This window comes from Pseudophryne corroboree, assembly GCF_028390025.1.
Source record: "Pseudophryne corroboree isolate aPseCor3 chromosome 3 unlocalized genomic scaffold, aPseCor3.hap2 SUPER_3_unloc_9, whole genome shotgun sequence".
Classification (NCBI taxonomy): domain Eukaryota; kingdom Metazoa; phylum Chordata; class Amphibia; order Anura; family Myobatrachidae; genus Pseudophryne; species Pseudophryne corroboree.
Window position 1 is genome coordinate 2,927,014 of NW_026967585.1, and position 144,179 is coordinate 3,071,192.

General features: G+C 47.5%; 2 protein-coding genes across 7 annotated transcripts; one reads left to right on the forward strand and one right to left on the reverse strand.

Moving 5' to 3' along the window:
- Positions 1-2,913: 2,913 nt before the first annotated feature.
- LOC134984890 (oocyte zinc finger protein XlCOF22-like) lies at positions 2,914-62,690 on the reverse strand. 2 transcript variants are annotated; one of them, XM_063950366.1, is made up of 6 exons: positions 62,564-62,690; positions 46,675-46,877; positions 45,346-45,424; positions 45,130-45,227; positions 44,650-44,995; positions 2,914-6,010 (listed from the first exon to the last, which is right to left on the reverse strand). In XM_063950366.1, the coding sequence occupies exons 3-6, from the start codon at positions 45,377-45,379 to the stop codon at positions 4,449-4,451; spliced, it is 2,040 nt and encodes a 679-aa protein (XP_063806436.1). In that variant the 5' UTR covers positions 45,380-45,424; positions 46,675-46,877; positions 62,564-62,690; the 3' UTR covers positions 2,914-4,448. The 2 variants fall into 2 exon arrangements, with proteins under 2 accessions (XP_063806436.1, XP_063806435.1); XM_063950365.1 differs by having other exon boundaries at positions 2,914-6,013.
- Positions 62,691-62,902: 212 nt separating this feature from the next.
- On the forward strand, positions 62,903-99,786 carry LOC134984865 (oocyte zinc finger protein XlCOF6.1-like). 5 transcript variants are annotated; one of them, XM_063950340.1, is made up of 6 exons: positions 62,903-62,951; positions 65,031-65,179; positions 67,986-68,064; positions 68,183-68,280; positions 68,432-68,594; positions 95,566-99,786. In XM_063950340.1, exons 2-6 carry the CDS (start codon positions 65,102-65,104, stop codon positions 96,615-96,617), a joined length of 1,470 nt encoding a protein of 489 aa, XP_063806410.1. In that variant the 5' UTR covers positions 62,903-62,951; positions 65,031-65,101; the 3' UTR covers positions 96,618-99,786. The 5 variants fall into 5 exon arrangements, with proteins under 5 accessions (XP_063806410.1, XP_063806409.1, XP_063806412.1 ...); XM_063950339.1 differs by lacking the exon at positions 62,903-62,951 and adding an exon at positions 62,962-64,075; XM_063950342.1 differs by lacking the exon at positions 62,903-62,951 and adding an exon at positions 62,962-64,075 and having other exon boundaries at positions 95,569-99,786.
- The last annotated feature ends 44,393 nt before the right edge of the window (positions 99,787-144,179 follow it).

Here is a 144,179-nt window from a genome sequence, read left to right on the forward strand (position 1 = left end):
TTTATGGTACTAACAGTCCTTCATCAACAGATGGAAGTAACCAGGGCAGTAAGGAAGCAGAAGCTGCATCTGGTACATGGACCCTGGTCATGTAGGGCTGGGAGTCAGTAAGATTGTGTAATAGGGGCCTACAGTAAGTCAGTAAGGAGGCAGAAGCTGCTTCTGGTACATGGACCCTGGTCATGTAGGGCTGGGAGAGTCAGTAAGATTATGTAATAGGTGCCTACAGTAAGTCAGTAAGGAGGCAGAAGCTGCTTCTGGTACATGGACCCTGGTCATGTAGGGCTGGGAGAGTCAGTAAGATTGTGTAATAGGGGACTACAGTAAGTCAGTAAGGAGGCAGAAGCTGCTTCTGGTACATGGACCCTGGTCATGTAGGGCTGGGAGAGTCAGTAAAATTATGTAATAGGTGCCTACAGTAAGTCAGTAAGGAGGCAGAAGCTGCTTCTGGTACATGGACCCTGGTCATGTAGGGCTGGGAGAGTCAGTAAGATTATGTAATAGGGGCCTACAGTAAGTCAGTAAGGAGGCAGAAGCTGCTTCTGGTACATGGACCCTGGTCATGTAGGGCTGGGAGAGTCAGTAAGATTATGTAATAGGGGCCTACAGTAAGTCAGTAAGGAGACAGAAGCTGCTTCTGGTACATAGACCCTGGTCATGTAGGGCTGGGAGAGTCAGTAAGATTATGTAATAGGGGACTACAGTAAGTCAGTGAGGAGGCAGAAGCTGCTTCTGGTACATGGACCCTGGTCATGTAGGGCTGGGAGAGTCAGTAAGATTGTGTAATAGGGGCCTACAGTAAGTCAGTAAGGAGGCAGAAGCTGCTTCTGGTACATGGACCCTGGTCATGTAGGGCTGGGAGAGTCAGTAAGATTGTGTAATAGGGGCCTACAGTAAGTCAGTAAGGAGGCAGAAGCTGCTTCTGGTACATGGACCCTGGTCATGTAGGGCTGGGAGAGTCAGTAAGATTATGTAATAGGGGCCTACAGTAAGTCAGTAAGGAGACAGAAGCTGCTTCTGGTACATAGACCCTGGTCATGTAGGGCTGGGAGAGTCATTAAGATTATGTAATAGGGGCCTACAGTAAGTCAGTAAGGAGGCAGAAGCTGCTTCTGGTACATGGACCCTGGTCATGTAGGGCTGGGAGAGTCAGTAAGATTGTGTAATAGGGGCCTACAGTAAGTCAGTAAGGAGGCAGAAGCTGCTTCTGGTACATGGACCCTGGTCATGTAGGGCTGGGAGAGTCAGTAAGATTCTGTAATAGGGTGCCTACAGTAAGTCAGTAAGGAGGCAGAAGCTGCTTCTGGTACATGGATCCTGGTCATGTAGGGCTGGGAGAGTCAGTAAGATTGTGTAATAGGGGCCTACAGTAAGTCAGTAAGGAGGCAGAAGCTGCTTCTGGTACATGGACCCTGGTCATGTAGGGCTGGGAGAGTCAGTAAGATTCTGTAATAGGGTGCCTACAGTAAGTCAGTAAGGAGGCAGAAGCTGCTTCTGGTACATGGACCCTGGTCATGTAGGGCTGGGAGAGTCAGTAAGATTGTGTAATAGGGGCCTACAGTAAGTCAGTAAGGAGGCAGAAGCTGCTTCTGGTACATGGACCCTGGTCATGTAGGGCTGGGAGAGTCAGTAAGATTCTGTAATAGGGTGCCTACAGTAAGTCAGTAAGGAGGCAGAAGCTGCTTCTGGTACATGGATCCTGGTCATGTAGGGCTGGGAGAGTCAGTAAGATTATGTAATAGGGCCTACAGTAAGTCAGTAAGGAGGCAGAAGCTGCTTCTGGTACATGGACCCTGGTCATGTAGGGCTGGGAGAGTCAGTAAGATTATGTAATAGGGGCCTACAGTAAGTCAGTAAGGAGGCAGAAGCTGCTTCTGGTACATGGACCCTGGTCATGTAGGGCTGGGAGAGTCAGTAAGATTGTGTAATAGGTGCCTACAGTAAGTCAGTAAGGAGGCAGAAGCTGCTTCTGGTACATGGACCCTGGTCATGTAGGGCTGGGAGAGTCAGTAAGATTGTGTAATAGGTGCCTACAGTAAGTCAGTAAGGAGGCAGAAGCTGCTTCTGGTACATGGACCCTGGTCATGTAGGGCTGGGAGTCAGTAAGATTGTGTAATAGGGGCCTACAGTAAGTCAGTAAGGAGGCAGAAGCTGCTTCTGGTACATGGACCCTGGTCATGTAGGGCTGGGAGAGTCAGTAAGATTGTGTAATAGGGGCCTACAGTAAGTCAGTAAGGAGGCAGAAGCTGCTTCTGGTACATGGACCCTGGTCATGTAGGGCTGGGAGAGTCAGTAAGATTATGTAATAGGGGCCTACAGTAAGTCAGTAAGGAGGCAGAAGCTGCTTCTGGTACATGGACCCTGGTCATGTAGGGCTGGGAGAGTCAGTAAGATTGTGTAATAGGGGCCTACAGTAAGTCAGTAAGGAGGCAGAAGCTGCTTCTGGTACATGGACCCTGGTCATGTAGGGCTGGGAGAGTCAGTAACATTATGTAATAGGGGCCTACAGTAAGTCAGTAAGGAGGCAGAAGCTACTTCTGGTACATGGACCCTGGTCATGTAGGGCTGGGAGAGTCAGTAAGATTGTGTAATAGGGGCCTACAGTAAGTCAGTAAGGAGGCAGAAGCTGCTTCTGGTACATGGACCCTGGTCATGTAGGCCTGGGAGAGTCAGTAAGATTCTGTAATAGGGGCCTACAGTAAGTCAGTAAGGAGGCAGAAGCTGCTTCTGGTACATGGACCCTGGTCATGTAGGGCTGGGAGAGTCAGTAAGATTATGTAATAGGGCCTACAGTAAGTCAGTAAGGAGGCAGAAGCTGCTTCTGGTACATGGATCCTGGTCATGTAGGGCTGGGAGAGTCAGTAAGATTATGTAATAGGGGCCTACAGTAAGTCAGTAAGGAGGCAGAAGCTGCTTCTGGTACATGGGCCCTGGTCATGTAGGGCTGGGAGAGTCAGTAAGATTATGTAATAGGTGCCTACAGTAAGTCAGTAAGGAGGCAGAAGCTGCTTCTGGTACATGGACCCTGGTCATGTAGGGCTGGGAGAGTCAGTAAGATTATGTAATAGGGGCCTACAGTAAGTCAGTAAGGAGGCAGAAGATGCTTCTGGTACATGGACCCTGGTCATGTAGGGCTGGGAGAGTCAGTAAGATTATGTAATAGGGGCCTACAGTAAGTCAGTAAGGAGGCAGAAGCTGCTTCTGGGACATGGACCCTGGTCATGTAGGGCTGGGAGAGTCAGTAAGATTATGTAACAGGGGCCTACAGTAAGTCAGTAAGGATAGCAGATGCTGCTAATTAGCAATCCTTTTTCTAGCGTGCTGGGGGCTGCCCATCGCAGGGCGAGGTAGCCCAGTATGCTGACCGGCGCCTCCCCCCTTGATGAAGCAGAAATTGCGATCGCTCCACAATTTCTGCTACATCTTAGAAACTAGTGAAGCATCCTGCCAGCTTAGCTGCACCCGCAGGATCCCCACCGCGTTCTTCTAGATTGCGATGGCTGCGTGTGATGTCATGCAGCCACAGTGAACACGCCCATTTGTCCGCCTCCCTTTCTCGCAACACCGCACTTGTAACGCTCCATCTTCTCACTGGAAATGGAGCTTTACCCCCCACCCCGTGACAGCCTCTGCCTGATTAACAAGAAGCAATCACATTTCCTACAGCCCCCTGTAGAGAATGAAGGTGCATACGCAGGACGGGCGCTGCGCATGCGTCCGCAACTTTTTCTCAATAATTCCGTTTGGATCACACACTGTAGTCCAACCTGAATTAGGCCCAGAGTCACCATCTTACAGGGAGCCGGTGAAGGGAGCAGAGAATGGGTGTTATGTGGCAGGAACGGGCTGGTTAGGTAACAGCCTGGCTGCTGCATTCTTTACAAGCTACAAGCGGTGCAATTCTATTGCTGGGAGATCCAGGTAGAGGACATTGCAGTAGTCTATGTGTGATGATACAAGTGCATGTATGACTGTAGGTAGATCTGAGGGAATTAAGTGCTGGAGTCTGGCTATGTTCCTCAGATGAGGATCTGATTGTGGCTGATACTGATGTCTTAAGTGTCACTCCACCATCCAGGACACTAAGATTCTGCACATGATCAGCATTTTGTAAACCTGAACCCCCAAGCGTAAGTCTGGTTGGTAACAAAGTTGAGCTGTAGCCCTGCCCTTTGTTGGTGAGCTTCTATCATAAGGACATGTTTCACCAGGATTGAGTCACAGCCAACTGGCATGACCCACACCTGGAGCTCAGCGAGACATTTAGGATTAGTACTGGGTTCTCAGTACCCAGAACAAAAGACAGATCATCTGTATAGCAGTGGTAGATGAGGGCATGACATCTGATTATTTCACCCAGTGGTAGCATGTATATTGCAAAAAGCACAGGACATAGGATAAGAACCTTGAAGAACAATGCATGGCAATGATAAGTATACTCCAGAAGATTAAAATGGCTTCTCACCTATGTGACTTCTCTGGAGTGTAACAAGATGTGATTTCTGTCTAAAACATTTCCCACACTCAGAACATGGAAATGGCTTCTCACCTGTGTGACTTCTGTGATGTATAACAAGATCTGATTTGTGTGCAAAACATTTCCCACACTCAGAACATGGAAATGGTTTCTCACCTGTATGACTTAGCTGATGTCTAACAAGTTGTGATTTCCGGGCAAAACATTTCCCACACTCAGAGCAAGAAAATTGCTTCTCACCTGTGTGACTTCTCTGATGTCTAACAAGATCTGGTTTGTCTGCAAAACATTTCCCACACTCAGAACATGGACATGGCTTCTCACCTGTGTGACTTCTGTGATGTATAACAAGATGTGATTTCTGTGTAAAACATTTTCCACACTCAGAGCAAGAAAATGGCTTCTCACCTGTGTGACTTCTCTGATGTTTAACAAGATCTGATTTCCGGTCAAAACATTTCCCACACTCAGAACATGGAAATGGCCCCTCACCTGTGTGACTTAGCTGATGTCTAACAAGTTGCGATTTCCGTGAAAAACATTTCTCACACTCAGAGCAAGAAAATGGCTTCTCACCTGTGTGACATCTCTGATGTCTAACAAGCTCTATTTTGTCTGCAAAACATTTCCCACACTCAGAACATGGAAATGGCTTCTCACCTGTGTGACTTCTGTGATGTATAACAAGATATGATTTCTGTGTAAAACATTTCCCACACTCAGAGCAAGAAAATGGCCTCTCAACTGTGTGACTTAGCTGATGTCTAACAAGTTGTGATTTCCAGATAAAACATTTTCCACAGTCAGAACATGGAAATGGCCTCTCACCTGTGTGACTTCTCTGATGTCTAGCAAGTTGTGATTTCTGTGCAAAATGTTTCCCACACTCAGAACATGGAAATGGTGATGTACCTGTGTGACTTCTCTTATGTGCACCAAGAGATGATTTGTATGTAAAACAATTCCCACACTCAGAACTGGAATATGGTTTCTCACTTGTATGTATTCTCTTATGTATTAGAAGTGATTTGTATGTAAAACAGTTCCCGCACTCAGAACATGGAAATGGATTCTCACCTGTGTGACTTTGCTGATGTGTAACAAGTTGTGAGTTCCGGGTAAAACATTTCCCGCATGCAGAGCAAGAAAATGGCTTCTCACCTGTGTGTCTTCTCTGATGTGTAACAAGAGCTGATTTGTATGTAAAACATTTTCCACACTCAGAACATGGAAATGGCTTCTCACCTGCCTTAGCTGGCTGATGGGTAATAGGCTTTGTGTTCTGTGTAAAACATTTGGCATCTATAGAACACGGAAACACTGTATCTACTGTCAGAGCTGTAACAGATGCTCCAATATCAGAGTGATCAGGAGAACATTTCCCAGGATCAGGGGGATCAGCTGATAGAGCTGGATGTATAATTGGGGTAATGGGGTTATCTCCTGGAGAATCCTGTCTGTCGCTATCTTTTATTTCACAATCCGGGGATAACATTAGATGTCCTTCTGAGATATTCCTGCTCGTGTGTCCACCTGCTGGAAATAAAATACATTATGGAAATACACAATAACAAATGTAATATTATAATAAGACTTAGATATATCTCTCTCTTGTACTGGTAACTAACCATGAAGTATAAATGGAGATGTAGTCACTCGCCAAGTCCTATGTCAGCACCAATGTAAAACAATGGATGGGGAACATATCATATGAATTGGAGATTCTAGATGAATAATAACATCAGTCATATGAGCTGATGGATCAGAGAAATGTCTCCTAACGTTACTCCTGGAAGCATTGGTAAGGTAGCATTCCTTTATGTGTGTGCTCATACGCTGGTAAGCCTGTACATGTGTTACTCACCCTTATATAAGGTATATTGCTACAGCAGAGTAGGTGTGTGGAACAAGGTATTTTACATGCAATACACCATATAATACCCTGCAATCATCATCATCTGCTAGGTTATACTCCACTGTTACACCCCCCATCATCAGTGTCTTACCTCTATTCTCTCACTAGTAATAAGGATGATGTGTGTACGGTAAGTACGATATAGAGAACTACATATCAGGATCTATACAGCTGCCACCATACTTCTGCTTCTCATACGTCTGCTACTGGCAGCAGTGAACATCTGAGTGAGAGTGCAGGGAAGACAGCAGAGTCTGATGAGAAAGAGATTGGATCTGCCTTTGCAGGGATGTACCACACCTGTCACCCCTGTTAGTATATAAAATAATAAATAAGAGGGGCCTGAGTCCATCCAGACATGCTTTCTGGAGCTTTCATTACTACGTGGCTTCTTATCTACCCTACCTGATAGCTGTCAGCCACCACTGGAACCAAGACCCAATCTATTAAGTCCCCCACTTCTCCTGCCCTAAAGCCGCTCACTCCGGGCACCGTTCACTGCTGCAGCCTAGTGACGCAGCTGAAGCCACGGGCTGTATTCTGGAGCTAAGTGTGCCCAGTCTTTCTCTGACGTCCTAAGTGGATGCTGGGACTCCGTAAGGACCATGGGGAATAGCGGCTCCGCAGGAGACAGGGCACAAAAAGTAAAAGCTTTAGGACTAGCTGGTGTGCACTGGCTCCTCCCCCTATGACCCTCCTCCAAGCCTCAGTTAGATTTTTGTGCCCGAACGAGAAGGGTGCAATCTAGGTGGCTCTCCTGAGCTGCTTAGAGTAAAAGTTTAAAATTAGGTTTTTTATTTTCAGTGAGTCCTGCTGGCAACAGGCTCACTGCATCGAGGGACTAAGGGGAGAAGAAGCGTACTCACCTGCGTGCAGAGTGGATTGGGCTTCTTAGGCTACTGGACATTAGCTCCAGAGGGATCGATCACAGGCCCAGCCATGGATGGGTCCCGGAGCCGCGCCGCCGGCCCCCTTACAGAACAGAAGAGGTCCAGAAATCGGCGGCAGAAGACGTCCTGTCTTCAGTAAAGGTAGCGCACAGCACTGTAGCTGTGCGCCATTGCTCTCAGCACACTTCACACTCCGGTCACTGAGGGTGCAGGGCGCTGGGGGGGGGGCGCCCTGAGACGCAATATAAACACTTTTTTTGGCTAAAAATACATCACATATAGCTCCTGGGCTATATGGATGTATTTAACTCCTGCCAGTTTTTCCTTAAAAAGCGGGAGAAAAGGCCGCCGAGAAGGGGGCGGAGCCTATCTCCTCAGCACACAAGCGCCATTTTCCCTCACAGCTCCGCTGGAAGGACGTCTCCCTGACTCTCCCCTGCAGTCCTGCACTACAGAAACAGGGTAAAAAAGAGAGGGGGGGCACTAATTTGGCATATATAAACTACATAGCAGCTATAAGGGAGAAACACTTATATAAGGTTGTCCCTATACATATTATAGCACTCTGGTGTGTGCTGGCAAACTCTCCCTCTGTCTCCCCAAAGGGCTAGTGGGGTCCTGTCCTCTATCAGAGCATTCCCTGTGTGTGTGCTGTGTGTCGGTACGTTTGTGTCGACATGTATGAGGAGGAAAATGGTGTGGAGGCGGAGCAATTGCCTGTAATAGTGATGTCACCCCCTAGGGAGTCGACACCAGAACCTATAGCTGGTGCATCACAAAGACCTGTGAAAGAGGGTTGCTGGATGACACATGCCATTCACACATGGGCGGGTCAAATTCAAGAGGTCCTTGCAGGAGATATTTCCCTGGTAACTACAGCGACTCTCATAAAGCACAATCAGGACAGTGCACGCGTCTTGTGTGACTCTCTCAAGGAGATAGGTGCTATTAACGCTAGGACTACTGCCATGGCAGTGTCTACGCGCAGAGCTTTGTGGCTGCGTCAGTGGATAGCGGACGCAGATTCCAAGCGCAGTGTGGAGTCTCTTCCTTTTTCAGGGGAGTGGCCATTTAGGGTTGAGTTGGATACATGAATTTCAAAGGTTACTGCGGGGAAATCCACGTTTCTCCTTTCTGGGGCCCTGCCGGCTAGGCGTTCCTACCCAGGGCTGTCTACCCAGTCCTTTCGGACTGCCAGGTTCAGATCAAGAGCCAGATGCACCTGAAACGCGGCGAGAGGCACTGGAGGCAAGACAAAAAAAACAGCTGCCGCAGGTTTTTGGGAACAAAGCACCAGTTCAGTTTCCACTAGGGCCTCAGCATGATGGTGACCCCCCATCCTGATGGGATCTCGAGGTGGGAGCTCGATTGCATTACTTCAGCCGCATCTGGGAAAGCTCCTGCCAGGATGTCTGGATAAAGTGATCCCATTTCTCAGGACTACAAGCTGGAGTTAAACAGTTCTCCTCCCCAACGATTTTTCAAATCAAGCTTACCAGTTTTGGAGGATACATGAGTTACGCTACAACAGGCCATACTAAAGTAGGCCCAGTCCCAAGTCATTGTTCCAGTGCCACTACAACAACAGGGAAAGGGTTACTACTCCAACCTGTTTGTGGTACCAAAACCAGATGGTTCGGTAAAGCCCATTTTGAATCTAAAATCCTTGAACCCTAAAGGTTTTCAAGTTCAAGATGGAATCCTTGTGAGCAGTGCTTGCGGGTTTGGAAGAACAGGAGTTCATGGATATAGAGGACGCTTATCTCCATATCCCGATTTGGCCGCCTCACTAGGCTTACCTACGGTTTGCCCTGCTGAACGATCACTACCAGTTCCAGGCACTACCCTTCGGTCTGTCCACAGCTCTGAGGGTCTTCACAAAGGTGATGGCAGAGATAATGTTCTAGCTCCGAGTCTAGGGGATCAGTATTGTCCCTTACCTAGACGATCTCTTGATAAAGGCTAGATCCAGGGAGCTTCTGTTGCGCAATATAGGCCGCACTATTCAGCTTCTGTCACAACATGGGTGGATCCCACCTGGAGCCTACTCAGCAGCTCCTATTACTGGGAATGTTTCTCAATGCAGTGGCTCAGAAAGTGTTCCTCCTAGAGGTCAAGGCAAGGACGCTCCAGGATGTGGTCCGAGCGGTTCTACGACCGAATCGGATCTCCATCCATCTTTGCATAAGATTGTTGGTAAAGATCTAAGCCTCATACGAGGCGATCCAGTATGGAAGGTTCCATGCCAGAACATTTTAATTGGATCTCCTGAGTTAATGGTCCGGTTCACATCTTCAGATACCCCGGATCATATACTACCGTTCAAAAGTTTGGGGTCACTTAGAAATGTCCTTTTTTTTTTTTTAAGGCAAAGCACTGTTTTTTTCAATGAAGATAACATTAAATTAATCAGAAATACACTCTATACATTGTTGATGTGGTAAATGACTGTACTAGCTGCAGACGTATGGTTTTTAATGGAATATCTACAGACTTGTATAGAGGCCCATTTCCAGCAACCATCACTTTAGTGTTCTAATGGAGGTTAGGGTTAGGCTGTGGGTAAGGGGGGTTAGGTTTAGGCACTGCTGGGGGGAGGTTAGGGTTAGGCTGTGGGTAAGGGGGGTTAGGTTTAGGTACTCTTGGGGGGAGGTTAGGGTTAGGCTGTGGGTAAGGGGGGGTTAGGTTTAGGCACTGCTGGGGAGAGGTTCGGTTAGGCTGTGGGTAAGGGGGGTTAGGTTTAGGTACTCTTGGGGGGAGGTTAGGGTTAGGCTGTGGGTAAGGGGGGGTTAGGTTTAGGCACTGCTGGGGAGAGGTTCGGTTAGGCTGTGGGTAAGGGGGGTTAGGTTTAGGTACTCTTGGGGGGAGGTTAGTGTTAGGCTGTGGGTAAGGGGGGCTTAGGTTAAGGCACTGCTGGGGGAGTTTAGGTTTAGGCTGTGGGTAAAGGGTTAGGTTTAGGCACTGCTGGGGGGAGGTTAGATTTAGGCTGTGGGTAAGGGGGGTTAGGTTTAGGCACTGCTGGGGGAAGGTTAGGGTTAGGCTGTGGGTAAGGGGGTAGGTTTAGGCACTGCTGGGGGAAGGTTAGGGTTAGGCTGTGGGTAAGGGAGGTTAGGTTTAGGCACTGCTGGGGGGAGGTTAGGGTTAGGCTGTGGGTAAGGGGTTAGGTTTAGGCACTGCTGGGGGAAGGTTAGGGTTAGGCTGTGGGTAAGGGAGGTTAGGTTTAGGCACTGCTGGGGGGAGGTTAGGGTTAGGCTGTGGGTAAGGGGTTAGGTTTAGGCACTGCTGGGGGGAGGTTAGGGTTAGGCTGTGGGTAAGGGGGTAGGTTTAGGCACTGCTGGGGGGAGGTTAGGGTTAGGCTGTGGGTAAGAGGGGTTAGGTTTAGGCACTGCTGGGGGGAGGTTAGGGTTAGGCTGTGAGTAAGTGGGGTTAGGTTTAGGCACTGCTGGGGGGAGGTTAGGGTTAGGCTGTGTGTAATGGGTTAGGTTTAGGCACTGCTGGGGGGAGGTTAGGTTTAGGCTGTGGGTAAGGGGGGGGTAGGTTTAGGCACTGCTGGGGGGAGGTTAGGGTTAGGCTGTGGGTAAGGGGGGTTAGGGTTAGGCACTGCTGGGGGGAGGTTAGGGTTAGGCTGTGGGTAAGGGGGGTTAGGTTTAGGCAGTGCTGGGGGGAGGTTAGGGTTAGGCTGTGGGTAAGGGGGGTTAGGTTTAGGCACTGCTGGGGGGAGGTTAGGGTTAGGCTGTGGGTAAGGGGGTTAGGTTTAGGCACTGCTGGGGGGAGGTTAGGGTTAGGCTGTGGGTAAGGGGGTTAGGTTTAGGCACTGCTGGGGGGAGGTTAGGGTTAGGCTGTGGGTAAGGGGGTTAGGTTTAGGCACTGCTGGGGGGAGGTTAGGTTTAGGCTGTGGGTAAGGGGGCACTGCTGGGAGGAGGTTAGGGTTAGGCTGTGGGTAAGGGGGTTAGGTTTAGGCACTGCTGGGGGAAGGTTAGGGTTAGGCTGTGGGTAGGGGGGTTAGGTTTAGGCACTGCTGGGTGGAGGTTAGGGTTAGGCTTTGGGTAAGGGGGTTAGGTTTAGGCACTGCTGGGGGGAGGTTAGGGTTAGGCTGTGGGTAAGGGGGTTAGGTTTAGGCACTGCTGGGGGGAGGTTAGGGTTAGGCTGTGGGTAAGGGGGTTAGGTTTAGGCACTGCTGGGGGGAGGTTAGGTTTAGGCTGTGGGTAAGGGGGCACTGCTGGGAGGAGGTTAGGGTTAGGCTTTGGGTAAGGGGGTTAGGTTTAGGCACTGCTGGGGGGAGGTTAGGGTTAGGCTGTGGGTAAGGGGGTTAGGTTTAGGCACTGCTGGGGGGAGGTTATGGTTAGGCTGTGGGTAGGGGGGTTAGGTTTAGGCACTGCTGGGGGGAGGTTAGGTTTAGGCTGTGGGTAAGGGGGTTAGGTTTAGGCACTGCTGGGGGGAGGTTAGGGTTAGGCTGTGTGTGGGGGGGTTAGGTGTCGGCAGTGCTGGGGGGAGGTTAGGGTTAGGCTGTGAGTGGGAGGTTTAGGCGTCGGCAGTGCTGCGATTGGGATGCCGGTGTGGTTTCTCATTTCTAGGCTTATATGATGAAGCCCTGGCTCAGATCACTTGTATAAATACTTTTGACGGAAGCAGACGTTTTAGGCAGCTTGACAGGATGATCCCAGAAGTAGCGGGTGCACCACAGGTAGCAGCAGTGCCTGCACAATAGATTCATGTTACATTCTCATAGATCCTTAGCTTGGTCTAGTTGTGAATGGCGCTGGGAATATCAGGGAAACTTACTGTAGTGGACGCCTGAAACAACCACTAAGGTCGGGTTACAAGCTCATGACTCTCCCAGAAGACACACAAGGCATGCAAGGAAAGCCACCACCCAAGTTCAGCCACCCGCTCCTAGGCTACTTACCCTACCCCACAGCACTTACGCTGTCTCCGGCGCTCACCTCCCGCCCACAGCACAGCGTAGAGCAGCCGTGGAGCCGTCTTCACTTTCTGTCCGGCCCCTGTGTGAATCCGCGGCTGCATGTGACCAGGAGGGGGAGGCACCACCAGAGGACTGGTAGTGGTAAGGCTCCACCTCCTCTTTTACAGGCAGGAAGTGCAGTCAATTGAGAGCCAGGAATTGGCTGCAGCGGAGCGCGTCCTCGGGGACCCACACGTTTTTGAAAAGTGAGTCCCCGTCCTCTGATCTGGGTAAAATACGCGATATAGCGCGTATTTGCGTACACTGTGTGTGTGTATGTGTGTGTGTATATATATATATATATATATATATATATATATTAAGCAACAATGTGGGTCATTCCGAGTTGTTCGCAAGCAGCTTTCGTTCGCTGCGCAGCGATCATGCAAAAAAATCGGCACTTCTGGTCATGTGTATGCGGTGCAATGCGCACGCACGGCGTTCTTTAACACCGATTGATGTAGTTTCACACAAGGTATAGCGACACTTTTCAGTCGCACTGCTGGCCGCAGAGTGATTGACAGGAAGAGGGCATTACTGGGTGTCAACTGACCGTTTTCAGGGAGTGTTCAAAAAAACGCAGGCGTGCCAGGAAAAATGCAGGTGTAGCTGGCCGAACGCAGGGCGTGTTTGTGACATCAAAACAGGAACTGAACAGTCTGAAGTGATCGCAAGCTAGGAGTAGTGTCTGAAGCTACCCTGAAGCTGCACAAAAAATATTGTAGCCGCGATGCGATCCTTTCGATCGCACTTCTAAGCTAACATAAACTCCCATAGAGCGGCGGTACAGAACCATCCAGTCACAGAAATTGCTGGCATAGCGGTGGGATAATCCTAGGTGGCTTTTTGGTCACCTGATTGGAGAAGCCGAGTTTGGAGAGGAGTAACTGCAGTGCAGGAGAACGCACAAGATGGCGGTCTTCAGTGTATCAGGAGAAGGGTGTGGATATCTCTTTCAACGCGTCGAGAAGTGTCATGAGGGCGGCAGTCGTGAGCTTGGAGGAGTCCAGCCGGGCGGAGGTAGAGAGTGCTAAGGGTGTTGGCATTGAAGAGGGCAGTCTACCAGTGGACCTTTGTACAGAACCGGTGAGACCCACAAGCCCCACCCTCTCTATTAGCAGCAGCCATGTTTCATACCTAGCAGGGCCGGAGGTCCAACGTCCCAGGTGGGGCGACACGGATACCTTAGCAGATCGGCTAGTGGAATTCGGAGAAAGGGCAACGGAGCAAGAGTGCTTGATCATCACCGCACTTTCCAATATCACTGCCGGGCTCCGGTGACTGTGCGCAGCCTGTTCTGCCCCCAGCAGTAGCGGAAGAGCCAGTGCTCCCACCTGAGGCAAAAGTGCCTCCAAGTCAGGTATTCGGAGCGTGCAGGAAAATAAGAATTTACTTACCGATAATTCTATTTCTCGTAGTCCGTAGTGGATGCTGGGACTCCGTAAGGACCATGGGGAATAGCGGCTCCGCAGGAGACAGGGCACAAAAAGTAAAAGCTTTAGGACTAGCTGGTGTGCACTGGCTCCTCCCCCAATTACCCTCCTCCAAGCCTCAGGATACTGTGCCCGGACGAGCGTACACAATAAGGAAGGATTTTGAATCCCGGGTAAGACTCATACCAGCCACACCAATCACACCGTACAACTTGTGATCTGAACCCAGTTAACAGTATGATAACAGAGGAGCCTCTGCAAAGATGGCTCCCAACAATAAAAACCCGATTTTTGTAACAATAACTATGTACAAGTATTGCAGACAATCCGCACTTGGGATGGGCGCCCAGCATCCACTACGGACTATGAGAAATAGATTTATCGGTAAGTAAAATCTTATTTTCTCTAACGTCCTAAGTGGATGCTGGGACTCCGTAAGGACCATGGGGATTATACCAAAGCTCCCAAACGGGCGGGAGATTGCGGATGACTCTGCAGCACCGAATGAGAGAACTCCAGGTCCTCCTCAGCCAGGGTATCAAATTTGTAGAATTTAGCAAACGTGTTTGCCCCTGACCAAGTAGCTGCTCGGCAAAGTTGTAAAGCCGAGACCCCTCGGGCAGCCGCCCAAGATGAGCCCACTTTCCTTGTGGAATGGGCTTTTACTGATTTTGGCTGTGGCAATCCTGCCACGGAATGTGCAAGCTGAATTGTACTACAAATCCAACGAGCAATCGTCTGCTTTAAAGCAGGAGCACCCAGCTTGTTGGGTGCATACAGGATAAACAGCGAGTCAGATTTTCTGACTCCAGCCGTCCTGGAAACATATATTTTCAAGGCCCTGACAACGTCAAGCAACTTGGAGTCCTCTAAGTCCCTAGTAGCCGCAGGTACCACAATAGGTTGGTTCATGTGAAATGCAGAAACCACCTTAGGTAAAAATTGAGGACGAGTCCTCAATTCCGCCCTGTCAGAATGAAAAATTAAGTAAGGGCTTTTACATGATAAAGCCGCCAATTCTGACACACGCCTGGCTGAAGCCAAGGCTAACAGCATCGACACCTTCCACGTGAGATATTTTAAGTCTATCGTGGAAAGTGGTTCAAACCAATGTGATTTTAGAAATCTCAACACAACATTGAGATCCCAAGGTGCCACTGGAGGCACAAAAGGAGGCTGTATGTGCAGCACCCCTTTCACAAATGTCTGAACTTCAGGTACTGAAGCCAGTTCTTTCTGGAAGAAAATCGACAAGGCCGAAATTTGAACCTTAATGGAACCTAATTTTAGGCCCATAGACAGTCCTGTTTGCAGGAAATGCAGGAAACGACCCAGTTGAAATTCCTCTGTAGGGGCCTTCTTGGCCTCACACCACGCAACATATTTTCGCCAAATACGGTGATAATGTTTTGCGGTTACTTCCTTCCTGGCTTTGACCAGGGTAGGGATGACTTCTTCTGGAATGCCCTTTTCCTTTAGGATCCGGCGTTCAACCGCCATGCCGTCAAACGCAGCCGCGGTAAGTCTTGGAACAGACAAGGCCCCTGCAGTAGCAGGTCCTTTCTTAGAGGTAGAGGCCACGGTTTGTCCGTGAGCATCTCTTGAAGTTCCGGGTACCAATTCCTTCTTGGCCAATCCGGAACCACGAGTATAGTTCTTACTCCTCTCCTTCTTATGATTCTCAATACTTTTGGTATGAGAGGCAGAGGAGGGAACACATACACGGACTGGTACACCCACGGCGTTACCAGAGCGTCCACTGCTATTGCCTGAGGGTCCCTTGACCTGGCGCAATATTTGTCCAGTTTTTTGTTTAGACATGACGCCATCATGTCTACCTTTGGTTTTTCCCAACGGTTTACAATCAGTTGGAAGAATTCCGGGTGAAGTCCCCACTCTCCCGGGTGAAAGTCGTGTCTGCTGAGGAAGTCTGCTTCCCAGTTGTCCACTCCCGGAATGAACACTGCTGACAGTGCTATCACATGATTTTCCGCCCAGCGAAGAATCCTTGCAGCTTCTGCCATTGCCCTCCTGCTTCTCGTGCCGCCCTGTCTGTTTACGTGGGCGACTGACGTGATGTTGTCCGATTGGATCAACACCGCCTGACCCTGAAGCAGAGGTTTTGCTTGACTTAAGGCATTGTAAATGGCCCTTAGTTCCAGAATGTTTATATGAAGAGACGTTTCCATGCTTGACCACAAGCCCTGGAAATTCCTTCCCTGTGTGACTGCTCCCCAGCCTCTCAGGCTGGCATCCGTGGTTACCAGGATCCAATCCTGAATGCCAAATCTGCGCCCCTCTAGTAGATGAGCACTCTGCAGCCACCACAGGAGAGACACCCTTGTCCTTGTCGACAGGGTTATCCGCTGATGCATCTGAAGATGCGATCCGGACCATTTGTCCAGTAGATCCCATTGAAACGTTCTTGCATGGAATCTTCCGAATGGAATCGCTTCGTAAGAAGCCACCATTTTTCCCAGGACCCTCGTGCACTGATGTACCGAGACCTGTCCTGGTTTTTTAGGAGGTTCCTGACTAGCTCGGATAACTCCCTGGCCTTCTCCTCCGGGAGAAACACCTTCTTCTGGACTGTGTCCAGAATCATTCCTAGGAACAGTAGACGTGTCGTTGGAATCAGTTGCGATTTTGGAATATTTAGAATCCACCCGTGCTGTCGTAGTACTACCTGAGATAGTGCCACTCCGACTTCTAACTGTTCCCTGGTTTTTGCCCTTATCAGGAGATCGTCCAAGTAAGGGATAATTAAGATGCCTTTTCTTCGTTGAAGAATCATCATTTCGGCCATTACCTTGGTAAAGACCCGAGGCGCCGTGGACAACCCAAACGGCAGTATCTGAAACTGATAATGACAGTTTTGTACTACAAACCTGAGGTACCCTTGGTGAGAAGGGTATATTGGGACGTGGAGATAAGCATCCTTGATGTCCAGAGACACCATATAGTCCCCTTCTTCCAGGTTCGCTATCACTGCTCTGAATGACTCCATATTGAATTTGAACCTTTTTATGTAAGTGTTCAAAGATTTTAGATTTAAAATTGGTCTCACCGAGCCGTCCGGCTTCGGTACCACAAACAGCGTGGAATAATACCCCTTTCCCTGTTGTAAGAGGGGTACCTTGATTATCACCTGCTGGGAATACAGCTTGTGAATGGCTTCCAGAACTGCCTCCCTGTCGGAGGGAGACTTTGGTAAAGCAGACTTCAGGAACCGATGAGGAGGAAACGCCTCGAATTCCAGTTTGTACCCCTGCGATACTACCTGTAGAATCCAGGGATCCACTTGCGAGTGAGCCCACTGCGCGTTGAAATTCTTGAGACGGGCCCCCACCATGTCTGAGTCTGCTTGTAAAGCCCCAGCGTCATGCTGAAGACTTGGCAGAAGCAGGGGAGGGCTTCTGCTCCTGGGAAGCGGCTGCATGGTGCAGTCTTTTTCCTCTTCCTCTGCCCTTGGGCAGAAAAGAGTGGCCTTTTGCTCGCTTGTACTTATGGGAACGAAAGGACTGAGTTTGAAAAGACTGTGTCTTTTTCTGCTGATGTGAAGTAACCTGGGGTAAAAAGGTGGATTTTCCAGCCGTTGCCGTGGCCACCAGGTCCGATAGACCAGCCCCAAATAACTCCTCCCCCTTATACGGCAATACTTCCATGTGCCGTTTGGAATCTGCATCCCCTGACCACTGTCGCGTCCATAATGCACTTCTGGCAGAGATAGACATTGCGCTTACTCTTGATGCCAGGGTACAAATATCCCTCTGCGCATCACGCATATATAGCAAAGCATCCTTTAAATGCTCTATAGTTAACAAAATATTGTCCCTATCCAGGGTATCAATATTCTCCGTCAGGGAATCCGTCCATGCGACTCCAGCACTGCACATCCAGGCTGATGCGATTGCTGGTCGCAGTATAACACCAGTATGTGTGTATATACTTTTTAGGATATTTTCCAGCCTCCTATCAGCTGGTTCTTTGAGGGTGGCCGTATCAGGGGACGGCAACGCTACTTGTTTAGATAAACGTGTGAGCGCCTTATCTACCCTAGGGGGTGTTTCCCACCGCGCCCTAACCTCTGGCGGGAAAGGGTATAGTGCTAATAATTTATTAGAAATTAGCTGTTTTTTATCGGGGGAAACCCACGCTTTATCACACACCTCATTTATTTCATCTGACTCAGGAAAAACTATTGGCAGTTTTTTCACACCCCACATAATACCCGTCTTTGTGGTACTTGTAGTGTCAGAAAGGTTCAATGCCTCTTTCATTGCCGTGATCATGTAACGTGTGGCCCTACTGGACATTACGTTTGTCTCGTCACCGTCGACACTAGACTCAGTATCTGTGTCAGGGTCTGTGTCAACCCACTGAGGTAACGGCCGTTTTAAGGCCCCTAACGGTGTCTGAGACGCCTGAACAGGCACTAATTGATTTGCCGGCTTTCTCATGTCGTCAACAGTTTTTTGGAAATTGCTGACATTATCACTTAATTGCTTAAACACAATCATCCAGTCAGGTGTCGACTCCCTAGGGGGTGACATCACTAACACAGGCAACTGCTCCGCCTCCACCTCATTTTCCTCCTCATACATGTCGACACACGCGTACCGACACACAGCACACACACCGGGAATGCTCTGATAGAGGACAGGACCCCACTTAGCCCTTTGGAGAGACAGAGGGAGAGTCTGCCAGCACACACCCAGCGCTATATATATACAGGGATAACCTTATATAAGTGTTAAACCCTTATAGCTGCTGTTTTATTTGTTATCTGCTGCCAAAATGCCCCCCCTTCTCTTTTTTACCCTGTTCAGAAGCAGGACTGCAGGGGAGAGTCAGGGAGCCGTCCTTCCAGCGGAGCTGTGAGGGAAAATGGCGCCAGTGTGCTGAGGAGATAGGCTCCGCCCCTTCACGACGTCCTTATCTCCCGCTTTTTATGTGTAAAATGGCAGGGGATAAAATACATCCATATAGCCCAGGAGCTATATGTGATGTATTCCTTTAGCCACCTAAGGTATTTTTCTGTTATATTGCGTCTCAGGGCGCTCCCCCCCCAGCGCCCTGCACCCTCAGTGACCGGAGTGTGAAGTGTGCTGAGAGCAATGGCGCACAGCTGCGGTGCTGTGCGCTACCTTAGTCTGAAGACAGGAACGTCTTCTGCCGCCGATTTCACCGGACCTCTTCGTCTCTTCTGGCTCTGTAAGGGGGACGGCGGCGCGGCTCCGGTGACCTATCCAGGCTGTACCTGTGATCGTCCCTCTGGAGCTAATGTCCAGTAGCCTAAGAAGCCCAATCCACTCTGCACTCAGGTGAGTTCGCTTCTTCTCCCCTTAGTCCCACGGTGCAGTGAGCCTGTTGCCAGCAGGACTCACTGAAAATAAAAAAACCTAAATAAACTTTTATTCTAAGCAGCTCAGGAGAGCCACCTAGATTGCACCCTTCTCGGCCGGGCACAAAAATCTAACTGGCTTGGAGGAAGGTCATAGGGGGAGGAGCCAGTGCACACCACCTGATACTTAAGCTTTTATTTTGTGCCCTGTCTCCTGCGGAGCCGCTATTCCCCATGGTCCTTACGGAGTCCCAGCATCCACTTAGGACGTTAGAGAAATATTAGTAATTAGTAGTATTATTGTTGAGAGCCATCTTTTCTAGAGGCTCCTCTGTTATCATGCTGTTAACTGGGTTCAGATCACAGGTTGTACGGTGTGATTGGTGTGGCTGGTATGAGTCTTACCCGGGATTCAAAATCCTTCCTTATTATGTACGCTCGTCCGGGCACAGTGTCCTAACTGAGGCTTGGAGGAGGGTCATAGTGGGAGGAGCCAGTGCACACCAGGTAGTCATAAATCTTTCTAGAGTGCCCAGCCTCCTTCGGAGCCCGCTATTCCCCATGGTCCTTTCGGAGTTCCCAGCATCCACTAGGACGTCAGAGAAATTAGTAATCTTCCCCCTTATGGAGTCCAACCAAGGCGGTTCAGACCCAGTAGCCTGAGAATGTGCACTGTCCTGAGTACACTGTAGGGATCCCCCTGGGGAGGAAAAACATTCTCCTTGGACATTGTGATGTGAGGTAGACACACACACACACACACACACACACACACACACACACACACACACACACACACACACACACACACACACACACACACACACACACGAGAATATGCAGTAAGCACAATTCCACACAGAGCCCTTTAGAGAGACACAGAGGAATGAGGACACCAGCCACATAGAGCCCCTGTAGCTAACAAATAACTTAGCCAGGTGCAGACTAAATACCCTTAGTAGGGTATTAGTAAGGATATAACTACTGCTGCCCCCCCCTCTATAACCCCCTGGTACCGCTGAGGTAGTCTGGAGTTGATGTGGAGGGGCAGCGCTTCCCTGCCAGCGTTTTCTGTGTGAGCTGTAGAGAGAAAATGGCGCTGGTGAGCTGCTGGATCCGCTCATAGTGAAGGCCCCGCCCCCTTAATGGCGCACGGTCTTCCCGCATTTTATACTGACCTGAGGTACTTTTTATGCTTACACGATGGCTAAGAACCCTGTAAGGCTGTATCTGCCAGTGTCCTGGGTAATGTGACTATCAGCTCGCCCCGCAGCGCGATCACACCTCAGTGTGTACTGAAAGCCTCAGATTCTGAGAGTAAATCAGGCAGCCCACACTTATGTGGCCCTGAACTAGGGAGAAGGGGCTGTTTATCATCTGCCCTTGCAGCTAGGTCTGCTACAGCCTGCTGCAGTTGTTGTGTCTTTTCATCATTAGCAGGATCACTGCAGGATGTCTGTATCACGGTATAACACCGGAGTCTTGTCCTTTTCAGGACACTATAGTGTGTATAATAGCGGCTCTCCCCTTATTTACACCCCTGTACCAGTTTCCTGTGTATCCTGAGTGTCTGGAGGAGCTGTGTGTCCTTGCTGCTGCAGCTGTAAGCAGAGGAAAGAGCCAAAACGCCAATGGTCCCGCTCTGAGGAAGCTCCGCCCCCTGTAATGGCGCTGAAGCTCTACAGATATTTTTACTGGCAATGTCTCCAACAGGTGTAAAAAGTAACATAAATGCCTGTTTCCACCACCGCTGCCAGTGTACACAGGGGGTTATAGCGGATCCCTCCGTAGAGCGTCCGTATGCCGCCCCTGCGATCGCACCCTTGCGGGTCCCCCGGTTTGTACTCTCCACTCTTCTCACCTCCCGGCATTGTTAGGGGAGTGCGGCGTGCTGCAATTGCGTTTGGTAAGGCGCAATGCCCTGCGGTACCAACAACCTCTCAGGACTGTGGTCCTGCAGCGGGGAAGCGGCTCTGACGCCAGAAGAGACCGGTGACCATCCCCCCCAACTCCCTTTGTGCAGGTATACTGTTATACTGTTGCCCAAAAAGCATACCGACAACAACAATGTTTAAAATAAACTGAAGAAAAATCTTCTGGAGCTCCAGAGCGGCATCCTCTCCTAAGGGCACATTTTACTAAACTGGATGAAGGAGGGGGCATAGAAGGGAGGAGCCAGCACACCCAGTGGAAGAAATGTAAAGTGCACCGGCTCCTTTGGACACCATCTATACCCCATCGTACAAAGTCCCCAGTATCCCTTATGGATGTTAGAGAAAAAGGAGTGGTTTATATATAGACCGGCATGTGCTAATAGAGACACTCTCATTGAATACCTGGCATGTTATACTATAGACAGATGTACTGCTAGCACACAGTATGGCTGCTGGTGACACACAGTGACATGATGTGAGGGGGAGAGCAGGAGTATAATAGGGGCTGATGGCTCCTGATGTATGAGATACACCAGAGTGTGTGGGGAGGAGACTGGTTAGATCTCTGGGCTGGTAACACAGTGACATGATGTGAGGGGGAGAGCAGGAGTATAATAGGGGCTGATAGCTCCTGATGTATGAGATACACCAGAGAGTGTGGGGAGGAGACTGGTCAGATCTCTGGGCTGGTAACACACAGTGACATGATGTGAGGGGGAGAGCAGGAGTATAATAGGGGCTGATGGCTCCTGATGTATGAGATACACCAGAGTGTGTGGGGAGGAGACTGGTCAGATCTCTGGGCTGGTAACACAGTGACATGATGTGAGGGGGAGAGCAGGAGTATAATAGGGGCTGATAGCTCCTGATGTATGAGAAACACCAGAGAGTGTGGGGAGGAGACTGGTCAGATCTCTGGGCTGGTAACACACAGTGACATGATGTGAGGGGGAGAGCAGGAGTATAATAGGGGCTGATGGCTCCTGATGTATGAGATACACCAGAGAGTGTGGGGAGGAGACTGGTCAGATCTCTGGGCTGGTAACACACAGTGACATGATGTGAGGGGAGAGCAGGAGTATAATAGGGGCTGATGGCTCCTGATGTATGAGATACACCAGAGTGTGTGGGGAGGAGACTGGTCAGATTTCTGGGCTGGTAACACACAGTGACATGATGTGAGGGGAGAGCAGGAGTATAATAGGGGCTGATGGCTCCTGATGTATGAGATACACCAGAGTGTGTGGGGAGGAGACTGGTCAGATTTCTGGGCTGGTAACACACAGTGACATGATGTGAGGGGAGAGCAGGAGTATAATAGGGGCTGATGGCTCCTGATGTATGAGATACACCAGAGTGTGTGGGGAGGAGACTGGTCAGATTTCTGGGCTGGTAACACACAGTGACATGATGTGAGGGGAGAGCAGGAGTATAATAGGGGCTGATGGCTCCTGATGTATGAGATACACCAGAGTGTGTGGGGAGGAGACTGGTCAGATTTCTGGGCTGGTAACACACAGTGACATGATGTGAGGGGGAGAGCAGGAGTATAATAGGGGCTGATGGCTCCTGATGTATGAGATACACCAGAGTGTGGGGAGGAGACTGGTCAGATCTCTGGGCTGGTAACACACAGTGACATGATGTGAGGGGAGAGCAGGAATATAATAGGGGCTGATGGCTCCTGATGTATGAGATACACCAGAGTGTGGGGAGGAGTCTGGTCAGATCTCTGGGCTGGTAACACACAGTGACATGATGTGAGGTGGAGAGCAGGAGTAGAATAGAGGCTGATGGCTCCTGATGTATGAGATACACCAGAGAGTGTGGGGAGGAGACTGGTCAGATATCTGTGCTGATAGCACACAGTGACATGATGTGAGGGGGGAGAGCAGGAGTATAATAGGGGCTGATGGCTCCTGATGAATGAGATACACCAGAGAGTGTGGGGAGGAGACTGGTCAGATATCTGTGCTGATAGCACACAGTGACATGATGTGAGGGGGGAGAGCAGGAGTATAATAGGGGCTGATGGCTCCTGATGTATGAGATACACCAGAGAGTGTGGGGAGTAGACTGGTCAGATCTCTGGGCTGGTAACACACAGTGACATGATGTGAGGGGAAACACAAGTATAATAGGGGCTGATGGCTCCTGATGTATGAGATACACCAGAGAGTGTGGGGAGGAGACTGGTCAGATCTATGGGCTGGTAACACACAGTGACATGATGTGAGGAGGAGAGCAGGAGTATAATAGGGGCTGATGCCTCCTGATGTATGAGACACACCAGAGAGTGTGGGGAGGAGACTGGTCAGATATCTGGGCTGGTAACACACAGTGACATGATGTGAGAGGGAGAGCAGGAGTATAATAGGGGCTGATGGCTCCTGATGTATGAGATACACCAGAGAGTGTGGGGAGGAGACTGGTCAGATCTCTGGGCTGGTAACACACAGTGACATGATGTGAGGGGGAGAGCAGGAGTATAATAGGGGCTGATGGCTCATGATGTATGAGATACACCAGATAGTGTGGGGAGGAGACTGGTCAGATCTCTGGGCTTGTGACACAGTGACATGATGTGAGGGGGAGAGCAGGAGTATAATAGGGGCTGATGGCTCCTGATGTATGAGAAACACCAGAGAGTGTGGGGAGTAGACTGGTCAGATCTCTGGGCTGGTAGCACACAATGACATAATGTGAGGGGAGACAGGCGTATAATAGGGGCTGATGGCTGCTGATGTATGAGATACACCAGAGAGTGTGGGGAGGACACTGGTCAGATCTCTGGGCTGGTAACACACAGTGACATGATGTGAAGGGGAGAGCAGGAGTATAATAGGGGCTGATGGCTCCTGATGTATGATATACACCAGAGAGTGGGGAGGAGACTGGTCAGATCTCTGGGCTGGTATCACACAGTGACATGATGTGAGGGGGAGAGCATGAGTATAATAGGGGCTGATGGCTCCTGATGTATGAGATACACCAGAGAGTGTGGGGAGGAGACTGCTCATATCTCTGGGCTGTTAACACACAGTGACATGATGTGAGGGGGAGAGCAGGAGTATAAATAAGAATTTACTCACCGGTAATTCTATTTCTCGTAGTCTGTAGTGGATGCTGGGGACTCCGTAAGGACCATGGGGAATAGACGGGCACCGCAGGAGACTGGGCACTCTTAAAGAAAGATTAGGTACTATATCTGGTGTGCACTGGCTCCTCCCTCTATGCCCCTCCTCCAGACCTTAGTTAAGGAAACTGTGCCCGGAAGAGCTGACATTACAAGGAAAAGATTTGGAACCCAGGGTAAGACTCATACCAGCCACACCAATCATACCATATAACCTGTGATAAACTTACCCAGTTAACAGTATGAACATAAACTGAGCCTCACTCAACGGATGGCCCATAACAAAAAAACCTTTATTACGCAATAACTATATACACGTATTGCAGAAAGTCCGCACTTGGGACGGGCGCCCAGCATCCACTACGGACTACGAGAAATAGAATTACCGGTGAGTAAATTATTTTCTCTAACGTCCTAGTGGATGCTGGGGACTCCGTTAGGACCATGGGGATTATATCAAAGCTCCCAAACGGGCGGGAGAGTGCGGATGACTCTGAAGCAACGAATGAGCAAATTCAAGGTCCTCCTTAGCCAGGGTATCAAACTTGTAGAACTTAGCAAAAGTGTTTGAACCCGACCAAGTAGCTGCTCGGCAAAGTTGTAACGCCGAGACCCCTCGGGCAGCCGCCCAAGAAGAGCCCACCTTCCTTGTGGAATGGGCTTTTACTGATCTTGGATGCGGCAATCCTGCCACAGAATGAGCCTGCTGAATCGTGTTACAGATCCAGCGAGCAATAGTTTGTTTTGAAGCAAGTGCACCCAGCTTGTTGGGTGCATACAGTATAAACAGCGAGTCAGTCTTTCTGACTCCAGCCGTTCTAGAAACATAAATCTTCAAAGGCCGGACTACGTCCGGTAACTTGGAGTCCTACAAGTCCCGAGTAGCTGCAGGCACCACAATAGGTTGGTGCAGATGAAAAGATGACACCACCTTTGGCAGAAATTGCGGACGGGTCCGCAGTTCTGCCCTGTCTACATGGAAAATCAGATAGGGGCTTTTACATGATAAAGCCGCCAATTCTGACACACGCCTAGCCGAAGCCAAGGCCAACAACATGACCACTTTCCAAGTGAGATATTTGAGCTCCACTGTCTTCAGTGGCTCAAACCAGTGGGATTTCAGAAAATCCAACACAACGTTAAGATCCCAAGGTGCCACTGGTGGCACAAAAGGGGGCTGAATATGTAGCACTCCTTTAACAAAATCAGTGTCTGAACCTCAGGCAGTGAAGCCAGTTCCTTTTGAAAGAAAATGGATAGGGCCGAAATCTGGACCTTTATGGGCCCTAATTTTAGGCCCATAGTCACACCTGAAACATACACAGATCACAGCGCTTATTAAAAAATTACGTGTCTTTTATTAATACACTAAAATTTCACAGCAGTTAATAACAAAATCCCATCCTAGTATGTCGGCTGATCCTGCCAAACATTGAACACAACTATAGATACATCTCTACATACGTATGGTTAGTAAAGCGATCTTCCACAGTCAGCTGATTAATCAGAATCTTTAACTTGTATTAGTCAGAGATTTTTATCCATGCGATAATTAATGTCACTGGTGTTAGTTAGTTGCAACAATTATTAGTAATGCTAATTTGAATAGTTAGTACAGCATGCTGTTTTATAGCTTGAAAGCAAATGGCAGTGATCCACAAATAAGTTTAGTAGTAAACCTGTTTCAGATTCTGATCCCATACATTGGTTCCTCCCGGCTCCTGGTGCTTTTTTTATCCCATCAATGGTGCCATATCTGGAGTGTCCAAATGTTTGGAGAATACCTGCAGGTTTTCTTGAAAATTCCGACCGGTACCGGAGGGGTAATATGAAGTCTCTTACGCGTTTCTCCGCCTTTGTTACATTCAGCGGCTTCCTCAGAGCAGTATATCTCTATGTCTCCGTGTCTGTGTTTAAATAGCGGCTATTCTCCCGCCTATCGCCGTACGCAGCGTCTCCATCTCAAGCCTCGTTTTCGAGTGGAGCGCATACGTATGTGTATTGTCACGTTCACGTGACCTCTTTTGATCACGTGTCTGCGTCTCACGTCTCGACTACGGAACTCCTTAGCCATTTGGCTCTGAATGTGCGTTCCATACATATTCCGGAACTTTTATTAGAGTCAGTTTTGTCTTATATTCATAATAACATATCATATATATGTGTGATCGCATCAACTTAAAGATTCTTATTTCTTCCATAGAAAGTTCATCATATTAATTCTTACTAACCATACGGAGACAGTTGGATATAAACATAAATATAAAAACTTATACATAGAGAGAATATATATATATACATATCTTATACCGTAGTGTACTTAAAAAATAAAAAAAATAAAAAAATAATACATAAAAAAATACTACATAAAAAAGACCAGTATTGCCTGGTTCTTTATTTATTTATATACCGTCGCCACTCAGATATCTCCTACCCAAAGGGGAGACAGATCACATTTTATTATTTAATTAATTCATTCTTATAGTTTTATTATTAGTTATATATTCCTTATATACAACTTTTAGGTCTAACATAGACTCATTTTTAATTAATTTATTCTTCACAATCATTATTTTTCGATATTGTTTATTTATTTATTTATTCTTTATAAGGGGAGATTATTCTATATCCACATCATATGTCCCGTGTTCCATAACCGTATTTCGGAATACACGCATAGCTCTCTCTGCATATTATACATAGAGAGCTATATATAGAAATTCCCACGAGACATAGGAGAACAGGATACAGAGAAGAACATGGATAAAATAACAGAGGAAAGAGTATTATTTTTGATATTATATAGTTGTTGTTATTATTATCAAAAAATACAGAGGAAAAAAGAAGAAAAAACAAAAAACAAAGAGAAATAGAGGAAGGGGAAAGGGGGAACAGAAATCCAGCGCCAGCATATATCTACTTATTCACTCTTATCAGAATTCATAGAAAAACAGGAATATATATGTATGTACATAATTGATCGGAATAAAGTATATATATATATACCTAGGCGTGTGTATAGAAATACCAAGTATCAATATGTAGTACATACTATCACATTTGGACAATTTTAGATGTTATATCTAGGGCCATTTATCACATCATACCAATGTCGAAATATATACTGTTCCATTATTAATTTTCCAAGCAGAGGTGATGTTTTTAGAGTAGAATACAGGATCTATATATTGTTCAACTCCACTGTGTCATTTAGACCACATGGTATTAGAGTTCCCAAAACATAGATCCAATATGCCTCTCTTTTGCATAGTAGATTAAATTTATCCCCTCCACGTCTTGTTGGTCCTATTTGTTCTATTGCTTTGACTGATACGTTGTTCATACTTTGCCTTTGACAGCGTGATATGTGGAGTGAAAGGGGATGTGCACTATGTCCCTTTAAAATGTTTCTCCTATGTTCGGAGAATCTTACATGGAGAGCTCTAGTCGTGCGCCCCACATATTGCTTTCCACATCCACATGTGATTAAATAAATCACATATGTGGAATTGCAATTAATAAATTTCCCTATCTGATAAGTCTCCTTCGTAGTGAATGAGCTAAATTCTGTACTTTTTCTGAGGGTGGCCGAGCATGTAGTACATGAGTTCCTACCACATTTATGGAAGCCGACTGGTTTAGACGGCAACCAAGATGATCTTTTTTATTTCTTTTGCATGGGTAAAAGTTATTGCTCTATTTCTACCTTCTTTTTGAATTCTATCCATTTTCTCTACTTTATCTACATCTACAAGTAATGTCTCTCTATCTATTTTTTCTACCTCCATTTGGGCTTTTTGTAACACCTCCGGGGGATAGCCTATCCCCCGGAGGTGTTACAAAAAGCCCAAATGGAGGTAGAAAAAATAGATAGAGAGACATTACTTGTAGATGTAGATAAAGTAGAGAAAATGGATAGAATTCAAAAAGAAGGTAGAAATAGAGCAATAACTTTTACCACTCAATATAATAGCCATGCAAAAGAAATAAAAAAGATCATCAAGAAAAATACCGCCTTGCTGTCCATGGATGAGATACTAAAAGATCAGGTAGCCTCACTTGGACAGGTTACTTTTAGAAGATCAGAAAATCTGAAATCTAAGTTAGTACGTAGCCATTTTACAAGCTCTGAAAAATCCCTCCCTGTGATAGGGACTTGGTTGCGGTCTAAACCAGTCGGCTTCCATAAATGTGGTAGGAACTCATGTACTACATGCTCGGCCACCCTCAGAAAAAGTACAGAATTTAGCTCATTCACTACAAAGGAGACTTATCAGATAGGGAAATTTATTAATTGCAATTCCACATATGTGATTTATTTAATCACATGTGGATGTGGAAAGCAATATGTGGGGCGCACGACTAGAGCTCTCCATGTAAGATTCTCCGAACATAGGAGAAACATTTTAAAGGGACATAGTGCACATCCCCTTTCACTCCACATATCACGCTGTCAAAGGCAAAGTATGAACAACGTATCAGTCAAAGCAATAGAACAAATAGGACCAACAAGACGTGGAGGGGATAAATTTAATCTACTATGCAAAAGAGAGGCATATTGGATCTATGTTTTGGGAACTCTAATACCATGTGGTCTAAATGACACAGTGGAGTTGAACAATATATAGATCCTGTATTCTACTCTAAAAACATCACCTCTGCTTGGAAAATTAATAATGGAACAGTATATATTTCGACATTGGTATGATGTGATAAATGGCCCTAGATATAACATCTAAAATTGTCCAAATGTGATAGTATGTACTACATATTGATACTTGGTATTTCTATACACACGCCTAGGTATATATATATACTTTATTCCGATCAATTATGTACATACATATATATTCCTGTTTTTCTATGAATTCTGATAAGAGTGAATAAGTAGATATATGCTGGCGCTGGATTTCTGTTCCCCCTTTCCCCTTCCTCTATTTCTCTTTGTTTTTTGTTTTTTCTTCTTTTTTCCTCTGTATTTTTTGATAATAATAACAACAACAACTATATAATATCAAAAATAATACTCTTTCCTCTGTTATTTTATCCATGTTCTTCTCTGTATCCTGTTCTCCTATGTCTCGTGGGAATTTCTATATATAGCTCTCTATGTATAATATGCAGAGAGAGCTATGCGTGTATTCCGAAATACGGTTATGGAACACGGGACATATGATGTGGATATAGAATAATCTCCCCTTATAAAGAATAAATAAATAAATAAACAATATAGAAAAATAATGATTGTGAAGAATAAATTAATTAAAAATGAGTCTATGTTAGACCTAAAAGTTGTATATAAGGAATATATAACTAATAATAAAACTATAAGAATGAATTAATTAAATAATAAAATGTGATCTGTCTCCCCTTTGGGTAGGAGATATCTGAGTGGCGACGGTATATAAATAAATAAAGAACCAGGCAATACTGGTCTTTTTTATGTAGTATTTTTTTATGTATTATTTTTTTATTTTTTTTATTTTTTAAGTACACTACGGTATAAGATATGTATATATATATATTCTCTCTATGTATAAGTTTTTATATTTATGTTTATATCCAACTGTCTCCGTATGGTTAGTAAGAATTAATATGATGAACTTTCTATGGAAGAAATAAGAATCTTTAAGTTGATGCGATCACACATATATATGATATGTTATTATGAATATAAGACAAAACTGACTCTAATAAAAGTTCCGGAATATGTATGGAACGCACATTCAGAGCCAAATGGCTAAGGAGTTCCGTAGTCGAGACGTGAGACGCAGACACGTGCTCAAAAGAGGTCACGTGAACGTGACAATACACATACGTATGCGCTCCACTCGAAAACGAGGCTTGAGATGGAGACGCTGCGTACGGCGATAGGCGGGAGAATAGCCGCTATTTAAACACAGACACGGAGACATAGAGATATACTGCTCTGAGGAAGCCGCTGAATGTAACAAAGGCGGAGAAACGCGTAAGAGACTTCATATTACCCCTCCGGTACCGGTCGGAATTTTCAAGAAAACCTGCAGGTATTCTCCAAACATTTGGACACTCCAGATATGGCACCATTGATGGGATAAAAAAAGCACCAGGAGCCGGGAGGAACCAATGTATGGGATCAGAATCTGAAACAGGTTTACTACTAAACTTATTTGTGGATCACTGCCATTTGCTTTCAAGCTATAAAACAGCATGCTGTACTAACTATTCAAATTAGCATTACTAATAATTGTTGCAACTAACTAACACCAGTGACATTAATTATCGCATGGATAAAAATCTCTGACTAATACAAGTTAAAGATTCTGATTAATCAGCTGACTGTGGAAGATCGCTTTACTAACCATACGTATGTAGAGATGTATCTATAGTTGTGTTCAATGTTTGGCAGGATCAGCCGACATACTAGGATGGGATTTTGTTATTAACTGCTGTGAAATTTTAGTGTATTAATAAAAGACACGTAATTTTTTAATAAGCGCTGTGATCTGTGTATGTTTTAGTTTTCAATTGTTGGGTGGAGTATTCTCCCTTCTTTACAGCTGCTATTAACTAATGTGTGTGTTTTTTAGAATCTAATTAATGTGTACTTATCTACCCAGCAAATAGCGCCGAGTTATTTTGTTGCCATAGTCACACCTGACTGCAGGAAGTGTAGGAATCGCCCAAGCTGGAATTCCTCTGTAGGGGCCTTCGTGGCCTCACACCAAGCAACATATTTTCGCCATATCCGGTGATAATGCTTTGCTGTCACGTCCTTCCTAGCCTTTATTAGCGTAGGAATAACTTCTTCCAGAATGCCCTTTTCTGCTGGGATCCGGCGTTCAACCACCATGCCGTCAAACGCAGCCGCGGTAAGTCTTGGAACAGACAGGGCCCCTGTTGCAACAGGTCCTATCTGAGAGGTAGAGGCCATGGGTCCTCTGTGAGCATCTCTTGCAGTTCCGGGTACCAAGTTCTTCTTGGCCAATCCGGAACAATGAGTATTGTTCTCACTTCTCTTTTTCTTACGATTCTCAAAACCTTGGGTATGAGAAGCAGAGGAGGAAACACATAGACCGACTGGAACACCCACGGCATTACCAGAGCGTCCACAGCTATTGCCTGAGGGTCCCTTGAGCTGGCGCAATACCTTTTTAGCTTTTTGTTGAGACCGGACGCCATCATGTCCACCTGTGGCAGTTCCCATCGATTTACAATCTGCGAGAAGACTTCTTGATGAAGACCCCACTCTCCCGGGTGTAGGTCGTGTTTGCTGAGGAAGTCTGCTTCCCAGTTGTCCACTCCCGGAATGAACACTGCTGACAGTGCTTGTACATGATTCTCCGCCCAACGAAGAATCCTGGTGGCTTCCGCCATTGCCACCCTGCTTCTTGTGCCGCTGTTAGGGTCTCCTGCCCTGTGCTGCCACGCCGTCATGGCAACCGGGAGACAAGTGCTAGCAGAGTAACCTGAGCGCAGCTGATACTCCGGTTCGGGTCTTTTGCTGTGCAGTGGTTACAGGCTCTGTGCACGGCAGGGGATCCGGTGCTGGTTTTTGTGCTCACAGTCTGTGAGGTCTGAGTGGGGCGTGGACAGCACCTGCTTTATAAGGCCTCTTCTCAGGTTAAGCAGATGCTGCTGAATCTTTGTTGGTTAGTCAGTTCCTGAAAGTTAGCCAGTACTGTGTAGCTTTGTATTTGTTGTTGCTTACTGCAAATAGGCCTGGGGATTTGGTACTACACTCTGCCAATCCAGACCTAGCAGTAAGACTGGAGTCAGTCGTTTAGCTTGCTGGGGTTCTTTTACTACTCTGTGAACTTAGCAAGTTTGCGGCTGTATTCTAAGACTTGCCTGCTTAAATCCTGTCTCACTGTGCAAGGTGTTCAGGTGTCAGCTTAGTGGCAGTAAGCTGAACCTGTGCACTGCAAGTGAGAATTAGGATTGTGGAGACTCTCCTTGTGTCTATCATTCCATCTCTGACCAAGGAGTTTACTGCCACACCCGTTGGTAACCCTTTAGGGTTTTGCTGTTGCCCTTAGCAACAGCATTTCGGGTTCTCTACATATTAAAACACAACATCTTGCTTTTCCCATCTGAGCATTACTAATACTAGGGAGACACCCAGTTCCTTAGCCTCTGGGCTTCTCTGTTCACTTTGTGTGTATTTTGTTACCCTATCACCTTCTGTGTACGTAATGTCATATTCCCCAGTCTGTCTGTGAGTTCATTTGTTTTGCATAGCTATCCGTTCAGACACCAGTACATTCCTGCAGGCACTGGTGTGCATAACAGCTCAAACACCAGTACATTCCTGCAGGCACTGGAGTGCATAACAGTTCTGACACCAGTACATTCCTGCAGGCACTGGTGTGCATAACAGCCGCCCTGGCGGTTTACATGGGCGACCGCAGTGATGTTGTCTGACTGGATCAGCACTGGTTGGTCTCGGAGCAAAGGCTCCGCTTGACTCAGGGCGTTGTATATTGCCCTTAGTTCCAGGATATTGATGTGCAGACAAGTCTCCTGACTTGACCACAGTCCTTGGAAGTTTCTTCCCTGAGTGACTGCCCCCCACCCTCGGAGGCTTGCATCCGTGGTCACTAGGACCCAGTCCTGTATGCCGAACCTTCGGCCCTCTAGGAGGTGAGCACTCTGCAGCCACCACAGAAGAGACACCCTGGCCCTGGGGGACAGGGTGATCAGCTGATGCATCTGAAGATGCGATCCGGACCACTTGTCCAGCAGATCCCACTGAAAAACTCTCGCATGGAACCTGCCGAAGGGAATGGCTTCGTATGACGCCACCATTTTTCCCAGTACTCGCATGCAGTGATGCACCGATACCTGTTTTAGTTTTAGGAGTCCTCTGACCAGAATCATAAGCTCCTGAGCCTTCTCCTCCGGGAGAAACACCTTTTTCTGGTCTGTGTCCAGAATCATGCCTAGGAAGGGCAGACGCGTCGTAGGATTCAGCTGCGACTTTGGGATATTCAGAATCCAGCAGTGCTGACGCAACACTTCTTGAGAGTGTGCTATGTTGAGCAGTAACTGCTCCTTGGACCTCGCCTTTATCAGTAGATCGTCCAAGTACGGGATAACTGTAACTCCATGCTTCCGAAGGAGCACCATCATCTCCGCCATTACTTGGTAAATATTCTCGGTGCCGTAGATAGGCCAAACGGTAGCGTCTGGAACTGGTAATGACAGTCCTGTACCACAAACCTGAGGTACTCCTGATGAGGAGGGTAAATGGGGACATGCAAGTAAGCGTCCTTGATGTCCAGAGACACTATAAAATCCCGCTCCTCCAGGCTTGCAATGACCGCTCTGAGCGATTCCATTTTGAACTTGAATTTCCTCAGGTAAATGTTCAGGGACTTCAAATTCAGAATGGGCCTGACCGAACCGTCCGGTTTTGGAACCACAAACATCGTGGAATAGTAACCCTTTCCTTGTTGAAGGATGGGAACCTTTACAATCACCTGCTGGAGGTATAGCTTGTGAATTGCTGCCAGCACTACCCCCCTTTCGGAGGGGGAAGCTGGCAAGGCCGATTTTCAACCGCCATGCCGTCAAACGCAGCCGCGGTAAGTCTTGGAACAGACAGGGTCCTTGCTGAAGCAGGTCCCTTCTTAGCGGCAGAGGCCATGGGTCCTCTGTGAGCATCTCTTGAAGTTCCGGGTACCAAGTCCTTCTTGGCCAATCCGGAGCCACGAGAATAGTTCTTACTCCTCTCCGTCTTATAATTCTCAGTACCTTGGGTATGAGAGGCAGAGGAGGGAACACATACACTGACTGGAACACCCAAGGTGTTACCAGAGCGTCCACAGCTATTGCCTGAGGGTCCCTTGACCTGGCGCAATACCTGTCTAGTTTTTTGTTGAGGCGGGACGCCATCATGTCCACCTTTGGTTTTTCCCAACGGTTCACAATCATGTGGAAGACTTCCGGATGAAGTCCCCACTCTCCCGGGTGGAGGTCGTGCCTGCTGAGGAAGTCTGCTTCCTAGTTGTCCACTCCCGGAATGAACACTGCTGACAGTGCTATCACATGATTTTTGAGAAGGGCAAATTGGGACATGAAGGTAAGCATCCTTGATGTCCAGAGACACCATATAGTCCCCTTCTTCCAGGTTCGCTATCACTGCTCTGAGTGACTCCATTTTGAATTTGAACCTTTGTATGTAAGTGTTCAAGGACTTTAGATTTAGAATAGGTCTCACCGAGCCGTCCGGCTTCGGTACCACAAACAGTGTGGAATAATACCCCTTTCCCTGTTGTAGGAGGGGTACCTTGATTATCACCTGCTGGGAATACAGCTTGTGAATGGCTTCCAATACCGCCTCCCTGTCGGAGGGAGACGTCGGTAAAGCAGACTTCAGGAACCAGCGAGGGGGAGATGTCTCGAATTCCAATCTGTACCCCTGAGATACTACCTGCAGGATCCAGGGGTCCACTTGCGAGTGAGCCCACTGCGTGCTGAAACTCTTGAGACGACCCCCCACCGTACCTGAGTCCGCTTGTAAGGCCCCAGCGTCATGCTGAGGACTTGGCAGAAGCGGTGGAGGGCTTCTGTTCCTGGGAAGAGGCTGCCTGCTGCAGTCTTTTCCCCCTTCCTCTACCCCGGGGCAGATATGAGTGGCCTTTTGCCCGCTTTCCCTTATGGGGACGAAAGGACTGAGGTTGAAAAGACGGTGTCTTTTTCTGCTGAGAGGTGACCTGGGGTAAAAAGGTGGATTTCCCAGCTGTTGCCGTGGCCACCAGGTCCGATAGACCGACCCCAAATAACTCCTCTCCTTTATACGGCAATACTTCCATGTGCCGTTTGGAATCCGCATCACCTGACCACTGTCGTGTCCATAAACTTCTTCTGGCAGAAATGTACATCGCACTTACTCTTGATGCCAGATTGTAAATATCCCTCTGTGCATCTCGCATATATAGAAATGCATCTTTTAAATGCTCTATAGTCAATAATATATTGTCCCTGTCCAGGGTATCAATATTTTCAGTCAGGGACTCCGACCAAGCTACCCCCGCACTGCACATCCAGGCTGAGGCGATTGCTGGTCGCAGTATAACACCAGTATGTGTGTATATACTTTTCAGGATATTTTCCAGCTTCCTATCAGCTGGTTCCTTGAGGCCGGCCGTATCAGGAGACGGTAACGCCACTTGTTTTGATAAGCATGTGAGCGCTTTATCTACCCTAGGGGGTGTTTCCCAGCGCGCCCTAACCTCTGGCGGGAAAGGGTATAATGCCAATAATTTTTTTGAAATTAGCAGTTTTTTATCGGGGGAAACCCACGCTTCATCACACACCTCATTTAATTCATCTGTAGTTTTTTCACACCCCACATAATACCCCTTTTTGTGGTACTTGTAGTATCAGAAATATGCAAAACCTCCTTCATTGCCGTGATCATGTAACGTGTGGCCCTACTGGAAAATACGTTTGTTTCTTCACCGTCGACACTGGAGTCAGTGTCCGTGTCGACCGACTGAGGTAAAGGGCGCTTTAGAGCCCCTGACGGTGTTGGAGACGCCTGAACAGGCACTAATTTATTTGCCGGCTGTCTCATGTCGTCAACAGTCTTTTGTAAAGTGCTGACGCTATCACGTAATTCCTTAAATAAGACCATTCAGTCAGGTGTCGACTCCCTAAGGGGTGACATCACTATTGCCGGCAATTGCTCCGCCTCCACACCATTTTCCTCCTCATACATGTCGACACACACGTACCGACACACAGCACACACACAGGGAATGCTCTGATAGAGGACAGGACCCCACTAGCCCTTTGGGGAGACAGAGGGAGAGTTTGCCAGCACACACCAGAGCGCTATAATATGTATAGGGACAACCTTATATAAGTGTTTCTCCCTTATAGCTGCTATGTAGTTTATATATGCCAAATTAGTGCCCCCCCTCTCTTTTTTACCCTGTTTCTGTAGTGCAGGACTGCAGGGGAGAGTCAGGGAGACGTCCTTCCAGCGGAGCTGTGAGGGAAAATGGCGCTTGTGTGCTGAGGATATAGGCTCCGCCCCCTTCTCGGCGGCCTTTTCTCCCGCTTTTTACAGAAAAACTGGCAGGAGTTAAATAGCCCCGGAGCTATATGTGATGTATATTTTGCCAAAAAAAGTGTTTATATTGCGTCTCAGGGCGCCCCCCCCCCCCCCCAGCGCCCTGCACCCTCAGTGACCGGAATGTGAAGTATGCTGAGAGCAATGGCGCACAGCTGCAGTGCTGTGCGCTACCTTTACTGAAGACAGGACGTCTTCTGCCGTCGATTTCTGGACCTCTTCTGTTTTCTGGCTCTGTAAGGGGGCCGGCGGCGCGGCTCCGGGACCCATCCATGGCTGGGCCTGTGATCGATCCCTCTGGAGCTAATGTCCAGTAGCCTAAGAAGCCAAATCCACTCTGCACGCAGGTGAGTACGCTTCTTCTCCCCTTAGTCCCTCGATGCAGTGGACCAGTTGCCAGCAGGACTCACTGAAAATAAAAAAAACCTAAGTCTAAACTTTTACTCTAAGCAGCTCAGGAGAGCTACCTAGATTGCACCCTTCTCGGCCGGGCACAAAAATCTAACTGAGGCTTGGAGGAGGGTCATAGGGGGAGGAGCCAGTGCACACCAGCTAGTCCTAAAGCTTTTACTTTTTGTGCCCTGTCTCCTTTCATAGATGAGCACTCTGCAGCCACCGCAGAAGAAACACCCTTGTCATTGGAGACAGGGTTATCCGCTGATGCATCTGAAGATGCGATCCAGACCATTTTCCCAGCAGATCCCACTGAAAGGTTCTTGCGTGAAATCTACCGAATGGGATCGCTTTGTAAGAAACCACCATTTTTCACAGGACCATTGTGCAATGATGCACTGATACATTTCCTGGTTTTAGGAGGTTCCTGACTAGCTCGGATAATTCCCTGGCTTTCTTCTCCGGGAGAAAACATCCTTTTCTGGACTGTGTCCAGAATCATCCCTAGGAACATTAGACGTGTCGTCGGAAAAAGCTGCGATTTTGGAATATTTAGAATCCACTCGTGCTGTCGTAGAACTACTTGAGATAGTGCTACTCCGACCGCCAACTGTTCTCTGGACCTTGCCCTTATCAGGAAAGCGTCCATATTTCTTTTAAGAAGAATCATCATTTCGGCCATTACCTTGGTAAAGACCCGGGGTGCCGTGGACAATCCAAACGGCAGCGTCTGAACTGATAGTGACAGTTCTGTACCACGAACCTGAGATACCCTTGGTGAGAAGGGCAAAATTTGGACATGTAGGTAAGCGTCCCTGATATCCAGTGACACCATATCGTCCTGGTTCGCTATCACTGCTCTGAGTGACTCCATCTTGATTTGAACCCTTGTATGTAAGTGTTCAAATCTTTCAGATCTCACCGAGCCGTCTGGCTTCAGTGCCACAATATAGTGTGGAATAATACCCCTTCCCTTGTTGTAGGAGGGGTACTTTGATTATCACCTGCTGGGAATACAGCCTGTGAATTTTTTCCAATACTGCCTCCCTGTCGGAGGGAGACGTTGGTAAAGCAGACTTCAGGAACTTGTGAGGGGGAGACGTCTCGAATTTCCAATGTACACCTGGGATACTACGTGTAGGATCCAGGAGTCCACTTGCGAGTGAGCCCACTGCGTGCTGAAACTCTTGAGATGACCCCCCACCGCACCTGAGTCCGCTTGTATGGCCCCAGCGTCATGCTGCGAACTTGGCAGAAGCTGTGGAGGGCTTCTGTTCCTGGGAATGGGCTGCCTGCTGCAGTCTTCTTCCCTTTCCTCTACCCCTGGGCAGATATGACTGGCCTTTTGCCCGCCTGCCTTTATGGGGACGAAAGGACTGAGACTGAAAAGACTGTGTCCTTTTCTGCTGAGATGTGACTTGGGGTAACAAAAGTGGATTTGTTGCCATGGCCACCAGGTCCGATGGACCGCCCCTTTATACGGCAATACTTCCATGTGCTGTCTGGAATCTGCATCACCTGACCACTGTCGTGTCTATAAACATCGTCTGGCAGATATGGACATCACATTTACTCTTGATGCCAGAATGCAAATATCCCTCTGCGCATCTCGCATATATAGAAATGCATCCTTAAAATGCTCTATAGTCAATAAAATATTGTCCCTGTCAAGGGTATCAATATTTTCAGTCAGGAAATCCGACCAAGCCCCCCCAGCGCTGCACATCCAGGCTGAGGCGATCGCTGGTCGTAGTATAACACCAGTATGTGTATATACTTTTTAGGATATTTTTCAGCTTCCTATCAGCTGGCTCCTTGAGGGCGGCCGTATCTGGAGACGGTAACGCCACTTGTTTTTATAAGCGTGTGAGCGCCTTATCCACCCTAAGGTGTGTTTCCCAACTCGCCCTCACTTCTGGCGGGAAAGGGTATACCGCCAATAATTTTCTATCGGAGGAAACCCACGTATCATCACACACTTTAATTTATCTGATTCCGGAAAAACTACAAGTAGTTTATTCCCACCCTACATAATACCCTTATTTGTGGTACTTGTAGTATCAGAAATATGTAACACCTCCTTCATTGCCCTTAACATGTAACGTGTGGCCCTAAAGGAAAATACGTTTGTTTCTTCACCGTCGACACTGGAGTCAGTGTCCGTGTCTGTGTCTGTGTCGACCAACTGAGGTAAATGGGCGTTTTTACAAGCCCCTGACGGTGTCTGAGACGCCTGGACAGGTACTAATTTGTTTGCCGGCCGTCTCATGTCGTCAACCGACCTTGCAGCGTGTTGACATTATCACGTAATTCCTAAATAAGCCATCCATTCCGGTGTCGACTCCCTAGAGAGTGACATCACCAATACAGGCAATTTGCTCCGCCTCCTCACCAACATCGTCCTCCTACATGTCGACACACACGTACCGACACACAGCACACACACAGGGAATGCTCTGATAGAGGACAGGACCCCACTAGCCCTTTGGGGAGACAGAGGGTGAGTTTGCCAGCACACACCAAAAACGCTATAATTATACAGGGACAACCCCTTATACAAGTGTTTTCCCTTATAGCATTTTCACATATGTAATCATATCGCCAAATAAGTGCCCCCCCTCTCTGTTTTAACCCTGTTTCTGTAGTGCAGTGCAGGGGAGAGCCTGGGAGCCTTCCTCACAGCAGAGCTGAGCAGGAAAATAGCGCCGTGTGCTGAGGAGAATAGGCCCCGCCCCCTAAAACGGCGGGCTCTTCTCCCGGAGTTTGTGAGATCTGGCAGGGGTTAAATACATCCATATAGCCTCAAGGGCTATATGTGATGTATTTTAGCCATAAAAAAAGGTATAATACATTGCTGCCCAGGGCGCCCCCCCCAGCGCCCTGCACCCTCAGTGACCGCTGGTATGAAGTGTGCTGACAACAATGGCGCACAGCTGCAGTGCTGTGCACTACCTTATGAAGACTGAAAGTCTTCTGCCGCCTGTTTCTGGACCTCTGGACCTCTTCAACTTCGGCATCTGCAAGGGGGGTCGGCGGCGCGGCTCCGGGACCGGACTCCATGGCTGGGCCTGTGTTCGATCCCTCTGGAGCTAATGGTGTCCAGTAGGCTAAGAAGCAAATCCATCCTGCACGCAGGTGAGTTCACTTCTTCTCCCCTAAGTCCCTCGTAGCAGTGAGCCTGTTGCCAGCAGGACTCACTGAAAATAAAAAAAACCTAACTTAAACTTTTATTCTAAGCAGCTCAGGAGAGCCACCTAGATTGCACCCTTCTCGGCCGGGCACAAAAATCTAACTGAGGCTTGGAGGAGGGTCATAGGGGGAGGAGCCAGTGCACACCACCTGATCCTAAAGCTTTTATTATTGTGCCCTGTCTCCTGCGGAGCCGCTATATCCCCATGGTCCTTACGGAGTCCCAGCATCCACTAGGACGTCAGAGAAAAATAAATCTCTGGGCTGGTAACACACAGTGACATGATGTGAGGGGAGAGCAGGAGTATAATAGGGGCTGATGGATCCTGATGTATGAGATACACCAGAGAGTGTGGGGAGGAGACTGCTCAGATCTCTGGACTGGTAACACACAGTGACATGATGTGAGGGGGAGAGTAGGAGTATAATAGGGGCTGATGGCTCCTGATGTATGAGATACAACAGAGAGTGTGGGGAGGAGACTGGTCAGATCTCTGCGCTGGTAACACACAGTGACATGATGTGAGGGGGAGAGCAGGAGTATAATAGGGGCTGATGGCTCCTGATGTATAAGATAAACCAGAGAATGTGGGGAGGAGACTGGTCAGGTCTCTGGGCTGGTAACACACAGTGACATGATGTGAGGAGGAGTATAATAGGGGCTGATGGCTCCTGATGTATGAGATACACCAGAGAGTGTGGGGAGGAGACTGGTCAGATCTCTGGGCTGGTAACACAGTGACATGATGTGAGGGGAGAGCAGAAGTATAATAGGGGCTGATGGCTCCTGATGTATGAGAAACACCAGAGAGAGTGGGGAGGAGACTGGTCAGAACTCTGGGCAGGTAACACACAGTGACATGACGTGAGGGGGAGAGCAGGAGTATAATAGGGGCAGATGGCTCCTGATGTATGAGATACACCAGAGAGTGTGGGGAGGAGACTGGTCAGATCTCTGGGCTGGTAACACAGTGACATGATGTGAGGGGAGAGCAGGAGTATAATAGGGGCTGATGGCTCCTGATGTATAAGATACACCAGAGAGTGTGGGGAGGAGACTGGTCAGATCTCTGGGCTGGTAACACAGTGACATGATGTGAGGGGGAGAGCAGGAGTATAATAGGGGCTGATGGCACCTGATGTATGAGATACACCAGAGAGTGTGGAACGGTGACTGGTTAGATCTTTGGGCTGGTAACACACAGTGACATGATGTGAGGGGAAGAGCTGCAGTATAATAGGGGCTGATGGCTCCTGATGTATGAGATATACCAGAGAGTGTGGGGAGGAGACTGGTCAGATCTCTGGGCTGGTAACACACAGTGACATGATGTGAGGAGGAGAGCAGGAGTATAATAGGGGCTGATGGCTCCTGATGTATGAGATACACCAGAGAGTGTGGGGAGGAGACTGGTCAGATCTCTGGGCTGGTAACACACAGTGACATGATGTGAGGAGGAGAGCAGGAGTATAATAGGGGCTGATGGCTGCTGATGTATGAGATACACCAGAGAGTGTGGGGAGGAGACTGCTCAAATCTCTGGGCTGGTAACACACAGTGACATGATGTGAGGGTGACAGCAGGAGTATAATAGGGGCTGATGGCTCCTGATGTATGAGATATACCAGAGAGTGTGGGGAGGAGACTGGTCAGATCTCTGGGCTGGTAACACACAGTGACATGATGTGAGGGTGACAGCAGGAGTATAATAGGGGCTGATGGCTCCTGATGTATGAGATACACCAGAGAGTGTGGGGAGGAGACTGCTCAAATCTCTGGGCTGGTAACACACAGTGACATGATGTGAGGGTGACAGCAGGAGTATAATAGGGGCTGATGGCTCCTGATGTATGAGATACACCAGAGAGTGTGGGGAGGAGACTGGTCAGATCTCTGGGCTGGTAACACACACTGACATGATGTGAGGGGAGAGCAGAAGTATAATAGGGGCTGATGGCTCCGGCTGTATGAGATACACCAGAGAGTGTGGGGAGGAGACTGGTCAGATATCTGGGCTGGTAACACACAGTGACATGCTGTGAGGAGGAGAGCAGGAGTATAATAGGGGCTGATGGCTGCTGATGTATGAGATACACCAGAGAGTGTGGGGAGGAGACTGGTCAGATCTCAGGGCTGGTAAAACACACAGTGACATGATGTGAGGGGGAGAGCAGGAGTATAATAGGGGCTGATGGCTCCTGATGTATAAGATACACCAGAGAGTGTGGGAGGAGACTGGTCAGATCTCTGGGCTGGTAACACACACTGACATGCTGTGAGGAGGAGAGCAGGAGTATAATAGGGGCAGATGGCTCCTGATGTATGAGATACACCAGAGAGTGTGGGGAGGAGACTGGTCAGATCTCAGGGCTGGTAAAACACACAGTGACATGATGTGAGGGGGAGAGCAGGAGTATAATAGGGGCTGATGGCTCCTGATGTATAAGATACACCAGAGAGTGTGGGGAGGAGACTGGTCAGATCTCTGGGCTGGTAACACACAGTGACATGCTGTGAGGAGGAGAGCAGGAGTATAATAGGGGCTGATGGTTGATGTATGAGATACACCAGAGAGTGTGGGGAGGAGACTGGTCAGATCTCTGGGCTGGTAACACACAGTGACATGATGTGAGGGTGACAGCAGGAGTATAATAGGGGCTGATGTCTCCTGATGTATGAGATACACCAGAGAGTGTGGGGAGGAGACTGGTCAGATCTCTGGGCTGGTAACACACAGTGACATGATGTGAGGGGGAGAGCAGGAGGATAATAGAGGCTGATGTCTCCTGATGTATGAGATACACCAGAGAGTGTGGGGAAGAGACTGCTCAGATCTCTGGGCTGGTAACACACAGTGACATGATGTGAGGGGGAGAGCAGGAGTATAATAGAGGCCGATGTCTCCTGATGTATGAGATACACCAGAGAGTGTGGGGAGGAGACTGGTCAGATCTCTGGGCTGGTAACACACAGTGACATGATGTGAGGGGGAGAGCAGGAGTATAATAGGGGCTGATGGATCCTGATGTATGAGATACACCAGAGAGTGTGGGGAGGAAACTGGTCAGATCTCAGGGCTGGTAACACACAGTGACATGATGTGAGGGGGAGAGCAGGAGTATAATAGGGGCTGATGGCTCCTGATGTATGAGATACACCAGAGAGTGTGGGGAGGAGACTGGTCAGATCTCTCGGCTTGTGACACAGTGACATGATGTGAGGGGGAGAGCAGGAGTATAATAGGGGCTGATGGCTCATGATGTATGAGATACACCAGAGAGTGTGGGGAGGAGACTGGTCAGATCTCTCGGCTTGTGACACAGTGACATGATGTGAGGGGGAGAGCAGGAGTATAATAGGGGCTGATGGCTCCTGATGTATGAGATACACCAGAGAGTGTGGGGTGGAGACTGGTCAGATCTCTGGGCTGGTAACACACAGTGACATGATGTGAGGGGGAGAGCAGAAGTATAATAGGGCCTGATGGCTCCTGATGTATGAGATACACCAGTGAGTGTGGGGAAAAGACTGCTCAGATCTCTGGACTGGTAACACACAGTGACATGATGTGAGGGGGAGAGTAGGAGTATAATAGGGGCAGATGGCTCCTGATGTATGAGATACACCAGAGAGTGTGGGAAGGAGACTGGTCAGATCTCTGGGCTGGTAACACAGTGACATGATGTGAGGGGAAGAGCAGCAGTATAATAGGGGCTGATGGCTCCTGATGTATGAGATATACCAGAGAGTGTGGGGAGGAGACTGGTCAGATCTCTGGGCTGGTCAGTGGCATGATGTGAGGGGAGAGCAGGAGTATAATAGGGGCTGATGGCTCCTGATGTATGAGATACACCAGAGAGTGTGGGGAGGAGACTGCTCAAATCTCTGGGCTGGTAACACACAGTGACATGATGTGAGGGTAACAGCAGGAGTATAATAGGGGCTGATGGCTCCTGATGTATGAGATACACCTGAGAGTGTGGGGAGGAGACTGGTCAGATCTCTGGGCTGGTAACACACAGTGACATGATGTGAGGGGGGGAGCAGGAGTATAATAGGGGCTGATGAATCCTGATGTATGAGATACACCAGAGAGTGTGGGGAAGAGACTGGTCAGATCTCTGGGCTGGTAACACACAGTGAAATGATGTGATGGGGAGAGCAGGAGTATAATAGGGGTTGATGGCTCCTGATGTATGAGATACACCAGAGAGTGTGGGGAGGAGACTGGTCAGATCACTGGGCTGGTAACACACAGTGACATGATGTGAGGGGGAGAGCAGGAGGATAATAGAGGCTGATGTCTCCTGATGTATGAGATACACCAGAGAGTGTGGGGAGGAGACTGGTCAGATTTCTGGGCTGGTAACACACAGTGACATGATGTGAGGGGGAGAGCAGGAGGATAATAGAGGCTGATGTCTCCTGATGTATGAGATACACCAGAGAGTGTGGGGAGGAGACTGGTCAGATTTCTGGGCTGGTAACACACAGTGACATGATGTGAGGGGGAGAGCAGGAGGATAATAGAGGCTGATGTCTCCTGATGTATGAGATACACCAGAGAGTGTGGGGTGGAGACTGGTCAGATCTCTGGGCTGGTAACACACAGTGACATGATGTGAGGGGGAGAGCAGGAGTATAATAGGGGCTGATGGCTCCTGATGTATGAGATACACCAGAGTGTGGGGAGGAGACTGGTCAGATCTCTGGGCTGGTAACACACAGTGACATGATGTGAGGGGGAGAGCAGGAGTATAATATGGGCTGATGGCTCCTGACTCCACCACTGGGAAAATACATTTTCCTCATTAGTTTGTACTGACAGAGGAGGCTGTAGGATAAGAGATTGCTGTAGTGATTGAGCAAGGAGAATATGTGACTCTTTTCTGTAATAAGTGTTTATTACTCACCTGTGCTGATATCTGTAGGGATCTCCTCCTCCTTACACTGCTGATCACCCCTCACATACGTCTCTTCTTCTCCCTCTATATCTTCTGCCTTTATATCAGTCACATACGTCTCTTCTTCTCCCTCTGTATCTTCTGCCTTCATATCAGTCACATACGTCTCTTCTTCTCCCTCTATATCTTCTGCCTTTATATCAGTCACATACGTCTCTTCTTCTCCCTTTATATCTTCTGCCTTTATATCAGTCACATACGTCTCTTCTTCTCCCTCTATTTCTTCTGTCTTCATATCAGTCACATACGTCTCTTCTTCTCCCTCTATATCTTCTGCCTTCATATCAGTCATGTACTATAATGACATTTGCAAACAGATTAAACGGAGGTGAAACAGTATAATATCAGTGTATAAGACACACAGCTCCTCTACAGATCATATAGTGACAGTCACTTTGGTATATTGGTGAGACCCTAAATCCCACTTACCTGATCCTCCTGTGGGATCCTGTGATTCTCCTCTGTACAATCCTGGGAATACAGAGGACGGGGACATCTCTCTGGGGTATCTCTGTTACTGGGCCCATCTGTAGGAGACACACAGTGACTGAGTACAGTGTATATATGTGATTATCAGGTGATGTGAGTATATAGGGGCCCCCATACCTGCTCTCCCCTGTACAATACATGACAGTCTCCTCTTACCAAGTGATGTTAGGGGCTGGTGATTCTCCATCATCACGTCCTTGTACAGACCCCTGTGTTCCTCTATATACTCCCCCTCCTGCATGGAGACATAGACAGTGGCATCCTGACACCTTATAGGAACCTGACACACACAGTGATACAGTCATCACCCAGACACATCCCCCTGTGTTACTGTATAATGCCCCATTCCCAGCAGTCACCTCTCCAGTCATCACCCAGACACGCCCCCTGGTGTTACTGTATAATGCCCCATTCCCAGCAGTAACCTCTCCAGTCATCATCCAGACACGCCCCCTGGTGTTACTGTATAATGCCCCATTCCCAGCAGTCACCTCTCCAGTCATCACCCAGACACATCCCCTGGTGTTACTGTATAATGTCCCATTCACGGCAGTCACCTCTCCAGTCATCACCCAGACACGTCCCCCTGGTGTTACTGTATAATGTCCCATTCCCAGCAGTCACCTCTCCAGTCATCACCCAGACACTTCCCCTGGTGTTACTGTATAATGTCCCATTCCCAGCAGTCACCTCTCCAGTCATCACCCAGACACGTCCCCCTGCTGTTACTGTATAATGTCCCATTCCCAGCAGTCACCTCTCCGGTCATCACCCAGACACATTCCCTGGTGTTACTGTATAATGTCCCATTCCCAGCAGTCACCTCTCCAGTCATCACCCAGACACGTCCCCTGGTGTTACTGTATAATGCCCCATTCCCAGCAGTCACCTCTACAGTCATCACCCAGACACGTCCCCTGGTGTTACTGTATAATGTCCCATTCCCAGCAGTCATCTCTCCAGTCATCAACTAGACACATCCCCTGGTGTTACTGTATAATGTCCCATTCCCAGCAGTCACCTCTCCAGTCATCACCCAGACACGTCCCCTTGGTGTTACTGTATAATGTCCCATTCCCAGCAGTCACCTCTCTGGTCATCACCCAGACACATTCCCTGGTGTTACTGTATAATGTCCCATTCCCAGCAGTCACCTCTCCAGTCATCACCCAGACACTTCCCCTGGTGTTACTGTATAATGTCCCATTCCCAGCAGTCACCTCTCCAGTCATCACCCAGACACGTCCCCCTGGTGTTACTGTATAATGTCCCATTCCCAGCAGTCACCTCTCCGGTCATCACCCAGACACATTCCCTGGTGTTACTGTATAATGTCCCATTCCCAGCAGTCACCTCTCCAGTCATCACCCAGACACGTCCCCTGGTGTTACTGTATAATGCCCCATTCCCAGCAGTCACCTCTCCAGTCATCACCCAGACACGTCCCCTGGTGTTACTGTATAATGCCCCATTCCCAGCAGTCACCTCTACAGTCAGCAGCTGAATGATCTTGTTGGTGAGTTCCAGGATCTTCTGGTCATTGTGTCTCTTATGTATCAGTGAGTCAGTAAGTGAGGTGGAGGCACCGTGATGGGGCTCTAGGTCCTGCTTAGTCCACCTGCAACACGAGGATGGTTGCTGGGGTTCTCATGCTCACCGAATGTCTTCTTCACTATGGTGTAATCCTGCTAAATGGGGGAGACATCAATATCACTGTAAATACTCCCAGATCTCCTCAACTCTCCAGTCATGTCCCTGTATTATTATTATAGATATAAGTAATGTCATAGTGACATTCCAATATCCCCTCACCTCCGCAGTCATGTCCCTGTATTATTACTATAGTTATAAGTGGCGTCACTGTGAAGCTCCCAGATCCCCTCACCTCCCCAGTCACATCTCTGTATTATCACTATAGTTCAAAGTGATGTAAATGTGATGCTTCCAGATCACCCTCACCCCCAGTCATGTCCCTGTATTATTACTATAGATGTAATTGATGTTACTGTGACATTCTCAGATCCCCTCACCTCCCAGTCATGTCCCTGTATTATTACTATAGATATAAGTGATGTCACTGAGATGCTCCAAGATCCCCCTCACCTCCCCAGTCATGTCCCTGTATTACTATAGATGTAATTGATGTCACACTGACATTCTCAGATCCCCTCACCTCCCCAGTCATGTCCCTGTATTATTACTATAGATGTAATTGATGTCACTGTGACATTCCCAGATGTACTCACCTTCCCAGTCATGTCCCTGTATTATTATTATAATAAATATGTGATGTAACTGTGACATTCCCGCATCCCCTCACCTCCCCAGTCATGTCCCTGTATTATCACTATAGATATAAGTGATGTCACTGTGAAGCTCCCAGACCCCCTCACCTCCCCAGTCATGTCCCTGTATTATCACTATAGATATAAGTGATGTCACTGTGAAGCTCCCAGACCCCCTCACCTCCCCAGTCATGTCCCTGTATTATCACTATAGATATAAGTGATGTCACTGTGAAGCTCCCAGACCTCCTCACCTCCTTATTCATGTCCCTGTATTATCACTATAGATATAAGTGATGTCACTGTGTCTCTCCCAGACCTCCTCACCTCCACATTCGTGTCCTTGTATTATTACTATAGATATAAGTGGTGTCACTGTGAAGCTCCCAGATCCCCTCACCTCCCCAGTCACATCCCTGTATTATCACTATAGTTAAAAGTGATGTAAATGTGATGCTCCCAGATCACCCTCACCCCCAGTCATGTCCCTGTATTATTACTATAGATGTAATTGATGTCACTGTGACATTCTCAGATCCCCTCACCTCCCAGTCATATTCCTGTATTATTACTATAGATATAAGTGATGTCACTGAGACGCTCCCAGATCCCCCTCACCTCCCCAGTCATGTCCCTGTATTATTACTATAGATATAAGTGACATCACTGTGACATCACCACCACTCCAAATGTATAATACTATTATTATTATTATTATTATTAAGACACCACAAGCTGCTGTCCCTGTATAATAATAACCATACACAAAAACCTGCTCCCCCCGTATTATAATAATAACAACAGGACACCCCATTCAGCTCTCCATTTATAGTTATAATAAAATGACACCACAGGCTGCTCCCTCTGCAAAAAAATAATAATAATAGAACACAACAGGCTACTACCTTCTGTATAACAATAACAACAGGACACCACAGCCTGCTTCCCCTGTATAATAATAATGACAGGACACCACAGGCTGCTGCTCCTGCATAATAATAATAATAATAATAATAATAATAAGTGGACACCACTAGCTACTCCTTCTTTATAATATTAATAATAGGACAACATAGGCTGCTCCTCCTGTATAATAATAATAATAATAATAATAAGAATAATAATAACAGCATGCCACAGGCTGATCCCCTGTCTAAAAATAATAACAACAACTGCACACCACAGGCTACTCCCCCTGTATAATAATAATGACAGGACACCACAGGCTGCTGCTCCTGCATAATAATAATAATAATAATAATAATAATAAGTGGACACCACTAGCTACTCCTTCTTTATAATATTAATAATAGGACAACATAGGCTGCTCCTCCTGTATAATAATAATAATAATAATAACAGCATGCCACAGGCTGATCCCCTGTCTAAAAATAATAACAACAACTGCACACCACAGGCTACTCCCCCTGTATAATAGGATTTTAATACCTACAGGTAAATCCTTTTCTCTTAGTCCGTAGAGGATGCTGGGGTCATCATTAGAACCATGGGGTATAGACGGGATCCGCAGGAGATTTGGGCACTTTAAGACTTTGAAAGGGTGTGAACTGGCTCCTCCCTCTGTGCCCCTCCTCCAGACTCCCATTATAGGAACTGTGCCCAGGGAGACGGACATTTCGAAGAAAGGATTTATTGTTAAACTAAGGTGAGATCCATACCAGCTCACACCTCAACCATACCGCAGAACATGGCATTCAACAGAACACAGGCCAACGGCATGAACAATTGCAGCAACAGGCTGACAAGAAACGTAACACTATGCTGGGGGAAGAGAGATGCAGATGCACACTTTATTAATAGGATGTGCAATCCAGGTTCCCCCCTTTTTTCCACTATATTTGTGTATATATTGTACACTGGAAGGCCGGCTTCCTTCCTCTGGATTGGCACTCCTCCCATTCACCCTCAGGTGTTTTAATTGGCTGGGTTCCTGCATCTCAGATCACACATTGATAAGGCCCTATTTAGAGGTAAGTCCTGTATAAATTTATAGAATGTGATAATATTAGGGATGTTAGGGACCCATGTGATGAAGTCACCTGGCCGCGGTACATGGGCCCGCATATTTGCGCAAATGTGTGCTAAGAACTTCAATTATACTCCATGGTGGTCATTCCGAGTTGTTCGCTCGGTAAATTTCTTCGCATCGCAGCGATTTTCCGCTTAGTGCGCATGCGCAATGTCCGCACTGCGACAAGTAAATTTGCTAAGAAGTTTGGTATTTTACTCACGGTATTACGAGGTATTTTCTTTGTTCTGGTGATTGGAGTGTGATTGACAGTAAGTGGGTGTTTCTGGGCGGAAACAGGCCGTTTTATGGGTGTGTGCGGAAAAACGCTACCGTTTCTGGGAAAAACGCGGGAGTGGCTGGAGAAACGGAGAAGTGTCTGGGCGAACGCTGGGTGTGTTTGTGACGTCAAACCAGGAACGACAAGCACTGAACTGATCGCAGATGCCGAGTAATTCTGGAGCTACTCAGAAACTGCTGAGAAGTGTCTATTCGCAATTTTGAGAATCTTTCGTTCACAATTCTACTATGCTAAGATTCACTCCCAGTAGGCGGCGGCTTAGCTTGTGCAAAGCTGCTAAAAGCAGCTTGTGAGTGAACAACTCGGAATGACCACCCATGTTAATTGTGAGGGTTTATTTAAATTATTTTTATTATCAGTGTTCTTAGTGCTAAGAGTGTGCATCTGCATCTCTCTTCCCCCAGCATAGTAGTAGAAGCCTCAGCATGATAGCACCTCTTGATATCTTTAGTAATAGGATGTGCAATCCAGGTTCCGCCCTTAAGAAACGTAACACAGCATATGTTTAACCATAACTATTAACTGCAGATACAGTACGCACTGGGACGGGCGCCAAGCATCCTCCACGGACTAAGAGAAAAGGATTTACCGGTAAGTATTAAAATCCTATTTTCTCACACATCCTGGAGGATGCTGGGGTCACCATTAGAACCATGGGATTATACCAAAGCTCTAGAATGGATGGGAGAGTGCGGACGACTCTGCAGCACCGATTGACCAAACGTAAGGTCTCCATCGGCCAAGGTGTCAAACTTATAGAACTGTGCAAAAGTGTTTGGCCCCGACCAAGTAGCTGCTCAGCAAAGTTGCAATGCCGAGACCCCCCGGGCAGCCACCCAGGATGAGCCCACCTTCCTAGTGGAATGGGCCTTCACTGATTCCGGCTATGGCAATCCAGCAGTGGAATGGGCCTGCTGAATCGTGTTACAGATACAGCGCGCAATGGTCTGCTTGAAAGCAGGACACCCAACCTTGTTGGGAGCATACAGGACAAATAGAGCTTCTGTTTTTCTGAAGTGAGCCGTTCTGGTGACTTAAATCTTTAAAGCTCTGACCACATCCAGAGATTTTGAATCAACGAAGGCATCAGTAGCCACAGGTACCACGATAGGTTGGTTATGTGGAAAGAGGAAACCACCTTTGGGAAAAATTGCTGACGTGTCCTCAATTCAGCTCTATCTTCATGGAAGATCAAATAAGGGCTCTTGTGAGACAAGGCCGCCAACTCAGACACCCACCTTGCAGATGCCAAGGCCAACAGGATGACCACTTTCCAAGTGAGGAATTTCAACACCACCTTCCATAAAGGTTCAAACCAATGTGATTGAAGGAACTGCAACACCACATTAAGATCCCATGGTGCCAATGGAGGTTGGATGTGCAATACGCCCTTCAGGAAAGTCTGAACTTCTGGAAGGGAGGCCAATTGTTTCTGAAAGAAAATCGATAAGGCTGAAATCTGAACCTTGATTGAGCCCAATTTTAGGCCCGCATCCACACCTGCTTGTAGAAAATGGGGAAACCTTCCTAGCTGAAACTCTTCCGTAAGAGCCTTCTTGGATTCACACCAAGACACATATTTTCTCCAAATATGGTGGTAATGTATAGACGTTACCCCTTTTCTGGCCTGAATAAGTGTGGGAATGACTTCACTGAGAATAACCTTACATGCTAGGATTTTGCGTTCATTTGCCACGCCGTCAAACGTAGCCGCGGTAAGTCCTAATACACGCACAGAGGCCAGGGATCTCCGATGAGTAAGTCCTGAAGATCTGGATACCAAGCCCTCCTTGGCCAGTCTGGAACTATGAGGATCGCTCGGATCTTTGTTCTTCTTATGATCTTTAGAACTTTTGGAATGAGAGGAAGTGAAGGCAATACATACACCGACTGAAACACCCACGGTGTCACGAGAGCATCCACTGCAATCGCTTGAGGGTCCCTTGACATGGAACAATATCTCTGAAGCTTCTTGTTGAGACGAGAAGCCATCATGTCTACTTGAGGAGTTCCCCAATGACCTGTCACCTCTGCGAAGACTTCTTGGTGGAGGCCCCACTCTCCTGGATGGAGATCGTGTCTGCTGAGGAAGTCTGCTTCCCAGATGTCCACTCCTGGAATGAAGATTGCTGACAGAGCGTTTGTATGCTTTTCCGCCCAGCGAAAAATCCTTGTGGCTTCTGCCATCGCCGCTCTGCTTTTCGTTCCGCCCTGACGGTTTATGTACGCTACTGCTGTTACATTGTCTGACTGGATCAGTACAGGTAGATCTCGAAGAAGATGTTCCACTTGTAGGAGGCCGTTGTAAATTTCCCTTAGCTCCAGAACATTATGTGGAGACAAGTCTCCTGACTTGACCATCTTCCTTGAAAGTTTTCTCCCATGGTGACTGCCCCCCAGCCTCGGAGGCTTGCATCCGTGGTCACTAGGATCCAGTCCTGTATCCCGAACCTGTGCCTCTCTAGGAGGTGAGAGCTGTGCAGCCACCACATGAGTGATACCCTCGTCTTGGACGACAGGATTATCTGCTGGTGCATGTGTAGACGGGACCCGGACCACTTGTTCAAGAGGTCGCGCTGGAACACTCTAGCATGTAACCTGCCAAACTGAATGGCCTCGTAGGCCACAACCCTCTTCCCCAGCAACCGAATGCATTGATGGATTGACACTCTTGGTGGTTTCAGAATTTGTTGACCAGACTCTGAAGTTCCAGAGCCTTTTCCACAGGAAGAAAGACTCTCTGTAGTTCTGTGTCCAATATCATTCCCAAAAATGACAACCGCATCGTCGGAATCAACTGTGATTTTGGCAAGTTTAGGAACCAACCATGTTGTTGAAGAACTGTCATGGAGAGTGCAACGTTCCGGACCAACTGGTCCCTGGATCTCGCCTTTATCAGGAGATCGTTCAAGTATGGGATAATTGTGACTCCTTGCTTGCGAAGGAGAACAATCATCTCCGCCATTAATTTGGTGAAAATCCTCGGAGCCGTGGATGGACCAAACGGCAACGTTTGAAATTGGTATTGACACTCCTGAATTGCAAATCTCAGGTAAGCCTGGTGTGGAGGATAAATGGGAACATGTAAGTAGGCATCTTTTATGTCCACCGACACCATAAAATCCCCTTCCTCCAGGCTGGAGATCACTGCTCGGTGATCACTGCTCGGTGAGACATCTTGAATTTGATTCTCATTAGGTAGAAATTCAGAGATTTCATGTTATAGGATTGGTCTGACCGAGACGTCCGGCTTCGGGACCACAAACAGGCTCGAATAAAAACCTTCTCCCTGTTGTGACTGGGGAACCTTAATGATAACTTGATTTTAACACAATTTTTGTATTGCGTCACAAATTACCTCCCTGTCCGGAAGAAAAGCTGGTAAGGCCGATTTGAAAAAACGGAGAGGGGGGACATCTTGAAACTCCAGCTAGTACCCTTGGGATACTATTTGTAAAATCCAAGGGTCTAGGTTCGAACGAACCCAAAACTGACTTAAAAATTTGAGACGGGCCCCCACCAGTGCGGACTCCCGCATAGGAGCCCCGACATCATGCGGTGGAATTGGCAGAAGCCTGGGAGGACTTCTGCTCCTGGGAGCCTGACAAGGCTGGAGATCGTTTACCTCTTCCCCTTCCTCTAATAGCAAGGAAGGAAGAACCTCGGCCATTTCTGAATTTATTGGGCCGAAAGGATTGCATCTGATAATGGTACGTTTTCTTTTGTTGTGGAGGAACATAAGGTAAAAAGAATGAATTACCCGCGGTAGCCTAGACTCCAAATCATCAAGGCCGTCTCCAAATAAGGCCTTACTTTTATATGGTAGAGATTCCGTACTTTTCTTGTAGTCAGCATCAGCATTCCATTGGTGAATCCACAACGCACGCCTAGCTGAGACAGCCATGGCATTGGCCTTTGATCCCAAAAGACCAATAACTCTCGCAGCTTCCTTAAGGTATGCTGCAGCGTCCTTGATATAACCCAGTGTCAAGAGGATACTATCCCTATCTAGGGTATCTATATCAGATGACAAATTATCTGCCCACTTTTTGATAGCACTACTTACCCACGCAGACTCAATGACAGGTCGGAGTAGTGTACCCGTGGTCACATAAATGGACTTCAATGTAGTTTCTTGTTTACGATCCGCAGGATCCTTATGGGCCGCCGTGTCAGGTGACGGGAGAGCCAACTTTTCAGACAAATGAGACATGGCCTTGTCCACAGTGGGGGGTGACTCCCACTTTTCCCTATCCGTCGAGGGAAACGGATAAGCTGCCATAATTCTTTTGGGAATCTGAAACTTTTTGTCAGGACCGTCCCAAACTTTTTCAAATAGCGTGTTCAGTTCATGAGAGGGATGAAACGATATCTCAGGTTTCCTTTGTTTATACATACAGACCCTTTTATCAGGGACAGCCAGGTCCTCCGTGATATGTAATACATCTTTAACCACCACAATCATGTACTGAATGCTTTTTGCCAATTTTGGGTCTAACCTGGAATCGCTATAGTCAACACTGGAATCAGTGTCCGTGTCGGTATCAGTGTCTGCCAACTGGGCCAACGTACGTTTTTGTGACCCTGAGGGGACCTGACTTTGGAATAACATATCCCCCACAGATTTCTTCCATGCCTGGGTCTGAGACTCAGACTTATCTAGCCTCTTACTAATAAGAGGAACACATTTACCCAATCAGGAGTCGGCGGTGCCGACAGGGTCACCCCCGCAGCCGTTTGTGTCCCTAATACAGCCTCCTCCAGGGAAGAGCCTTCAGCCTCAGACATGTCGACACACGTGCACCAAACACCCACAGACACACCGGGCATATAGGGGACAGACCCACAGTAGAGTCTGTCAGAGAGACACAGAAATTTGCCAGCTCACAACCCAGCACCAAATCACCGGTTCTGAAACACTAAAGAATGCCCCAGACCTGCAGCGCTTTATATTAAATAGATATATATACATATATTGCACCAATATTTCTGTGCCCCCCCCCCTCCGTTTTGCACCGATACTTATTCAGAATTGTGAGGAAGGACCAGCGTCTCTGCAGCCTGTGTAGCGGAAAATGGCGCTGAGCGAGCTGTGAGGACGAAGCTCCACCCCTTAATGGCGCGGTTCAGTCCCGCTTTTTTTAAATATATATTTATACTGGCGGGGGTTAGGACAGTACCTAGGCACTTATGTCCCCTTTTGCCAGTTTATTTTGAGGCTTTTCTGCTGCCCATGGCACCCCCTGCTCCCCCCCCCTGCACCCTGTAGTGCTGCTGTGTGTGTGGGTGCATGGCGCGCAGCGTGTGATCGCTGTGCTGTACCTCAGAATGCCGTCACTGAGGTCTTCTTGATCTTCTTCTACTCACCTGTCTTCTGACTTCTGGCTCTGTAAGGGGGGTGACGGCCGGCTCTGGGAACAAGCATCTAGGCGTACCTAGTGATCAGACCCTCAGGAGCTAATGGTGTCCTGTAGCCAGAAGCAGAGCCATTGAACTCACAGAAGTAGGTCCTGCTTCTCTCACCTCAGTCCCACGATGCAGGGAGACTATTGCCAGCAGTCCTCCCTGAAAATAAAAAACCTAACATAAGTTTTTCCGGGAAACTCAGTAGAGCTCCCTGTAGTGCGTCCAGTCTCACTGGGCACATTTCTAAAACTGGAGTCTGGAGGAGGGGCATAGAGGGAGGAGCCAGTTCACACCCAAAGTCTTAAAGTGCCCATGTCTCCTGCGGATCCCGTCTATACCCCATGGTACTAATGGTGACCCCAGCATCCTCTAGGACGTATGAGAAAATAATAATAATAATAATGCTGCCACTGTATAATAATAACAGGACACCACAGGCTGCTCCTCCTGTATAATACCAGGACACTACAGGCTGCTCCTACTGTATAATAACAGGACACCACAGGCTGCTCCCCCTGTATAATAATAATAATAATAATAATAATAATAATAATAGGACACCACTGGCCGCTCCCCCTGTTTAATAATAGTACACCATAGGCTGCTCCTCCTGTATAATAATAACAGGACACCACAGGCTGATCCTCCCGTATTATAATAATAACAACAACAACAGGACACCCCAGGCTGCTCCTCCTGTATAATACCAGGACACTACAGGCTGCTCCTACTGTATAATAATAATAATAATAAGAAGAATTTACTTACCGATAATTCTATTTCTCGTAGTCCGTAGTGGATGCTGGGACTTCCGTAAGGACCATGGTGATAGCGGCTCCGCAGGAGACTGGGCACAAAGTAAAAGCTTTAGTACTACCTGGTGTGCACTGGCTCCTCCCCCTATGACCCTCCTCCAAGCCTCAGTTAGGATACTGTGCCCGGACGAGCGTACACAATTAGGAAGGATTAATGAATCCCGGGTAAGACTCATACCAGCCACACCAATCACACCGTACAACTTGTGATCTGAACCCAGTTAACAGTATGATAACAGAGGAGCCTCTGGATAGATGGCTCACAACAATAATAACCCGATTATTGTAACAATAACTATGTACAAGTATTGCAGACAATCCGCACTAGGGATGGGCGCCCAGCATCCACTACGGACTACGAGAAATAGAATTATCGGTAAGTAAATTCTTATTTTCTCTGACGTCCTAGTGGATGCTGGGACTTCCGTAAGGACCATGGGGATAATACCAAAAGCTCCCAAACGGGCGGGAGAGTGCGGATGACTCTGCAGCACCACCGAATGAGAGAACTCCAGGTCCTCCTCAGCCAGGGTATCAAATTTGTAGAATTTAGCAAACGTGTTTGCCCCTGACCAAGTAGCTGCTCGGCAAAGTTGTAAAGCCGAGACTCCTCGGGCAGCCGCCCAGGATGAGCCCACCTTCCTTGTGGAGTGGGCATTTACAGATTTTGGCTGTGGCAGGCCTGCCACAGAATGTGCAAGCTGAATTGTACTACAAATCCAACGAGCAATCGTCTGCTTTGAAGCAGGAGCACCCAGTTTGTTGGGTGCATACAGAATAAACAGCGAGTCAGATTTTCTGACTCCAGCCGTCCTGGAAACATATATTTTCAGGGCCCTGACTACGTCCAGTAACTTGGAGTCCTCCAAGTCCCTAGTAGCCGCAGGCACCACAATAGGTTGGTTCATGTGAAAACCTGAAACCACCTTTGGGAGAAATTGAGGACGAGTCCTCAATTCTGCCCTATCTGAATGAAAAATTAGGTAAGGGCTTTTATACGATAAAGCCGCCAATTCTGAAACCCGCCTGGCTGAAGCCAGCGCTAACAGCATTACCACCTTCCATGTGAGATATTTCAAGTCCACAGTGGTAAGTGGTTCAAACCAATGTGATTTTAGGAACCCCAAGACCACATTGAGATCCCAAGGTGCCACTGGTGGCACAAAAGGAGGCTGTATATGCAGTACTCCTTTGACAAATGTCTGAACTTCAGGCACTGAAGCCAGTTCTTTTTGGAAGAAGATCGACAGGGCCGAAATTTGAACCTTAATGGATCCTAATTTTAGGCCCATAGACAGTCCTGCTTGCAGGAAATGTAAGAAACGACCCAGTTGAAATTTTTCTGTGGGGGCCTTCTTGGCCTCACACCACGCAACATATTTTCGCCAAATGCGGTGATAATGTTTAGCAGTTACATCCTTCCTGGCCTTAATCAGGGTAGGGATGACTTCATCTGGAATGCCTTTTTCCTTTAGGATCCGGCGTTCAACCGCCATGCCGTCAAACGCAGCCGCGGTAAGTCTTGGAACAGACAAGGTCCCTGCTGGAGCAGGTCCTTTCTTAGAGGTAGAGGCCACGGATCCTCCGTGAGCATCTCTTGCATTTCCGGGTACCAAGTTCTTCTTGGAATGAGAGGCAGAGGAGGGAACACATACACCGACTGGTACACCCACGGTGTTACCAGAGCGTCCACCGCTATTGCCTGAGGGTCCCTTGACCTTGCGCAATATCTGTCCAGTTTTTTGTTGAGATGGGACGCCATCATGTCCACCTTTGGTTTTTCCCAACGGTTTACGATCAGTTGGAAGACTTCTGGGTGAAGTCCCCACTCCCCCGGGTGGAGGTCGTGTCTGCTGAGGAAGTCTGCTTCCCAGTTGTCCACTCCCGGAATGAACACTGCTGACAGTGCTACCACATGATTTTCCGCCCATCGGAGAATCCTTGCAGCTTCTGCCATTGCCCTCCTGCTTCTTGTGCCGCCCTGTCTGTTGACGTGGGCGACTGCCGTGATGTTGTCCGATTGGATCAATACCGACTGTCCCTGAAGCAGAGGCCTTGCTTGACTTAGGGCATTGTAAATGGCCCTCAGTTCCAGGATATTTATGTGGAGAGACGTTTCCATGCTTGACCACAAGCCTTGGAAATTTTTTCCCTGTGTGACTGCTCCCCAGCCTCTCAGGCTGGCATCCGTGGTCACCAGCATCCAATCTTGAATGCCGAATCTGCGGCCCTCTAGAAGATGAGCACTCTGTAACCACCACAGGAGAGAAACCCTTGTCCTTGGAGATAGGGTAATCCGCTGATGCATCTGAAGATGCGATCCGGACCATTTGTCCAGCAGATCCCACTGAAACGTTCTTGCATGGAATCTTCCGAATGGAATTGCTTCGTACGAAGCCACCATTTTTCCCAGGACTCTTGTGCACTGATGCACTGACACCTGGCCTGGTTTTAGGAGGTTCCTGACTAGCTCGGATAACTCCCTGGCCTTCTCCTCCGGGAGAAACACCTTTTTCTGAACTGTGTCCAGAATCATCCCCAGGAACAGTAGACGTGTTGTTGGAATCAGCTGTGATTTTGGAATATTTAGAATCCACCCGTGCTGACGTAATACTGCCTGAGACAGTGTTACTCCGAACTCCAACTGTTCCCTGGACCTTGCCCTTATCAGGAGATCGTCCAAGTAAGGGATAATTAAGACGCCTTTTCTTCGAAGAAGAATCATCATTTCGGCCATTACCTTGGTAAAGACCCGGGGTGCCGTGGACAATCCAAACGGCAGCGTCTGAAACTGATAATGACAGTTTTGTACCACAAACCTGAGGTACCCTTGGTGAGAAGGGTAAATTGGGACGTGAAGATAAGCATCTTTTATGTCCAGAGACACCATATAGTCCCCTTCTTCCAGGTTCGCTATCACTGCTCTGAGTGACTCCATCTTGAATTTGAACCTTTTTATGTAAGTGTTCAAGGATTTTAGATTTAAAATCGGTCTCACCGAGCCGTCCGGCTTCGGTACCACAAACAGCGTGGAATAATACCCCTTTCCTTGTTGTAGGAGGGGTACCCTGATTATCACCTGCTGGGAGTACAGCTTGTGAATAGCTTCCAATACAGCCTCCCTGTCGGAGGGAGACGTTGGTAGAGCAGACTTCAGGAATCTTCGAGGAGGAGACGTCTCGAATTCCAACTTGTACCCCTGTGATACTACCTGCAGGATCCAGGGGTCCACTTGCGAGTGAGCCCACTGCGCGGTGAAATTCTTGAGACGGGCCCCCACCGTGCCTGAGTCCGCTTGTAAAGCCCCAGCGTCATGCTGAAGACTTGGCAGAAGCGGGGGGGGCTTCTGCTCCTGGGAAGAAGCAGCCTGGTGCAGTCTTTTTCCCCTTCCTCTTCCGCGAGTCAGAAAGGAGTGGCCTTTCGCCCGCTTGTTCTTATGGGAACGAAAGGACTGAGTTTGAAAAGACGGTGTCTTTTTCTGCTGAGAGGTGACCTGGGGTAAAAAGGTAGATTTCCCAGCCGTTGCCGTGGCCACCAGGTCTGATAGACTGACCCCAAATAACTCCTCCCCTTTAAACGGCAATACTTCCATATGCCGTTTGGAATCAGCATCACCTGACCACTGTCGTGTCCACAAATTTCTTCTGGCAGAGATGGACATCGCACTTACTCTTGATGCCAGGGTGCAAATATCCCTCTGTGCATCTCGCATATATAGTAATGCATCTTTTAAATGCTCTATAGTCAATAAAATACTGTCCCTATCCAGGGTATCAATATTTTCAGTCAGGGAGTCCGACCATGCCACTCCAGCGCTGCACATCCAGGCTGAGGCGATTGCTGGTCGTAGTATAACACCAGTATGTGTGTATATACCTTTTAGGATATTTTCCAGCCTTCTATCAGCTGGTTCCTTGAGGGCGGCCGTATCAGGAGACGGTAACGCCACCTGTTTTGATAAGCGTGTGAGCGCCTTATCTACCCTAGGGGGTGTTTCCCAACGTGCCCTTACCTCTGGCGGGAAAGGGTACAGTGCCAATAATTTGTTAGAAATCAGCAGTTTTTTATCGGGGGAAACCCACGCTTTATCACACACCTCATTTAATTCATCTGACTCAGGAAAAACTACGGGTAGTTTTTTCACACCCCACATAATACCCTTCTTTGTGGTACTTGTAGTGTCAGAAATATTCAATGCCTCCTTCATTGCCGTGATCATGTAACGTGTGGCCCTACTGGACATTACGTTCGTCTCCTCACCGTCGACACTGGATTCAGTATCCGTGTCAGGGTCTGTGTCGACCAACTGAGGTAACGTGCGTTTTAGCGCCCCTGACGGTGTCTGAGACGCCTGGACAGGCACTAACTGATTTGCCGGCTGTCTCATGTCGTCAACAGTTTTCTGCAAAGTGCTGACATTGTCACGTAATTCTTTAAACACAATCATCCAGTCAGGTGTCGACTCCCTAGGGGGTGACATCACTAACCCAGGCAATTGCTCCGCCTCCACATAATTTTCCTCTTCATACATGTCGACACAACGTACTGACACCCAGCACACACACAGGGAATGGCTCTGATAGAGGACAGGACCCCACTAGCCCTTTGGGGAGACAGAGGGAGAGTTTGCCAGCACACACCAGAGCGCTATATATGTTCAGGGATAACCTTATATAAGTGTTACTCCCTTAATAGCTGCTGTATATATATATTAGCTGCCAATAGTGCCCCCCCTCTCTTGTTTTACCCTGTTTCTGTAGTGCAGTCTGCAGGGGAGAGTCAGGGAGCCGTCCTTCCAGCGGAGCTGTGAAAGAAAATGGCGCTTGTGTGCTGAGGAGATAGGCTCCGCCCCCTTCACGGCGGCCTTATCTCCCGCTTTTTTCTGGAACTGGCAGGGGTTAAATGCATCCATATAGCCCAGGAGCTATATGTGATGTATTCTTTTTCCACCTAAGGTATATACTGTTATATTGCGTCTCAGGGCGCTCCCCCCCCAGCGCCCTGCACCCTCAGTGACCGGAGTGTGAAGTGTGCTGAGAGCAATGGCGCACAGCTGCGGTGCTGTGCGCTACCTTATCTGAAGACAGGAAAGTCTTCTGCCGCCGCTTATCTCCGGACCTCTTCGCTCTTCTGGCTCTGTAAGGGGGCCGGCGGTGCGGCTCCGGGACCCATCCAAGCTGGGCCTGTGATCGTCCCTCTGGAGCTAATGTCCAGTAGCCAAGAAGCCCAATCCACTCTGCACGCAGGTGAGTTCGCTTCTTCTCCCCTTAGTCCCTCGATGCAGTGAGCCTGTTGCCAGCAGTACTCACTGAAAATAAAAAACCTATTTAAACTTTTACTCTAAGCAGCTCAGGAGAGCCACCTAGATTGCACCCTTCTCGGCCGGGCACAAAATCTTAACTGAGGCTTGGAGGAGGGTCATAGGGGGAGGAGCCAGTGCACACCAGGTAGTACTAAAGCTTTTACTTTGTGCCCAGTCTCCTGCGGAGCCGCTATCCCCATGGTCCTTACGGAAGTCCCAGCATCCACTAGGACGTCAGAGAAAATAATAATAGGACACCAATGGCTGCTCCCCCTGTTTAATAATAGCACACCACAGGCTGCTCCTCCTGTATAATAATAACAGGACACCACAGGCTGATCCTCCCGTATTATAATAATAACAACAACAACAACAACAGGACACCACAGGCTGCTCCTCCTGTCTATTATGACAACACAGGATGCTGCCCCTGTACATTATTGCAACACAGGCTGCTCCTCCTGTATACTATGACAACACAAGTTGTTACCCCTGTATATTATGACTACACAGGCCACTCCCCCTGTATACTATGACAACACAAGATGCTACCCCGTATATTATGACAGCACAGGATGCTACCCCTGTATATTATGACAACACAGGCTGCTCCTCCTGTATACTATGACAGCACAGGATACTACCCCTGTATATTATGACAACACAGGCCACTCTCCCTGTATATTATGACAACACAGGCTGCTCCTCCTGTATACTATGACAGCACAGGATACTACCCCTGTATATTATGACAACACAGGCCGCTCCTCCTGTATACTATGACAGCACAGGATACTACCCCTGTATATTATGACAACACAGGCTGCTCCCCCTGTATACTATGACAACACAGGCCGCTCCCCCTGTACAGCACAATGCCACAACACCTGTAATGTCCCGTGTATAGAATTACGGTAACGGTGGGGTCTGCACCACATGTATTACGGTAACGGCGGGGTCTGCGTCACCTGTATTACGGTAACGGCGGGGTCTGCACCTCCTGTATTACGGTAACGGCGGGGTCTGCTCCACCTGTATTACGGTAATGGCGGGGTCTGTGCCACCTGTATTACAGTAATAGGACACTAGAGTGTCAGCCACCTGTACAGGGATAATGCAGCACCAGAGGCTGCTCCAGCTGCACTATAACAAGGCACCAGAGGCTGCTCCCCCTGTAGTACAGAACCTGACACCAGAGCTGCTCAGCCTATAGAATAATAATAATAATATCATTACCTGCTGCCAGACACAGCAATGGCTGCTCTCTGCTCCTGCTGCCTTGTGGGAATGATAGAAGGAAGGCGGAGCTCAGACCAGGGGAAAATGGCCGCCGCTCCTGACGTCACTACACGGGCCAGGGAACCTATTGCTGCTGCCGGACTGGTCTACACGAAAATGGCCGCCGGCCTCTTGCACTGAGGACATGTATGTTAATAGTCATTACAGAGTGCTGGGCTTTGGGCGGGGTGGAGGAGGGGAGGGGCCAGTAACCAGGTAGCAGCCGTTGCCAATCATACCCTACTTCCTGCCTGTGCGTTCCACCTTACTTCCGGACTATGCGTTCCACATGCAGGAAGTGAGTTTTTATCGACTTGTGCAGCCTCCCAGTGTCCGTGGAGATCAGGTAATGGCGTCTTACTATACAGGGGGAGCAGCCTGTGGTGTCCTGTGTTATTATTATTATACAGGGGGAGCAGCCTATGGTGTCCTGATATTATTATTATTATACAGGGGGAGCAGCCTGTGGTGTCCTGTTATTATTACTATACAGGGGGAGCAGCCTGTGGTGTCTTGTTATTTTTATTATTATACAGGGGGAGCAGCATGTGGTGTCCTGTTATTATTATTATTATACAGCAGGAGCAGCCTATGGTGTCTTGTTATTATTATGCAGGATGAGCAGCCTGTGGTGTCCTATTTTTATTATTATTATTATTATTATACAGGGGGAGGAGCCTGTGGTGTCCTGATATTATTTTAATACAGGGGGAGCAGCCTGTTGTCTCTTGTTGTTGTTATTATTACAATACAGGAGTAGCAGTGTGTGGTGTCCTGTTATCATACCTCCCAACATGACCCTCTCCAGGAGGGACACAATGCTCTGCTTCTGGTCTTTTCTATTAATGTAAGATTGCTGGCACCTGTTATGAACAGGTTAATGGATAAGAAAGGTGTTTCAGCACAGGTGATGGCAATCATAAAATAGAGGGAAGTCCAGGAGCAGAGAATTCTGTCCCTCCTGGAGAGGGTCATGTTGGGAGGTATGTGTTATTATTATTATTATTATACAGGAGGAGCAGTGTGTGGTGTCCTGTTATTATTATTATTACTATTATTATTATTATTATTATACAGAGGGAGCAGCTTGTGGTGTCCTGTAATTATTATTATTATACAGGAGGAGCAGCTTGTGGTGTCCTGTTATTATTATACAGGGGGAGTAGCCTGTGGTGTCCTTTTATTATTATTATACTGGAGGAGCAACCTGTGGTGTCCTGTTAATAAAGACATATGTTATTATGTTTATGCTGGGGTGCAGCCTTTAGTGTCGTTGTTATTATTATTATTAATTTTACTATATGAAATTGTGGGGATTGAAAATATTGCTCAAATTCTCGGATATATTAAAGCAGAGACCATAATATACCTGGCATGTGTAACAGATGATAATTGAAGCAGTATGAAGCAAATGTATATCACACTCCTGGGAGTGTCACAGTGACATCATTTAGATCTATAGTAATAAAGGTACATGACTGGGGAGGTGAGGGGATCTGGGAGTGTCACAGTGATGTCACTTATATCTATAGTAATAATACAGGGACATGACTGCGGAGGTGAGGGGATCTGGGAGCGTCACAGTGACATCACATATCTATAGTAATACAGGGATATGACTGGGGAGGTGAGGGGGACCTGGGAGTGTCACAGTGACAAGAGAAAGAAAGTAGACTTCTTTGTGGGCGCACTCTTGTGAAGAAATAATTAGATATTCTCAAAGAGTAAAACATAACTTTTATTACAAATGATTAAGAAATTATTCAATCTCCTGAAAACAAATAATGTCTCCTGCCGCCTTTCCCCTGCCTGTCTCCTGCCGCCTTTCCCCTGCCTGTCTCCTGTTGCCTTTACCCCGTCTGTCTCCTGCCGCCTTTCCCCTGCCTGTCTCCTGCCACCCCCACCCTGCTGCCCACCTACCTGTCTCCTGCCGCCTTTTCCCTGCCTGTCGCCTGCCGCCTTTCCCCTGCCTGTCGCCTTTCCCCTGTCTCCTGCTCCCTCTGGCCGGTCTCCTGCCGCCTTCCCCCTGTCTCCTGCCACCCCCTCCCTGTCTCCTGCCACCTCCTTGCCTGTCTCCTGCAACCTTTCCCCTGCCTGTTTCCTGCAACCTTTTCCCTGCCTGTCTCCTGCCGCCTTTCCACTGCCTGTCTTCTGCCACCACCTTGCCTGTCTTCTGCCACCTTTGCTACACCATCGGCTGGATCTGTGAATCCTGAGGTCACGGAGACTGTACGCCGCAGCTCCATGAATGAGGCCATGAAATTTCCCTCAGGAGACCCTGTCCCTTCACAACCAATTCTCACCCTTACACCACTTCATGGCTGCAGCCATACTCGTCTGACAACTCAGGACACATAGAGCACATGCTCCGTACGGGTCCTGCACATGAGCGGTGTACCGAACATCAGCTCATTGTGACTCCAAGGAACTCCAGCTGTGGGGAACGGAGTCTTTATTACACATCACACGTTCTGTATTCTCTCTGATTCACAAAGGATGGACAAGGACAGGAGTCACAGGACTGAGAGGATAATTAATATCACCCTGGAGATCATCTACCTGCTGACTGGGGAGGTGAGTGGATCAGGGAGTGTCACAGTGACCTTATATCTATAGTTATAATACAGGGACATGACTGGGGATGTGAGTGGATCTGAGAGCATCACAGTGACCTTATATCTATAGTAATAATACAGGGTTATGACTGGGGAGGTGAGTGGATCTGAGAGCATCAAAGTGACCTTATATCTATAGTAATAATACAGGGACATGACTGGGGAGGTGAGGGGATCTGGGAGCGTCACAGTGACCTTATATCTATAGTAATAATACAGGGACATGACTGGGGAGGTGAGTGGATCTGGGAGCGTCACAGTGACCTTATATCTATAGTAATAATACAGGGATATGACTGGGGAGGTGAGTGGATCTGATAGCATCAAAGTGACCTTATATCTATAGTAATAATACAGGGACATGACTGGGGAGGTGAGGGGATCTGGGAGCATCACTGTGACCTTATATCTATAGTAATAATACAGGGACATGACTGGGGAGGTGAGGGGATCTGGGAGCATCACTGTGACATCACTTATATCTATAGTAATAATACAGGGACATGATTGGAGAGGTAAGGGGATCTGGGAGTGTCACAGTGACATCACTTATATCTATAGTAATAATACAGGGCTGTCACTGGGAAGGTGAGGGGGTCTTAGAGCATCACAGTGACATCACTTATATCTATAGTAATAATACAGGGACATGACTGGGGAGGTGATGGGATCTGGGTGCTTCACCGTGAAATCGCTTATATCTATAGTAATAATACAGGGACATGACTGGGGAGGAGATCTGGAAGCGGCACAGTGACGTCAATTATATCTATATCAATAATACAGGGACGTGACTGGGGAGTTGAAGGAGTCTGGAAAAGTCACAGTGACGTCACTTATATCTATAGTAATAATACAGGGACATGACTGTGGAGGTGAGGAGATCTTGGAGCGTCACTGTTATGTCATTTATATCTATAGTAATAATACAGGGACATGACTGAGGAGGTAAGGGGATCTGGGAGTGTCACAGTGACGTCACTTATTTCTATAGTAATAATACAGGGACATGACTGGGGAGGTGAGGGGATATGGGAGTGTATATATTGATATTTGATGTCTCCACCATTACACATGATTACACAATAGTGAAGAAGACATCCAATGAGTGTGAGATAACCAGCAGCCATCCCTGTGTATCTGGAGGACTGAGTAGAACCCAGAGCCCCATCACGGTGCCTCCACCTCACTCACTGACACATGAAAGACACAATGACCAGAAGATCCTGAAACTCACCAACAAGATCATTCAGTTGCTGACTGGAGAGGTGACTGCTGGGAATGGGGAATTATACAGTAACACCAGAGGATGTGTCTGGGTGATGACTGGAGAGGTGACTGCTGGGAATGGGACATTATACAGTAACACCAGGGGATGTGTCTGGGTGATGACTGGAGAGGTGACTGCTGGGAATGGGACATTATACAGTAACACCAGGGACGTGTCTGGGTGATGACTGGAGAGGTGACTGCTGGGAATGGGACATTATACAGTAGCACCAGGGGACGTATCTGAGTGATGACTGGAGAGGTGACTGCTGGGAATGGGACATTATACAGTAACACCGTGGGATGTGTCTGGGTGATGACTGAAGAGGTGACTGCTGGGAATGGGGCATTATACAGTAACACCGGGGGATGTGTCTGGGTGATGACTGGAGAGGTGACTGCTGGGAATGGGGCATTATACAGTAACACCAGGGTATGTGTCTGGGTGATGACTGGAGAGGTGACTGCTGGGAATGGGGCATTATACAGTAACACTGGGGGACGTGTTTGGGTGATGACTGGAGAGGTGACTGCTGGTAATGGGACATTATACATTAACACCAGGGAACGTATCTGGGTGATGACTGGAGAGGTGACTACTGGGAATGGGACATTATACAGTAACACCAGGGGACGTATCTGGGTGATGACTGGAGAGGTGACTGCTGGGAATAGGACATTATACAGTAACACCAGGGAATGTGTCTGGGTGATGACTGGAGAGGTGACTGCTGGAAATGGGACATTATACAGTTACACCAGGGTATGTGTCTGGGTGATGACTGGAGAGGTGACTGCTGGGAATGGGGCATTGTACAGTAACACCAGGGAAAGTGTCTGGGTGATGACTGGAGAGGTGACTGCTGGGAATGGGGCATTATACAGTAACACTGGGGGACGTGTTTGGGTGATGACTGGAGAGGTGACTGCTGGTAATGGGACATTATACAGTAACACCAGGGGACATATCTGGGTGATGACTGGAGAGGTGACTGCTGGGAATGGGACATTATACATTAACACCAGGGGATGTGTCTGGGTGATGACTGGAGAGGTGACTGCTGGGAATGGGGCATTATACAGTAACACCGGGGGATGTGTCTGTGTGGTGACTTCTGGGAATGGGACATTATACAGTAACACCGGGGGATGTGTCTGGGTGATGACTGGAGAGGTGACTGCTGGGAATGGGACATTATACAGTAACACCAGGGGATGTGTCTGGGTGATGACTGGAGAGGTGACTGCTGGGAATAGGACATTATACAGTAACACCAGGGGACGTGTCTGGGTGATGACTGGAGAGGTGACTGCTGGGAATGGGACATTATACAGTAACACCAGGGGATGTGTCTGGGTGATGACTGGAGAGGTGACTGCTGGGAATGGGACATTATACAGTAACACCAGGGGAAGTGTCTGGGTGATGACTGTATCACTGTGTGTGTCAGGTTCCTATAAGGTGTCAGGATGTCACTGTCTATGTCTCCATGCAGGAGGTGGAGTATATAGAGGAACACAGGGGTCTGTACAAGGACGTGATGATGGAGAATCACCGGCCGCTCACATCACTGGGTAAGAGGAAACTGTCATGTATTGTACAGGGGAGAGCAGGTATGGGGGCCCCTATATACACACATCACCTGATAATCACATATATACACTGCACTCAGTCACTGTGTGTCTCCTAAAGATGGACCCAGTAACAGAGATACCCCAGAGAGATGTCCCCGTCCTCTGTATTCCCAGGATTGTACAGAGGAGAATCACAGGATCCCACAGGAGGATCAGGTAGGTGGGATTTAGGGTCTCACCAATATACCAAAGTGACTGTCACTATATAATGTGTAGAGCAGCTGTGTGTGTCAATACATTTGTATTGTTTAATCTATTACTGAAATCAACAATTATTACAGTCTTCTTTTATTGATGGTTTACATAGGGTGAAGCCCAAATAAATAATGTTAAAGTCAAAGATACAGAGGGAGAAGAAGAGACGTATGTGACTGATATAAAGGCAGAAGATATAGAGGGAGAAGAAGAGATGTATGTGAGGGGTGATCAGCAGTGTACGGAGGAGGAGATCCCTACAGATATCAGCACAGGTGAGTAATAAACACTTATTACAGAACAGAGTCACATATTCTCATTGCTCAGTCACTACAGCAATCTCTTATCCTACACCCTCTGTCAGTACAAATTAGGGAACTTTATTTGCCCAGTGTGGATTCAGGAGCCATCAGCCCCTATAATACTCCTGCTCTCCCCCTCACTTCATGTCACTGTGTGTTACCAGCCCAGAGATCTGACCAGTCTCCTCCCCACACTCTCTGGTGTATCTCATACATCAGGAGCCATCAGCACCTATTATACTCCTGCTCTCCCCCTCACTTCATGTCACTGTGTGTTACCAGCCCAGAGACCTGACCAGTCTCCTCCCCACACACTCTGGTGTATCTCATACATCAGGAGCCATCAGCCCCTATTATACTCCTGCTCTCCCCCTCACATCATGTCACTGTGTGTTACCAGCCCAGAGTTCTGACCAGTCTCCTCCCCACACTCTCTGGTGTATCTCATACATCAGCAGCCATCAGCCCCTATTATACTACTGCTCTCCCCCTCACATCATGTCACTGTATGTCACCATCCCAAAGATCTGACCAGTCTCCTCCCCACACTCTCTGGTGTATCTCATACATCAGCAGCCATCAGCCCCTATTATACTCCTGCTGTCCCCCTCACATCATGTCACTGTGTGTTACCAGCCCAGAGATCTGACCAGTCTTCTCCCCACTCTCTCTGGTGTATCTCGTATATCAGGAGCCATCAGCCTCTATTATACTCCTGCTCTCCCCTCACATCATGTCACTGTGTGTTACCATCCCAGAGATCTGACCAGTCTCCTCCCCACACTCTCTGGTGTATCTCATACATCAGGAGACATCAGCCCCTATTATACTCCTGCTCTCCCTTCACATCATGTCACTGTGTTTTACCAGCCCAGAGATCTGACCAGTCTCCTCCCCACACTCTCTGGTGTATCTCATACATCAGGAGCCATCAGCCCCTATTATACTCCTGCTCTCCCCCTCACATCATGTCACTGTGTGTTACCAGCCCAGAGTTCTGACTAGTCTCCTCCCCACTCTCTGGTGTATCTCATACATCAGCAGCCATCAGCCCCTATTATACTCCTGCTCTCCCCCTCACATCATGTCACCGTGTGTTACCAGCCCAGAAATCTGACCAGTCTCCTCCCCACACTCTCTGGTGTATCTCATACATCAGGAGCCATCAGCCCCTATTATACTCCTGCTCTCCCCCTCACATCATGTCACTGTATGTCACCATCCCAGAGATCTGACCAGTCTCCTCCCCACACTCTCTGGTGTATCTCATACATCAGCAGCCATCAGCCCCTATTATACTCCTGCTCTCCCCCTCACATCATGTCACTGTGTGTTACCAGCCCAGAGATCTGACCAGTCTTCTCCCCACTCTCTCTGGTGTATCTCATATATCAGGAGCCATCAGCCACTATTATACTCCTGCTCTCCCCTCACATCATTTCACTGTGTGCTACCAGCCCAGAGATCTGACCAATCTCCTCTCCACACTCTCTGGTGTATCTCATACATCAGGAGCCATCAGCCCTTATTATACTCCTGCTCTCCCCTCACATCATGTCACTGTGTGTTACCATCCCAGAGATCTGACCAGTCTCCTCCCCACACTCTCTGGTGTATCTCATATATCAGGAGCCATCAGCCCCTATTATACTCCTGCTCTCCCCTCACATCATTTCACTGTGTGCTACCAGCCCAGAGATCTGACCAATCTCCTCTCCACACTCTCTGGTGTATCTCATACATCAGGAGCCATCAGCCCCTATTATACTCCTGCCTCCCCCTCACATCATGTCACTGTGTGTTACCAGCCCAGAGATCTGACCAGTCTCCTCCCCACTCTCTCTGGTGTATCTCATACATCAGCAGCCATCAGCCCCTATTATACTCCTGCTCTCCCCCTCACATCATGTCACCGTGTGTTACCAGCCCAGAGATCTGACCAGTCTCCTCCCCACACACTCTGGTGTATCTCATACATCAGGAGCCATCAGCCCCTATTATACTTCTGCTCTCCCCTCACATCATGTCACTGTGTGTTACCAGCCCAGAGATCTGACCAGTCTCCTCCCCACACTCTCTGGTGTATCTCATACATCAGGAGCCATCAGCCCCTATTATACTCCTGCTCTCCCCCTCACTTCATGTCACTGTGTGTTACCAGCCCAGAGACCTGACCAGTCTCCTCCCCACACACTCTGGTGTATCTCATACATCAGGAGCCATCAGCCCCTATTATACTCCTGCTCTCCCCCTCACATCATGTCACTGTGTGTTACCAGCCCAGAGTTCTGACCAGTCTCCTCCCCACACTCTCTGGTGTATCTCATACATCAGCAGCCATCAGCCCCTATTATACTACTGCTCTCCCCCTCACATCATGTCACTGTATGTCACCATCCCAAAGATCTGACCAGTCTCCTCCCCACACTCTCTGGTGTATCTCATACATCAGCAGCCATCAGCCCCTATTATACTCCTGCTCTCCCCCTCACATCATGTCACTGTGTGTTACCAGCCCAGAGATCTGACCAGTCTTCTCCCCACTCTCTCTGGTGTATCTCGTATATCAGGAGCCATCAGCCTCTATTATACTCCTGCTCTCCCCTCACATCATGTCACTGTGTGTTACCATCCCAGAGATCTGACCAGTCTCCTCCCCACACTCTCTGGTGTATATCATACATCAGGAGCCATCAGCCCCTATTATACTCCTGCCTCCCCCTCACATCATGTCACTGTGTGTTACCAGCCCAGAGATCTGACCAGTCTCCTCCCCACACTCTCTGGTGTATCTCATACATCAGGAGCCATCAGCCCCTATTATACTTCTGCTCTCCCCTCACATCATGTCACTGTGTGTTACCAGCCCAGAGTTCTGACCAGTCTCCTCCCCACACTCTCTAGTGTATCTCATACATCAGGAGCCATCAGCACCTATTATACTCCTGCTCTCCCCTCACATCATGTCACTGTGTGTTACCAGCCCAGAGATCTGACCAGTCTCCTCCCCACTCTCTCTGGTGTATCTCATACATCAGCAGCCATAAGCCCCTATTATACTCCTGCTCTCCCCCTCACATCATGTCACAGTGTGTTACCAGCCCAGAGATCTGACCAGTCTCCTCCCCACACTCTCTGGTGTATCTCATACATCAGCAGCCATCAGCCCCTATTATACTTCTGCTCTCCCCTCACATCACGTCACTGTGTGTTACCAGCCCAGAGATCTGACCAGTCTTCTCCCCACACTCTCTGGTGTATCTCATACATCAGGAGCCATCAGCCCCTATTATACTCCTGCCCTCCCCCTCACATCATGTCACTGTGTGTTACCAGCCCAGAGTTCTGACCAGTCTCCTACCCACTCTCTCTGGTGTATCTCATACATCAGCAGCCATCAGCCCCTATTATACTCCTGCTCTCCCCCTCACATCATGTCACCGTGTGTTACCAGCCCAGAGATCTGACCAGTCTCCTCCCCACACTCTCTGGTGTATCTCATACATCAGGAGCCATCAGCCCCTATTATACTTCTGCTCTCCCCTCACATCATGTCACTGTGTGTTACCAGCCCAGAGATCTGACCAGTCTCCTCCCCACACTCTCTGGTGTATCTCATACATCAGGAGCCATCAGCCCCTATTATACTCCTGCTCTCCCCCTCACATCATGTCACTGTGTGTTACCAGCCCAGAGACCTGACCAGTCTCCTCCCCACACACTCTGGTGTATCTCATACATCAGGAGCCATCAGCCCCTATTATACTCCTGCTCTCCCCCTCACATCATGTCACTGTGTGTTACCAGCCCAGAGTTCTGACCAGTCTCCTCCCCACTCTCTCTGGTGTATCTCATACATCAGCAGCCATCAGCCCCTATTATACTCCTGCTCTCCCCCTCACATCATGTCACCGTGTGTTACCAGCCCAGAGATCTGACCAGTCTCCTCCCCACACTCTCTGGTGTATCTCATACATCAGGAGCCATCATCCCCTATTATACTCCTGCTCTCCACTCACATCATGTCACTGTGTGTTACCAGCCCAGAGATCTGACCAGTCTCCTCCCCACACTCTCTGGTGTATCTCATACATCAGGAGCCATCATCCCCTATTATACTCCTGCTCTCCCCTCACATCATTTCACTGTGTGTTACCAGCCCAGAGATCTGACCAATCTCCTCTCCACACTCTCTGGTGTATCTCATACATCAGGAGCCATCAGCCCCTATTATACTCCTGCTCTCCCCTCACATCATGTCACTGTGTGTTACCAGCCCAGAGATCTGACCAGTCTCCTCCCCACACTCTCTAGTGTATCTCATACATCAGGAGCCATCAGCACCTATTATACTCCTGCTCCTCCCTCACATCATGTCACTGTGTGTTACCAGCCCAGAGATCTGACCAGTCTCCTCCCCACACACTTTGGTGTATCTCATACATCAGGAGCCATCAGCCCCTATTATACTCCTGCCTCCCCCTCACATCATGTCACTGTGTGTTACCAGCCCAGAGATCTGACCAGTCTCCTCCCCACACTCTCTGGTGTATCTCATACATCAGGAGCCATCAGCCCCTATTATACTTCTGCTCTCCCCTCACATCATGTCACTGTGTTTTACCAGCCCAGAGATCTGACCAGTCTCCTCCCCACACTCTCTGGTGTATCTCATACATCAGGAGCCATCAGACCCTATTATACTCCTGCTCTCCCCCTCACATCATGTCACTGTGTGTTACCAGCCCAGAGACCTGACCAGTCTCCTCCCCACACACTCTGGTGTATCTCATACATCAGGAGCCATCAGCCCCTATTATACTCCTGCTCTCCCCCTCACATCATGTCACTGTGTGTTACCAGCCCAGAGTTCTGACTAGTCTCCTCCCCACTCTCTCTGGTGTATCTCATACATCAGCAGCCATCAGCCCCTATTATACTCCTGCTCTCCCCCTCACATCATGTCACCGTGTGTTACCAGCCCAGAGATCTGACCAGTCTCCTCCCCACACTCTCTGGTGTATCTCATACATCCGGAGCCATCAGCCCCTATTATACTCCTGCTCTCCCCCTCACATCATGTCACTGTGTGTTACCAGCCCAGAGATCTGACCAGTCTTCTCCCCACTCTCTCTGGTGTATCTCATATATCAGGAGCCATCAGCCCCTATTATACTCCTGCTCTCCCCTCACATCATTTCACTGTGTGCTACCAGCCCAGAGATCTGACCAATCTCCTCTCCACACTCTCTGGTGTATCTCTTACATCAGGAGCCATCAGCCCTTATTATACTCCTGCTCTCCCCTCACATCATGTCACTGTGTGTTACCAGCCCAGAGATCTGACCAGTCTCCTCCCCACTCTCTCTGGTGTATCTCATACATCAGCAGCCATAAGCCCCTATTATACTCCTGCTCTCCCCCTCACATCATGTCACCGTGTGTTACCAGCCCAGAGATCTGACCAGTCTCCTCCCCACACTCTCTGGTGTATCTCATACATCAGGAGCCATCAGCCCCTATTATACTCCTGCTCTCCCCCTCACATCATGTCACTGTATATCACCATCCCAGAGATCTGACCAGACTCCTCCCCACACTCTCTGGTGTATCTCATACATCAGCAGCCATCAGCCCCTATTATACTCCTGCTCTCCCCCTTACATCATGTCACTGTGTGTTACCAGCCTAGAGATCTGACCAGTCTTCTCCCCACTCTCTCTGGTGTATCTCATATATCAGGAGCCATCAGCCCCTATTATACTCCTGCTCTCCCCTCACATCATTTCACTGTGTGCTACCAGCCCAGAGATCTGACCAATCTCCTCTCCACACTCTCTGGTGTATCTCATACATCAGGAGCCATCAGCCCCTATTATACTCCTGCCTCCCCCTCACATCATGTCACTGTGTGTTACCAGCCCAGAGATCTGACCAGTCTCCTCCCCACACTCTCTGGTGTCTCTCATACATCAGGAGCCATCAGCCCCTATTATACTCCTGCTCTCCCCCTCACATCATGTCACTGTGTGTTACCAGCCCAGAGATCTGACCAGTCTTCTCCCCACTCTCTCTGGTGTATCTCATATATCAGGAGCCATCAGCCCCTATTATACTCCTGCTCTCCCCTCACATCATTTCACTGTGTGTTACCAGCCCAGAGATCTGACCAATCTCCTCTCCACACTCTCTGGTGTATCTCATACATCAGGAGCCATCAGCCCCTATTATACTCCTGCTCTCCCCTCACATCATGTCACTGTGTGTTACCAGCCCAGAGATCTGACCAGTCTCCTCCCCACACTCTCTAGTGTATGTCTTACATCAGGAGCCATCAGCACCTATTATACTCCTGCTCCTCCCTCACATCATGTCACTGTGTGTTACCAGCCCAGAGATCTGACCAGTCTCCTCCCCACACACTTTGGTGTATCTCATACATCAGGAGCCATCAGCCCCTATTATACTCCTGCCTCCCCCTCACATCATGTCACTGTGTGTTACCAGCCCAGAGATCTGACCAGTCTCCTCCCCACACTCTCTGGTGTATCTCATACATCAGGAGCCATCAGCCCCTATTATACTTCTGCTCTCCCCTCACATCATGTCACTGTGTTTTACCAGCCCAGAGATCTGACCAGTCTCCTCCCCACACTCTCTGGTGTATCTCATACATCAGGAGCCATCAGACCCTATTATACTCCTGCTCTCCCCCTCACATCATGTCACTGTGTGTTACCAGCCCAGAGACCTGACCAGTCTCCTCCCCACACACTCTGGTGTATCTCATACATCAGGAGCCATCAGCCCCTATTATACTCCTGCTCTCCCCCTCACATCATGTCACTGTGTGTTACCAGCCCAGAGTTCTGACTAGTCTCCTCCCCACTCTCTCTGGTGTATCTCATACATCAGCAGCCATCAGCCCCTATTATACTCCTGCTCTCCCCCTCACATCATGTCACCGTGTGTTACCAGCCCAGAGATCTGACCAGTCTCCTCCCCACACTCTCTGGTGTATCTCATACATCCGGAGCCATCAGCCCCTATTATACTCCTGCTCTCCCCCTCACATCATGTCACTGTGTGTTACCAGCCCAGAGATCTGACCAGTCTTCTCCCCACTCTCTCTGGTGTATCTCATATATCAGGAGCCATCAGCCCCTATTATACTCCTGCTCTCCCCTCACATCATTTCACTGTGTGCTACCAGCCCAGAGATCTGACCAATCTCCTCTCCACACTCTCTGGTGTATCTCATACATCAGGATCATCAGCCCTTATTATACTCCTGCTCTCCCCTCACATCATGTCACTGTGTGTTACCAGCCCAGAGATCTGACCAGTCTCCTCCCCACTCTCTCTGGTGTATCTCATACATCAGCAGCCATAAGCCCCTATTATACTCCTGCTCTCCCCCTCACATCATGTCACCGTGTGTTACCAGCCCAGAGATCTGACCAGTCTCCTCCCCACACTCTCTGGTGTATCTCATACATCAGGAGCCATCAGCCCCTATTATACTCCTGCTCTCCCCCTCACATCATGTCACTGTATATCACCATCCCAGAGATCTGACCAGACTCCTCCCCACACTCTCTGGTGTATCTCATACATCAGCAGCCATCAGCCCCTATTATACTCCTGCTCTCCCCCTTACATCATGTCACTGTGTGTTACCAGCCTAGAGATCTGACCAGTCTTCTCCCCACTCTCTCTGGTGTATCTCATATATCAGGAGCCATCAGCCCCTATTATACTCCTGCTCTCCCCTCACATCATTTCACTGTGTGCTACCAGCCCAGAGATCTGACCAATCTCCTCTCCACACTCTCTGGTGTATCTCATACATCAGGAGCCATCAGCCCCTATTATACTCCTGCCTCCCCCTCACATCATGTCACTGTGTGTTACCAGCCCAGAGATCTGACCAGTCTCCTCCCCACACTCTCTGGTGTATCTCATACATCAGGAGCCATCAGCCCCTATTATACTCCTGCTCTCCCCCTCACAACATGTCACTGTGTGTTACCAGCCCAGATATCTGACCAGTCTCCTCCCCACACTCTCTGGTGTATCTCATACATCAGCAGCCATCAGCCCCTATTATACTCCTGCTCTCCCCCTCACATCATGTCACCGTGTGTTACCAGCCCAGAGTTCTGACCAGTCTCCTCCCCACTCTCTCTGGTGTATCTCATACATCAGCAGCCATCAGCCCCTATTATACTCCTGCTCTCCCCCTCACATCATGTCACCGTGTGTTACCAGCCCAGAGATCTGACCAGTCTCCTCCCCACACACTCTGGTGTATCTCATACATCAGGAGCCATCAGCCCCTATTATACTTCTGCTCTCCCCTCACATCATGTCACTGTGTGTTACCAGCCCAGAGATCTGACCAGTCTCCTCCCCACACTCTCTGGTGTATCTCATACATCAGGAGCCATCAGCCCCTATTATACTCCTGCTCTCCCCCTCACTTCATGTCACTGTGTGTTACCAGCCCAGAGACCTGACCAGTCTCCTCCCCACACACTCTGGTGTATCTCATACATCAGGAGCCATCAGCCCCTATTATACTCCTGCTCTCCCCCTCACATCATGTCACTGTGTGTTACCAGCCCAGAGTTCTGACCAGTCTCCTCCCCACACTCTCTGGTGTATCTCATACATCAGCAGCCATCAGCCCCTATTATACTCCTGCTCTCCCCCTCACATCATGTCACTGTATGTCACCATCCCAAAGATCTGACCAGTCTCCTCCCCACACTCTCTGGTGTATCTCATACATCAGCAGCCATCAGCCCCTATTATACTCCTGCTGTCCCCCTCACATCATGTCACTGTGTGTTACCAGCCCAGAGATCTGACCAGTCTTCTCCCCACTCTCTCTGGTGTATCTCGTATATCAGGAGCCATCAGCCTCTATTATACTCCTGCTCTCCCCTCACATCATGTCACTGTGTGTTACCATCCCAGAGATCTGACCAGTCTCCTCCCCACACTCTCTGGTGTATATCATACATCAGGAGCCATCAGCCCCTATTATACTTCTGCTCTCCCCTCACATCATGTCACTGTGTGTTACCAGCCCAGAGTTCTGACCAGTCTCCTCCCCACACTCTCTAGTGTATCTCATACATCAGGAGCCATCAGCACCTATTATACTCCTGCTCTCCCCTCACATCATGTCACTGTGTGTTACCAGCCCAGAGATCTGACCAGTCTCCTCCCCACTCTCTCTGGTGTATCTCATACATCAGCAGCCATAAGCCCCTATTATACTCCTGCTCTCCCCCTCACATCATGTCACCGTGTGTTACCAGCCCAGAGATCTGACCAGTCTCCTCCCCACACTCTCTGGTGTATCTCATACATCAGGAGCCATCAGCCCCTATTATACTCCTGCTCTCCCCCTCACATCATGTCACTGTATGTCACCATCCCAGAGATCTGACCAGTCTCCTCCCCACACTCTCTGGTGTATCTCATACATCAGCAGCCATCAGCCCCTAATATACTCCTGCTCTCCCCCTCACATCATGTCACTGTGTGTTACCAGCCCAGAGATCTGACCAGTCTTCTCCCCACTCTCTCTGGTGTATCTCATATATCAGGAGCCATCAGCCCCTATTATACTCCTGCTCTCCCCCTCACATCATGTCACTGTATATCACCATCCCAGAGATCTGACCAGACTCCTCCCCACACTCTCTGGTGTATCTCATACATCAGCAGCCATCAGCCCCTATTATACTCCTGCTCTCCTCCTCAAATTATGTCACTGTGTGTTACCAGCCCAGAGTTCTGACCAGTCTCCTCCCCACACTCTCTGGTGTATCTCATTCATCAGGAGACATCAGCCCCTATTATACTCCTGCTCTCCCCCTCACATCATGTCACTGTGTGTTACCAGCCCAGAGATCTGACCAGTCTTCTCCCCACTCTCTCTGGTGTATCTCATACATCAGGAGCCATCAGCACCTATTATACTCCTGCTCCTCCCTCACATCATGTCACTGTGTGTTACCAGCCCAGAGATCTGACCAGTCTCCTCCCCACACACTCTGGTGTATCTCATACATCAGGAGCCATCAGCCCCTATTATACTCCTGCTCTCCCCCTCACATCATGTCACTGTGTGTCACCAGCCCAGAGATCTGACCAGTCTCCTCCCCACACTCTCTGGTGTATCTCATCCATCAGGAGCCATCAGCCCCTATTATACTCCTGCTCTCCCCTCACATCATTTCACTGTGTGCTACCAGCCCAGAGATCTGACCAATCTCCTCTCCACACTCTCTGGTGTATCTCATACATCAGGAGCCATCAGCCCTTATTATACTCCTGCTCTCCCCTCACATCATGTCACTGTGTGTTACCAGCCCAGAGATCTGACCAGTCTCCTCCCCACTCTCTCTGGTGTATCTCATACATCAGCAGCCATCAGCCCCTATTATACTCCTGCTCTCCCCCTCACATCATGTCACTGTGTGTTACCAGCCCAGAGATCTGACCAGTCTTCTCTCCAGTCTCTCTGGTGTATCTCATATATCAGGAGCCATCAGCCCCTATTATACTCCTGCTCTCCCCCTCACATCATGTCACTGTGTGTTACCATCCCAGAGATCTGACCAGTCTCCTCCCCACACTCTCTGGTGTATATCATACATCAGGAGCCATCAGCCCCTATTATACTTCTGCTCTCCCCTCACATCATGTCACTCTGTTTTACCAGCCCAGAGATCTGACCAGTCTCCTCCCCACACTCTCTGGTGTATCTCATCCATCAGCAGCCATCAGCCCCTATTATACTCCTGCTCGTCCCTCACATCATGTCACTGTGTGTTACCAGCCCAGAGATCTGGCCAGTCTCCTTCCCACACTCTCTGGTGTATCTCATCCATCAGGAGCCATCAGCCCCTATTATACTCCTGCTCTCCCCCTCACATCATGTCACTGTGTGTTACCAGCCCAGATATCTGACCAGTCTCCTCCCAACACTCTCTGGTGTATCTCATACATCAGCAGCCATCAGCCCCTATTATACTCCTGCTCTCCCCCTCACATCATGTCACCGTGTGTTACCAGCCCAGAGTTCTGACCAGTCTCCTCCCCACTCTCTCTGGTGTATCTCATACATCAGCAGCCATCAGCCCCTATTATACTCCTGCTCTCCCCCTCACATCATGTCACCGTGTGTTACCAGCCCAGGGATCTGACCAGTCTCCTCCCCACACACTCAGGTGTATCTCATACATCAGGAGCCATCAGCCCCTATTATACTTCTGCTCTCCCCTCACATCATGTCACTGTGTGTTACCAGCCCAGAGATCTGACCAGTCTCCTCCCCACACTCTCTGGTGTATCTCATACATCAGGAGCCATCAGCCCCTATTATACTCCTGCTCTCCCCCTCACTTCATGTCACTGTGTGTTACCAGCCCAGAGACCTGACCAGTCTCCTCCCCACACACTCTGGTGTATCTCATACATCAGGAGCCATCAGCCCCTATTATACTCCTGCTCTCCCCCTCACATCATGTCACTGTGTGTTACCAGCCCAGAGTTCTGACCAGTCTCCTCCCCACACTCTCTGGTGTATCTCATACATCAGCAGCCATCAGCCCCTATTATACTCCTGCTCTCCCCCTCACATCATGTCACTGTATGTCACCATCCCAAAGATCTGACCAGTCTCCTCCCCACACTCTCTGGTGTATCTCATACATCAGCAGCCATCAGCCCCTATTATACTCCTGCTGTCCCCCTCACATCATGTCACTGTGTGTTACCAGCCCAGAGATCTGACCAGTCTTCTCCCCACTCTCTCTGGTGTATCTCGTATATCAGGAGCCATCAGCCTCTATTATACTCCTGCTCTCCCCTCACATCATGTCACTGTGTGTTACCATCCCAGAGATCTGACCAGTCTCCTCCCCACACTCTCTGGTGTATATCATACATCAGGAGCCATCAGCCCCTATTATAATCCTGCCTCCCCCTCACATCATGTCAGTGTGTGTTACCAGCCCAGAGTTCTGACCAGTCTCCTCCCCACACTCTCTAGTGTATCTCATACATCAGGAGCCATCAGCACCTATTATACTCCTGCTCTCCCCTCACATCATGTCACTGTGTGTTACCAGCCCAGAGATCTGACCAGTCTCCTCCCCACTCTCTCTGGTGTATCTCATACATCAGCAGCCATAAGCCCCTATTATACTCCTGCTCTCCCCCTCACATCATGTCACCGTGTGTTACCAGCCCAGAGATCTGACCAGTCTCCTCCCCACACTCTCTGGTGTATCTCATACATCAGGAGCCATCAGCCCCTATTATACTCCTGCTCTCCCCCTCACATCATGTCACTGTATGTCACCATCCCAGAGATCTGACCAGTCTCCTCCCCACACTCTCTGGTGTATCTCATACATCAGCAGCCATCAGCCCCTATTATACTCCTGCTCTCCCCCTCACATCATGTCACTGTGTGTTACCAGCCCAGAGATCTGACCAGTCTTCTCCCCACTCTCTCTGGTGTATCTCATATATCAGGAGCCATCAGCCCCTATTATACTCCTGCTCTCCCCCTCACATCATGTCACTGTATATCACCATCCCAGAGATCTGACCAGACTCCTCCCCACACTCTCTGGTGTATCTCATACATCAGCAGCCATCAGCCCCTATTAAACTCCTGCTCTCCTCCTCAAATTATGTCACTGTGTGTTACCAGCCCAGAGTTCTGACCAGTCTCCTCCCCACACTCTCTGGTGTATCTCATTCATCAGGAGACATCAGCCCCTATTATACTCCTGCTCTCCCCCTCACATCATGTCACTGTGTGTTACCAGCCCAGAGATCTGACCAGTCTTCTCCCCACTCTCTCTGGTGTATCTCATACATCAGGAGCCATCAGCACCTATTATACTCCTGCTCCTCCCTCACATCATGTCACTGTGTGTTACCAGCCCAGAGATCTGACCAGTCTCCTCCCCACACACTCTGGTGTATCTCATACATCAGGAGCCATCAGCCCCTATTATACTCCTGCTCTCCCCCTCACATCATGTCACTGTGTGTCACCAGCCCAGAGATCTGACCAGTCTCCTCCCCACACTCTCTGGTGTATCTCATACATCAGCAGCCATCAGCCCCTATTATACTCCTGCTCTCCCCCTCACATCATGTCACCGTGTGTTACCAGCCCAGAGTTCTGACCAGTCTCCTCCCCACTCTCTCTGGTGTATCTCATACATCAGCAGCCATCAGCCCCTATTATACTCCTGCTCTCCCCCTCACATCATGTCACCGTGTGTTACCAGCCCAGAGATCTGACCAGTCTCCTCCCCACACACTCTGGTGTATCTCATACATCAGGAGCCATCAGCCCCTATTATACTTCTGCTCTCCCCTCACATCATGTCACTGTGTGTTACCAGCCCAGAGATCTGACCAGTCTCCTCCCCACACTCTCTGGTGTATCTCATACATCAGGAGCCATCAGCCCCTATTATACTCCTGCTCTCCCCCTCACTTCATGTCACTGTGTGTTACCAGCCCAGAGACCTGACCAGTCTCCTCCCCACACACTCTGGTGTATCTCATACATCAGGAGCCATCAGCCCCTATTATACTCCTGCTCTCCCCCTCACATCATGTCACTGTGTGTTACCAGCCCAGAGTTCTGACCAGTCTCCTCCCCACTCTCTCTGGTGTATCTCATACATCAGCAGCCATCAGCCCCTATTATACTCCTGCTCTCCCCCTCACATCATGTCACCGTGTGTTACCAGCCCAGAGATCTGACCAGTCTCCTCCCCACACACTCTGGTGTATCTCATACATCAGGAGCCATCAGCCCCTATTATACTTCTGCTCTCCCCTCACATCATGTCACTGTGTGTTACCAGCCCAGAGATCTGACCAGTCTCCTCCCCACACTCTCTGGTGTATCTCATACATCAGGAGCCATCAGCCCCTATTATACTCCTGCTCTCCCCCTCACTTCATGTCACTGTGTGTTACCAGCCCAGAGACCTGACCAGTCTCCTCCCCACACACTCTGGTGTATCTCATACATCAGGAGCCATCAGCCCCTATTATACTCCTGCTCTCCCCCTCACATCATGTCACTGTGTGTTACCAGCCCAGAGTTCTGACCAGTCTCCTCCCCACACTCTCTGGTGTATCTCATACATCAGCAGCCATCAGCCCCTATTATACTCCTGCTCTCCCCCTCACATCATGTCACTGTATGTCACCATCCCAAAGATCTGACCAGTCTCCTCCCCACACACTCTGGTGTATCTCATCCATCAGGAGCCATCAGCCCCTATTATACTCCTGCTCTCCCCTCACATCATTTCACTGTGTACTATCAGCCCAGAGATCTGACCAATCTCCTCTCCACACTCTCTGGTGTATCTCATACATCAGGAGCCATCAGCCCTTATTATACTCCTGCTCTCCCCTCACATCATTTCACTGTGTACTACCAGCCCAGAGATCTGACCAATCTCCTCTCCACACTCTCTGGTGTATCTCATACATCAGGAGCCATCAGCCCTTATTATACTCCTGCTCTCCCCTCACATCATGTCACTGTGTGTTACCAGCCCAGAGATCTGACCAGTCTCCTCCCCACTCTCTCTGGTGTATCTCATACATCAGCAGCCATCAGCCCCTATTATACTCCTGCTCTCCCCCTCACATCATGTCACTGTGTGTTACCAGCCCAGAGATCTGACTAGTCTTCTCTCCAGTCTCTCTGGTGTATCTCATATATCAGGAGCCATCAGCCCCTATTATACTCCTGCTCTCCCCCTCACATCATGTCACTGTGTGTTACCATCCCAGAGATCTGACCAGTCTCCTCCCCACACTCTCTGGTGTATATCATACATCAGGAGCCATCAGCCCCTATTATACTTCTGCTCTCCCCTCACATCATGTCACTCTGTTTTACCAGCCCAGAGATCTGACCAGTCTCCTCCCCACACTCTCTGGTGTATCTCATCCATCAGCAGCCATCAGCCCCTATTATACTCCTGCTCGTCCCTCACATCATGTCACTGTGTGTTACCAGCCCAGAGATCTGGCCAGTCTCCTCCCCACACTCTCTGGTGTATCTCATCCATCAGGAGCCATCAGCCCCTATTATACTCCTGCTCTCCCCCTCACATCATGTCACTGTGTGTTACCAGCCCAGAGATCTGACCAGTCTCCTCCCCACACTCTCTGGTGTATCTCATACATCAGCAGCCATCAGCCCCTATTATACTTCTGCTCTCCCCTCACATCATGTCACTGTGTGTTACCAGCCCAGAGATCTGACCAGTCTCCTCCCCACACTCTCTGGTGTATCTCATACATCAGGAGCCATCAGCCCCTATTATACTCCTGCTCTCCCCCTCACATCATGTCACTGTGTGTTACCAGCCCAGAGATCTGACCAGTCTCCTCCCCACACTCTCTGGTGTATCTCATACATCAGGAGACATCAGCCCCTATTATACTCCTGCTCTCCTCCTCACATCATGTCACTGTGTGTTACCAGCCCAGAGATCTGACCAGTCTCCTCCCCACACTCTCTGGTGTATCTCATACATCAGGAGCCATCAGCCCCTATTATACTCCTGCTCTCCTCCTCACATCATGTCACTGTGTGTTACCAGCCCAGAGATCTGACCAGTCTCCTCCCCACACTCTCTGGTGTATCTCATATATCAGGAGCCATCAGCCCCTATTATACGCCTGCTCTCCTCCTCACATCATGTCACTCTGTTTTACCAGCCCAGAGATCTGACCAGTCTCCTCCCCACACTCTCTGGTGTATCTCATCCATCAGCAGCCATCAGCCCCTATTATACTCCTGCTCGTCCCTCACATCATGTCACTGTGTGTTACCAGCCCAGAGATCTGGCCAGTCTCCTCCCCACACTCTCTGGTGTATCTCATCCATCAGGAGCCATCAGCCCCTATTATACTCCTGCTCTCCCCTCACATCATTTCACTGTGTGCTACCAGCCCAGAGATCTGACTAATCTCCTCTCCACACTCTCTGGTGTATCTCATACATCAGGAGCCATCAGCCCTTATTATACTCCTGCTCTCCCCTCACATCATGTCACTGTGTGTTACCAGCCCAGAGATCTGACCAGTCTCCTCCCCACTCTCTCTGGTGTATCTCATACATCAGCAGCCATCAGCCCCTATTATACTCCTGCTCTCCCCCTCACATCATGTCACTGTGTGTTACCAGCCCAGAGATCTGACCAGTCTTCTCTCCAGTCTCTCTGGTGTATCTCATATATCAGGAGCCATCAGCCCCTATTATACTCCTGCTCTCCCCCTCACATCATGTCACTGTGTGTTACCATCCCAGAGATCTGACCAGTCTCCTCCCCACACTCTCTGGTGTATATCATACATCAGGAGCCATCAGCCCCTATTATACTTCTGCTCTCCACTCACATCATGTCACTCTGTTTTACCAGCCCAGAGATCTGACCAGTCTCCTCCCCACACTCTCTGGTGTATCTCATCCATCAGCAGCCATCAGCCCCTATTATACTCCTGCTCGTCCCTCACATCATGTCACTGTGTGTTACCAGCCCAGAGATCTGGCCAGTCTCCTCCCCACACTCTCTGGTGTATCTCATCCATCAGGAGCCATCAGCCCCTATTATACTCCTGCTCTCCCCTCACATCATTTCACTGTGTGCTACCAGCCCAGAGATCTGACCAATCTCCTCTCCACACTCTCTGGTGTATCTCATACATCAGGAGCCATCAGCCCTTATTATACTCCTGCTCTCCCCTCACATCATGTCACTGTGTGTTACCAGCCCAGAGATCTGACCAGTCTCCTCCCCACACACTCTGGTGTATCTCATACATCAGCAGCCATCAGCCCCTATTATACTCCTGCTCTCCCCCTCACATCATGTCACTGTGTGTTACCAGCCCAGAGATCTGACCAGTCTTCTCTCCAGTCTCTCTGGTGTATCTCATATATCAGGAGCCATCAGCCCCTATTATACTCCTGCTCTCCCCCTCACATCATGTCACTGTGTGTTACCATCCCAGAGATCTGACCAGTCTCCTCCCCACACTCTCTGGTGTATATCATACATCAGGAGCCATCAGCCCCTATTATACTTCTGCTCTCCCCTCACATCATGTCACTCTGTTTTACCAGCCCAGAGATCTGACCAGTCTCCTCCCCACACTCTCTGGTGTATCTCATACATCAGGAGCCATCAGCCCCTATTATACTCCTGCTCTCCCCCTCACATCATGTCACTGTGTGTTACCAGCCCAGAGACCTGACCAGTCTCCTCCTCACACACTCTGGTGTATCTCATCCATCAGAAGCCATCAGCCCCTATTATACTCCTGCTCTCCCCTCACATCATGTCACTGTGTGTTACCAGCCCAGAGATCTGACCAGTCTCCTCCCCACACTCTCTGGTGTATCTCATACATCAGGAGCCATCAGCTCCTATTATACTCCTGCTCTCCCCTCACATCATGTCACTGTGTGTTACCAGCCCAGAGATCTGACCAGTCTCCTCCCCACACTCTCTGGTGTATCTCATACATCAGGAGCCATCAGCACCTATTATACCCCTGCTCCTCCCTCACATCATGTCACTGTGTGTTACCAGCCCAGAGATCTGGTCAGTCTTCTCCCCACTCTCTCTGGTGTATCTCATATATCAGGAGCCATCGGCCCCTATTATACTCCTGCTCTCCCCCTCACATCATGTCACTGTGTGTTACCATCCCAGAGATCTGACCAGTCTCCTCCCCACACTCTCTGGTGTATATCATACATCAGGAGCCATCAGCCCCTATTATTCTGCTCTCCCCTCACATCATGTCACTGTGTTTTACCAGCCCAGAGATCTGACCAGTCTCCTCCCCACACTCTCTGGTGTATCTCGTCCATCAGGAGCCATCAGCCCCTATTATACTCCTGCTCTCCCGCTCACATCATGTCACTGTGTGTTACCAGCCCAGAGACCTGACCAGTCTTCTCCCCACTTTCTCTGGTGTATCTCATACATCAGGAGCCATCAGCCCCTATTATACTCCTGCTCTCCCCTCACATCATTTCACTGTGTGTTACCAGCCCAGAGATCTGACCAATCTCCTCTCCACACTCTCTGGTGTATCTCATACATCAAGAGCCATCAGCCCCTATTATACTCCTGCTCTCCCGTCACATCATGTCACTGTGTGTTACCAGCCCAGAGATCTGACCAGTCTCCTCCCCACTCTCTCTGGTGTATCTCATACATCAGCAGCCATCAGCCCCTATTATACTCCTGCTCTCCCCCTCACATCATGTCACTGTGTGTTACCATCCCAGAGATCTGACCAGTCTCCTCCCCACACTCTCTGGTGTATCTCATATATCAGGAGCCATCAGCCCCTATTATACTCCTGCTCTCCCCCTCACATCATGTCACTGTGTGTTACCATCCCAGAGATCTGACCAGTCTCCTCCCCACACTCTCTGGTGTATATCATACATCAGGAGCCATCAGCCCCTATTATACTTCTGCTCTCCCCTCACATCATGTACTGTGTTTTACCAGCCCAGAGATCTGACCAGTCTCCTCCCCACACTCTCTGGTGTATCTCATACATCAGGAGCCATCAGCCCCTATTATACTCCTGCTCTCCCCCTCACATCATGTCACTGTGTGTTACCAGCCCAGAGTTCTGACCAGTCTCCTCCCCACTCTCTCTGGTGTATCTCATACATCAGCAGCCATCAGCCCCTATTATACTCTTGATCTCCCCCTCACATCATGTCACCGTGTGTTACCAGCCCAGAGATCTGACCAGTCTCCTCCCCACACTCTCTGGTGTATCTCATACATCAGGAGCCATCAGCCCCTATTATACTCCTGCTCTCCCCCTCACATCATGTCACTGTATGTCACCATCCCAGAGATCTGACCAGTCTCCTCCCCACACTCTCTGGTGTATCTCATACATCAGCAGCCATCAGCCCCTATTATACTCCTGCTCTCCCCCTCACATCATGTCACTGTGTGTTACCAGCCCAGAGATCTGACCAGTCTTCTCCCCACTCTCTCTGGTGTATCTCATATATCAGGAGCCATCAGCCCCTATTATACTCCTGCTCTCCCCCTCACATCATGTCACTGTGTGTTACCATCCTAGAGATCTGACCAGTCTCCTCCCCACACTCTCTGGTGTATCTCATATATCAGGAGCCATCAGCCCCTATTATACTCCTGCTCTCCCCTCACATCATGTCACTGTGTGTTACCAGCCCAGAGATCTGACCAGTCTCCTCCCCACACTCTCTGGTGTATCTCATACATCAGGAGCCATCAGCACCTATTATACTCCTGCTCCTCCCTCACATCATGTCACTGTGTGTTACCAGCCCAGAGATCTGACCAGTCTCCTCCCCACACTCTCTGGTGTATCTCATACATCAGGAGACATCAGCCCCTATTATACTTCTGCTCTCCCCCTCACATCATGTCACTGTGTGTTACCAGCCCAGAGATCTGACCAGTCTCCTCCCCACACTCTCTGGTGTATCTCATACATCAGCAGCCATCAGCCCCTATTATACTTCTGCTCTCCCCTCACATCATGTCACTCTGTTTTACCAGCCCAGAGATCTGACCAGTCTCCTCCCCACACTCTCTGGTGTATCTCATCCATCAGCAGCCATCAGCCCCTATTATACTCCTGCTCGTCCCTCACATCATGTCACTGTGTGTTACCAGCCCAGAGATCTGGCCAGTCTCCTCCCCACTCTCTCTGGTGTATCTCATACATCAGCAGCCATCAGCCCCTATTATACTCCTGCTCTCCCCCTCACATCATGTCACTGTGTGTTACCAGCCCAGAGATCTGACCAGTCTTCTCTCCAGTCTCTCTGGTGTATCTCATATATCAGGAGCCATCAGCCCCTATTATACTCCTGCTCTCCCCCTCACATCATGTCACTGTGTGTTACCATCCCAGAGATCTGACCAGTCTCCTCCCCACACTCTCTGGTGTATATCATACATCAGGAGCCATCAGCCCCTATTATACTTCTGCTCTCCCCTCACATCATGTCACTCTGTTTTACCAGCCCAGAGATCTGACCAGTCTCCTCCCCACACTCTCTGGTGTATCTCATCCATCAGCAGCCATCAGCCCCTATTATACTCCTGCTCGTCCCTCACATCATGTCACTGTGTGTTACCAGCCCAGAGATCTGGCCAGTCTCCTCCCCACACTCTCTGGTGTATCTCATCCATCAGGAGCCATCAGCCCCTATTATACTCCTGCTCTCCCCTCACATCATTTCACTGTGTGCTACCAGCCCAGAGATCTGACCAATCTCCTCTCCACACTCTCTGGTGTATCTCATACATCAGGAGCCATCAGCCCTTATTATACTCCTGCTCTCCCCTCACATCATGTCACTGTGTGTTACCAGCCCAGAGATCTGACCAGTCTCCTCCCCACTCTCTCTGGTGTATCTCATACATCAGCAGCCATCAGCCCCTATTATACTCCTGCTCTCCCCCTCACATCATGTCACTGTGTGTTACCAGCCCAGAGATCTGACCAGTCTTCTCTCCAGTCTCTCTGGTGTATCTCATATATCAGGAGCCATCAGCCCCTATTATACTCCTGCTCTCCCCCTCACATCATGTCACTGTGTGTTACCATCCCAGAGATCTGACCAGTCTCCTCCCCACACTCTCTGGTGTATATCATACATCAGGAGCCATCAGCCCCTATTATACTTCTGCTCTCCCCTCACATCATGTCACTCTGTTTTACCAGCCCAGAGATCTGACCAGTCTCCTCCCCACACTCTCTGGTGTATCTCATACATCAGGAGCCATCAGCACCTATTATACTCCTGCTCCTCCCTCACATCATGTCACTGTGTGTTACCATCCTAGAGATCTGACCAGTCTCCTCCTCACACTCTCTGGTGTATCTCATATATCAGGAGCCATCAGCCCCTATTATACTCCTGCTCTCCCCTCACATCATGTCACTGTGTGTCACCATCCCAGAGATCTGACCAGTCTCCTCCCCACACTCTCTGATGTATCTCATACATCAGCAGCCATCAGCCCCTATTATACTCCTGCTCTCCCCCTCACATCATGTCACTCTGTTTTACCAGCCCAGAGATCTGACCAGTCTCCTCCCCACACTCTCTGGTGTATCTCATACATCAGGAGCCATCAGCCCCTATTATACTCCTGCTCTCCCCCTCACATCATGTCACTGTGTGTTACCAGCCCAGAGACCTGACCAGTCTCCTCCTCACACACTCTGGTGTATCTCATACATCAGGAGCCATCAGCCCCTATTATACTCCTGCTCTCCCCCTCACATCATGTCACTGTGTGTTACCAGCCCAGAGTTCTGACCAGTCTCCTCCCCACTCTCTCTGGTGTATCTCATACATCAGGAGCCATCAGCCCCTATTATACTCCTGCTCTCCCCCTCACATCATGTCACTGTGTGTTACCAGCCCAGAGACCTGACCAGTCTCCTCCCCACACACTCTGGTGTATCTCATACATCAGGAGCCATCAGCCCCTATTATACTCCTGCTCTCCCCCTCGCATCATGTCACTGTGTGTTACCAGCCCAGAGTTCTGACCAGTCTCCTCCCCACTCTCTCTGGTGTATCTCATACATCAGCAGCCATCAGCCCCTATTATACTCCTGCTCTCCCCCTCACATCATGTCACCGTGTGTTACCAGCCCAGAGATCTGACCAGTCTCCTCCCCACACTCTCTGGTGTATCTCATACATCAGGAGCCATCAGCCCCTATTATACTCCTGCTCTCCCCCTCACATCATGTCACTGTATGTCACCATCCCAGAGATCTGACCAGTCTCCTCCCCACACTCTCTGGTGTATCTCATACATCAGCAGCCTTCAGCCCCTATTATACTCCTGCTCTCCCCCTCACATCATGTCACTGTGTGTTACCAGCCCAGAGATCTGACCAGTCTTCTCCCCACACTCTCTGGTGTATCTCATATATCAGGAGCCATCAGCCCCTATTATACTCCTGCTCTCCCCTCACATCATTTCACTGTGTGTTACCAGCCCAGAGATCTGACCAGTCTCCTCCCCACACTCTCTGGTGTATCTCATACATCAGGAGCCATCAGCTCCTATTATACTCCTGCTCTCCCCTCACATCATGTCACTGTGTGTTACCAGCCCAGAGATCTGACCAGTCTCCTCCCCACACTCTCTGGTGTATCTCATACATCAGGAGCCATCAGCACCTATTATACTCCTGCTCCTCCCTCACATCATGTCACTGTGTGTTACCAGCCCAGAGATCTGGCCAGTCTTCTCCCCACTCTCTCTGGTGTATCTCATATATCAGGAGCCATCGGCCCCTATTATACTCCTGCTCTCCCCCTCACATCATGTCACTGTGTGTTACCATCCCAGAGATCTGACCAGTCTCCTCCCCACACTCTCTGGTGTATATCATACATCAGGAGCCATCAGCCCCTATTATTCTGCTCTCCCCTCACATCATGTCACTGTGTTTTACCAGCCCAGAGATCTGACCAGTCTCCTCCCCACACTCTCTGGTGTATCTCGTACATCAGGAGCCATCAGCCCCTATTATACTCCTGCTCTCCCGCTCACATCATGTCACTGTGTGTTACCAGCCCAGAGACCTGACCAGTCTTCTCCCCACTCTCTCTGGTGTATCTCATACATCAGGAGCCATCAGCCCCTATTATACTCCTGCTCTCCCCTCACATCATTTCACTGTGTGCTACCAGCCCAGAGATCTGACCAGTCTCCTCCCCACACTCTCTGGTGTATCTCATACATCAGGAGCCATCAGCGCCTATTATACTCCTGCTCTCCTCCTCACATCATGTCACTGTGTTACCAGCGCAGAGATCTGACCAATCTCCTCTCCACACTCTCTGGTGTATCTCATACATCAAGAGCCATCAGCCCCTATTATACTCCTGCTCTCCCCTCACATCATGTCACTGTGTGTTACCAGCCCAGAGATCTGACCAGTCTCCTCCCCACTCTCTCTGGTGTATCTCATACATCAGGAGCCATCAGCCCCTATTATACTTCTGCTCTCCCCTCACATCATGTACTGTGTTTTACCAGCCCAGAGATCTGACCAGTCTCCTCCCCACACTCTCTGGTGTATCTCATACATCAGGAGCCATCAGCCCCTATTATACTCCTGCTCTCCCCTCACATCATGTCACTGTGTGTTACCAGCCCAGAGTTCTGACCAGTCTCCTCCCCACTCTCTCTGGTGTATCTCATACATCAGCAGCCATCAGCCCCTATTATACTCCTGCTCTCCCCCTCACATCATGTCACCGTGTGTTACCAGCCCAGAGATCTGACCAGTCTCCTCCCCACACTCTCTGGTGTATCTCATACATCAGGAGCCATCAGCCCCTATTATACTCCTGCTCTCCCCCTCACATCATGTCACTGTATGTCACTATCCCAGAGATCTGACCAGTCTCCTCCCCACACTCTCTGATGTATCTCATACATCAGCAGCCATCAGCCCCTATTATACTCCTGCTCTCCCCCTCACATCATGTCACTGTGTGTTACCAGCCCAGAGATCTGACCAGTCTTCTCCCCACTCTCTCTGGTGTATCTCATATATCAGGAGCCATCAGCCCCTATTATACTCCTGCTCTCCCCCTCACATCATGTCACTGTGTGTTACCATCCTAGAGATCTGACCAGTCTCCTCCCCACACTCTCTGGTGTATCTCATATATCAGGAGCCATCAGCCCCTATTATACTCCTGCTCTCCCCTCACATCATGTCACTGTGTGTTACCAGCCCAGAGATCTGACCAGTCTCCTCCCCACACTCTCTGGTGTATCTCATACATCAGGAGCCATCAGCACCTATTATACTCCTGCTCCTCCCTCACATCATGTCACTGTGTGTTACCAGCCCAGATATCTGACCAGTCTCCTCCCCACACTCTCTGGTGTATCTCATACATCAGGAGACATCAGCCCCTATTATACTTCTGCTCTCCCCTTCACATCATGTCACTGTGTGTTACCAGCCCTGAGATCTGACCAGTCTCCTCCCCACACTCTCTGGTGTATCTCATACATCAGGAGACATCAGCCCCTATTATACTCCTGCTCTCCCCTTCACATTATGTCACTGTGTGTTACCAGCCCAGAGATCTGACCAGTCTCCTCCCCCACACTCTCTGGTGTATCTCATACATCAGGAGCCATCAGCCCCTATTATACTCCTGCTCCTCCCTCACATCATGTCACTGTGTGTTACCAGCCCAGAGTTCTGACCAGTCTCCTCCCCACTCTCTCTGGTGTATCTCATATATCAGCAGCCATCAGCCCCTATTATACTCCTGCTCTCCCTCTCACATTATGTCACTGTGTGTTACCAGCCCAGAGATCTGACCAGTCTTCTCCCCACTCTCTCTGGTGTATCTCATATATGAGGAGCCATCAGCCCCTATTATACTCCTGCTCTCCCCCTCACATCATGTCACTGTGTGTTACCATCCCAGAGATCTGACCAGTCTCCTCCCCACACTCTCTGGTGTATATCATACATCAGGAGCCATCAGCCCCTATTATACTTCTGCTCTCCCCTCACATCATGTCACTGTGTTTTACCAGCCCAGAGATCTGACCAGTCTCCTCCCCACACTCTTTGGTGTATCTCATACATCAGGAGCCATCAGCCCCTATTATACTCCTGCTCTCCCCCTCACATCATGTCACTGTGTGTTACCAGCCCAGAGACCTGACCAGTCTCCTCCCCACACACTCTGGTGTATCTCATACATCAGGAGCCATCAGCCCCTATTATACTCCTGCTCTCCCCCTCACATCATGTCACTGTGTGTTACCAGCCCAGAGTTCCGACCAGTCTCCTCCCCACTCTCTCTGGTGTATCTCATACATCAGCAGCCATCAGCCCCTATTATACTCCTGCTCTCCCCCTCACATCATGTCACCGTGTGTTACCAGCCCAGAGATCTGACCAGTCTCCTCCCCACACTCTCTGGTGTATCTCATACATCAGCAGCCATCAGCCCCTATTATACTCCTGCTCTCCCCCTCACATCATGTCACTGTATGTCACCATCCCAGAGATCTGACCAGTCTCCTTCCCACACTCTCTGGTGTATCTCATACATCAGCAGCCATCAGCCCCTATTATACTCCTGCTCTCCCCCTCACATCATGTCACTGTGTGTTACCAGCCCAGAGATCTGACCAGTCTTCTCCCCACTATCTCTGGTGTATCTCATATATCAGGAGCCATCAGCCCCTATTATACTCCTGCTCTCCCCTCACATCATGTCACTGTGTGTTACCAGCCCAGAGATCTGACCAGTCTCCTCCCCACACTCTCTGGTGTATCTCATACATCAGGAGCCATCAGCACCTATTATACTCCTGCTCCTCCCTCACATCATGTCACTGTGTGTTACCAGCCCAGAGATCTGACCAGTCTCCTCCCCACACTCTCTGGTGTATCTCATACATCAGGAGACATCAGCCCCTATTATACTCCTGCTCTCCCCCTCACATGATGTCACTGTGTGTTACCAGCCCAGAGATCTGACCAGTCTCCTCCCCACACTCTCTAGTGTATCTCATACATCAGGAGCCATCAGCCCCTATTATACTCCTGCTCTCCCCTCACATCATGTCACTGTGTGTTACCAGCCCAGAGATCTGAAAAGTCTCCTCCCCACACTCTCTGGTGTATCTCATACATCAGGAGCCATCAGCCTCTATTATACTCCTGCTCTCCCCCTCACATCATGTCACTGTGTGTTACCAGCCCAGAGATTTGACCAGTCTCCTCCCCACACTCTCTGGTGTATCTCATACATCAGGAGCCATCAGAACCTATTATACTCCTGCTCCTCCCTCACATCATGTCACTGTGTGTTACCAGCCCAGAGTTCTGACCAGTCTCCTCCCCACTCTCTCTGGTGTATCTCATACATCAGCAGCCATCAGCCCCTATTATACTCCTGCTCTCCCCCTCACATCATGTCACTGTGTGTTACCAGCCCAGAGATCTGACCAGTCTTATCCCCACACTCTCTGGTGTATCTCATATATCAGGAGCCATCAGCCCCTATTATACTCCTGCTCTCCCCCTCACATCATGTCACTGTGTGTTACCATCCCAGAGATCTGACCAGTCTCCTCCCCACACTCTCTGGTGTATCTCATCCATCAGGAGCCATCAGCCCCTATTATACTCCTGCTCTCCCCCTCACATCATGTCACTGTGTGTTACCAGCCCAGAGACCTGACCAGTCTCCTCCCCACACACTCTGGTGTATCTCATACATCAGGAGCCATCAGCCCCTATTATACTCCTGCTCTCCCCCTCCAAGATGAGGCCGTACCAATGACCTATGCAGTGGCATTATTACTTCTTTCTTTCTGCTGCTGATTCCTCTCCCAATGCAGCCAAGCATCTGACTAGCCTTCCTCATTGCTTTGTTACATTGCTTACCTGCCTTTAAGTCATCTGAAATAGTGAATCCTAGATCCCTTTCCTCCTCAGTAGTTTTCAGTATAGCGCCATTAATACTATATTTAGCCTTTGGATTTTTGAGACCCAAGTGCATGATTTTGCATTTGTCACCTCTAGTAATCCCACATGAGCGTCCATGTCACCTCTAGTAATCCCACATGAGCGTTCAGTGTTGATCAAGCTCCAGTCTAAGCATCCTAGCTTTTTTGTTTTTTAATAAACATAAAAGCAATGATTTCAGGTAAAAAATGTCAGTTATAGAATTATATATTGTGTCCTGTAACACCCTGGGTCTTGTCTACTCATTTTATGTATTAATGTATTTTATTTCCAGCAGATGGACACACAAGCAAGAACATCTCAGAAGGACATCTAATGTTATCCCTGGATTCTGAAATAACCGATAACGACAGTAGACAGGATTCTCCAGGAGCTAACCCCATTACCCCAATTATACATCCAGCTCTATCAGCTGATCCCTCTGATCCTGGGAAATGTTCTCCTGATCACTCTGATATTGGTGCATCTGTTACAGCTCTGACAGTAGATACAGTGTTTCCCTGTTCTATAGATGCCAAATGTTTTACACAGAACACAAAGCTTATTACCCAACAGCCAGCTAAGGCAGGTGAGAGGCCACTGATATGTTCTGAGTGTGGGAAATGTTTTACATATAAATCAGCTCTTGTTACACATAAGAGAACTCACACAGGTGAGAAGCCATATTCCTGTTCTGAGTGTAGGAGATGTTTTGCAAAAAAATCACATCTTGTTATACATCAGAGAAGTCACACAGGTGAGATGCCATTTTCCTGTTCTGAGTGTGGGAAATGTTTTGCAACAAAATCACATCTTGTTTTACATCAGAGAAGTCACACAGGTGAGAAGTCGTATTCCTGTTCTGAGTGTGGGAAATGTTTTGCACAGAAATCAAATCTTGTTATACATCAGAGAAGTCACACAGGTGAGAAGTCGTATTCCTGTTCTGAGTGTGGGAAATGTTTTGCACAGAAATCAAATCTTGTTATACATCAGAGAAGTCACACAGGTGAGAGGCCGTATTCCTGTTCTGAGTGTGGGAAATGTTTTGCACAGAAATCAAATCTTGTTATACATCAGAGAAGTCACACAGGTGAGAAGCCGTTTTCCTGTTCTGCGTGTAAGAAATGTTTTGCACGGAAATCAGATCTTGTTACACATCAGAGAAGTCACACAGGTGAGAGGCCGTATTCCTGTTCTGAGTGTGGGAAATGTTTTGCACAGAAATCAAATCTTGTTACACATCAGAGAAGTCACACAGGTGAGAAGCCGTTTTCCTGTTCTGAGTGTGGGAAATGTTTTGCATGGAAATCACAACTTGTTACACATCAGCGATTTCACAGATGAGAAGCCATTTTCATGCTGTGAGAGAAATAAATCCGCTCTTGTTGAACATATTAGACATTACCAAAGTACAGAACCATTTCAATCTTCTGGAGTATAATTATCACTGTCGTGCAATGTTCCTCAAGGGTGAATCCGATCTCTTATGCTTTATAAAATATACATGCTACCACTGGGTGATATAATCAGACGTCATGGCCTGGTCTACCACTGCTATGCTGATGACCTGCTTTTTGCTCCATGTACTGAGAACCTAATACCAATAAATGGTTGTCTAGCTGAGCGCCAGGGGTGGATGATGCCAGTTGGCTATGACTCAGTCTTTGTGAAACATAATAGAAGCTCACCAACAAAGGACAAGACTACAGCTTTACCAACCATCTGGATTTATGCTTTGGTGTTCAGAATTGCAAAATACTGAACATGTGCTGAATCTTTGTGTTGTCCTGGTATGTGGCTGACACAGACATCAGGTATCTGCCACATACAAATCCTCATTCTTCCATCTGTGGACCATAGCCAGAATCAAGCACTTGATTCCCTCAGAAGTTCATAGACTACTGCAATGCCATCTACCTGGGTCACCCAGCAAAAGAATTACAGAGCTTGCAGCTAGTACAGAATGCAGCAGCCAAGCTGTTACCTAACCAGCTCATTCCTGCCACATAACACCCATTCTCTATTCCCTTCACCGGCTGCCTGTAAGATGACAAATCTATTTCATAATTGGCTAACTGACCTTCCCAGCCCAATATTACATGGTCCAAGGTACTAGAAGCAGCTTCTGCCTCCTTACTGCCCTGCTTGCTGGCTTCTACAGATGGACTGTTACCAGCAGTACCAAGAGTCTCCTGTCATTCATTTAAGGGTTGAACTTTTAGCTTTGCAGCCCTGACCATGGAACGTACTGCCTTGCACAGTCCAAGAGGCCTCCACTCTAGAGACCTTCACAAGCAGACTGATGACTGTTACTCACGCTTTTCATTAATGTTCCTCTATTTACTTCCTAAATAATACATCCCAAATGCTTAGGTCTTTTTTCTGCTGTTTATTTTGTATCTTGTGCTTTATGTAAATGTGAGTGTCTAATACCAGTTTCCACAATCTGTATTGCTGCATGACAATATGGCGGCCATTGGAACGTGTTTTCACTTCTTCTAGTTTGCCTAACTTGTTGCAGACACTCATCTTGATAAGGAGTGCTGAGTGTTTTCTGATACAAGATCCTATCTATATATACCCTGTACATTACCATGTGCATTAGAGTCACCCGGGTTCCATCTGCGGTGGTTTGTTGTATGTTACATCTATATGGTGCGGATACTCCCCTGTATTTCATAATAAAAGCTTTTGTTTGCATGTAATTATTGCATTAAATCTTTTGTTTTTTATTCTGTTTTATATTCCCGTCTGAGTAATTACGCCATAATGTCTAATCTCGGAGTGGACCCCAGAAGATGTAAAGAAACCATGTAAGTGTTCCATCATTCTGTTTCGTGTAAGCATACAGGTAAGTGATGGCACGGTGGTCACTGACCGTCACCTTCAGGTGGTATAATGGAAGTGGGACTATCTGGGCTTATTCTAGTCTACTGCAGAAATAAAAAAAATCAGCCTTTATCCTGCTTAAAAAAATTACAAAGCCCATAAATCAAGCTTGGTCGGACAAGACAAGTCACATTAATGGTGGCACATCATATAGGCTGAGGACCCATGTTTCTGGGATATATGGCATAACTCCCTCTTCACCCACAAAAACCTTCCCTTCACCATTCACAATGTCCACCATTGCCCCTTCAGAAGGGACACAACTTTCCTTTGCTTTTCCACCTCCTCCTTCACAGAGCCCAGGACCACCTCCATGACCATTTCATGTTTATCTGGAAGCCAGGCATCTGGGAGGTTCATGGCCTGAGATGACCACAGAACCACCAGGTAGTGGGCAAGAAGAATCCACAGCCTCCTGAGGAACTGGAGAGTCCAAGGATCCACCCCACATGAGGCAGAGAAGGGTCAACCACAGGGACTGGCTCACCTATTTCCTTCCTAAAAGCTGCTCTTTACCCAGTTTGGTACCTGTGGGATCCCACTCCAATTTCCCTTGAGAGTCCCTACCCTCACTAATCCCTTCTGAACCTACTAGTTCCTTCACCTTCCAACCACTCCTCATTTTTAAGCTTTTCACCACCTGCTGTGTGAGTACCATCCAACCACTCCTCCTCTCCTTGACTCATTGGTGTAGCAACCCCCTTCCCCCACCCCACCACACTGCTACACTGCAGTTAAGCTGTGAGACTTGCTGCTAGCAGTACTCACTACTCAGCACACACACACTCACATCATGATTACACAGCTGTGCCAGAGACACTGTCTCACTGACAAATAAATAATAAATAAATAAAATAAAGGAATAAGGGACAATAAACAAATAAAAACAAATATATATAAATAAATGGATAGGATAAGGATAAATTTAGTACAAATACAGGGACTCAACAATAAAATGCAGTAATGGACAAAGGAAGACAATCAGTTATACAACACAGTGGGAAAAGCTAATATGGAAAGTTAATACTTATCTGCTCCACTGATCTCTGCACAGAAGTTGTTCTCCCCGGCTGCAGGCTCCCTTCCCCACCAGCTGCTGGCTCCCTCCGGCCACTGCTTCCTCCTGACTATTGTCTCTCCCCGGCCGCTGGCTTCCCCCTTGCTGCCGGCTTCTGGCTCCCCCGGCTCACGGCTCTAGCACCTTGTCGCTCCATCCTCGTGTGCGTCCTTGTGTGTGCGCGCCCAATGTCACTTCCGGTTCCAGTCGCTTGATGCTCTATCAGTAATAGGTTTCTCCAACATACTTGAAATGTATTTGTAGTTGACTATGTGCTCCTATTGCTGATTATACTAATGTATAACCTGTGACTGCTGAATTTACTAAAATTCTGTCAGTTTTTTTCTGACTATTCCGATCTTCAATGCTTGTGCAAAGCAAGGTAGGGTCGGATTTTATGTCACTTTAACAAAATTTTAAGTGATTACAGTCACAAATTGTGTAGTACACTGTGCAAGTGTCTGATTATTTATCATGTCTAAGAGCGGCAAGGGTGAGGAAAATACACTCACAGCAGCACCAATACTCATCATGTTTGTCAAAGCTGGGCTAACCTCTCAGGATCTGGTTCAGAAACATAGTTTTAGCTCTCATCAAAGTCTTGACAAATCCAAGGAGGACACAGGTGCAAGTTGAACCCCCATGGGCTACCTTTTTATAGACAATATCCAGTGTAGCTAGGCGAATAATTCCAACTTCTGTACCAGGGTTAGGTTACACTACTAACCCTTACATGCAGCATTCCACCTGGGGTTTATCACATCCAGCAGGGGAAGCAGCAGCCTCACAGCAAAAACAGGCTGAAAGGACAGTGGTAAGTAAATCACATAGACATGAAACAATATCTTTACAGTCTACACATGCTTCAGATGAGGATTCGTTGGAGAATGAAGACTCATTACACTCTGGTTCTGCATACGAAGCTGAGGCGGAAGGTCTCAGCTCAGTGGACGTATCTGAGTTAATTAATGCGATGAAAGCCATTCTATCCTTAGAATAATCAGCAGAGCCTGTGTTAAAATCCAAGTCACCTGTGTTTAAATGTCCCAAAACAGTCAGGACTGAGTTTCCTGGGTCAGGACAGCTGAAGGAAATTTATAGAAGAGGCTTTGGTTACACCCAGTAAGAAATTTAGAATTCCAAGGAAATGGAATTCCAGTTATCCTCTTCTGGCTGAGGACTGTTTAAACAGGGAGGTGGCCCCCAAAGTAGATACGCATGTAATTCTATTAGTGGGAATATCCACATTACCTCTGCCTTCAACATCATTAAATGGTGTCATGGATAGGAGAGTTGATGGTTTTTGGCAAAAAAATATTTTGCCCCGTCTGGGGCAATCATAGGATCAATCAAAGCTTCAGCCTGGCTGGCAAAAGCAGTGGCTGCCTGGGCTGATGCATTGGAAATGGATCTTTCAATTGCATATAGAGAGCAAAAATCTCATGTAGCACATATCAAACAGGCTGCAATGTTTATGAAAGAAGTAGTCTTGAATATGGGTAATATTGCCTCTCAGGCATCAGCTTCAGCAGTAGCCGCTCGCAGAGCAGTTTGGCTACGTACATGGAAAGCTGATTCAGAATCCAAAAAGGTTTTGGAGTGTTTACCTTTTACTAGAGATATTCTTTTTGATAAAGAATTAACCAGTATCTTGGAGTCAGAAGCAGACTCCAAAAAAGTAAAGTTTCCTTCCACATGCAAATTCAAGCCTAAAATTCCAGCTTTTCAGCCCTTTCTGTCTCAAGGGAAAACAAAAAGAAAAGGAGATGGTAAACAGTCCCAATACAACAAGTCTGGTGTTAAAGCCGAATTATAATAATAATAATGATAAATGAGAGTTCTCCGTTGTGATGATATTCAGCATATAGAATTTATTATCAAAGAGGGAACCACACCCAATATTCTGCGCAGAGGAGCGTGGACCAAGACAGAATTCATCAATGAGCCTGTGTCTTTAGAACACTGACTTTACATTATTTATACCATAACATTATACAATTATTCATACCTTATTTACAAACAAGGCGTACATATAGATTAAATCATGGAGATACATTGGTTGATGAACAATAAGGGGAAATGCCAAATATGGTCAGATTATCTAATTAAAGAGAGTGGTTTTATCCATAAGATGGCAGACTTGTCCATGAATCTTGAATCTCCTATATATAACAATTAGGTTCTCTAATAGGCTTCGTTGTCATAAAGGTCATTCTTGTTCATAATAACGTGTTGTCTAAAGTGAAGGTCCATCAGATATTCCATGATATGTCCTTGTTCTGCCACAAAGTCTCATACAATGTCATTGAGCACTCGTTATCTACACACAGGCCTTGCTACTAGCCACGTAAACACCTAATCAAATGCTCAAGGGTTGTGGGAGAATATTACTCTGTGCATAGTAACTCTATACTAAAAGAAAACACTGTTTAAGGGAACATTAGAATATCAAGAATCATAGGTACAATTAATGAGACAATACAGGATATTTGATATAACTTCAACATTCCACTGTTTTGTTTAATCTCTAAACAACTATCATATAATAAATCAAATACTCACCATGTGTAAATGATTTGTCTGGTGATGAGTGGAGTAGTGTGAGATGTGAGATAGAATAAGGAAAACCCATTCTCTGGATACAATCGCTGGCACTAGTCCTCTGAGTATCGATGCAAAAAGCCTCAACCCTCCCAAAAACTTGTATAGATAAGAGAAATGGAAGAGGTAGCGACAGAACATGTTGTTTCTTTAACCTGGCTATAGGTTGAGGTTCTTCTTGCTATGTGTGTGTGTATGAAGCAAAAGCATGTAAGCACCTATTAAGTGTATATTTATGTTAGTGTGATCATGTGTGGGCTACCGCAGTGTAGGTAACCGGGGTCATCACCATAAGATTAGTTTTTGGTTTTCTTTGGGGTGTTAATATTTTGCCACACTGTCGACCAAGGGACGGCAGACATTTTATGCTTACATAGATTATGAGAATTATAAGAATTATCATCATGACATAATGTAACACTTGATATAGCCACTTTGAAATACTAGCTCCCATCCATCCAAAAAGATCCCAATCAGCCGATTGGTTCATGTGTCCCTGTAAATCTTGTAGTAATTTAACCTTCTGTTCAATGGGATTGTAATTATCTGAGATATTAAAACACATTCCTTTAAATTGTTCCCATCCGCTACCTTCTCTGAGCAGTAACTAATGGATGGCTACTGGATATTGAATCATACATTCTCTAATGTCTCTCAGTTCTTCATTAATGAGTCCTATAGAGGTGCTTGTAGCCTTTATATTTTTAGCTGGTCCATAAAAGTTAAACTTCCTAGGTCTATCACAAGTCTATATAGTAAGCCAAAAGGCATATCAGTAAGGGTATTTTTTATAGTAAATTAATTGTAAATCATAGTATTTTAGCTCTATAACCACGAGATATAAATAGATACTTTTGGTAAGCGTGTCTCAATTGATAAGTGATATATTTCTTCTTCTGCTCAAGTACATATTCATCAGTATCTTATCAAAACATCATTTTGTACATATTCCTAGTGTCATTATATCTTCATATGCCATGGTCAGTGTGGGGAACATACTATATGTTTATGTTATTTTCCTTAAGCCATTATGGACCATGGTGTAGGGAGAAATGTCATCAGTCACATAGAACCCACAGGTGAATTGTTACCTTACTTGCCACAGTACCAGGAACCTGATTCAGCTCCCCGTCCTGTCCCCCCCTTGTTCCACCAAGTATGAAATATATACAGTATATAATATCTGCCATCCAATCTACTAGGAGCAGGTCTATTCTTGAACATAATACACCTTATAGGGATTTGCGATTCTTCCACTTTACCATCCATACCAAACAAGGCATGGAACTATTTACTGTCCCTTAAACAGTGCCTCCAAATTTATGGTGAGATCAGCCCCGTCGTTGGTGCTATTAGCCTCTCCAGGTGGGCTTCTCTCAGCAACATTTCTGTAAATAGAGGAAGTCCTTGGCATGGTTCTTCCCCAATGATCTATAAGGAGTCCTGATAAAAGAATTACAGACCATTCATAAACTCACCAGGCTTCATCTCATGCCAGCTGCTCCCAGCACTGCTGTTTCCCTGGTAGGAGACTGTGCTCTGGTGGATCTTCCTGAACTCCTTATTTTTTCCTTCCAGGCATGGATATAGTTTGTGGTGCCGTTATATAATTCAGCATGATAACTTACTGGGCATGTGCCAATGAAAATCTAATATGGAAACAGGTTCTTGGGAACAGAGTTAGTGGAGCGATAGACATCAACTGGTGCTTATGCAAGACTATGCCACCCCCACACCACGTTCCCTGTGACTTTTGACAACATAATATCATGGAGGGATTCTCTGAGGCTAAAGACCTATAGGGCAGTGTAATTGTGGATTCCACTCTTATGATTAAATATATATTTTGTTTTAATACTTTTATTCTATACAATGTGGCCAACCAGTGCTTTTGGCTGCCCGCTAAACACTTTACAACATACTAAGACTTATTTCCTATAGGGTGGATAGAGTTATTCTGTATTGCCTGGGAAAGGTCCTTGTGTAGAGTGGGGTATTCTCTCTTTATACAGGGAAGGCATGACTGCATCCTCTTCCATTCATAGGAAAAGAAAGCTGAACTGTTGTCACCATACTCCCCTTACCAATGTGAGTAAGCCTATGGGCTTTCTCCGTCAGGCCAGGTACGGTAATAGTGATGTCAGTGCAGTGGTCTTACCTTTACTCTCACCAGATATCATCATTATCTGGTACACGTCCATTTTCCCTTCCTCAAGGATATTTCCTGTTATAAACAAGACTGGTACAATTGTATTCATTTCTCATAGGTTTACATTTCTCTATTACACAATATTTTCTTCTCTGGAACAGGATACTTTCTAGATTTCTCATAGTGGTTCATTGTCAAGTAACATGGAATCAATATCTTCATTGTCTTTTGTGACTAGTTTTTCTTGGGCCTATGAAATATCATCGTTCCGTGTAGGATGACTCGGTGTCATCTCATTATCTTGATTACTACAATAGTCTCTCTCTTTTGTCTTTCTTAAAACAGACTTTCTTTTAGTCTTCAAACTTTCATGCGACCTTCATATTGTTTCTCAACTTTTCTTTTCCAATCACCTCTCTCTTTATGATATATCTATTATCCTACATACTTTACCTTTCTTCACTTGCATATCTTTCCTAAAAAATAAAATGCACTGGAATATGCGCCATGCAGCTATTTATAGTAACAATATCTTTGCCTATAACAAATATATTCTACTCTCCCCCCTTGTGACAACCTTGTCACAAAAACATAAATTGTTTGTTATATGGGCAAATAACCCTTGGATAACTATGGGATCATAAAATAAAGACCACAAAAGTTTAAAAACGCAATATTTAGAGAAAAAAACAGCAATATGAGGACCTTGTGGTAGGAAAAATATGTAAATTATGTCGGTTGATATAGTGTCAAATACAAGGAAAGGGAAAAAAATTAACAATATTATATATGTGACTTCTATGGAATTACAACATATGCAGTGCAATGTGTGCATGAAAATCTAGACACTGGCTCCATCACTTAGTAAGTATCTGATATCCTGGCATCCTCGACCTGTATATTTACAAAGTACATAGAATAACAGATTATAATTGATAATATTACTATCTCAATAAACTTTGATATATTAATTATCTATTCTTCTGATTTTGTAATATTCTGTATTTTCATACTAGTACTTTGTCCATACAGAACCAACTTTGTGACTTCCCTGTGGGATTTACAACATAAATGGGCTGTAGTTGTGGTTCTGTATGATTACTTTGCCTGTCGGTTTCTTTATTTTTGCTATTACAATCTAGACAACGTATTGTCATGCATAACTTGGTCTGAGAACATTGACATTTCCAGGAACCTTGCTTATAGGGAGTAACCCTTAACCTTTCCTTATCACAGCTTCTAGTACTACGTGCTGTGGACGGTAGCCCAAACTTATTAGTTTTGCATTTGTCAGACCAAGGAACATTACAATTTTGACAATCTCTCTTGGTACATTTCCATCCTGTTACTTTTGGATAAACCAGCAAACAGTTTGGACCCATTGTTCTTGTGGATGACACACAGATGGGTCCTCCATTATCTTGACTGTTTCTGCGCCTAGACGGACATTTAGTCACGCTAAGGCGATAGCTTAGCTTGCTGAGTTTAATCACGGGCACGTTGAGGCAATACTAGATACACAGCATGCAATACACATCTCCACCACTGGGTGGCTAATGCTCCACTAATCCAGTACTTTAGATCGAATTGCGGCGTATTGATCTACAGCTCTGGCAAATGGTCAGTGATGACTGTAATGTTAATAGATGGTGAGCAATGGTCAGACGGAGAGAGTAAAAAAATAAAATAAATAGTTTATACAGACACAAACAGGCATGTTAAAACACTTGTGTATGCAGATGCAAGATTGTGTATGCAGACGCAACTAATGTGTGAAAGGAAGTAGGTACAGTGCATAAATACCATGCTTTTGAAATACATGTATGAGCGTCCGAGTCCCCTAAGGCATAAATGGGATCGCTCTTTGCATTACTTTTACACATGAACCTGTGAATCTCATGAAGCATCGTGGTCTAGCGATGAAGGCTCCCACCTCCCATGCTGAAAGTCCCGGGTTCGAGTCCCAAAGTGCCACCTTTTTTTTGTGTGTGTGTTACCGTGACATTCACTTTATTTATTTATTTTTCTTTGTTATACATTCAATGGAAGGGCGCACACAGGTTTCACATAAATCAGAGTAAATTTGCAGGAGCGACTCATTCCACTATATTAAATACACAGTGGTAATGGAGCAACAAAGTACTGTATATCATCTGCGTTTGTGTATTGTACCTGACCTGAACTCCCTCCCTGTCCACTGCATGAACTGTGCAGGCTGCCAGGGAAGAAGGGCGATGGGGGTAGAGGGAGGCAGTGGAAAATATTGTGCTTTTGAAATACAAGTATGAGCGTCCGAGTCACCTAAGGCATAAACCAACACCAATGGGAAGGAAGTGCCAACCTTTTTTTTTTACTTATTTTTTTTCTTTGTTATACATACAATGGAAGGGTGCACACAGGTTTCACATAAATCAGAGTAAATCTGCAGGAGTGATTTATTCCGCTATATACTGTACAAATACACAGCGGTAATGATTTTGTCACTTTGCGATGCAATGGGGTCCGGTGTATTGCTATGTGCATAGACCTCACTTATCCCTATCGCCCCTGTGTATTTTAGCTAGGCGATTCTGACGCTCCTTCAGCAGTGCCTGCAAAACCTATGCCGTAGCTCGCTCCATAGGTGGGGGTTCACGTGCCTTAGACATTTTGACACTTTGGGGTATATTTACTAAGCTCACGATTTTGGCTGATTTTGTGTTTTTTGTTCAAAGTGTCATCTCGAGAATTTTCCCATATTCTGATAGGCATGCATGGATCAGAGAGATCTGTGCATGTTTATCTGGGGGAAGGGGTGCTGAAAGTGTTAAAATTCTCTGAAAAAAATTGCATGGGGTCCCCCCTCCTAAGCATAACCATCCTCAGGCTCTTTGAGCTGGTCCTGGTTGAAAAAATACAGGGGAAAAATTGCGTAGAGTCACCCCATATTTAATCAACCAGCAACGGGCTCTGCGCCTGGTCCTGGTGCAAAAAATACAGGGGACAAAAAATGTAGGGGTCCCCCGTATTGTTAACACCAGCACCAGGCTCCACTAGTCAGAGAGATAATGCCACAGCCGGAGGACACTTTTATATTGGTCCCTGCGGCCCTGGCATTACATCCCCAACTAGTCACCACTGGCCGGGGTACCCTGGAGGAGTGGGGACCCCTTCAGTCAAAGCGTCCCCCCACCAGGCACCCAAGGACCAGGGGTGAAGCACAAGGCTGTCCCCTCATCCCTGTGTGGTGGATGCGGGGCTGATAGCCTTTTGTGTAAAATAAGAATATTGTTTTTTGTAGCAGAACTACAAGTTCCCAGCAAGCCTCCCCCACAAGCTGGAACTTGGAGAATCACAAGTACCAGCATGTGGGGAAATAACGGGCCCGCTGGTACCTGTTTTACAAAAAAATACCCCCTAAAAACACACTGCGATAGTAAAATTTTAATTAACATACATGCACACTTACACACACACATACTTACCTATGTTGGCCAGAAGCCCTTGGTCCTCTTCTCCAGTAGAATCCATGGGGTACCTGTAAAATAAAATTATACTTACAAAGAATCCGGTGTAGATTGGTCCTCTTCTGTAACTTTGCAATCCAGGGACTTGTTAAAATAAAAAAATGAACAACCCGAACCACGAAATGAAAGGGATCCATGTTTTACACATGGATCCCCTTTCCCTGACTGGCAGGACCCCCTGTGACTGCTGTCAGTGAAGGTCCCGCCAGCCAATCAGGAAGCGCCATGTCATGGCACTCTCCTGCACTGTCAATCAGAGGAGCGCACTGGATACAATGTAGCATAGCACAGCTACATTATATCCAACGATGGGAACTTTGTGGTCTGCTCCTGAACCTGCCAACACCTGAAGCAAGAGGTGGTAATGAGGTGGCATTCAACACTCTATATGCTTTAGAGCACAGGTTCTCAAACTCGGTCCTCAGGAACCCACACAGTGCATGTTTTCCAGGTCTCCTCACAGAATCACAAGAGAGATAATTATTTTCACCTGTGGACCTTTTAAAATGTGTCAGTGAGTAATTAATACACCTGTGCACCTGCTGGGTTATCTGCAAAACATGCACTGTGTGTGCCCTGAGGACCGAGTTTCAGAACCACTGATTTAGAGGATAGAGCAGCAGCAAAAGGCCATTCAAGCCTACGCATCCAACAATATAGGCAAAAGAGGGGGAATGATATATAAATGATAAATGATATACTTGGTTATAGGAAAACATTTTCCTCTCAATACCAATATTATGACATATGTGTTGAATTGAACATATATGTTTCTTTGTGCCTGTGAGAACGATCCCACTGTTATACATTATAGGTAGTAACACTGTCTTAACATGTGATACGCTACGGGTAGTAACAAAGTGGTCATTGTAAAACTTTGTGGTTACCAGAAAAGGCCACTTAGGTTGTATGCAGTAGTAACGCTCTGCAGAGAGCACTTAGGTTGTATGCAGTAGTAACGCTCTGCAGGGAGCACTTAGGTTGTATGCAGTAGTAACGCTCTGCAGGGAGCATTAGGGTTATATGCAGTAGTGATGCTCTGCAGGGAGCACTTAGGTTGTATGCAGTAGTAACGCTCTGCAGGGAGCACTTAAGTTGTATGCAGTAGTAACGCTCTGCAGGGAGCATTAGGGTTATATGCAGTAGTGATGCTCTGCAGGGAGCACTCAGGTTGTATGCAGTAGTGACGCTCTGCAGGGAGCACTCAGGTTGTATGCAGTAGTGACGCTCTGCAGGGAGCACTTAGGTTGTATGCAGTAGTGACGCTATGCAGGGAGTACTTAGGTTGTATGCAGTGGTAACGCTCTGCAGGGAGTACTTAGTTTGTATGCAGTAGTAACGCTCTGCAGGGAGAACTTAGGTTATATGCAGTGGTAATGCTCTGCAGGTCGCAGCTGTAAAACATTATTCTGAGATCACAATCCCGTTGTGAAAGGATCTAATCAATTTGATAAATAAAACCTGTGTTTAAATCCCTTTTATATTTCACTTGCTTATATCAATTATTGCTCTGCCCATATACCCATACATAGGTAGTGCTGGTATATAAATTATTTTATATATTTCATTATTTTTTGTCTTTCCAGACTGACAATCAATTGCCTTATGTCATGCCTATTGAAAAATCTATCTTAAATAAAAATAATAAGTTGTTTTAATTTATTCATGAAACATAAAGAAAAAGAGTGCGCCACACATTAAGGCTTCTTTAGATATAAGCCCACTAGTGTTTTTTCTAACCCCCCTAACCAGTCATTGCAATTTGCTTAATGGCGCACCTCCAACCAGATTAGCTAATCTTTGGTATTAACACTTTCGGATTATTCCCTCCATCGGTTGGTTCATACATAGAAGGATCATAAAACAATTATCATTTGGGCCTGTGCATAGTCCCTCAGACTTAAGGCCCATACACACTTGACGATGCACACATCGTTAACGACTTCCCTTAAACTTCCCTTGAACAGCTGAGCAAACGACATGAGCATACACACTACCAACGACCAAAGACGAAAGACCAAAGACGAAAGACCATAGACCATTTATCGTTGAAGCATCCAAGCTGAACAGTTTATTAAAATAATGAGCTGGGAACAGGGCTGGTGAACAGTGGTTTGGTCGTTGGTCTTTCACACCATACACATTCAACGACATCTCTGGTCGGTAACGACCATAGTGGAAATTGAGCATACATGCTCCACAGATAAGCGAGGGTCGTTAACGTCCCGCGGGGCCGCGCATCGGTGGTCGTCGGATGCATACACACTTGACGATATAATGAGCGACGTCGTTGATGAGGGCTGAAATGAACGACGTTGTTCATTTTATCGTCAAGTGTGTATGGGCCTTTAATGTCTTCCCTGGAAATACTTGTGGATGGAGCCCTTCATTCGCTTTGCAGGGATTCAAGGGTGGTCAATCTGTTGAAATCAGAGCACTACATTTTGGCCACAATGCTCGATCCTAGGTTTAAAGCCTACGTTGTATCTCTCTTTCCGGACACAAGTCTGCAGAGGTGGAAAGACCTGCTGGTGAGAAAATTGTCAGCTCAAGTGGAACGTGACCCGTCAACAGCTCCTCCTTCATTTTCTCCAGCAACTGGGGCTGCGAGGAAAAGGATAACATTTCCGAGCCCACCCACTGGACACAAAAGTAACACTACCAGTGACACATTAACAGGAAATTGTTTCTGTCACCATAGCGACAATTATCTGGAAATAAGATAATACACAGACACATAAAAAGACTCAATGGAAATCTTTTGTTTTTAAACGACTTTATTTCATATCTTTAATACACAGATTTTTCTCTATATTTTACACTTAAAAAATACTTTACTCTGCACAACATGGATAAAATATCCTTAAAGCACAGAAACAATTCAGGTTACATTATAGTATTGCAGGTAAGTAAAACAGATAGATATCAGGAGAGCCAAAACCCTATGGGGGTCATTCAGACCCAGCCGCAATAGTGGCCTGCAGCAGTTTGCTTGTGGTGACAAAATGCACGTGCGCAGCAGCCGCGCAGACAAACACATTGCGGCCGCATCCCTGAGGGGTGAACGCGGGAGGGCCGGAACCATTTTCCGGGGGCTGCATGATGTCACATCTGCGATCATCTCTGATTAACCCCCTATAAGCTTCCAGAGTGCACCTCATATCTCATCTTTTCCAAGTTACTACAAATGATATGAGATCGGTAGCAGCACTACTTTCAGGATTATTACACAGAACACACATAAAGGCTGACACAGCAAATAACAGTAACACATACAAGGGATTAATTAGAAATAAGGAAGCATAATCATCATTAAGTCTAATTATCAACTGGTTCTGTGCGGGACCCATACACCTCTTTACTGCCTCCAGCAGCCCCTGGTACTGCACTGCAGCCACCCGCCCTGTCTCCCCCCCACTACTGCCACCCACCCTGTCTCCTCCCAGTACTGACACCCATACTGTCTCCCCCCCACTACTGCCACCCACCGTCTCACCCCCCTACTGCCACCCACCCTGTCTCCCCCCACGACTGCCACCCACCCTGTCTCGCCTCCACTACTGCCACCCGCCCTGTCCCCCCCCCACTACTGCCATCCGCCCCATGTGTCCCCCCACTACTGCCACCCACCCTGTCTCCCCCCCTACTGCCACCCGCCCTATCTCTACCCCCTACTGCCACCTGCCCTATCTCCCCCCTACTTCCACCCGCCCTGTCTCCCCCCACTTCTGCCACCCGCCCTGTCTCCCCCCACTTCTGCCACCCGCCCTGTCTCCCCCCCACTACTGCCACCCGCCCTGTCTCTCCCCACTACTGCCACCCACCCTGTCTTCCCCCCACTTCTGCCACCTGCCCTGTCTCCCCCCCTACTGCCACCCGCCCTATCTCCACCCCCTACTGCCACCTGCCCTATCTCCCCCCTACTTCCACCCGCCCTGTCTCCCCCCACTTCTGCCACCCGCCCTGTCTCCCCCCCACTACTGCCACCCGCCCTGTCTCTCCCCACTACTTCCACCCGCCCTGTCTCCCCCCACTTCTGCCACCCGCCCTGTCTCCCCCCCACTACTGCCACCCGCCCTGTCTCTCCCCACTACTGCCACCCGCCCTGTCTTCCCCCCACTTCTGCCACCTGCCCTGTCTCCCCCCCTACTGCCACCCGCCCTATCTCCACCCCCTACTGCCACCTGCCCTATCTCCCCCCTACTTCCACCCGCCCTGTCTCCCCCCCACTACTGCCACCCGCCCTGTCTCTCCCCACTACTTCCACCCGCCCTGTCTCCCCCCACTTCTGCCACCCGCCCTGTCTCCCCCCCACTACTGCCACCCGCCCTGTCTCTCCCCCCTACTTCCACCCGCCCTGTCTCCCCCCACTTCTGCCACCCGCCCTGTCTCCCCCCCACTACTGCCACCCGCCCTGTCTCTCCCCACTACTGCCACCCGCCCTGTCTCTCCCCACTACTGCCACCCGCCCTGTCTTCCCCCCACTTCTGCCACCTGCCCTGTCTCCCCCCCACAACTGCCATCCACCCTGTCTCACCCCACTACTGCCACCACTGTCTCCCCCACTACTGCCATCCACCCTGTCTCCCCAACTACTGCAATCCACCATCTCCCCCCTCTCCTTCCACTACTGCCACCGCCCTGTCTCCCCCCTAGTGCCACCGCCATCTCCCCCACTACTGCCACCACCCCATCTACACCAACTGCCACCCACCCTGCCTCACCCCACTACTGCTACCCGCCCTGTCGCCCCCCACTACTGCCACCCGCTTTGTCACCCCACATTACTGCCACCCGCTATGTCACCACCATCTCCACCACTATAGCCACTGCTCCATCTCTCCCCGCAGTCCTTCATCTGCAGGTAGAAGAAAGCAGGGCAGTAAGGAGGCAGAAGCTGCTTCTGGTACCATGGACCCTGGTCATGTAGGACTCGGAGAGTCAGTAAGATTATGTAATAGGTGCCTACAGTAAGTCAGTAAGGAGGCAGAAGCTGCTTCTGGTACATGGACCCTGGTCATGTAGGGCTCGGAGAGTCAGTAAGATTATGTAATAGAGACACCATCTTACAGGCAGCCGGTGAAGGGAGTAGAGAACGGGTGTTATGTGGCAGTAACAGGCCGGTTAGGTAACAGCCTGGCTGCTGCATTCTGTACAAGCTACAAGCGGTGCAATTCGTTTGCTGGGAGACCCAGGTAGAGGACATTGCAGTAGTTTATGTGTGATGATACAAGTGCATGTATGACATCAGGTAGATCTTCTGAGGGAAATAAGTGCTGGAGTATGGCTATGTTCCTCAGATGAGGATCTGATTGTGGCTGATACCTGATGTGTAAGTGTCACTCCACCATCCAGGACACCAAGCTTCCGCACAGGATCAGCATTTTGTAACTCTGAACCCCTAAGCGTGTCTGGTTGGTTTTGCAAAGCTGAGCTGTAGCCCTGCCCTTTGTTGGTGAGCTTCTATCATAAGGACCTGTTTCACCAGGACTGAGTCACAGCCAACTGGCATCACCCACACCTGGAGCTCAACTAGACAACCATTTAGGATTGGTACTGGGTTCTCAATACCTAGAGCAAAGATAGGTCCTCTGCATAGCAGTAGTAGATGAGGACATGACATCTGATTATTTCACCCATGTCACGATCCGGGTATCTGGACGCCATTACTTACCCTTCAGATGCCTCCTAAGGCGGGCTCAGCGTTCCAGGACCGGATTCCGCTGTTCCTGAGTTTCCACATGCAGAGTGGTCTTTTCATCAGCCGCGGCCTCCGCTGTGCCCGCGTGGTTAAATGTGCATCTATCAGCCTGGCGTCTCCTGTCTCCGGTGGCCGACGCCGCCATTACTGTTTCCCAGACCACATGGATTACAAACCAAACTTCCCTCCAAGTGTCTGCATGGGCGCAGCCATCTTGGATTCTGTCATCTGATCATTTCCACCAATCTGCTGTCTGTGTTGTTGATTTGCATAATTGCCTAGCCAACCCCTTCCTTGCTGCAGGTATAAGTAAGCTGTACCTGAGCAAGGAAGACGTCAGTGCTTTGGTTGTCAAACCTAGTTCCTGTTTGTCTCTCTTCTATGATTGTCTTCCAGGTTCCAGCTCCTGTCTCAAGACTTCCACCATAGAGACCCGCACCAGCATTCCACCTGCGGTGTAGCCTGACTCTCCAATCCATTGTGGATTCATCTGTTTCCAGCTACAACACTACCTGCTTCCAGCCTCAGCTTCCAGCAGAGTACAGCTTCCCTTAAAGGGCCGGTGTCCTTTCTACACTTTACCACTCTCCACCGGAATTATTATTTCTCCGCTCTCAAGTTCTACATTTCAGTTCACATTTCATCGCTCCCAAAGTTCATTTATTATTTAACTGGTTCCAGCCAGTATCCACTCCGTGCTAACAACAGTCTGGTTCCAGCCAGTATCCACAGCAGCTGTTTTACCTTCAGCAACCCAGCTCTTCCTGGAACACCAGCTGGTACAATCCTGGGTTATCTCCATTGCTACAGCCGGGCCTGGTAAGGACTTTCCATCTAGAAGATCATAAGAACTATCTCACACTACCAGTGCCCTGTGGCTCCTGCCATGCTGTAGTACTCAGGAACTGTATTTATTCTTTGCTGACTTTTACGTTTTCTTTTATTGCTGCTGTGATGCGGAGTTGTCATAATAAACATCATTGACTTTTATCTAAGTTGTCGTGGTCACGCCTTCGGGCAGTTATTATTCATGTTACTTACATGTCCAGGGGTCTGATACAACCTCCCAGGTTCTGGTACATCTCAGCCCCTACAACTGAGGCTGCCTCCCGTCAGCTCAGGCCCTCAGTTGTGACAGTAAGCACTGACCTAATGAATCCAGCCGGAGACCAGGATCAAGCGGCCAGGCCGATGCAAGAACTGGCAGCCCGACTAGAACATCAGGAGGCTGCACAGGGCCACATCATCCGCTGTCTCCAGGATCTCTCTACTCGGCTGGATGGGATTCAGACAACTCTCCGTGGATCAGGCGCGTCTGGTGCGTCAACCACAGTGACTCCAGCTATAACTCCACCCACCTTACCCATTTCTGCTCCACGTCTTCATCTTCCAACGCCAGCAAAATTTGACGGATCTCCAAGATTCTGCAGGGGATTTCTCAACCAGTGTGAGATTCAGTTTGAGCTACAACCTGGCAATTTTCCCAGTGACCGTACAAAAATTGCCTACATTATTTCTCTTCTCAGTGGCTCAGCCCTTGATTGGGCATCACCGTTATGGGAGAGGTCCGACACCCTGCTATCTTCTTACACTGCATTTGTGTCAACATTCAGGCGCATCTTCGACGAGCCAGGCCGGGTAACTTCAGCTTCGTCTGAGATTCTCCGTTTACGCCAGGAATCACGTACTGTAGGACAATATCTTATACAGTTCCAGATCCTGGCATCCGAACTGGCATGGAACGACGAGGCCCTGTATGCTGCATTCTGGCATGGTTTATCCGAGCGTATTAAAGATGAGTTAGCTACCAGAGACTTACCCTCCAAGTTAGATGAGCTAATCTCACTTTGTACGAAAGTTGACTTACGTTTCAGAGAGAGAGCAACTGAGCGTGGAAGATCATCTGCTCCAAAATCTTCTACTCCTCCTCCTCGCCAACTGTCACCAACTACAGATGAACCCATGCAAATTGGCCGTTCCCGTTTAACTCCTGCTGAGCGCCGAAGACGTCTCTCCGAGTTTCTCTGTCTGTATTGTGCAGCTCCGTCTCACACCATTAATGCCTGTCCCAAACGTCCGGGAAACTCCAAATCCTAGCTCGCCAAGGAGAGGGCCGGCTAGGAGTAATGATCTCCTCTCCATCTCCTCAAGATTGTAACCTCCCAGTCTCGCTTCAAGTTGCTCAACGTTATCAGAACGTCATTGCCCTCCTGGATTCCGGAGCAGCTGGGAACTTTATTACTGAAGCCTATGTTAAACAGTGGTCCCTACCCACCGAGAGACTTCCTTCGTCCTTTTCCTTAACTGCTGTGGATGGCAGTAAAATTTTTGATACAGTTATTTCTCTAAGGACTCTACCAGTTCGTCTGAGAGTGGGAGTTCTTCATTCCGAACTTATTTCATTTTTAGTGATTCCAAGAGCCACACATCCTGTGGTCCTGGGCCTTCCATGGCTCCGTCTTCACAATCCTACAATTGATTGGACGACTACGCAAATCCTGGCATGGGGTTCCTCCTGTACTAAGACATGTTTGTTTAAAGTGTTGCCTGTCTGTTCTTCCTCCCCCAGGTCGTCTGATGTTCCACCTCCTCCATATCAAGATTTCACGGATGTGTTCAGTAAAGCATCTGCTGATATCCTTCCTCCTCATAGAGAATGGGACTGCCCGATTGATCTCGTTCCAGGGAAGGTTCCACCTCGAGGCCGAACTTATCCGTTGTCTCTCCCCGAGACACATTCTATGGAGGAATACATTAAAGAGAACCTAGCAAAGGGGTTCATTCGACCTTCTTCTTCTCCAGCCGGCGCAGGCTTCTTTTTTGTAAAGAAGAAAGATGGTGGTCTGCGGCCGTGCATCGACTACAGAGGTTTGAACGACATTACCATCAAGAACCGCTATCCTTTACCCCTGATTACTGAGCTCTTTGACAGAGTTAGCGGAGCTACCATCTTTACAAAGCTGGACCTGAGAGGTGCATACAATCTCATCCGGATCCGTGAGGGTGACGAGTGGAAGACCGCATTTAACACCCGTGACGGACATTATGAGTACCTCGTCATGCCCTTCGGATTGAGCAATGCTCCAGCTGTCTTCCAGCATTTCGTCAATGAGATCTTCAGAGACATTCTATACCGTCATGTCGTGGTCTATCTAGATGATATCCTCATTTTTGCCAACGATTTAGAGGAACATCGTTTCTGGGTAAAGGAGGTTCTGTCCCGTCTCCGTGTCAATCATCTCTACTGCAAATTAGAGAAATGCGTCTTTGAAGTCAAGTCCATTCCGTTTCTAGGGTACATTGTGTCCGGTTCCGGACTAGAGATGGATCCTGAGAAACTACAAGCAATCCAGAATTGGCCGGTACCCTTAACCCTCAAAGGGGTCCAGAGGTTCTTAGGGTTCGCCAATTATTGCCGAAAGTTTATACGAGACTTTTCCACCATTGTGGCGCCTATTACTGCTTTCACCAAGAAGGGTGCTAACCCGTCCAAGTGGTCTGAAGAAGCCATGCAAGCTTTTCATCTTTTAAAACAGAGGTTCATCTCTGCACCTGTCCTGAAACAGCCTGACATCGACTCTCCTTTCATCTTAGAGGTGGATGCCTCCTCCGTTGGAGTAGGAGCGGTGTTATCTCAGAGGGCTAAAGATGGTCATTTACATCCTTGCAGTTTCTTCTCACGGAAGTTCTCCCCAGCGGAGCGCAACTATGCCATTGGCGACCAGGAGTTGCTAGCCATCAAGCTCGCTCTAGAGGAGTGGAGATATCTGTTGGAGGGAGCTTCTCATTCAATCACCATCCTTACAGACCACAAGAACCTTCTATATCTAAAAGGCGCACAATGTCTCAACCCTCGTCAGGCCAGATGGGCACTTTTCTTTTCCAGGTTCGACTTTAAACTCCAGTTCTGTCCGGGCTCTCAGAATCGCAAGGCCGATGCCCTTTCCCGCTCATGGGAGCAAGAAAATGAGTCAGAGTCTTCAGACAAGCATCCTATTATAAATCCGTTGGCATTCTCCACGGTAGGGATGGACTCTACGCCCCCATTAGGGAAAAGTTTTGTGAAGCCGACACTAAGGAAGAAGCTCATGCATTGGGCCCATGCTTCCCGTTTTGCCGGACATACAGGTATCCAAAAAACCCTGGAGTTTATCTCTAGGTCCTATTGGTGGCCAACTCTGAAAAAGGACGTTTTGGAGTTTATTGCATCTTGCCCAAAGTGTGCTCAACATAAAGTATCCCGCCAGTCGCCTGCGGGGCAACTGGTTCCACTATCTGTTCCCCGTCGACCATGGACCCATTTGTCGATGGATTTTATTACAGATTTGCCCATGTGCAACAAGTTCAATACCATCTGGGTGGTAGTTGACCGGTTCACCAAGATGGCACACTTCATTCCTCTCACCGGTCTTCCGTCAGCTTCCAAGTTGGCTCAAGTATTCATACAAGAGATCTTCCGACTCCACGGTCTTCCAGAAGAAATTATCTCAGATCGAGGAGTTCAATTCACAGCCAAATTCTGGCGAAGTTTATGTCAAGTCCTCCAAGTCAAGTTAAAGTTTTCCACGGCTTACCATCCTCAGACCAATGGTCAAACTGAGAGGGTGAATCAGGACTTGGAAGCCTTCCTCCGCATCTATGTGTCCTCCTCTCAAGATGACTGGGTTCAATTACTTCCCTGGGCCGAGTTCTGTCATAACAACCAGTATCATTCTTCATCTTCCTCAACACCATTCTTCACCAACTTTGGATTCCACCCTAAAGTCCCTGAGTTCCAACCGCTTCCAGCAACTTCTGTTCCCGCCTTGGATATCACCTTGCATCAGTTTGCCAATATCTGGAAGAGCGTACGATCAGCTCTGCTCAAGGCATCGTTCAGGTACAAGAAGTTTGCGGATAAGAAGCGTCGAGCAGTTCCTGCTCTCAAGGTGGGTGATCGGGTATGGTTATCCACGAAGAATTTGAGGTTAAGAGTTCCCAGTATGAAGTTTGCACCTCGCTACATCGGTCCTTTTAAAATTGATCAAGTCATCAATCCTGTTGCTTACAGACTCCAGTTACCTCCCTTCTTAAAAATACCCAGGACATTCCATGTTTCCCTGTTGAAACCGCTAATCTTGAATCGGTTTCATTCCTCACTTCCACCAACTCCGAAAGTCCAAACTCAACGAGGCGTTGAGTATGAAGTGGCCAAGATCCTGGACTCACGTCACCGTTACGGTCAACTTCAGTATCTCATTGACTGGAAGGGCTATGGTCCTGAAGAACGCTCTTGGACCAATGCCTCTGACGTCCATGCTCCTGCCTTGGTCCGAAATTTCCACGCAAAGTTTCCTTTAAAGCCTAAGAAGTGTCCTGGGGCCACTCCTAAAGGGGGGGGTGCTGTCACGATCCGGGTATCTGGACGCCATTACTTACCCTTCAGATGCCTCCTAAGGCGGGCTCAGCGTTCCAGGACCGGATTCCGCTGTTCCTGAGTTTCCACATGTAGAGTGGTCTTTTCATCAGCCGCGGCCTCCGCTGTGCCCGCGTGGTTAAATGTGCATCTATCAGCCTGGCGTCTCCTGTCTCCGGTGGCCGGCGCCGCCATTACTGTTTCCCAGACCACATGGATTACAAACTTCCCTCCAAGTGTCTGCATGGGCGCAGCCATCTTGGATTCTGTCATCTGATCATTTCCACCAATCTGCTGTCTGTGTTGTTGATTTGCATAATTGCCTAGCCAACCCCTTCCTTGCTGCAGGTATAAGTAAGCTGTACCTGAGCAAGGAAGACGTCAGTGCTTTGGTTGTCAAACCTAGTTCCTGTTTGTCTCTCTTCTATGATTGTCTTCCAGGTTCCAGCTCCTGTCTCAAGACTTCCACCATAGAGACCCGCACCAGCATTCCACCTGCGGTGTAGCCTGACTCTCCAATCCATTGTGGATTCATCTGTTTCCAGCTACAACACTACCTGCTTCCAGCCTCAGCTTCCAGCAGAGTACAGCTTCCCTTAAAGGGCCGGTGTCCTTTCTACACTTTACCACTCTCCACCGGAATTATTATTTCTCCGCTCTCAAGTTCTACATTTCAGTTCACATTTCATCGCTCCCAAAGTTCATTTATTATTTAACTGGTTCCAGCCAGTATCCACTCCGTGCTAACAACAGTCTGGTTCCAGCCAGTATCCACAGCAGCTGTTTTACCTTCAGCAACCCAGCTCTTCCTGGAACACCAGCTGGTACAATCCTGGGTTATCTCCATTGCTACAGCCGGGCCTGGTAAGGACTTTCCATCTAGAAGATCATAAGAACTATCTCACACTACCAGTGCCCTGTGGCTCCTGCCATGCTGTAGTACTCAGGAACTGTATTTATTCTTTGCTGACTTTTACGTTTTCTTTTATTGCTGCTGTGATGCGGAGTTGTCATAATAAACATCATTGACTTTTATCTAAGTTGTCGTGGTCACGCCTTCGGGCAGTTATTATTCATGTTACTTACATGTCCAGGGGTCTGATACAACCTCCCAGGTTCCGGTACATCTCAGCCCCTACAACTGAGGCTGCCTCCCGTCAGCTCAGGCCCTCAGTTGTGACAACCCAGTGGTAACATGTATATTGCAAAAAACATAGGATAGGATAAGAACCTTAAAGAACGCATGGCAATGATGAGTATACTACAGAAGATTAAAATGGTTCCGCACCTGAGTGATATCTATTGTATGCAACAAGAGATGATTTATTTCTCAGAGTATAGAAATGGCCTCTCACCTGTGTGACTTCGCTGATGTCTAACGAGATGTGATTTTTGTGTAAAACATTTCCCGCACTCAGCGCAAGAAAATGGCTTCTCACCTGTGTGACTTTGCTGATGTCTAACAAAATTTGATTTGTGTGCAAAACCTTTCCCACACTCAGAACATGGAAATGCCTTCTCACCTGTGTGACTTTGCTGATGGGTAACAAGTCGTGATTTGTGTGTAAAACATTTCCCGCACTCAGAGCAAGAAAATGGCTTCTTAGCTGTGTGACTTCTGTGATGTATATCAAGATCTGATTTACATGCAAAACATTTCCCACACTCAGAACATGGAAAAGGCTTCTCACCTGTGTGACTGCGCAGATGTGTAACAAGTTGTGATTTACTTACACAACATTTCCCACACTCAGAACATGGAAATGGCTTCTCACCTGTGTGATTTCTGTGATGTATAACAAGATGTGATTTACTTACACAACATTTCCCACACTCAGAACATGGAAATGGCTTCTCACCTGTGTGACTTCTGTGATGTATAACAAGAGCTGATTTGTGTGAAAAACATTTCCCACACTCAGAACATGGGAATGCCTTCTCACCTGTGTGACTTTGCTGATGAGTAACAAGTTGTGATTTCCATGTAAAACATTTCCCACACTCAGAACATTGAAATGCCTTCTCACCTGTGTGACTTTGCTGATGGGTAACAAGTTGTGATTTTTGTGTAAAACATTTCCCGCATTCAGAGCAAGAAAATGGCTTCTCACCTGTGTGACTTCTCTGATGTATAACAAGTTTGGATTTCCAGGTAAAACTTTTCCCGCACTCAGAGCAAGAAAATGGCTTCTCACCTGTGTGCTTTCTTTGATGTCTAACAAGATATGATTTAAGTGCAAAACATTTTCCGCACTCAGAACATGGAAATGGCTTCTCACCTGTGTGACTTCTCTGATGTATAACAAGATGTGTTTTCTGTGTAAAACATTTCGCACACTCAGAGCAAGAAAATGGCTTAGCATCTGTGTGACTTCTGTTATGTCTAACAAGAACTGATTTGTGTGCAAAACATTTCCCACACTCAGAACATGGAAATGCTTTCTCACCTGTGTGACTTTGCTGATGGGTAGCAAGTTGTGATTTGTGTGCAAAACATTTCCCACACTCAGAGCAAGAAAATGGTTTCTCACCTGTGTGACTTCTGTTATGTATAACAAGATGTGATTTAGTTAAATAAGATTTCCCACACTCAGAGCAAGAAAATGGCTTCTCACCTGTGTGACTTCTCTGATGCATAACAAGATGTGAGTTTTGTGTAAAACATTTCCCACACTCAGAACATGGAAATTGCTTCTCACCTGTGTGACTTCTCTGATGTAAAACAAGTCGTGATTTGTATGTAAAACATTTCCCACACTCAGAACATGGATATGACTTCTCACCTGTGTGACTTCGCTGATGTGTAATAAGATCTGATTTTGTAGTAAAACATTTCGAACACTCAGAACATGGAAATGGCTTCTCACCTGTGTGACTTCTCTGATGTATAACAAGATGTGATTTGTATGTAAAACATTTCCCACACTCTGAACATATCAGTGGCCTCTCACCTGCCTTACCCGTGTGTGGGTTAATAGGCTTTGTGTTCTTTGTAAAACATTTGGCATCTATAGAACAGGGAAACACTGTATCTACTCTCAGAGCTGTAACAGATGCACCAATATCAGAGTGATCAGGAGAACATTTCCAAGGATCAGAGGGATCAGCTGATAGAGCTGGATGTATAATTGGGGTAATGGGGTTATCTCCTGGAGAATCCTGTCTACTGTCATTATCTTTTATGTCACAATCCAGGGATAACATTAGATGTCCTTCTGAGATATTCCTGCTTGTGTGTCCATCTGCTGGAAATAAAATACATTATGGAAATGTGACATTTTCTGTAACAATATTAATCTTGTAAACAATAGGAGAAGACGACTCTCTGGGACACTTAATTGTAAATGTGTGTGTATAATAAAACATAACTTTTAATGAAGGCTTTATAATATTGTGTCTCAGACTATCATTGTGTCCACCCTCCTGAGAACACTCACAATAACAAATGTAATATTATAATAAGACTTATAGGCCCTAAACACTGGCCGATATACTGAAAGATATGAACAATCTCGTTCATAAATGAATGAGAACTCGTTCATATCTTTCAGTGTGGAGACTCCAGCGATGAACGATGCGCGTCCCCGCGCTCGTTCATCGCTGGTCTCCCGTCGGCTGTGCATGCAGGCCAATATGGACGATCTCGTCCATATTAGCCTGCACTTCAATGGAGCCGCGTGACGGGGGAGTGAAGAAACTTCACTACCCCCGTCACTGCTCCCCCGCCGCCGGGTCGCTCGTCGGCCGTATCCGCCATCGGGCAGCTCGGCGGCGGGTCGGCCAGTGAGTAGGGCCCTTTAGATATATCTCTCTCTTGTACTGGTAACTAACCATGAAGTATAAATGGAGATGTAGTCACTCGCCAAGTCCTATGTCAGCACCAATGTAAAACAATGGATGGGGAACATATCGTACGAATTGGAGATTCTAGATGAACAATAACATCAGTCGTATGAGCTGATGGATCAGAGAAATGTCTCCTAACGTTACTCCTGGAAGCATTGGTAAGGTAGCATTCCTTTATGTGTGTGCTCATACGCTGGTAAGCCTGTACATGTGTTACTCACCCTTATATAAGGTATATTGCTACAGCAGAGTAGGTGTGGAACAAGGTATTTTACATGCAATACACCCATATAATAACCTTCAATTATAATCATCTGCTAGGTTATAATCCACTGTAACACCCCCATCATGAGTTTTACCTCTATATTCTCTTAATAGTAATAAGAACGATGTGTGTACGGTAAGTATGATACAGAGAATTACATATCAGAATGTATACAGCTGCCGCCATACTTCTGCTTCTCATACGTGTGCTACTGGCAGCAGTGAACATCTGAGTGAGAGTGCAGGGAAGACAGCAGAGTCTGATGAGAAAGAGATTGGATCTGCCTTTGCAGGGATGTACCACACCTGTCACCCCTGTTAGTATATAAAATAATAAATAAGAGGGGCCTGAGTCCATCCAGACGTGCTTTCTTAGCTCTCCTCACTATGGGGGACATGTACTAAGCAGTGTTAAAAGTGGAGAAGTTGCCCATAGTAACCAATCAGCTGCTCAGTATAGTTTTATAGTATGCAAATTATAAATGTTACATCAATGCTGATTGGTTGCCATGGGCAACTTCTCTACTGGCTCACTTCACTTTTATCACTGCTTAGAACATCTCCCCGTAAGTGGCTTCTTATCTACCCTACCTGATAGCTCTCAGCCGACGCTGGGATCAAGACCCAATCTATTAAGTCGTCCACTCCTACTGGCCTAAAGCCGCTCACTCCGGGCACTGTTCACTGCCGCAGCCTAGTGCCGCCGCTGAAGCCACGGGCTGTAGTCTGGGAATAAGTGCGCCCAGTCTTTCCTGCATACTCCGGATACCTGACTTGGAGGCGATTTTGCCTCAGGTGGGAGCACTTGCTCTCCTGCTTCTGCTGGGTATAGAACGGGCTGCCCACAGTCACCAGAGCCCTGCAGGGATATTAGGAAGTGAGGTGGCTGCCATTTTGGATCCTGGTGCCCGGCCATCGCATGCTTTGCTTCAATAAGGTTTAAAATTAATATAAGCTGCTAAATAAGTGTCCTGACGGCTGGACCGTGGTCAATACACTAAATTGAAGCATTTGCCTGGAGGTGAAACTGCCTTCTATTTATATGGTTCCATTATAATCTACTTCCTCTCAGTCTACATGCAGAGCCCAGTATCAAGTATAGTCTGAGTACAGCGCATTACACTCTGATTACAACCTCACAGTATATTATTTTGTGGATTTATTCACTGAATATATTTTGCCATTTGTGTCTCTCTGGGCTGAGTACTTCACGTCTGTGATCACGCTGACCTCTAGTGGAATTTCTCGCTCATTACTGTGTTATTTGAGTTGCATTACATCATGTTTACTTGAAATTTTAGCTCGGATACCCCCGTCACCCCGACAAAGAATGTCATTTTGAACTGAGTCATCTTGATGTAACCTCCTGACAGCGTACTACTGCTACTTTTATTTATAGATTGTATTTTCCTATCTCTGAGAGGTCAGTCCCTTTGTAACCAGCTTATGGGGGTCATTCCGAGATGATCGCTCGTTAGCAACTTTTTGCTGTGCTGCAATCAGATAGTCGCCACCTAAGGGGGAGTGTATTTTCGCTTTGCAAGTGTGCGAATGTTTTTGCAGCAGACGGCACAAAAAAGTTTGTTGCAGTTTCTGAGTAGCTCTGGACATACTCAGCCGCTGCGATCTCTTCAGACTTTTTGGTCCCGGAATTGACGTCAGACACCCGCCCTGCAAACGCTTGGACACGCCTGCGTTTTTCCAAACACTCCCAGAAAACGGTCAGTTGACACCCATAAACGCCCTCTTTCTGTCAATCACCTTGCGATCGGCTGTGCGAATTGATTCTTCGCTAAATCCATTGCCCATCACCAATCCTCTTTGTACCGGTACGACTCACCTGCGCATTGCGGTGCATACATGTGCGGTTTTGATGAGTTTTAACCTGATCGCAGCGCTGAAAAAAAGTTGCTAGAGAGATCAACTCGGAGTGACCCCTCATGCCTCCAAAAAAGGTTAAAAAGTACCAAATTGGCCCCACCTGTCCATCTCTTTGGTACCTCAAATTCAGGTGGTCCTTCTGAGACCGCTACAACATCATCTGCTTCTACTTGTCAGTCGCACAGCCCAGCTGTAATGGCTGAAAACGTCTTAAGACACTCTAGCTGGTCCTGTTACTCTACGCTCTATACATTCTATGTTATTTACATTTAAGGACTGAAAACCTCAGAACTTAACTCTAATATTTGAAGCTTTGGGGTCAGATATCAGTGAGATTGGCACTCGTACAGACTAAGATGAAAGAGATTGTTGCATCTCACAAAGATCTGATTTCAGCACATGACACCTTTCAGGAAGACATGGTCTCTATTCATGATAAAGTCATTGATTTAGAAGACTGGTCTCGGAGAAATAATATCAGAATAATGGGCGTTCTGGATTCTGTTACAAATGCTGAGCTTTATGATTATGCCACGGTCCTCTTTTCAGAAACTTCTACGAAGGCTTCTGCCGCTGACCTTCTTATTGATAGGATCCATAGACTCCCAAAGTCCAAACAGGCCCCTATCCAAGCACCGAGGGACACTCTGCTCAGGGTCCACTTTTTTCATATTAAAGAACACATTCTACAGGCTGCTTTGTATTCCTCATCCACAGCTGAGTGCCTAAATAATCTGCAGATATTTCCAAATATTTCTCCTGTGACACTGGCCAAAAGGCGTCTATTCCACCCAAGGAAATGTGCAATACAAATGGGGCTTTCCTACTAAGCTTATTGTAATGCGAAACGGCGCCTTCGCAGTGATACCTTCACCCGAGGATGGTCCTACTATTCTGAAAAATTGGGACATTCCTGTTGACAGTCCTTCATGACACTTTACCTAAACCAATCCCGGAGGAGTTGTCTTCCGTCTCGAAGTAATATGCTAAAGGAGTAAGACTGTTAGAGACACTCAGAGTCTGTTTCCTACTGTAACATGTGCCAACCGGGACTAAGTTACTGGGCATGGATCTATTTTTGGCCCAGATTTATTTGCTCTTGTTATGGGTATAAAATGTATCTTTTTATCTTTATTTCCTGTGCTATTTAATTGCTATATGGTATATGGTCCGACATTGTTTCCACCATTACATTTCATAATACCTTTCTAGAATGTTTGGGTGTTCAGGTAAAGCATGACTGATTCGTCTAACATCCTGTTGCCCTTATAACGGTGTTGGTGGAACCTACATTGGATATCAGACCATGTTCTTGGCCTTTACCTCCTTTGGATACATTGGTTACATTGAGATTTGAGATTTCTTTGTACAATTGTTACTATGATGACTAGATTTTGCACTGTCATATGGCTAATTGGGGTAGTCAGTGGGTTTCCCTCTTAGGCCCGACTGCCACCTTTTTCCACCTTTCTGTCACGGTTCCCTAGTGACGGAATCTCTAGTTCCTTTATGGACGCTATTTCTGATTGTCTTTCATTTTTCTTCCCTATTTTATTAATTTTTTTCTGTTATTTGATAGTTTGAAGTATGCACACGTCCTACAGACTCTATTGGACTTCACACAGATGATCCTAGATGTTTCATTTGGTAGACTTACCATTGTTAACTCTCTTTCCGCGAGGTACATTGCAGTATCCACAGGAAAATATTGGGGTGGGATCTTGATCCAGAGGCACAAACAGGCTAAAGCTTTAGGCTGTCCCAGGATGCATTGGGGCCTCCTCTATAACTCCACCTCCAGACACTGGAGCTCAGTTTTGTTTAACCAGTCCAATGCAGGAGCAGGTAAAAGAGAAGGCAGATGTTAGTCACATAGAACCACATTCTCATGACAGGAGAAGGGACAAGCGGCTAACGCCATACAAACCTACAGAAGCTAGGTGCGTCAGGGTGGGCGCCCTGTGGAACCAATGTACCTCACAGAAAGAGCTGTAACAATGGCAAGTCTACCATAACTCTCCTTTTCTGCAGCAGGATACATTGGTTTCCACAGGAAAACATTGGCGACGTTCCTCAAGGGAGGGGACGCACCTTAACGGGCATGAGAACGTGGCATCCAAAGGAAGCATCCTGGGAGGCAGAAGTATAAAAGACATAGAACCTAATAAACATGTTCACTGAGGACCACGTAGCCGCCTTCCACAATTGTTCTGCAGATGCGCCACGGTGAGCCGCCCAAGAGGGTTCAACAGACAGATTAGAATGGGCTTTAATAGCAGCAGGATCTGGAAGTCCAGCTTGCGCATAAGCTTGTGCAATCACCATTCTAATACATCTGGCCAAAGTTTGCTTATTCGCAGGCCAGCCCCATTTGTGAAAACCAAACAGTACAAAAAGGGAATCTGACCTCCTGATAGAGGCAGTCATTTCCACATAAATACAGAGAGTCCGTACCACATCCAAACAACGGTCTTTGGAAGACTAATCTGAAGAGATAAAGGCGGGAACCACAATCTCTTGGTTAAGGTGAAAAGATGACAGCACCTTTGGCAAATAGCCAGGTCTATTTCAGAGAACTGGCCGGTCACTGTGAAAAGTCAAATAGGGTGGACGACAGGACAAAGCGCCTAAGACAGATACCCTTTTTGCAGAGGCAGTTGCCAGCAAGAACAGGACCTTGGCCATGAGCCATTTTAGGTCCACTGACTCAAGAGGTTAAAATGGAGACTCTTGCAGGACCTTTAGTGCAACAGTCAAATCCCATGGAGCCACAGGAGGGACATGGGGAGGCTGACTCCTAAGTATGCCCTGAGCGAAAATATGAACGTCAGGTATAGATGCAATTTTCCTCTGAAACCATACCGACTAGGCAGAGATGTGACCATTGAGGGTGGCCAGACGAAGACCTAGGTCAAGGCCTCGTTGCAGAAAAGCCAGGATTCTGGATGTTCTGAATTGATATGTATCATAATTCTTGTCAACACACTAGATGAAGTAAGAATTCCAGACTCTCTAATAAATCCAGGCAGATGCCAGTTTGCAGGCTTTCAGCAGAAATGCCTCAGAAAATAGCATTTTAATATACCTACTGGTAAATCCTTTTCTCGTAGTCCGTAGATAATAGTCCGTATAATGCTATCTCATCCATATCCACTACTAATTATATGAAAGATGTGGGAACAGATGCTTATTTACATTTTAAAAGTGGGCACTACATGCCCTGGAAAAAGAGCATCCCAAAAAGCCAATTCTTACGCCTCAGAAGGAATTGCTCTGATTTGACTTCTTTTAATATACAAGCCAAATCAATGATGGAGGCGTTCCTCAGTAGAGGCTATCCAAAATCACTTATTAAATCAGCACTGGATGAAGTCAGGCAACGTGAAAGGGAAGATCTACTAAGACATAAAGATAAGAGGACAGATAAAACTGTTGATATGGATGAGATAGCATTTATCTCAACATTTAATAACTGTCATTCAGAAATTAGGAATATCATTTCAAAGAATTATGGGATTTTGAGACAGGACCCACAGCTGTCCCAAATATTACATTCAAAACCCAAATTTATTTTTCGTGAGAACAAATCACTCAAAAACCTACTAGCTCCCAGTTACCTTAAAGTTATTAGAGAAAATAGGGAGGGTCTAAGTGGGGATAACAACTGGCTGAAGAACCATCAGGAAAAAATAAAAGGTTGCTTTAGATGTGGAAAAAATAAGTGTATAACTTGTAATTATATCTCTAACCGAACAAAAACATTTAAGGTTGAAACATCAGATAAATTATTTGAAATTGGGAGTTTTATTAACTGTGACACTCCATATGTCATTTATATGTTGACATGTGGGTGCGGTAAAAAATATATAGGACGAACAACAAGAACACTTAGAATTCGTTTTTTAGAACATAGTAGGAACATTGTAAATAAGATCCAGACTCATAGTGTTCCGAAACATTATTGTGATGTACACGGTGGAGATCCCAAATGCCTTAAACTTTTGGGTCTAGAACACATACCCCACACCACACGAGGGGGTGATAGATATAAGAGACTCTGCAGACAGGAGGTCTTCTGGATGTACCAAATGAACAGCATATTCCCGGAGGGCCTCAACGAGGCAGTAGAATTGAATACCGTGATTTAATGATACGCACATATCAGAATAATAACCAAATTTATGACCATAATGTTCTATATAGTAAACTATTGTAGTACCAAGAACTTATAAAATCTATATATCCCTGAAAGCAGTGTACAGGTTGATCTCCTCTTCTCTTTTCTTTCTTTCTTCTTTTTCTTTTTCCTCCTTCTTTTCTCTTTTTCCTTTTCTCCCCTCTATGGAGAGGAGATAGATACTCTCAACTCTCTCCATGAGAGAAAATAGTAAATTTAATATATATTTCTATGTAGCAGTAATTATAACTACAACAGGATATTTAATAATTTATTTCTCAGAGATTATTAAGCCAATAAGAGTCTTTAATTAAATACTCTCTGAGAAATTAATATATTTACCTATTGGTCTCTTCAAATATCTTTGATCAATATGCATATTGACATAGATAGAAAGGTTTCTAGAGGGATAAACAGGGAATTCGTTTTTCTAAATGCTCTCCAACATCATTTGTTGTATTACATCTTTATAGATTTAGAAAGCTACAGGAATAATGACATTCTCATACCACCCTTAATATATCCGAGCAGTATCTGTTTTGATAAACAAACCATTGGTTGTTAGAATTGTGGATTGGTGACCATGGCAACGGGTACGTGTGCCCGGTGTTCTATCATTATATAAATTTTTCTTTTTCCATATCCACTGCCACAGTGTGGAATAAATGGGCAATACGAAATTGTTTACATGGTACAACTGTGCCTTTATTGGTAAAAACTCATTGCTGATCAGGGATTATGTCAACGGATTTCATAGTCCGATCACATGGACTCCGCCGCCCAGCTGCTTACTACAATTCCCAGAGGCAGCAGGACGGCGCATTATCACGTGTCAGCGGACTTCATAGTCCGGTCACGTGAACTTCGCCGCCAAGCCGTTTACTACGATTCCCAGAGGCAGCGGGACGTCGCAACACCATGTGACCGGAAGATGCAAAATGGACATATTCCGCCCGTTGGAGCGCAAATGCGCTCCACCGAGCGGAAACACTACACTTATGACAGCGGGGAATATGATATTAAAAGAACTCCCCCGATAGTCATTACTATAGATCATTGCTAACAAAGTGTAGGTATGTAAATAATAAATTTTTTGTAACTAGTTTAATGGATATATGAGGTGTGATTAAACATCTTTATTCAATAAATAGGCTTCTGTGACCCGGAAGTATCACTATAGAGGTCAAACACAATGAATAGATTTGCCTTTTAGACTAAATTGTTTATCAATAAATAGAGTTTTCATCTTTGAGTCTGTCCCTATAACATACAAACAACCCAATGATAGGTTAGGATGATTGTTTTTATGTATAATTTAACTAAATAGAAGGATTGAGTGAAACAGCTGTTGATTGTTTGGTAATTATCTATGGTATAAATATCCTGCCAGTGGCCTACCTAAGTCACCTTTGATAAAGCTGCAGTGCCTTGCAGTGAAACGCGTTAGGAGGAGGCTACTTGGGTCAACTATTACGCCAATTTTGACTGCCGCACTATATCCGGACCAAACACTGGACTTTACCATCTGCAGTTCAATTGAGACAACTATTTCCTGATTAAGGAGCACCATCTACCCCATCTTCACAAAGAGGACACCGTACCAAATGAGGATCCCGAATCTGGCTGATTGGAAGCTAAAACATCAGTGACGTTCTTAAAGGGACTACACCTCTAGCGGTTTTGGGTAAAGTGCATTGGTGTGACTGCGATGTCAGTCTGTCTCCATCTGCTAAAATTTCCAGGTTTCTACATCAGGAACGGATGTTAATGTGCTAGGCAGTCAATAATTTCATTGGACCCACATGAATTGTTTTTAATTGTTTTATGGATGTGTATCCATTTTTTACTTAAAGGCCGTTGTTACTATTATTAATATTTTTATTAAATTGTATAACTAGTTTATCACTCAATCCTTCGCATCATTAATTGTTCACAACAATTAATTTAGCGCTGCTATCCTTTTCTTGTATTTTTCTGATGTGTGGTTGGGGTGTAACTATCCCCAAATATTATAGCAGCAGCATTAGAAACACAGCACCGATAAGCGCCCGATCTTCGTTTCATTTGGTAAATTTTCTTCTTGCTTTTCACACAGTACACAACACCTGCGAATAAATCCGGTATTATGTGACCGAGTACACAGTAGATTACACGTAATAGGTAAATACTGTGTCGCACTAACTATATACATGACCCAGACGTATCTAGCCTCTTAGAGTACGGAATACAGGGACAGTTGTATCTGGGAAACACTGAAAGTGAAACCACACAGCAGATGCAGGCACACATAGTCACAGGCAATGCAGAAATTACTACCACAATAACGCTGCACTGGACTAGAATATTATATATATATATATATATCACAGCATGGTCCTAGGCCGGCGGTATATATTAGAATACTCGTACAATATATTCGGTAACAGGTACACTTTTTCTTAACTAACGCCGTCTGTATAAAGACATGTAGAATACTGAAGTGTCCGTACAGTCACAGTGCTGTATACAGTCAGCTCTACAAGGGAGACCTTGCCCTGCAGTCCCGGAGACCAGCCGCAGCTATGCTCAGAAGATGGCGCCCAGCGTCTCAGTCAGGAAGTGAGGGAGAGTGTGAGACAGCACCAGGGTGGGAAAATCTGCTCAGACATAAAACCCTGAGCCGGGGGAGGGGCTACAGGTCAAGCACTGACTCCCCTATGCTGGACTTCCACCCCAAGTACTGTGAGTCTTATTAAATGGGGTGTTAGTACACCCAACCTGTACTCAGACACCCCAGTGGTCTAGTGGGATTCTTGCCCGGAGACAGTGTCCACGCCAACGCCGCAACCCGTATCCCGCCTAGGTTACCCTATTACCTCCTCACCATAGCAGCCATGCGAACCAGGAGAGCGTCTGCGCCCATGTGCCTTAAGCCGGAGCGTCTCTGCCGCAAGTACCCGGGAACTGAATTGCGGGAGTATGTGATGCCGCTTGGGAGGTGATGGAGCTGCAGCGCTGAATGTCACACTGACATATCAGCGCTGCGGCCCTTGAGGTCTTCTTGTCACGATCCAGGTATCTGGACGCCATTACTTACCCTTCAGATGCCTCCTAAGGCTGGCTCAGCGTTCCAGGACCGGATCCCGCTGTTCCTGAGTTTCCACATGCAGAATGTCAGAGTGGTGATTTCATCAGCCGCGGCCTCCGCTGTGCCCGCGTGGTTAAATGTGCGCTTGTCAGTCTGGCGTCTCCTGTCTCCTGTGGCCGGCGTCGCCATTACTGTTTCAATTCTCACATGGATTACAAACCAAACTTCCCTCCAAGTGTCTGCATGGGCGCAGCCATCTTGGATTTTGTCATCTGATCATTTCCACCAATCTGCTGTCTGTATTGTTGATTTGCATAATTGCCTAGCCAACCCCTTCCTTGCTGCAGGTATAAGTAAGCTGTGCCTGAGCAAGGAAGGCGTCAGTGCTTTGGTTGTCTAACCTAGTTCCAGTTTGTCTCTCTCCTGTGGTTGTCTTCCAGGTTCCAGCTCCTGTCTCCAGACTTCTGCTATAGAGACCCGCACCAGCATTCCATCTGCGGTGTAGCCTGACTCTCCGATCCATTCTGGACTCACCTGTTTCCAGCTACAACAATCACCTGCTTCCAGCTCAGCTTCCAGCAGTGTACAGCTTCTCTTAAAGGGCCGGTGTCCTTTCTGCAGTTTACCACTCTCCACCGGTATTATTATTTCATCGCTCTCAAATCAATCACCTGCTTCCAGCCCAGCTTCCAGCAGTGTACAGCTTCTCTTAAAGGGCCGGTGTCCTTTCTGCAGTTTACCACTCTCCACCGGTATTATTATTTCATCGCTCTCAAAGTTCGTTTATTATTTAACTGGTTCCAGCCAGTATCCACTCCGTACCAACAACAGTCTGGTTCCAGCCAGTATCCACAGCAGCCGTTTTATCTTCAGCAGCCCAGCCTTTCCTGGAACACCAGCTGGTACGATCCTGGGTTCTCTCCATTGCTACAGTCAGCCCTGGTAAGGACTTTCCAACTAGAAGATTATAAGAACTGTCTCACACTACCAGTGCCTGTGGCCCTTGCCACCCTGTAGTACCCAGGAATTGTATTTATCCTCTGTTGACTTTTATGTTTCCTTTTACTGCTGCTGTGTTACGGAGTTTGTCATAATAAACATCATTGACTTTTATCCTGGTTGTCGTGGTCACGCCTTCGGGCAGTTATTCTACATGTTACTTACATGTCTAGGGGTCTGATACAACCTCCCAGGTTCCGTTACATCTCAGCCCCTACAACTGAGGCTGCCTCCCGTCAGCTCAGGCCCTCAGTTGTGACACTTCTTAGAAAGCTTTTCAGGATTGCCCAGCACAGCCCTCCTGTTAGGGGCCTACTGCTGCAGGCACCAACTCGAAGCTGAGCTCCAGTGCCAGGAGGCGGGGTTTATAGAGGAGGCCCCAATGCATCCTCGGACAGCCTTAAACTTTAGCCTGTTGGTGCCTCTGGAGCAAGATCCACTCTACACTCCAATGTTTTCCTGTGGAAACCAATGTGCCCTGCTGCAGAAAGGTCTTAATTTTCTTTGTAAAAGACGTCTTGCATTAACATATTTCACTGACCAGAAGGCGGCGGTGGTAGCCATTCAGGAATCACATGTTCCATTGCACTCTCCCCCTCAGTTTACCAATAACTACCCAACATGCTATATCTCCTGTGGTGTAGCCATCCTTTCTAATAGATCCTGCCACTTTCACCTGGAAAGCAAGTGGGTGGAATGCAATGGTAGATATTGGATTCTAGTTAGGAAAATACATTATAAATATGTCCCCCTCACTTCTCTCTATGCCCTTCATGCCAGACAGCCCCGATTTCATAAAACTTTTTTATTCAAAAGCTACAAGACATTGCACTTCTCCTTATGGGAGATGTTACTCTTTCTCCAGACCCTCATCTTGATAGATCCTCCACCAATGAGGAACAGACCAGTAATGCCGCCCGTTCCGTAGCTTCCTCATGCTCCCTTTATTAGCTGAATCTGACCTCTATAACACTCGGAGAGTTAGACATCCAGGTGTGCGTGATTATACTTATTACTCTGCTGTACACAGGTCATATTAGAGAATAGACCTTCTTCTAGGTCGTTACAATTGATTCCTTACATTGATATATTTCAATATGAGCTGATATTTGTAACTACGTTTTAGATGCCATTTTGTCCACGTGTAACTCCATTTTGTATATGTATGACCTCATTGCTCTATATATGTACATTTTATTAGGATTAGTGCTTGAGACACCAGTTAGAAATATAGATCCACAGCTGTCTCTCACCTTTGACCTAGTGTGAAGGACATAGTGAGTGGGACGAGTATACACAGCTTTTAGGTTGGCTGATTATAATAGATATATGTTCCTATTATCAGCATCTCAGATGGAAACTGTCTAGTAAGATGTTTGGGCTGTTGTATTCATAAGTAGGTGAAAGGGGACAGTTGTCCAGGATAAGATAAATGATGTTATACTGAAGGACTACTGCACCCAGCATCACAGACCTGAATGTAATATCTGGTAAGACAATGTTAGCGTATCTTTGCAGGGTATAAAGCCTAGAGACTTACACATAGCAGGTTAGTTCTGATTGAAGCTAGTTCTGTCTGCAGCGGATATAGACTTCTATAAACCCACCTCAGTTTAATAAATTCAGACAGAGTTATTAAAGAGGGATCCTGAGGGCGACTGAACTATATTGTTTAAACTACGTAATCGATGACCATCATCTGGGACAGATCATGAAACATCTGAGATAAGAGCGGAGTATTCTAAATTGTTCTTCCTATTACTGTAACTGAGTATAACTTGTTATTTGCAGGTTCTCATCGTTGTAACTTAGAGAAATAAATGCTTCTCCTTTATAATATGTCCTGTGTCAGTCTCCATATTTATCACATTGTGTCCCAGAACCTGTTCGCTTGAATTTTTCAAACAACATGGTCTGATCACACCCCTCTGATAGGGTCCTGGTCGCCTTTTCCCGCTACTCCTCCTTTACCACCTTGGAGATTGCAGGATTGAAGGCACCAGAAGTTTGCAAGAGGCCCTGTCCTCCTACTTAGACGTGAACGCTCCTGAAGATACTTCCATTAGGAACCATTGGTGTGCCCTTAAGGCCATGGATCAGAAGCCAGAGAAGGCCGTCATCCAAGTGCCAGGGGACAGGTAATCAGCAGGGAAGGTGCAGGATTCTGAATGCTGGTTCCCATACACAAGCTCTATAAATGTATTATATACCTAAGACGACGGTAGCAAGACTCAGATGCTGCCAACTCAGTAACAGGAGCCATTCATTAGCCAATTCCCTGAGGCCGGCTGTTACAGGAGCATGTGGATACATGACAGGGGCTGCACCAGATATTTCCTAAGCATTGTGTCACGTGGCATGAGGAGCCCCGAGCCTGTGCCCCAGCAAGCAGCCGCACCATGCAATAATACACATCCATAGTGTATATAATATAGCATGTAATATACGTAGTTATAGTAGACTTACCATCAATAACTCTATTACTCTTAAGTCCACAGTAACCACAGGATATACATTGGGATATGAGGTAGCATCAGAGGATTGGCACCAACGATCAAAAGCTTTCGACTGCCGAGAATGCAATGAGCCAGTCTTCTATATCCCCACCTCCTGGTTCAGGCAATTCAGTTATTTTCCAAAGCTCAAGGCAAGAGCATCATAGAGAGCCCTAATCAGGCGAGAAGAAGAACACACATGCACACCCTTCCGTACAAGAAGGAAGAGGTTAGTAGGTGTAAGAATCATTAAATCAGGTGCGTCAGGTTGGAATCTATGTGGATAATGTGGACTTAGGAGAAATAGTTATCGATGGTAACTCTACCATAGTTACGTATTTCTCCAGCAGGGTCCACAGTAGTATCCACAGGATATACATTGGAATGTCCCAAAGCAAATTTAGTGGAGGGGACGCTCCAGATTGGACAGGAAAATCCTTTGCCCCAAATGTAGCATCCTGAGAGGCAAAGGTATCAAAGGCATAATGCCTAATGAATATGTCGATGGAAGACCATGTGGCTGCCTTACATATCAGTTCAGCTGAGGCACCATGGCATGCTGCCGAAGATGGACCTACTATACAGGTAGAATGAGACATTAGCTGGAATATAGGGAGATCAGCACGAGAGTAACCTTCCGGGATAGTATTTTGAAGCCACCTCGCCAGCGTTTGCTTGTCCGCAGACAATCCCCTCTTGTGGAATCCATAGAGCACAAAGAGAGTTGGGTATATTCTTGCCACACACAGTAATAAATAGAAGCAGAAGATGGTTCCTTGTTCTAAGCATTGTTTAAATTACCTATTGAGAAAATCCTCTAGCTTTAAGGATGGACGTCTCAAGAACCACACCGTCAAATACAGCAAATCCCAATGCCTGTGACAACAAGGACCCTGCAACAGTAGATCTGGACATTGATGCAGTAGCCACGGAGTGTCCACTGATAGCCTCTGTATATCTGTGTTCCAGTGTCTTCTGGGCCATGCCGAAGCTATTAAAATCCTGGTGCCCTTTCCTTGTTTGACCTTCTGAATCACCCCGAGTAACAGGGCGATTGGTGGAAACACATAGCTAGCTGAAAGTCCCATCTTACAGAGCATCCATGAAGATCACTTTGGGATCCTTTGTTCTTGACCCATATGCGGGTACTTTGAAATTCTGCCGAGAGGCCTTGAGGCAGCCCCCACTTGTCTACCAGACTCTGGAAGACCTCGGGGTGTAAAGCCTATTCACTTGCATGAATGGCGTGTCGACTAAGAAAATCCGCTTCCCAGTTTAGGACGCCTGGAACAAATACTGCATATAACGCTGGATGATGAAGTTCTGCCCTTCTTAATGTGTGGCTTAACTCCTTCATTGCCTTTTGACTGCGCGTTCCTCCTGGATGATTGAGGTACGCTACTGCTGACGCATTATCCGAACAAATTTGAACCGGTTTCCCCTGAAGGAAGTCCTTTGCCTGAGTGAGTGCCTTATATACGGCCCAAAGTTCCAATATATTTATCGGCAGGCAACTTTCTTCCTTGATCCACAGCCCCTGAAAGCTACCTTTTTCTGACACTGTTTCCCAGCCCTGAAAACTTGCATCCGTAATCAGCACCTCCCAATCTGAGATCCAATAGGGTCTCCCTTTGGTCAGATGGGACACCAGGCTAATGACCTCCGTACTTCCAGAGGAAGGATCATAGTTTGAGTTTTTATTGTCTGATGTAACCCATTTCATTTGGAAAGGATCAGACATTTAGGAGGACTTGAATGGAATTGAGCATACTCCACCATGTTGAATGTCGACACCATTGATCCCTTCACACACATAGCTGCATAAATTAATACCCTTTGACTTTGTAGCAGATCCTGAATCCTCAAATGTATTGTAGATATTTTGTTCAGAGGTAAAAACACTCTCTGAAGACTGGAATCCAATACAGCCCCCTAAGTGCATCATCTGTTGTGACGGACCCAGGGACGACTTTGCCCAATTTTTGAGCCAACCGTGTCTCTGTAAACAAGCTATTTTCTGTTGCAGATGACACTGAAGCAATTCCTGAGATTGTGCAAGAATTAATAAGTCGTCGAGGTATGGAAAAATCCTTATCCCCTGTCAATGGAGATAAGCCGCCATTACCACCATATTTTTGGTGAACACTTTTGGAGCTGTGGCCATTCCACATGGTAGGGCCTGAAACTGAAAGTGTTACTCGAGGATGGTAAACCTGAGATAGCACTGATGGGACAGTGCTATAGGAACATGCAGGTAAGCATCCTGGATATCCAAGGATACCATAAAAGCCCCCAGCTCCTTGGCCAAAATAATGGAAGGTAAAGTCTCCATATGAAATTGAGGCACCCAAATGTACTTGTTCAGCACCTTGAGACTGAGTATAGGCCGAAACGACCCATTTGGTTTCTGAACTAGAAACAGGTTGGAATAGAAACCTTGTCCTTGTTGCACAGGAGGAACTGGAATTATCACTCTTGATTGAAGCAACCTCTGAACTGCCTCTTGTAAGACCCTGGCCTTTGTTTCTACTGCAAATAGGCTGGTACAAAAAAACCTTTGTGGAGGGTGCTTCTTGAAGGCAAACGCATAACTGTGAGATAATGCTTCTTGCTCCCAGGCATCTGTGGTGGACTGCTGCCAGATCTGTGCAAAATGAAGAAATCGGCCTCCCACCCTGGGGTCCTCCAGGTGGAGGCCCGCACCATCAGCCTGATGGCTTATCTTCTGGTTTGGAAGCAGGCCTTCTGGTAAGCCCAGTGCTTTTTAGTCTTTCCAGACTTGTCTGATTGGGACTGTTTGCCGTAAACTTTTCCTTTCGCTTTTCCTTGGGTCCGAAAGAACCGAAAAGCTGAAAAATTAGGTTTAGACTTGTAAGTAGAAGGAAACTTCGCTTTCTTAGAGTCTGCTTCTGACTCCAATATACTGTAATTCTTTACCAAAAAGAATATCTCCAGTAAAGGGCAAAGACTCTAGAAACTCCTTGGACTCTGAGTCAGACTTCCATGTACGTAGCCAAACCGACATGTGAGCGGCTACTGCTGAGGCTTATGCTTAAGAGGCAATAGTACCCATGTCCAAGGCTGCTTCTTCCATAAACATAGCCGCCTGTTTAATATGTGCAAAATGGGATTTTTGCTCTCTAGATGCCAATGCATCAGCCCAGCGGCCATTGCTTTTGCCATCCAGGCTGAAGCCATGGCTGGTCTCACAATTGCCCCAGACAAGGAGAAAATGTTTTTTAAAAAAACATCTATTTTTCTATCCGTAACATCATTTAATGATGTTGAAGGCAGAAGTAATGTATATTTTCACACTAATCGAATGACGTGCGTATCTATTTTGGGAGCCACCTCCCTTTTTAAACAGTCCCCAGCTGGAAGAGGATAATGGGAATTCCATTTCTTTGGAATTCTAAACTTCTTACTGGGTGTTACCCAAGCCTCTTGCATAATCTCCGTCAGCTGTTCTGACCCCAGAAATCCAGTTCTGACTGTTTTGGGATGTTTAAACACAGGAGCCTTGGATTTTAACAAAGGCTCTGCTGCCTCCTATAAGGATAGAATGGCTTTCATAGAACTAATTAGCTCAGGTATAACCACTGAGCTGGGACCTTCATCCTCGTCTCTGTATGCAGACCCAGAATGTGAGGAATCCTCATCCTCCCAAGTGTCTCCTTCTGAAACATGTGTAGACTGTGAGGATGTTGTTTCATGTCTGTGTGATTTATTTTCCACAGGCCTTTCAGCCTGTTTTTCTTGTAAGGGTTAACAGGGTAACCTCTCCCTAGTATAGGAGCTGGCATTATCCACTCAGCTATATTGTATAATGTCTGTGCAAAAGAAGCCCACGGGGGTTCAACTTGAACCTGTGCCTGCCTTGGATTATTCAGGAGGCTTTGGTGAAAGCTAAAACAATTGGTTAAAAAGACTCAGGGTGGGACTACCCCCTGTTGAACTGTATGTTGGTTTGAGATAAAAAGATGAGGCCTATGAGCTTCAGAGGTGGATTAGACCATTTTCACTCTGCTGTAAACAACTTGCTGTATTGCAGTTGCCGGTAGCAATAGGGAACAGTCTTTTTTAAGACTGGGTAAATAAAACATCTTCTGCCTCAAGACGACTGCTTCATCTTGTGACTTGCAGGGCTAAGCGAAACTTAGCTCCGTTTTTCGGCTCTCCAGGGTACACCCAGCATCTCCAAGCTCCGCCTTCCACCTGCTACCGTGCCGTGCTTGGTCAAGCAACTATTGGAGATTCGTCAATACCACACAGGGGTGGTAAGACAGCGTGTTGACGCATACAGAGCAGAGCAGTGGTTCCAGACCCCACTAAATAGGAGTCTGGTGGTGGCTGCATAGAATCCGCCCACTGCGTAGTGGGAGGAGTCAGTAACAGGCGGTTACTGGCGGTAAGCGGGAATCCCCTATTTGGCCAGGTCCCGTGTGACCTAAACTCCATTCTGTGACTGGGGCCGGGACGCAAGGCGGTGAGGGCTTTCGTAAGCACCGTCCGATCACAATGGTAAACAAATCACACACCTGTACGGTGTTAACTACACAATTTGTGACTGAAATCACTTTAACAAGCTATAAAGTGACATACGATCTGATACTTCCCTGCTTTGCACCAGCATTGAGGATTGAAATATACCAAAAAACTGACAGAAATAGTAAAGTCAGCAATCACACTAGCAATCAGTCACAGGTTATTAATTAGTATTATAAGCAATATGATCACATAACAACTACAGATACATTTCAAGTATGTAGGAGAAACATATTACTGCATTTCCTTGTATAGGATATTTAACGTATTCAGTCGCACAGTGAATGAAACAGCAGTAATAGTTTACAGACTCATATGCATCAGGCACTTATCTAACTCCTCGTACCCAATGGTAGGTAGAGACTTAGTGCTGTATCACCTGGCTCAGGAGAGTGGGATACAGGGAGATTTCACCCCCGCTTCCAGGATGGATCAGTACTTTAGTGAACGCTGAGGGGATTCAGACGCACATAGTGTACACCAATGCTCAGTGAACGCAACAGTGAACACATATGCACCAGTCACACAGCCTCCTATACTGCGACCGGGTCCTTTTAGATACACAGCGTCTCAGACGGAAGCGGGAAATCAGTTCATGAGGGGAAACTCAGAGGAAACTGGTCATGAAGCGGGAGGAGGGGTGACCAGGGGAGCGTCTTACTCCCCACTGCTGACATCAACCCCAGAGAACCCGGCCTCACACTAATCCCCGGAGCCTATGATCCCTGGGGCCTAGTGCTGGTGCACCCGAGGTGGCAGCCGCATTAGAGACTGTTCAGTAGTCCCCACCCCGAGAACAGTGCGGCTGTGTCTCGCATCTCCCCCACTAAGCAGAACTGACGCCTGACCTTCTTCCCATTCTCCGGCCGCAGCCTGGTAACGTCAGCTGGACTTGCTAGTACATCCCACACAGGTGCCCGCTGAAACAGCACTGAACACGTGTGTAAGCGTTGTCGTGACCGGGCGGGAAGTTGTTGGAGCGACTCATTCTAAGGTGGCGTGTAAGACGCTTTTTAGAAAACTCGCTCAAAAAAGTTAAGACTACAAAAATAAATTTAATAACGAGCTTAGGGATTCCAAAATCAGCAGTCCAAAGATCGTGGTCCAGCTCCTGCCGCACCAACAAAAAAACTGAATTCACTGAGCCAGGAGGCGGGATATAGGAGACTGGCCTGTTGCATTCTGGGAGGCCGAAACCTTTTGATCATTACTGCCAATCCGCTGACGATACCTCATATCCCAATGTATATCCTGTGGATACTACTGTGAACCCTGCAGGTGAAAACATAGGTACCACACAGTGACATGATGTGAGGAGGAGAGAAGGAGAATAATAGGGACTGATGGGTCCTGATGTATGAAATACACCAGAGAGTGTGGGGAGGAGACTGGTCAGATCTCTGGGCTGGTAACACACAGTGACATGATGTGAGGAGGAGAGCAGAAGTATAATAGGTGCTGATGGCTCCTGATGTCTGAGATCCACCAGAGAGTGTGGGGAGGAGACTGGTCAGATCTCTGGGCTGGTAACACACAGTGACATGATGTGAGGGGGAGAGCAGGAGTATAATAGGGGCTGATGGCTCCTGACTCCCCCACTGGGAAAATACATATTCCTCATTAGTTTGTACTGACAGAGGAGGGTGTAGTATAAGAGATTGCTGTAGTGACTGAGCAAGGAGAATATGTGACTCTTTTCTGTAATAAGTGTTTATTACTCACCTGTGCTGATATCTGTAGGGATCTCCTCCTCCTTACACTGCTGACCACCCCTCACATACGTCTCTTCTTCTCCCTCTATATCTTCTGTCTTCATATAAGTCACATACGTCTCTTCTTCTCCCTCTGTATCTTCTGTCTTTATATCAGTCACATACGTCTCTTCTTCTCCCTCTATATCTTCTGCCTTTATATCAGTCACATACGTTTCTTCTTCTTCCTCTATATCTTCTGCCTTTATACGAGAAAGACGTTCTACCTAAATAACCCAAAAAATACAATGACATTTGCATACTGTTTGATTAAACTGAGGTGAAACAGTATAATATCAGTGTATAAAACACACAGCTCCTCTACAGATCATATAGTGACAGTCACTTAGGTTTATTGGGGAGAACCTATAGCCCACCTACCTGATCCTCCTGTGGGATCCTGTGATTCTCCTCTGTACAGTCCTGGGAATACAGAGGACGGGGACATCTCTCTGGGGTATCTCTGTTACTGGGTCCATCTGTAGGAGACACACAGTGACTGAGTACAGTGTATATATGTGATTATCAGGTGATGTGTGTATATAGGGGCCCCCATACCTGCTCTCCCCTGTACAATACAGGACAGTCTCCTCTTACCCAGTGATGTGAGGGGCAGGTGATTCTCCATCATCACGTCCTCATACAGACCCCTGTGTTCCTCTATATACTCCTCCTCCTGCATGGAGACATAGACAGTGACATCCTGACACCTTATAGCAGGGCTGGCCAAACCGGTCCTCGAGATCTACCAACAGTTCATGTTTTCCAGGCCTCCTGGAGATCTGTAGAATTGTCAGTTAGGAATGAATTCAGCACATCTTAATTAGTAATGACTACACCTGTGCACCAGCTAGGTGGTCTGGAAAATGTGAACTGTTGGTAGATCTCGAGGACTAGTTTGGCCAGCTCTGTCTTATAGGAACCTGACACACACAGTGATACAGTCATCACCCAGACACATCCCCTGGTGTTACTGTATTATGTCCCATTCCCAGCAGTCACCTCTCCAGTCATCACCCAGACACATATCCTGGTGTTACTGTACTCCCAAGTCTCCTCAGACCCCAGTCATGTCCCTGTATTATTACTATAGATAGAAGTGACGTTATTGTGACGCTCCCAGATCCCCTCACCTCCCGAGTCATGTCCCTGTATTATTACTATAGATATAAGTGATGTCACTGTGATGCTCCCAGAGCCATCACCTCCCCAGTTATGTCCCTGCATTATTACTATAGATAGAAGTGACGTTATTGTGACGCTCCCAGATCCCCTCACCTCCCGAGTCATGTCCCTGTATTATTACTATAGATATAAGTGATGTCACTGTGATGCTCCCAGATCCCCTCACCTCCCCAGTTATGTCCCTGTATTATTACTGTAGTACTCTAGTGATTTGAAGGCCTTGGGACACTATGAGGGGGCAAATCAATTAATGAATGTGTAGATCTATAAGGTAATAGAGATGCTGCCAACTGATGTATACCATATGTGATAATAACTTGGATCTTTCTAGTGATCCAATAATGTATAGTGTGTTTATGCTATTATTCTGTGCCTGCTGAAGGTGAGGGGACTCTGGTTAGCGCGCAGTGCGCGGGGGAGATCACGTAGAAGCTTCCAGAGGTCCCGTGTGCTGAGAGAGGTGGCTGGGCGCGTGTAGCGGCGGTTTTGTTGGTGGGCTGACTAAGGGGAGAGAAAAAGGCTGGCGGCTGAGACGAGGGAGCTTACAGGAAGGCGGTTCCCTGCGAGTGAGAGAGCCCCTGTGGGGGAAAGGAATTGGATGTCTTCCGCTGTGGGTGAGAAGCGCTGTGTTAATTTCCCCTGGTGGACGCCGAGCAGGGACGTCCCGGTGCCTGGTTGTCATGGAGAGTGCTGGGAGGCGGAGCGCTGGCGGGGCAGGTTAGTACATGGAAGGAGATCGCAGTGCGGGCAGCAGCTACCAGGAGTCCAGCAGTAGCAGACAGTCCCCCCCCCCTCCCCCCGAGGCAGAGCTGTGCCCCTCATCCCATCCAACCTGCAGGAAGAGCCCGGTTGTTGGTGGAGGCGGAGTCGGGGGGAGGTTCAGACCGGGCACACTATCATTGTAAGTGCAGGATGCCCCCATATAAATCCTGCTAATCTGCATACTTCCCTATCATCCTTTAACTATTAAAGTACCACACCTAGCACAGTAGCACAGGGACCAGCAGCATCGGTGGATCTGAGGAGTATAAATAGCACCTCTAGAGACTCCATATCCATTAGATAATGACCAGCCGGGTAGCAGTCATAGAGTGCGGTGGTGTATAATGATGAAAGCAGCTAGGAGAGGGCGCAGGGTCACCTAAACTTGGAAATGGTACACTGGAGAGACTAAGCACCCCTCACCTATCAGAGACAGGTGCCAATAACCGGGACTTCTGTATGTTCTGGAGCCACCCCCATGGATCTACAGTGGGGCTATGCTTATACTGGGACAGGTAACACAGATCTTCACCCCACTATATGTAACGAGTAGACTACGGGTGTCAGGGATTCCAGGGTGGAGAGCTCCACGTACTACCTTCCTGTTTCAGGTTGTCTAGGAGCGCTACAATTAGA

Coding starts and splice junctions, on each gene's coding strand:
- LOC134984890 (XM_063950365.1), bottom strand. CDS start 45,379: ATGATGGAGAATCACCAGCCCCTAACATCACTTG. Junction 45,228..45,345: donor CCAGCCCCTAACATCACTTG/GTAAGAGGAGAC, acceptor TGTCTCCTACAG/ATGGGCCCAGTAACAGAGAT. Junction 44,996..45,129: donor GGATCCCACAGGAGGATCAG/GTAAGTGGGATT, acceptor ATGTCATTATAG/TACATGACTGATATGAAGGC.
- LOC134984865 (XM_063950340.1), top strand. CDS start 65,102: ATGGACAAGGACAGGAGTCACAGGACTGAGAGGATAATTAATATCACC. Junction 65,180..67,985: donor TCTACCTGCTGACTGGGGAG/GTGAGTGGATCA, acceptor GTCTCCATGCAG/GAGGTGGAGTATATAGAGGA. Junction 68,595..95,565: donor CCCTACAGATATCAGCACAG/GTGAGTAATAAA, acceptor TTTTATTTCCAG/CAGATGGACACACAAGCAAG.